The 144,179-nt window shown below is 30.5% G+C and overlaps 8 protein-coding genes, 1 long non-coding RNA gene and 1 pseudogene across 11 annotated transcripts; 1 reads left to right on the top strand and 9 right to left on the bottom strand.

Moving 5' to 3' along the window:
• The first annotated feature begins 9,317 nt into the window (after positions 1–9,317).
• LOC140955131 (disease resistance-like protein DSC1) lies at positions 9,318–10,451 on the top strand (annotated as a pseudogene).
• Positions 10,452–19,197: 8,746 nt separating this feature from the next.
• LOC118054916 (disease resistance protein RPV1-like) lies at positions 19,198–23,129 on the bottom strand. Of its 2 annotated transcripts, XR_004688578.2 has the most exons (4): positions 22,486–23,129; positions 21,033–22,125; positions 19,996–20,925; positions 19,198–19,908 (listed from the first exon to the last, which is right to left on the bottom strand). XR_004688578.2 is itself a non-coding variant. In XM_035066687.2 (3 exons), the coding sequence occupies exons 1-3, from the start codon at positions 23,061–23,063 to the stop codon at positions 20,416–20,418; spliced, it is 2,181 nt and encodes a 726-aa protein (XP_034922578.1). In that variant the 5' UTR covers positions 23,064–23,129; the 3' UTR covers positions 19,198–20,415. The 2 variants fall into 2 exon arrangements, 1 of the variants encoding a protein (XP_034922578.1); XM_035066687.2 differs by having other exon boundaries at positions 19,198–20,925.
• Positions 23,130–43,091: 19,962 nt separating this feature from the next.
• On the bottom strand, positions 43,092–45,292 carry LOC118054908 (NAC domain-containing protein 100-like). Of its 2 annotated transcripts, none has more exons than XM_035066677.2 (3): positions 44,718–45,292; positions 44,286–44,566; positions 43,092–44,027 (listed from the first exon to the last, which is right to left on the bottom strand). In XM_035066677.2, exons 1-3 carry the CDS (start codon positions 44,908–44,910, stop codon positions 43,308–43,310), a joined length of 1,194 nt encoding a protein of 397 aa, XP_034922568.1. In that variant the 5' UTR covers positions 44,911–45,292; the 3' UTR covers positions 43,092–43,307. The 2 variants fall into 2 exon arrangements, with proteins under 2 accessions (XP_034922568.1, XP_034922569.1); XM_035066678.2 differs by having other exon boundaries at positions 44,286–44,581; positions 44,718–44,852.
• Positions 45,293–64,907: 19,615 nt separating this feature from the next.
• On the bottom strand, positions 64,908–68,226 carry LOC118054900 (ricin B-like lectin R40G3). The gene is made up of 4 exons (XM_035066669.2): positions 67,574–68,226; positions 67,031–67,153; positions 65,399–65,633; positions 64,908–65,197 (listed from the first exon to the last, which is right to left on the bottom strand). Coding segments are annotated over exons 1-4 (927 nt in total). The 5' UTR covers positions 68,141–68,226; the 3' UTR covers positions 64,908–65,195.
• A 12,914-nt stretch (positions 68,227–81,140) lies between these two features.
• On the bottom strand, positions 81,141–83,278 carry LOC118054902 (NAC transcription factor 47). Its single transcript, XM_035066670.2, has 3 exons — positions 82,909–83,278; positions 82,409–82,734; positions 81,141–82,081 (listed from the first exon to the last, which is right to left on the bottom strand). Exons 1-3 carry the CDS (start codon positions 83,069–83,071, stop codon positions 81,476–81,478), a joined length of 1,095 nt encoding a protein of 364 aa, XP_034922561.1. The 5' UTR covers positions 83,072–83,278; the 3' UTR covers positions 81,141–81,475.
• Positions 83,279–95,823: 12,545 nt separating this feature from the next.
• On the bottom strand, positions 95,824–99,669 carry LOC118054893 (uncharacterized). The gene is made up of 2 exons (XM_035066665.1): positions 97,340–99,669; positions 95,824–96,028 (listed from the first exon to the last, which is right to left on the bottom strand). Exons 1-2 carry the CDS (start codon positions 99,667–99,669, stop codon positions 95,824–95,826), a joined length of 2,535 nt encoding a protein of 844 aa, XP_034922556.1.
• Positions 99,670–101,077: 1,408 nt separating this feature from the next.
• On the bottom strand, positions 101,078–105,403 carry LOC140955006 (uncharacterized). Its single transcript, XR_012168726.1, has 3 exons — positions 104,702–105,403; positions 104,366–104,449; positions 101,078–102,413 (listed from the first exon to the last, which is right to left on the bottom strand). It is a non-coding gene; the product is annotated as an uncharacterized lncRNA (long non-coding RNA).
• Positions 105,404–106,296: 893 nt separating this feature from the next.
• LOC118054911 (apyrase 2) lies at positions 106,297–109,896 on the bottom strand. The gene is made up of 9 exons (XM_035066681.2): positions 109,613–109,896; positions 109,315–109,443; positions 108,841–108,897; positions 108,663–108,752; positions 108,373–108,578; positions 108,116–108,207; positions 107,275–107,489; positions 106,994–107,183; positions 106,297–106,610 (listed from the first exon to the last, which is right to left on the bottom strand). The coding sequence occupies exons 1-9, from the start codon at positions 109,871–109,873 to the stop codon at positions 106,480–106,482; spliced, it is 1,371 nt and encodes a 456-aa protein (XP_034922572.1). The 5' UTR covers positions 109,874–109,896; the 3' UTR covers positions 106,297–106,479.
• A 12,747-nt stretch (positions 109,897–122,643) lies between these two features.
• Positions 122,644–127,395, bottom strand: LOC118054906 (apyrase 2). Its single transcript, XM_035066673.2, has 9 exons — positions 126,832–127,395; positions 126,060–126,188; positions 125,845–125,901; positions 125,658–125,750; positions 124,635–124,840; positions 124,376–124,467; positions 123,532–123,749; positions 123,246–123,435; positions 122,644–123,138 (listed from the first exon to the last, which is right to left on the bottom strand). The coding sequence occupies exons 1-9, from the start codon at positions 127,135–127,137 to the stop codon at positions 123,017–123,019; spliced, it is 1,413 nt and encodes a 470-aa protein (XP_034922564.1). The 5' UTR covers positions 127,138–127,395; the 3' UTR covers positions 122,644–123,016.
• A 3,577-nt stretch (positions 127,396–130,972) lies between these two features.
• LOC118054912 (aquaporin SIP1-1) lies at positions 130,973–135,941 on the bottom strand. The gene is made up of 3 exons (XM_035066682.2): positions 135,391–135,941; positions 134,583–134,855; positions 130,973–131,353 (listed from the first exon to the last, which is right to left on the bottom strand). Exons 1-3 carry the CDS (start codon positions 135,685–135,687, stop codon positions 131,204–131,206), a joined length of 720 nt encoding a protein of 239 aa, XP_034922573.1. The 5' UTR covers positions 135,688–135,941; the 3' UTR covers positions 130,973–131,203.
• Positions 135,942–144,179: the final 8,238 nt, after the last annotated feature.

Raw genomic sequence — 144,179 nt, 5'->3', positions numbered from 1 at the left:
AAATCTTAAAAAATAGTATTTAATCCTTATGTTATTATATTATCTCTAATTTAATTTTTAAAATTTTTAAAAAATACTTTTAAAACATAAAAATAAATAGAATTTTACTGAACTGAGTTAAAAAAATATATAAAAACTACTTTACAAAAACTGCATTTCAAACTCAATTATTTAATAAATCCCACAATATAAAACACAATTTAATATATTACCAAATAACTAACTATATTTTTTACACCACCAACACAAAAACTAAACCTAAACAAAGGCATCCTGAGTACGAGAGTGGGAATGAGAGAGAGATAAAAGTTTGTTTCTATCTAAGAAAGCATGAAGGTCCCACTAATGCACGTTCTCCACAAACGAACCCCAATTTCGCCACCACAGCTCATTCCAGCAAAAAGGAATTGAATTCAAAGCAACAAATCATTAAATACGTGGGTTGGTAATGACTTTGGCAAAAAGAAACAAATAAAAGTTTTTTAATGATTTTGGCAAAGTGTTTGATAAAATTCCTTGACTGGAAAAAAAAAAGAAATATTTTTTTAATTTTTTTTAAGTACTCTTACACATAGTTATTAAACCTGGCCCGGCCCGGTGGCTGGACCGGTTCGGGTTTAATAAAAAACCGGCTGTGGCAACAGCCCGGCCAGACCCGGGTGACCCGGGCAAACCCGGACGAGACCCGGGTTTTTTTTTTTTTTTTTTTTAAATGTGGGATAAAAAAAAAATTTGGTTTAAATATTTCAACTTAAAGGGATAACATAGTATCTTTTCAATGTGGGATTTGAAGCCCTTTCATAAATATACTCTATGTTCCCATGAAAAAAGTTATGTTTTTTCAATATGGGATTTGAAACCCATTAGTATATATACTCTATGTTTCCAAGGAAAAAATCATGTTTTTTCAATGTGGGATTTGAAGCCCTTTCATATATATACTCTATGTTCCCATGAAAAAAGTTATGTTTTTTCAATATGGGATTTGAAACCCATTAGTATATATACTCTATGTTTCCAAGGAAAAAATCATGTTTTTTTAATGTGGGATATAAAACCTTTTGGTTTAAATACTTCAACTTAAAGGGATAACATAGTATCTTTTCAATGTGGATTTGAAGCCCTTTCATATATATACTCTATGTTCCCATGAAAAAAATTATGTTTTTTCAATGTGGGATTTGAAAACCCATTAGTATATATACTCTATGTTTCCAAGGAAAAAATCATGTTTTTTCAATGTGGGATATAAAATCTTTTTGGTTAAAATACTTCAACTTAAAGGGATAACATAGTATCTTTTCAATGTGGGATTTGAAGCCCTTTCATATATATACTCTATGTTCCCATGAAAAAAGTTATGTTTTTTCAATGTGGGATTTGAAACCCATTAGTATATATACTCTATGTTCCCAAGGAAAAAATCATGTTTTTTTAATGTGGGATATAAAACCTTTTGGTTTAAATACTTCAACTTAAAGGGATAACATAGTATCTTTTCAATGTGGGATTTGAAGCCCTTTCATATATATACTCTATGTTCCCATGAAAAAAAGTTATGTTTTTTCAATATGGGATTTGAAACCCATTAGTATATATACTCTATGTTCCCAAGAAAAAAAATCATGTTTTTTCAATGTGGGATAGAAAACCTTTTGGTTTAAATACTTCAACTTAAAGGGATAACATAGTATCTTTTCAATGTGGGATTTGAAGTCCTTTCATATATATACTCTATGTTCCCATGAAAAAAGTTATGTTTTTTCAATGTAGGATAAAAAACTTTTTTAATTTAAATACTTCAACTTAAAAAGCTTAACATAATATCTTTTTAATGTGGGATAAAAAAACTTTTTAAAAATATTATTTTAAACTTCATTATTTATAATATGTATAATCTATATTTACATGAATTTTTTCATATGAAATATTAATTTTTTTTTAATTATTACGGGTTAATCCGGGTCAACCCGGGTTGACCCATGAAACCAGAGACCCGGCCCCTTGGCCGGGTCAACCCCCGGGCCGGGTTTAATAACTATGCTATTACATCACAAAAACAAGTAATTTTCAAGTCTTCCACTGTGTTACATTTATTGAATGTGAAAGTGGGAACTTATTGAGATGAGAGCTTTCTATCTTAGACTTTGGCAAAAAAAAAACAAATAAAAGTTAGCGGTCACACTGCCACATTAATTATGTTAAAAAATGAACCTAATTCAGCTTAGGAATCAACAACGTGTTGCCTCCTCAGTCTTAGAGTATCTTCTATGTAAAAAACCAAATTAAAAAGTTAAATTAAATAAAATGGCTTTTTGAATAGTATAAATATAGCTTTTTTGATTATTTCATGTTAAATTCATTTTTATATAATTATGTAACTAATTTAGATATTTTAGATATAATATAATTATGATGTTATTAATTATATAATTAATATGAGTAATTTATAAAAATAATATAAAATTTAATGAAATAATATGAAAGTTAAAAGATATAATTTAAAAATTAAACTTAAAATTTATTTATATGAATATTTTTAATTTTATATGTTACTATTAAAAATTTAATTTTTTAAAAGTAAATTTAAATTCAAACTTTGAAAAAACCATTAATATTTTCAATTTTGATTTTCAATTTTTTTAAAAAAAAATTCATGCTTTGAAAAAATTTTAAACAAGAACAAGTTTATCTCCTTGCTTTTAAAGAAAAAAAAATATTGTTGACCAATGGCTATAAAAATAGCCATTGGCAACGTTATTTGTTTTTTTTGCTATTTCTACAGAAATATGTAGAAATAGCTCATCTCAACTTAAAGAGCCATTTTGGCTTTCCTGTTGGCTGCTGGATTGGAATACTTAATTAAGAAAATAATAGCTAAAAGGACATCTTTTTAATTTTGGCTCCTCATTTGCCTCTCCGGTTGGAGATGCTCTTACCACTACATTACAAACGAAACTTAAAACAAATCTTTCATACCTCCTCTGTCGCTTTACTGTTCATGTCACTGCTCATAGCCAATGTTTTATTTCTTGGTCCTTGGGATCTTTAACTATTTTCATTTCGGTCACCAAACTTTATTTTTTTCAATTACATCCTCACAAACTCTATTATCAGGTTATTATCTACTTTGACTTTCTTCTTCTCGCATATATCATATCTCTTTAAATATTCCTACACTGAATTAGAAATCAATTATTTTAACTGTCCTAACCCAGTTACTATTAAGGTTAGTTCTCCACTTGCATGTTCTTCCTTCTCAAGTGTGGCATCGATCTTTAGCTACACTTACTTAGTCACTGTTATTTATAGAGCTTCTAATTTAGTTCAAGCCAATAAAAGCTTTGTTCATGGCCAACTAAATAATGTTTATTTTGGATGTAATAAATATTCATATTGGAACATAATATTAATCCCTTAAATCTCTAGTCCAGTTGATCATATAAAAAATTATTTTAATTATTAACTATACGGAGCAAAATCCCTTACTAGTTGATTACTTAAATAATAACTCATGATTGTTGAGCAAAGTAAATAAATTACTTAACCATGATTACGAACGAGTTATTTGTCTAGATTGAGTTGTATAACAGTTTATAAATCATGCTATCATCTCCATATATAGAACTCAACAAAATAGGATAAGACAAGAATAAATTTAGTTTTAGGATGCTTTTGGGAATCAAATTAATTAATTTTTTAAATTGTTTTTAAATCATTTTGATGTGCTTATATTAAAAATAAATTTTTAAAAATATTATTTTAATACACTTTTAATTAAAAAATATTTTGAGAAGTTATTTTAACCACTCTTAAATAAATTAAAGTTTTCCCAATGTATGGATTGATGTCCATGACACTCTCTAGTTAATTTTGAGAATTTTAAACCCAAACATGTAAATTTTTATACTACAGCTTGATTTTATCTTTAATTTAATCAACAATAATTTCTCATCTTCAATAAAAATTTGAGTTTATCTTCCCAGTAAGACAAAATCTTGTATTTTAAAATACTATTGCCAAAAGATCCCCTTATATATGGACCAAGACAACAGTATCACTCCCATGTTACTAATAGAATAAGTTTTACATAATTTTCAAGTTTAGTACAATAGCAGTGGATTAATTTTTTTAATATTCAAAATATATATAAAAAAAAATACTGTGTATCTGTTGGTATAAATGATACTACTTTTAAAAAAAATTAAAAAAAATTATTTTTTTTATTTACTTTAAAATAATAAAATAATATATTTTTAGTGTTTTCAAATCATTTTGATGTACTGATATCAAAAATGATTTTTAAAAAATAAAAAAAATATCATTGTTATATATTTTAATACAAAAAAATATACAAGTTTAATAATACTGAATAGAAATAAATAAAATTTCTAAACTAAATAAAAATATTTTCTATCCCAAAAATTCTTATATCAAAATCTCATTTATCATATTTTATATCTATAAAAAAACTAATTTGTCATATGAACTGGTCCATATTCTAAAACCAAAAAAAAAAGTAACAAAAAAATTATAATGATGGGATGGTATATAAAAATGATTAAATTGAGATTTTTCAATTACCTTTAAAACATATCATGATATTAATCAGTGAACAATACTGTTAAATAATATATTTATCTTATTTTATTTATTAAGTTTAAAATAATATTTTCAGCTTAACCTGTATATAAACTTTTTGTATTTAAGTTAAAGCAAGAACAAAAATACAAATCAATTAAGGAAAATTTGAGCCTCATTCCTTTTCATATACATATTTATTTTTATGTTAATTGAATTGTTTTAACAGATACATCATGTAAATTATATAAAAAAAATATATTTTTCTGATATATATAAAATGGAGTGTATATTAAAAACTTTATTTTAATCAATTGTTTGAACTTTCCATTCAGCATCTAAATGGAGTACTGAACACGTAGTAGCTCATAATGGAGCGCAGCAAGGAATCTTGAACTTCCTTTTATCTACCATTTTATGGTGACGTAAGAAGTTAGCAGAGACCTCCGTTTTATGCTGTACTGTAGTACGTGGGCGAGGCTCCGTAGACATATTATTAGCTAGAAATTTGGAAGCTTTAATTTACTTTTTTATGAAGTTTAACAAACACTCCCTATTCTGAGCCAAAAGAGTTTGCCGCCCACGAAATCCCTTTATCCCGCTGTTAATTTTTTAATGACGCGTATCAGGTGTTTGATAAAATTCCTCAACTGGAAAAAAAAAAAAAAAAACCATGTTTAGAATGCTTTAGTCCTTTTCGAGTGGAAAGTGTAAATCCCTTTCCCACTTTCCACTCAGTGTGAAAGCGGGAACTACTATGAGAGCTTTATGCCACTTTCTATCTTAGACGTAATGGCTTTGGCAAAAAAAAAACAAATAAAAGTTAGTGTTCGCATTGCTTTAGCCCAAGAGTCTACCATGGTTGCCTTGGATTGGGATTGATTGACAGGAAGAAGTCTGAATGTTTTTAGAAAGAAGCAGCCTTCATTGCTTTTCAAAACCAATCTCTGTATCTATTAACAAAAACTCTAAATCGCGAGTAAAGTCTGAATGTTTTTAGAAAGAAGCATTCTTCGTTGCTTTAATAAATTGTTACAATAATAGCGCAGGGAAAAAAATGTATGTACCCTCCGGATTGGACTGGATTTCAAAATTATAATAACTAAATAAAAAAAATATTATTTTTTTAAATGAAAAAACGAAGAGCTTGATAATATTTAATAAAAAAATAAAAAATGAAAAAATATTCCTTTTTAAGTACAAACAAAATTAATAATATTGTATAAAAAATTAAAAATTCTAACCTAAATTAAAAAAAATAACTGAGAAAATATTTATAAAGATAACGGTATGTAAATCTAGGGACCAAAGATAATACAACTGCATTGACCGGAGATTTCACTCAGAATTTCTAGTAAATTATAAAGGAAATTTCCTGATGCTTTCTCATGTATATGAATTTAAACCCATTTTTTATTAAATTTTAAATTTTATTTGTTTAAAAATATATTTTTATATATTTTTGAATTATTTTAATATGATAATATCAAAAATAAATAAATATAATTTTTCTAACTTGTACTACATCTGACTTGCTTTGACTCGAAATTCGTGGTGCTCTCTCCTGCAAAATGAATAGAAAGCATATCCTTTCTCCTTCTCCTATATGAAGAATACAACTAGAAACCTCAATTCAATTTCCTTTGTTTACTCTTCAGATTACTTCTCCTAAACTCCTTTGTTCATTTTCTTTTTTATTACCCCTTCATGCCAATTGTTAGATACTAAAAACAGCAAGAACTGTACTTAATTAGCAAAAAATAGATTTTTTACTAGAAAAATTCTATCAAATTCTCTACTTTATTAGTGTTCATTTTCATTCTATTTTTTTAACATATCCTTTCCAATTGTTTAAAAAACTTTTATGTCAATCAATATACACCTACTTTCAACGTTTTACATCCTCAAAAATAATACTAGATATAACGGCATTGTAATAAATATTATATTTTAAAGTATTTTTAAAATATATTAAAATAATATTTTTTTAAAAAAAATATTTTTAACATGATACATTATAATAATAAAAAATAATTTAAAACAATAAAAAAATTTAAAATATTTTTAAAATATGATTTTACTGCACTCCAAAACATACCATCCTCCCTCAGCAACCACCACGAAATTACCGCTCTAAAAACTCTTTGCTCTTTGACAATTATTTCTTGGTTGATAATTTGCAAGAAACTTTCTCAATTTCCTTTTATTTTCTTTTTATCATGAAACTTTAAGTCACATCTGCGCCTACCACGAAACTACCAATAAGTGAATTTCAATATGTAATTGTGTAGGTTTAATTAAAAAGGCTTTAATGAAGTATGTTAAAAAATAATATAAATTATATTTTAGAGTTTAATTTAAATTTTTAGATGAATAGTTTTTTTACAAGTAAAAGGTATAGTTTTACAATAAAATGCATTTTTAAAATGAAATTATATTAAATTAAGCATGCTCGAGATTGTTTGAGTTATTAATTAATTATAATTAACTTTATGTCTTCAGAGGAAACAAAAAGGAAGGACAAAATTATCTACCCCAAACGATAGACCTAGCCCACTTTTCAAACCAATCCCCTGGTAAATAGAATGATGGTCCCTAAACAGTTTGGTCTCCCTCACTGGACCACTTTAGCACAAGAATCACACTAAAGGATTTAAAAGTAGTTTGAACTTTGAAGTATCATTAAACCTGATAAAAATGAATAACTGATAATAATATAGTTGGGATTTTTAAAAAAATCATAAAAAAACTATATAAAAAGCAATTTAAAACCAATTAATCTTAAAAACACCAAAATGAAACATGCCATGAAAAACAAATTAAAAAAAAAACAAAATACTTGAAAAAAATTAATTCAACCCTTTCTTCATATATATAAAAAAGTAATTGGGTATTAGTTTACGGTTAAAAGAGTACAATAATGCAATAAAAAAAAAGAGTTTTAGGGTATTGATTTTTTTTATTTGTTAGGTAACTATGTAATCTAAACTGTTGATATGGAAAATAGCACAAAATTTTTGGCAGTCCATCAAGACCATCACCATCCTATCACTTCGCCATACTGTTTAGCTTTTGGCATTGTTCGAAGGAACGGAGAAAGACACTCCTAGTGTGAAAGTGTATTATTGCCATAAAGTTTTTCAAACTTCCACTATAGAGTGAGAGAAATAAATAAAAAGCGCAAAGGAAACAATACCAAAGGTCAGTTTTTCACTCTCTAAAAAATTCTTAAAAAAATCTTTTTTAGTTTATTAGTAATTACATTACAGAAAAATATTAATTAGTAATTTTACATTTTTTTTATAATATAATTATCAAATAACCCTTAAAAAAATTCCTTTTGATTTAGGGCTTTACAAATATTTCATTTTTTTTATGCATGTTAATCACTTAAATGTCCCTAAAAAATAAACTCTCTCTACTATTGATTGTAAGGTTATTTTAGATTTTTTACTATATATTTTTGAAAATTCTCATGTGGAGTTAGGGATAATTTTGTATTTTAATATATAAATCAATATTAAAATTCAAAAGTGGTTGTCGTCGCTCGCACCCTTCGATTGTTATTTTTATATTAAATACGATCTTTATTTTTTTTTTTTTTTTTAGTTGTTCTTATTATTTTTTTTAATTGAAATTGTTTTTTCAATTCCATCCTTTATAATTTGATTTTATTTCTTTTTGTATCAAATTTAGTTCTCTTCCTTTTCAAATCTACATTTTTTAAATTATTTTTTTTATTTCATTTTTTCAAATTTATCCCAATTTATTTTGGTTGATTTAGAATTTTACGTTGATATTTTTTTGGATTTTTCTTTTACATTGTGATCTAGCCTTATGATCTAGCCTTATTTTAGAAGTTGTTTTGAAAACTCTCCGTGAAAGGTCTCTGATTCAATTTCATGAGTGTAACATTAAAGATGAAAGGCAGTTATATGGAGAGATGGTAGCCATGCATGATCTATTACGAGACATGGGAAGGGAGGTCGTTTGTAAAGCGTCTCCCTTGCATCCTGGAAAAAGGACCAGAATTTGGAATAAAGACGATGCATGTAATGTACTTGACCACCAGAAGGTAAGAGCTCAAGCGTATTTTCTAGTCAAACTTATTACAAATAATTGTATTAAAGTTGTATTGTTTTTTTTTTAGGGTACGGATGTTGTAGAGGGTCTTGCACTGGATGTCAAAGCATCAGCAGCTAAATCACTTGGCACAGGATCATTTGCAGAAATGAAATGCTTAAATTTACTCCAAATCAATGGAGTACATCTCACCGGATCCTTCAAACTGCTTTCTAAAGAGTTGATGTGGATTTGTTGGCATGAATGTCCTTTGAAAGGTTTTCCATCTGATTTTACCTTGGACAATTTAGATGTTCTTGATATGCAGTATAGTAACCTCAAAGAATTATGGAAGGAAAAAAAGGTACGAAACATGCTACAATCCCCAAATTTTTTCCAGTATGTAATTTATATTTACACGTTATGACTTTCTATGATTAATTTTCATTATTTTTCTCTCTATTATAACAGATTCTTGACAAGCTTAAAATCCTTGATCTCAGTCATTCTCAGCAACTTATTAAAACACCAGATTTGCACAGTTCAAGTCTAGAGAAACTAATTCTAAGAGGTTGCTCGAGTTTAGTTGAGATGCATCAATCAATTGAAAATTTGACGAGCCTCGTTTTCTTGAATCTAGAGGGATGTTGGAGGTTGAAGAATCTCCCTGGCAATCTAAAGTCTCTTGAAACTCTGAATATTTCTGGGTGTTCACAACTTGAGAAATTACCGGAACACATGGATGATATGGAATCCTTAACCGAGCTACTAGCTGATGGGATTGAAAATGAGCAATTTCTCTCTTCAATTGGACAATTAAAGCATGTCAAAAGGTTATCATTGTGTGGATACAGTTCGACTCCACCAAGTTCTTCTTTGATTTCAACAGGTGTTTTGAATTGGAAACGTTGGCTGCCAGCATCTTTCATTGAATGGATATCAGTGAAACATCTTGAGCTTTCTAATGGTGGTTTGACTGATCGCACAACTAACTGTGTTGATTTTAGTGGTTTGTCCGCTCTAGAATTTTTAGATCTAACAGGAAACAAAATCTCCAGCCTGCCTTCTGGGATCGGCTTCCTTCCCGAGCTACGGCTCTTGTCTGTTCGGGCATGCAAATATCTTGTATCAATCCCATATCTTCCCTCAAGTTTAGACTTTTTGAGTGCAGATCATTGCAAATCATTGGAAAGAGTAAGAATGCCAATCAAGTCAAAAAAACATCTATATATAAATCTAGAGGAAAGTCATTCGTTAGAAGAGATTCAGGGCATCGAAGGTCTAAGTAATAGTTTCTGGTATATTCGTGTTGATGATAACCGGATTCACCGGCGTCATTCACCAAATAAATTACAGAAGAGTGTTGTTGAGGTACTTTTTCTTTCAGTCTCTCTTGCAAAAAAATAAACACAAACAATTGACACATATATTGATTAATGTCTAAAATCTCAGCATTCTTTAAAATCAATATGTATACAGGCAATAATCATTATTATTATTATTATTTTATTTTAAAAAATAAATATCATCTTTAATAATATTTTTTATTTTTCTTATTTAATCTAAAAAATAAATATTATATTTAATAATATTTTTTATTAAATATTTAAAGTCTGATTGGTTTTATTTTTTATTTCTTGATTTAATGATAATATATTTATACAGGCAATGTGCAACGGTCGTCACCGGTATCGTATTTACTCCTTTCCTGGTGAGTTGCCAAATTGGATGAGCTACAGTGGAGAAGGATGCTCATTGTCATTCCATATACCTCCAGCCTTCCTAGGCTTAGTTCTTTGGGTTGTCCATATACCCATTATTATTATTATAAGAAATAAAAGCAACGGTATTCAATTGTTTAAAGATTATGGATCACCAGTATCTGAGGGACGGATAAGATACATGAGTAGAAGTGAAATGGCAATGGAAGATTATTGTGCAGATGACGAATTGGAACTATACATTTCTTCACAATCAAGAGAGCATGCAGTACACATTAAAGAATGTGGGGTCCATGTGATCGCAGGAAAATCAGATTCATTTGAAGAGTTAGAAGTGGGAAGAGATACAGTGATGCCTTCACCACCGCCATATCATTTGCTTCCTCATCCTCATTGTGGTTCAATCACAGCGTCTACACCTAAGCAATGGAGTGACTATTTATTTGCGAAGCTGCAAGGACATAGCCTCGATTTAATACTTAATTGATGGTAAGAACAAATATTTCATTTAGTTATTTTTATTCTATTATATTTAATTTATGAGATTAAATATTATCTTTAATGATTTTATTATTATTATTTAATATAAAAAATTAAATATCATCTTTAATAAAAAATATTAAATATTTAAGGCTTTTTGGTAAGAATACATATTTCCTTTAGTTATTTTTATTTTATTCTATTTAATTTAAGAGATTAAATTTTATCTTTTATTATTTTATTTTTCTTATTTAATCTAAAAAATTAAATATTATCTTTAACAAAAATAAAAACGATGTGATATTAACCTTTTTATTATTATTATTATAAAGTAAGTTTATTAATTAAAAGAGAGATGGGATTTGTTTGTAATAACGAATCATGCATGTTTAAATGCATATACAATCATGCATGTTTAACTTTCTTTCCAAACTTGAAAGTTAAATTGAATTTGATGGTTTTTCAGGGGATGACATGTTTTAAATGGATGTGAGAGCACAAGATCATTTTACGGAGAGATGTTTAAAATTACTCCAAATAAATATGGTATTTTTGTCTGATAAGTTGATATGTATTTGAAGTTCATTTTCCAAACTTGAAAGTTCCATTGGATGTTCTTTGAAATCTTTTCCAACCTATTTGAAATTGGACAACCTAGTTGTTATTATCCATGATGTAATTTATATTTTCAAGTTACAACTATTGATGAATATTGTTTCATTTTTTTTTCTCACTTCTTTGATGTATTCTCCAAAAGATGAAAATCATTGATCTTAGTTAGAAAAAATTGGTTTTCTAGGAAGAGATTATTAGTTGAGATAGCATTTGAGTTGGTTCTTCATCGTTTAATGTTAAGATTTAAAATAATTGATGAAAACTGACCATACATGAAATTTTTTGAAAACATCTTTAATTAGTCCATTAAGTAAAGTCTTGTTAGTTTTGGCTATAAGATCTTGCTATGCATTATTGCATGGTTTTTAGTACTTTTTGGCTTTTCTTTTCTTATATATACAACTTTTGTTTTTTCTAGCTAGTTTGTCATTAGTTTTATGGCACTAACACCAATTAATAATAAATCTTGGACTATTATTAAATAAAGAAAAAACATAAACATTCTTAAAACACCAAACTTGCATAGTTCAAACCTAGAGCTATGACAATAATCTAATTTAAAAAATAATTAAATTTTCTTTGTAGTCTTAGAAAATAGTATTTAATCCTTATGTTTTCATATTCATCTATGATTTAATCTTTTACATCCATTTCATCTTCTTATTATTTTAATCCTAAAAAAGCTAAAAAACTGATATCATAAATACCAATTCAAAATAAACAAAATGTTTTAAGAATCTTTAGGTATTGCCTCTTTTTTTTTAAAAGACATTAACAACATATTTAATCAACTTACCACTACAGTTGGAGATGCTCTTACCACTACATTACAAACGAAACTTAAAACAAATCTTTCATACCTCCTCTGTCGCTTTACTGTTCATGTCACAGCTCATAGCCAATGTTTTATTTCTTGGTCCTTGGGATCTTTATCTATTTTCATTTCGGTCACCAAACTTTATTTTTTTCAATTACATCCTCACAAGCTCTATTAACAGGTTATTATCTACTTCGATTTTCTTCTTCTCGCATATATCATATCTCTTTAAATATTCCTACACTGAATTAGAAATCAATTATTTTAACTGTCCTAACCCAGTTACTATTAAGGTTAGTTCTCCACCTGCATGTTCTTCCTTCTCAAGTGTGGCATCGATCTTTAGCTACACTTACTAGTAAGTCCCTGTTATTTATAGAGCTTCTAATTTAGTTCAAGCCAATAAAAGCTTAGTTCATGGCCATGTAAAAGATGTTTATAGCTAACTCTTTGTTATATTTAACGTACTCTTCTTTGCTTCTTGTTCGTAACGATAACTTGAAAGCCTTACGTTCAGATAGATAATCAATGTTTAATTTTTTGAGGACAAGCCTTCTTGATTTTTTCATGTATGATATTTCTGATCTAATGATTTAGATCATGAGTTTGAAAAATTAACGTGAGTTAATATTTTTTTTTTGGCTTATTTTTTTCTGATCTCATCGTTTGACATTAGTTTTGTTTTCAAAAAAATAAAAAATAAAAATTTCATTTTTATTTTTTTTATTGCTATTTTTTTAGCTTCTTTTGATTAATTTTTTTGTTCAATTTCATTCCTAATTATTTGGTTTAATTTAATTTTAACATCAAAATTTGTTTTCATTGTTTAATTTTTTCATCCTTTGATTAAATGAGTTTTTTAGTTTCATCCCTATCATTTGATTTCAAATTTTTTATGTTGAATTTTTTCCTCATGTTCTTTGTTTAGGGTCCTTTTTTTATTGCATTTTTCTTTGTTAATTAATCTCTCGTCAGTTTTTATGAAAGATTTTGCTTCTTCTTTTTTTGACCTTCTACAAGGTTAGTTTTAGCCTCATGAGTAGAATCACAAGTTTTGAAAGTTGATACAAGATGACTTTAGGTTTTTTATGTCCCTCAACATTTTATTTTTTGAAATTGATCTTCGTGTTTTTTTTTTTCTTTTCTTTATATGGGATTATCATATTCTTATGATTATAGTCACAAGGTTAACGTGTTAACCCAGACTATCTTGATTTTTTTTTAATTTCTTTTTGAGGCATCCTTTTATTGCAAATTTTTATATGTTGTTTATTAAAGTTTATCTTCTAAGTAGTCGATCTTTGTGACCTCTATCTCATAACCATGATCACGAGTTTCAAATGTTCACAATAATAAACTTTTTTTTTTAGTTTTTTTTTTAATTTAACTTTCAATATTTAATTTTTTAAGAAATGATCCTTGTTTCTTTTTTTACTTTTCCTTTCGCATTTTCTTTTGTTGTCAAATATCTTATTTCTATTTAGTTAATTATTGATCAAATATTAATTTATTCAATTTAATGCATGCATAAATATTTTTAATTTATAATTAAAAAAAATTATATTAAAAAAACTGATGAAAAAATCCATTTATCTATTTATTTTTATTAAACAAAATCTAATTCACAGCAAAATAAAAGTCAGATATCTAGTTTCTATTTATTTATAAAACAATATTGTTTTTAGTTAAAAATAAAACATTAAAACCACTTAGTTTTTAAAATGACTTTGCACAATCGGCCAATCAGCGAATCGGGTTTTGGATTCGATCAGACCCCGGCCCCGTATGATATTTGAAGTCGGTCCCCACCTGAAGAAACAAGAGGCAGAGAGAAACCAATTTTCGAATTGGTTTCAATTTCCTAGATTTTGAGTAAGTTTTAGTCCTTTTTTGTAGTGGGTGATATGATTTAGCCTAGCTTACTATGTTGTAAATTGTCATCTTTTTTGTTGAATGTTGTACTTGGACGTGACTTTTTGTAGTATCATTGATGTTAGTGATTGTATTGTGAGGAACCCAGTTGAAGAATTGGTTTATTTGTTCTTAATCCACTCCGGTTTGGTATGTTTTAGCTTAGTGTGTTTTACTTACTAGTGAGTTATTTACTTGAATATGTTGTTTTGTGGAACGAGTTCTTTGTTTTTCATGATTTTGTTTAAATATGGAACTCAAGCTTGAGTTTTTAGAATTGATTTATTTGTTCTGCATCCACTCCGGTTTGGTTTGTTTTAGCTTAGTGTGTTTTACTTACTAGTGAGTTATTTACTTGAATATGTTGTTTTGTGGAACGAGTTCTTTGTTTTTCATGATTTTGTTTAAATATGGAACTCAAGCTTGAGTTTTTAGAATTGATTTATTTGTTCTGAATCCACTCCGGTTTGGTTTGTTTTAGCTTAATGTGTTTTACTTACTAGTGAGTTATACACTTGAATATGTTGAGTTTTTAGAAGCCAACTTAAGGAGGGTTCATCTTGGTATAATGAATTGAAGCGGTCATGGTTCAGTTTTGCTTATTTTGATCCATTTCTCACTTGTCTTTCGTAGTTTCGATCCACATTGATGCCATTTGTTTTCACTATTCGAGAAAAAAGTTACTTTTTTTTTTTTGAATTTCAAGGAATCCTCTTATAAGTTGATTGCTTGTCAGAAATAGAAATAACCCTTGGTTCAACTTAGCTTGGTTTAATTACTGCTTACTTTCATGCAGAACATGAAAGCTTGGTGATTTTGATAAGGTTTATATTGAGTTAGCAAAAGATCTTGCCTGTTTGCTCTGCCACTCATTTCTCATTTGCATTTTTATTTTCATATTTCTTAGTTTTTTGAGCTAGTTTTAAGTTTATTTAAAGAGTTATAAAATATGCAATAATAAAATCTTGAATATGTTGGTGGGAGAAACCACTGGTGGTGGCTTTGAAACACTCAGAGGGGATAAAACACACTGTTTTATTACACAAAACCGAAGCTTACAATTAAACACAAAAGCTTAACAATACACGCCCTCTCTCTCTCTATTCTCTTACTAGTGTTCCTCTCAATTCTCTCCACTCATATAACATAAGCTGGGCACTCTATTTATACACAAAAACAGAATACGAAAATTCAAACTTTCTTCAAGTGTGAAGGCGGCTGGCGGCTGTGGGTGTGGCTGGTCGGTGGCAGCTGGTGGTTGCCTTCCTTGACCATCTAGAGGTTGAGTTTAATTCAACAAATCTCCCCTTTAAACTCAATCGAGAGATATCATGCCAAGCATGAACACTTCTCTCTGCTTGTAGACCCTTTTGACACCTATTGCTTTCTTCTTTTCTGGTGGGTCCTTATCTGCATGGAAACAAAACAGAGTTGTATCTTCCATAACCTGAGTGGTATCGTACAACTCTTCAAGATTCCGCATCTTTCTTGGTCCTTCTGACGAGGATGCTGATGGTGGTGTTGATGATGATGCTCCTGGTGTGTTCCTCCTGTTGAATACAGGGAAACTGTGTACCGGACTTTGTGGTTCAACTGCTGGTATAAACACTGGACTTTGTGGTTCAGCTGCTGGCACAATCGGTTCTTCTACAGGTACTGTTGGTACTTCTTCTCCTTCAAGGATCAAATCAAGATTGATCCATTTGATTGCTTCTTGATCACCATTCCATGCCAAAGATTTATCTTCTTCAAAGATAACATCTCTACTCGTAATCACCTTCTTCGTGATGGGATTATACAGCCTGTATCCCATCCTTCTTTCACCATATCCCACAAAGATGCATTTCTCGCTCTTATCATCGAGCTTTTTCCTTCTTGCATCTGGGATCTTTGCATATGCCACACAACCAAAGACTCGTAGATGAGTAACACTTGGTTTGTGACCACTCCATGCTTCTTCTGGAGTAACTCCTTGCAAACTTCTGGTTGGGCAGCGATTCAGTAGATACACTGCACATGATACAGCTTCAGCCCAGTATTGCTTGGGCAACTTCTTTGCTTTGAGCAGACTTCTTGCCATGTCAAGAATCGTGCGATTCTTCCTTTCTGCTACACCATTCAGCTGTGGTGTATAAGCTGGCGTTGTCTGATGTCTGATGCCTTGTTGTGTACAATAGGCTTCAAAGTCATTGGCTGTATATTCTCCTCCTTGATCAGATCTCACTGTTCTGATCGTATAACCAGTTTGTTTCTCCACAATTGCTTTAAAATCTTTAAAACAATTGAATACTTCTGACTTCCTCTTCAGAAAGTATATCCACGTCTTTCTACTAAAATCATCAGTAAAAGTGAGGAAGTACCTATTTTGTCCAGTCGACATAGGCGCGATTGGGCCACACACATCTGTGTGTACTAACTCCAGTGGCCTCTTTGCTCTCCAGTTGACTTCTTTAGCAAAACTGGATCTGTGATGTTTGCTGAGGACACAACTCTCACAGACTTCATCTGGATGATCAATGTGAGGCAAACCTTTGACCATCTTCTTGCTTGCTAGCATCTTCAGACTCGTGAAATTCAGATGTCCAAGCCTCAGGTGCCAAAGCCATTCTTCACTGTTGGTGATGGCACTCAAACACCTTGCTGCATCATACTGGATGTTCAAAGGAAACATCCTATTCTTGGACATTTTCACATAGGCCATTAATCTCCAATTATTGTCTCTAATTGCCAGATGACAATTCTCCGAGTAAAAAGTATAGCCTCTCTCCAAAAGTTGACCTAAGCTGATTAGGTTCTGTTTTATGGCTGGGACATAATAGACATCGGCGATGTAGCTGGAATCGCCATTCTTCATCTTGACTGGGATGTTGCCTTTACCTTTGAATGGAACCTTTGTGGTATCTCCAAAAGTAACTAGACCTTGCTTGGTCTCATCTAGATTACTAAATAACTCTCGGTAGCCGCACATGTGATTGCTGGCTCCAGTATCTAGATACCATATGTCCTCCTTTTTCTTATCAAGTCCTTGTTGGACAAGAAATGCAGTTTCTTCTCTATCATCCTTCTCTACATAGTTGGCTTGCTCACGTATCTCTAACGGAGCTTTTCTTCTGCATTCAGTGCTATAGTGCCCAAATTGATTGCAACTATAACATTGGATATTCCTCTTGTCACGGTTATTGTAACCGCCTCCTCTTCCTCTGGGAGTGAATGCTTGTTGTCCTCGGCCTCCTCTGGTGGTGTTTCTACCACCTCTTCCTCTAAAGCTTGTATTCCAAGAACCTCTTCCTTGGAATCTCTGGAATCCTCCTCTGGATTGTTGACTTCCTGCTTGAGTGGTGTAGCCACTTGATGAAGTCTCCTCTTGCTCATATCTGTCCTTGAGGGACAACTTTGCTTGTAAGGCATGCTCGATGGCCTTATCTACATTTCGCTTTACTATCTTCTGCTCATGAGCTTGCAAAGAACTCATAAGCTCATCAACCGTCAACTTGTCCACATCTTTGGACTCTTCAATTGCGACAACAACAAAATCGAATTTTGGATCTAGGGATCTCAAAATTTTTTCAGTAATTCGAGCATCGATGATGGCTTCTCCATTTCTCCTCATCTGGTTGATTATCACCATAATCCTTGTGTGATAATCAGAAATAGACTCCGTGGACTTCATTTGCAATAACTCAAATTCACCTCGCAAAGATTGAAGACGAATCTTCTTGATTCTGTCAGCACCTTTGTATTTCTGTTGGAGAGCCTCCCATATATCATGTGATGTTTCAGCGGAAGCTATGATCTCGAATGTATCTTCATCAAGACCTTGGTAGATGATGGTCTTGGCTTTGTTGTCCTTCTTTCTGTTGACTTTCAAGGCTTGCTTCTGAGCCTCTTGTAAAGCATCTTCTCTTTCTTTGGACTCTGGTTCATCATAACCAGTTTGTACAATATCCAAACACTCTTGTGACCCAAGAAATGCCTTCAATCTGATGCACCAACTATCATAGTTGTCTTTGGTCAGCTTTGGAATGAGTGTATGTGTACCTTCTGTAGTCATTTTGCTCTTTTAATGACTATATCTCCTCTTTGGGAGCCGAATTTGGACAAACGGACACTGTAGATCGATCCGGAATGGTCCAAATAGTAGGGAACCGGTCTGACTTTGTTGAAATCGGGTCAGACAATGGGTGAACCGGTCAAAAAACCAATTCTGTACGGCGGGCGGTTCACTGGGTTGAACCGGGAATATTCTGGGAATATTCTGTGGAATATTCTGGGGAATATGCCTTCGGCTCGGCTGAGGCTGGAACGCGGCTCGGCTCGGCGCGAGATACAGCTCGGCTTGACTCGGCTTATGGCTCGGCTAGGACTCGGCGTATACGGCTCGGCGCGACTCAAATATGGCGCGCGTGTGGCTCAGTCGTCTTCAACCTCGGGGCGCGTGGGATGCGCGTGGGCGATCTGGCTGAATATTCAGGAGGCGCGTGTGGGCTACCCCGAACTCCGATTTGGCTGATTTTTGCGGCAGTGAGTTCGTCTTGATGAGATCTACACTCTGGAATGATCAAAACTTGTTTTTGACAATTTTGAAAATTCGGATATACCCCAAAACTCTTCTGTTTTCCGATGAACGGGGCTCTGATACCAATTGTTGGTGGGAGAAACCACTGGTGGTGGCTTTGAAACACTCAGAGGGGATAAAACACACTGTTTTATTACACAAAACCGAAGCTTACAATTAAACACAAAAGCTTAACAATACACGCCCTCTCTCTCTCTATTCTCTTACTAGTGTTCCTCTCAATTCTCTCCACTCATATAACATAAGCTGGGCACTCTATTTATACACAAAAACAGAATACGAAAATTCAAACTTTCTTCAAGTGTGAAGGCGGCTGGCGGCTGTGGGTGTGGCTGGTCGGTGGCAGCTGGTGGTTGCCTTCCTTGACCATCTAGAGGTTGAGTTTAATTCAACAGAATACTCACTGTTTTTCTTTTGTTGTTAGTATTCATTAGTTAAATGGCTGTTACAGTTAGTTGAGGAATTAGTTGAATAACAGAGAGTGAGTTCGTTAGTCAGTTGCAAGGGAAGAACAATATTTACAGCTATCTAGAAAACCAAGTAATAATTGAAGAACAATCTGCAGTAATTACAGAACTCTTTCTCCCATTCAATTTCTTTTACATCTCCCAAAATTTTCTTTTACGTATATTTTCATCAAAGTGCAGATACACCCCCCAGCTTTTCAACTTGAAAGGCCTTCGGATCTCATAACCTACCTTCCTCCCATGTTTGCTCAAAAAATGGTAGAATTCAAATGTAACTTCATTGCCAGAATATTTACGTAAATGATTTACCAAATCGAGCTCGTAGTGTAGAATCATGTGATCTGAGTCACTTGGCATCAAGGAATATAATGCATAACGCCTTTCCCGGGAAGCGCAGACGACTTCTTCATCACCATCATGCTCACCGTTTTCACTTTTAACATGGTAATCAAAATATACAGCAGAAGAACCATTGCTTTCACGAAGCATGTCACGGGAGGCAAGAGAGAATAGAAAGACAAGGCAAAAAGCAATTCCCTTGAGGTGATGACAATTTGAGGGCAACGGTATGGTGATTGAAGATCCAATTCCTTTCTCACCGAACCATTCTGGAATTTCACTCCCCGGTAGAACCATTCGAATTGCGCCCTGTCTTGTTTGTCGGATCTCCTCTCCGGACTGTAACACAAAAGTTACATTTCGAAAATGTGATGAAGCAAGCAAGAAAGAGAGAAGAAAGAAAGACAAGGGGGTTTAGAGAGATACCTGAATTTTCAAATGCATTGCTGCTATCAGTGGTTTCTGATCCAATTTGAAGCAATTTGTAAAATCCATTAGATGCCAGAATCTGCCGATATTGACGGTTTCTAGTGATGCACAGTCATGTGTTGTTAGACACCACACCGAAGGGGGAAGCTCAGGTAACGCTTTAATAGGCGTTCCATTCAAAGTCAGCATGCTCAAACATACCATATCTTTGATTGACAAGGGTAGCTCTCCAATAGGTGTTCCATGTAACTCTAGAGTAATCAAAGATATCATATCCTTGAATGATGAGGGTATCTCTTTAATGCCTGTTTTACTCAAGTCAAGATACTGCAAAGATTTCATAGGCACCGTGATTTCTGGGAAGTTTTCAAGTTTTGAGCAACCACTCATATCCAAATGACGGAGTCTTGTGAGAAACTAGATTGATGAGGGCACCTCTTTAATAGCAGTTCCACTTAGATTTAATTCTTCTATATACTCTAAATTCTCTGGAAACTCGGTGATCTTTGAGCAACCACTTAGATAAAGACGTTTCAACTTGCGATTAACTGATTCTGGAACTTCATTGATGGAAGTTTGCTCCAAACTTGGACAGTCCATGAGCATTAAGCACTCTAAATTTTCGGCCATTGACAGATCAATTTTTCTTAAATTTCCGCGTAGCTCAAGCTCGACAAGGTGTTCAGCACGAAAAGAAGGGGGCAAGGATTTCGAAGGGAATCCATACCATTTCAAATATCTCAGCTTATTAGGAAGATATTCGAGGCCAGTAGGAGGAAGGAGAATTTTATCTTCTCCGGGGGGGCCATATTGATTGAAATGGAGAAATCTAAGACCATCCATCATTGCGAAGGCATCAGATTTCAAGTGTATGTGTCTCGATAACATGGCCGTGTTCAAAGATATGCCTTCAATTTCTTCAGTTCCCTGTTAAACAAGAATAAAGAATAAACAAACAATAATACAATCTACTCAAACACAATATCAACTTTTGAGCAAATACATGAACGACATTTAATGGGTGTAGCTTTAACCTTATTTTCCTCCAATACATGAACGACATCAGGAAGATGACATAACCTGCTACGTTTGCCAGGAAACTTAGATTCTGCACGAACAATGTTAAATGCCATTTCTTGTAGTAAATCATGCATTTCTAGAATGTCACAAGAACGGTAACTAGTTGGAGTACTTATGAGACACTTATCAATTAGCGTGGTTATATCGAAAATCACAGACCGACCATATAAGCCATCTAATATTCTTGTTGCTTTGTCTTGCTCCCATCTTATGAAGAAATGTGCTATGTCAAGAAATAAAGATTTTTGATCTGAATCCAACCCATCGTAACTAATTCTCAACGCCCTTTCGATTTGAGGGTCCTGAGCTAGTTTAGTCAATGCACTGCGCCATTCTTCGATGCTCTTACCATAGAGAGAGGAACCCAAAACTTTAAGAGCCAACGGATTGCCTTGTACATGCCTTACAATCTCATCTATCAAGACTCTATGATCAACGGTGGGGATGCAATTCTTCAAGGCTTTTGAGCTAAAGAGTTGAATAGCGTCTTCATAGTTCAACCCCTCAACCTCGTATGTTTCGTCTACTACATTCTTAAGCACTTGCTTGTCCCTACTTGTTATGAGAACTTTACTGCCTGGACCAAATGAACTGTTTCGTCCCTCAAGCAAATCTCTCCATTCATCCAAACGCGTTAAATCATGCACATCATCCAGAACAATGAAAACCTTTATACGACGAAGCCTATCCCTCACCAAAGTATCTCGGAAACTCAAGGAGACCATAGTGTTCAGAGTTTCTGGGCCAAGCAGCCGTTTAAGAAATCTTCTTCGCAAATCAGATTGTTGTCTAAAGTTTGCAAAAAAGATTCCTTCAAATCGAGAACGAACCTTGTTGCACACAACTTGAGCAATCGTTGTCTTACCGATACCACCCATTCCCCATATCCCTAAAATGAGAACATCTGGAGATTTCATATTTAACAAAGACTCAACTTTGTTAACACGAACATCAATTCCAAAGAGACCCGTAGTGTGACTTGAAGACATGGCTTGCAATTTGTTCATAACATCTCCAACGATTTTCTCAATAAATTCAGACTCCAGCCTAACAAACAAGAAGAAAACATATAAACATACTCAAATATATAGAATATTATTTAAAGACAGAAGAAAACATTACATGTCCTCGTAAAATATAACGTAAGGATTCCTAAGTATCTATTTTTTATCTCCTAAAACATATATAGTAATAATTACTTTTTAATATATATTAAATAATATTTTTTTTAATATATATATATTAAAAACAACCAACCACGTAGTATATATACAAGTGTTTTTGCTACTACGTTTTCAAAATCAAATAAAATAAATATGGATTCACAGAGCTCATCATTCTCAATAGTTTTAAATTAAATTACAAATGAACCAATATTTTCTCATGGGATATATTTGAAGAGCTTACTCAGAATTCCCTAAGCTCCATCCAGATAGATTGGCTGCATCCGTCAAAGCGCCTCTGAAGCTCTGCACTTTTTCCAACGTCAGAGCTTTATTCCTTATGAGTCTAGCAAATGCACCCCCAAAGCTACCTGTTTGATTTCTTACATGGGATGGATCCACCTGGTAGAATACCGGAATAACTATCTGTCCATTATTTTTTCTACGTTCAAAAATCTTAGCAAGCTCCTCCAAGCACCATTTGGAAGATGCATAGTTTTCAGTAAAAACAATCACAGAAAGCTTGGCCTCTTCAATTGTTCTCAGAAGTGATGCCGAAATCTCGCCTCCTCTCCGAAGCTGATAATCTATGAAAGTTAGGATTTGTTTCCGGTCCAAAGCAGCATAGAGGTGGCTGGTAAAACCAACACGAGTGTCTTCTCCCCTGAAACTAAGGAAGACATCATATTTAATTACTTGTGGTTGGGCGGTGGCTAAGGTGGAATGAGTAGATGGCGATGGAGACATGTGACGGTGTCGTATGATGAATCTCCAGATATAAACAAACAAAAAGATAGAGAGAAATAAGAAAAACACCGCCATTGTTTTGTGGAGAAACAGTCGCGGAAACGAGAGGAAGACTCTGGTGGCAGGGTAAGTCTGGAGGGAAAGAACCGGTACTTAGGCCGGCCCTGTAGCAGTCAAATAATTGATCCGCAATTGGCGCCGTAACATCCGCTTTGCCGGCCACGTAAACGTGCGAACTGAAACACCCTAATGTTCAACTGGAAATGAAAACTATTAAATCAATTAGGAGGGGCAAGAACAAAGCTGTGTTGTGTCAAGAAATGGGCGCCAACCCATTTAATATTCTTGTTGCTCGGTTATGCTATCATCTTCTCAAGAAATGTGTCTCTTCAACTATATTATGTCTCTTCAACTATATTATTAAGTACTTGTTTGTTCTTATTTGTTTCGAGAACTTTACTGCCCCGATCAAATAAACTGTTTCGTCCAATATTAGAATAATTTTGTGGAGAAATTATTTTTGTAATGTTATAGTTATTATTTTTTAAAGTATTTTTAATTTAAAAATGTATTAAAAAATAGTTTTTATTTTTAAAATAAGAGATTAAAATGATATAAAAAATACAAAAAAATAATTTAAAATTAAAAAAATTCAAATCTAAATATTTTCTCACAACATCACAGAGGGTGCATGTTATTGACTTTCTGTAAATTTTCCATGCACAAAAGGCTTCAAGTATTTTAGAGCTATTTGTCTTTATAGCATAAAAAGTGTTTTTATTTTTTATAGCTTTTGAACCAGTATAAAGTGATGCGTGGATATACTGCTCCGTTTCAAAGCAGCATGGAGGTGGCTGGTGAATTGTCTAAATCATGCATTTTTAATTAAACTCATCATCGGCACCATAAGGTGAATTGTCTAAATCATGCATGTGCCACATCATGCATCAGATATGATAAAAATTCTCATCATAGGTACCGTTTTGTTATTCGCCAACAATCAAGTGTTTTGTTATTCATTTTTCTTTGATTTATTTGGTGATGTATAGCCTTGGCCGGACATGTATCTGTCCAAAACCAGACTAAAAAGACTATTTGTTTTGATATTTTAAAAATATTTTTTAAAAATAAAAATATTATTAATATTTTTCAAATTATTGATATAACATTCTTCAGCTAAGCAAGAAGCCCGCTTGAAGCTATTCATTCCTTGTGCTGTCAGTCATCATTCTTGCAAATCACAAATGTTTCTCACTTTTAATATCAGGGAATTAAATGGACTGTACATCTGTAGTATTTATTTCTGTAGTATTAGTTGATTTAGTGCTTCAAACACATTTGACTGTACATCTGTAGTATTTATTTCTTTCTTTTTTCAGACTGGCAGAAACTAATGAACACTTCCTATTGTTGTTTTCTTCATAGAAACTCAATTCCTCGCCTTCACTGAGGTAAAATGTTTGTGAATGATGAGTTTAACTGATTAAAGGATCTTAAATTCCAACATCATCAATAGCAACAATTTCACTAAGACAACAAAGGAATCACTGATCAATGCTCGAGGGTTGTTCTAAGCAGTAAAGAGAGAACATGCTTGCAAACCCTTTTCTGTCGTGGTCCAACATATTAACTAGCTTAATTTACCACAACCATAATGATTATTTGGATGCAGGGCTCACGATATGCTACTTTCTCAATATAAGAAGCAGGGCATCAAAGTCATTATAATATATGATTTAAAGGAGTGACCAACTAAATGCACTAGGGAACGAAGCTAATGATCACCTGATGTGCTTAAGATTTCATCCTTTTCAGCATTAGGTAGCAAAGTTTCATGGGCTCTATAGTATACATGATGCAGATGGCTTTTTGTGTGAGAGAGAGAGGATTTAACGTGGTTGTTAAAAATGCTTTCAATATCTTCCCTCAAGCACAAGTTGGGCAAAAAACGAGTTTAGCAATTAAAAATAGTGCATGTCAAACTACCTCCTACTGATCAGAACTGTCCTAAAATAGATGTTTAGCAATTAAAAATTAAAAGCTAAACATGTTTATCTTGCTAAACCTCCAGCATTACCCACGACACCTTGAACAAGAAGTGATGATCTCATAGCATTGTCTTTAACAGGTGGTTGGACATAAGCATAAAGAACAAATATAATGAACACAATAATGAATTAAGAGAATTTTAAACTTAAATTCACTCAACAAGGAAAGGAAATTTAGCTCCAAACCCATTCAGTTGAGAGAAGAAACATAAAAGCAGTAGAGACGGTAACTTTTACAGGGTAATTGACATCATGAGATCAAAATGATATAAAAAAAAATTAATTTAAAACAAAAAATTCAAAAAATTCAAATCCAAGTATTTTCTCATGACATTACAGAGGGTGCACATTGTTGACTTCCTTTAAATTTCTCAGGCACAAAAGGCTTGAGGTCTTTTATTTTGTGATGTGGTAGGAAAGGGTAGGAGCTTTTGTCTTTATATTATAAACAGTGTTTTTATAAATTTTAATTTTTTTTAGATTAAGTTTTTTTTAGTTTTTGTTTGTTTGTTCTGATGTGTTGGTGTAAAAAGTAATTCTTTAAAAATAAATAAAATAATATATTAATATATTTTCAATCAAAAAATATTTTAAAAAATAACTCTCGTACCACTTGTAAACACCTTTCATATCTTGGCTCTAAGTGTTTGTGTGTGCTGATTTCATTTTTGCTTTCACATTATACTAGAGCTGGTACTGAGGACTTTGTTGACTTCACATTATATTATAATGGTTAATATTATTTCATCGGGAAGAACTTGTTATGTAGAGCTTTTGAACCAGTATAAAGTGTTGAGTGGATATCGCCGGCAAGAAGGAAAAGATTAGCCAGCTGAGATAGAGGAGATAAAATTGCTGATCTCTTGAGCTCGTCAAATGCCATGTCAAATCTCTTCCAAGGTTTATCTGGACATGGATGATTCCAGGTCCCTGCAATCCAATTTTTTAAATCATAAATACAAGACATGCTATAAAAATAAATAAATTAAAAACTTTATCCATTTAATTTGATTAAGAAAATCATCCTACAACTATTTTACATTTATTTAAAGCAAGTTACAAGACATACATAAACTCTTTTGTAAAATTGCAGGTCTCCATTCGGCCAGCCCAGCACTGGAGGATGGTGAGAATTGAGAAGAGTCACAACAACTCGGACACCAAATAGAAAATTACAAAGAATTGAAGGGGTTATGGCTAATTCCACAAAAATAAAGAGCCACCGCAAGAAAATAATACTATAAAAGAATAAAATTAAAAAAATTGATCCCTTGCACATATATTAAACTTGGTGGACTCTTGACGGATTAGTTGGGGACTTCTTGACTCAAAATGTAATTTGGGCTGGATTGTTTTTTTCAAATCAAAATCAATGTTAATCTGGTAAAATTAGAGTTAATTTTTTAAAAAAAATTAATTAATAGAAACAATAAAACATGTTACCAAAATACTATAGAGAATACTATGCATAAAGACTAAAAAAACTATTCATTGCGACACTTTAATTACATTTTTCCCCTTCTAAGAAGAAACCAAAACGCTTATGAGTTAAGGGCAATTCAATCTTTTCGTATTGGTGAGTTAATTATTACACCGGGAAACATATATGTAACTAGAAGCTTTTGAATTATGGGCAATTTTTTGACTAGGACATATGGGACTTTTTTATTTTTTATGCGTAGTCAAATGATTTTTTTAATCTTCATATAAAAAAAACTAATGTTATTTGTTGCGGGGGTCGAGCGTCGTGACGTCATCTGGCGATGGCGGAGGCTCTTGTCGTGCCTCCCGGGTGAGGTGTTGTGTATTGGAAAGGGTTTTGGATTTAATCATAAAATTATGATTAATGTTTTATAAGTCCCCACCTAGTATTATGGTCATTAGGAACCTATGGTCTGTAAGAGTCTGAGTAAGGGACTGGTTGTGGAAGGGGAAGACGCATTACCCCAGGGCACCCTACCTAAGGTAAGTTGCATTGTTGTTTGATTTTTTTTCTAAGTCGGGTTCTATTTGTTGGTCTTTTCTAAGGCTCAAGGTAAATCTATCTTCATGAGAAAATCTTTACCCTATCGGGTTAAATTCTAACCGTTCTAAACTCTGAATTTTAGCATCGTATTTTTACACCTTGTGTCTTTAATACTTGAGGGTGTATTTTATCGTGTAATTTTACACCCTACAAATATTAAAGTCTACATCTGGATCCTAAAAAAGATTAGAAAAACATTTTTGATATTTTGACCAAATATTAATGGATGATCATAAACTGGTTATGATATCCATTTTTGGATTTTCAAAACATGAGAAAGATGCAATTTTTTAATGAAAATATGCTTGGAAAATTTTTAGAATTTGGCCGTATGCATAAAAATAAAAAAAAAATTTTTTTTTTAAGGGAAATTTGATTTAAAAGTTTTTGAGATTTTTTTTTGAAAATGTTTTGAATTTTTTTTTGAAATATTTCGAAGAAAACTGAGTATTTTAATACCAGATTTGTATTTTACAGTGTAAATATACAACCCGATATTATGTAAAATTGGTAGAAAAATATTTAAGAAAATCACAATTTTTTTAAAATGATTTTTGAAAATTTTTTGGATTTTTTTTTGTAAAGAAATATATATATAATTATATTAAATAAATATTATTAAAACATGGGGGCTAGGCTGGCCCATATGACTGGGCCAAGCCCAGGAACTTTTGGTTGGGCCGATCTCGGCCCAACAGGTCCTTTTCTTTTCTTTTTTGGGTCAGGCCAGGCCCAAATGGTCCAGCCCAGGCCCGCATGGTTGTTGGCCCGACCCAGCAACCATGCAAATTAATAAGGCTACATGCAGAACGAGAATTCGTTTTGCATGTAGCAACTTAGTTACAGTGACAACAGGTGGTGCTACCTGACGCTGAAGTCCTTAGATGGAGGCCTGGCTAGTCTAGATGGGGAGAGGCCAACGTGAGGACGGTGGCTGAGGCTGTAGCAGAGATGGTGGCCGGTGGCGGAGGAAGCAAAAGAAGAAGGAGAAAATGGGAGGGTCTCCATAGAGGAGAGAGAAACCGACGGTGGCTGTTGGTGTTCAGTTGGTGGTTGTGTTAGCTTCCTATGGTGGAGTTGATGGTTTGTGGAATAGAAAAGAACAGTAGTAACACCATTTAAGGGAAATTGTTACCTTAAAAGATATGGTGATAAAATAAAGGATTGGATATCCTAAATAATGATGAGCCGGTACATTTAGGATGTGAATTCAATATTGAATTTTTTTTTTATTTTCAAAGGAATTTTTTTTAAAATAAAATTTCCTTACAATCTATTTTTAGTCTTAATTAGGCTCGATGCTCGCACTTTGAGATAAGGCTAGACTATTTTATTTTATTTTTGCACAAAAAATAATATTTAGGTGCCGCAAACATGTTTTTAAAAAGAAAAATAAAATCAAGGTTATGTTGAGTTTATTTTAATTAGAAAAAAAAAATGATAGTAGATGAATCAAATTTAAAAACAAAAATGATCATGATTGTTGTTACCCAATTTTTGATCCACATTTTTGATAAAATTTTCGGAAAATTCAAAAATAGCGAAAAACAACAAAAATCCAAAAAAATATGTTTTTAATATATTTGTATCGTTTTTAGCATTTTCAATGTCGTTTAAAAAAAAAATTAATTTTCAAAAGATTTTTGAACTCGTCCGACTTTTCATGCGTCATTTTTAAAATCATTGATTTTTCTCATTGAGTCGACATTGATATTGCTCGTTTTCAAAAAATACAAAAAAATTAAGAAAGAATCAAATTTACAAAAAGAAAGAAGTTGAGGGACCAGTTTTGAGCCCCTGACAACATTTTACCTATAAATATAGGTTCAAAACTCAAAAGAAAGGAGGCGGGTAATTTTAAGAAATGAGGGGGAGAGGCCACACAAGACGAAACCCTAAAAGCCTATTTTTTTCTCCCCTCACGAGGAGGAAGCCGCCAGCCCCTCCACACCTCCCCTTTTGAATTTTTTTTCTCTTCTACCTCAACCGGCGGAGATGAAGTTAGAGATATGCTATCTTTTTTCCTATGTGCTAAAACTAAAATAAACCAACAAAATTAATGTGTCAATAGCCATATAGAGGTGTCGGTTGGTTAATTTTAACATGTTTGATCTACCTATTATGTGTAAGTTTGATTATTTGGTGCTATGTTAGTCTTGGTATAAATCTAGGACTTAAAACCAATTTGGTTCCAATGACGACAAGGCTTTTTTATGTTGATTTATTAGTTGTTGTTATTATTTTATTTTTATACTTTTAGTGGAATCATGTTTATTGATTTTATTTTACTTTTATTTTTATTATTCTTATTTTATTATTTTAGTGTCCTTAATATTTTCTTCTTTATAAATTTAGCTATATATTTGAGATGAGATCTCAATTTTATTTTTGTTATTATTATTTTTTTGACAAGCTCGTAACTAAGGGCAAAAACAATAGATATAAATGAACTTGTATGAGGAAATTTAATTAGGATTGAAATAAGCAACAACCTTGCTATGAAAGCATGCTAGGGTGATTGTGGTCCTTTTTAATTGTGTAAGTAGCCCCTATAGCCAGAACTAGAGATGAGTAAAAAAATCAAACCGTAAAAAAAAACCGATTAAAATTTTTAAAAAACCAATTGGTTCAGTTCAATTTTGGTTTTATAAACTTGAAACCGAAAAAACTGTCCAGACCAAACCCAAACAAAAAAAAAAAACCGAGCTAAAATAGAGCCAAACTAAAAAAACTAGAAAAAACCGAGTCAAATCGGTTTGAACCTTTTTTATCTTAAAAAACCAAAATGGCTGGTCTGAACCCGTTTCGGTTCGGTTTCAGTTTTTTTTTTATAAAAAAATTCGATTTGATTACTTTTTTTATATAAAAACCGACTCAAACCAAAAATAATCATCTCTAACCAAAACCTCTTAAATCCATTATTAGGTTTTTCATAGTTTTCACGTTAAGTAAAACTAGATGGCAATTTTATGAATTATCTATCTTAATGTTCGCCTAAATATCTATTATGATAGTAAGGGACTCCATTGCAGAATATAAAAGTTAAATTGCATTTAAAGGTGTGGTTGATATTGCGTTTTAAAAGTGTTTTTTAAAAAAAATTATTTTTTTATTTTTTATGTGCTTTAAATTAATATTTTTTACTGTTTTCATATCATTTTGATATGCTGATATCAAAAATAATTTTTTTAAAATAAAAAAAATATTAGTTTGATGTGTTTTGGAATGAAAAGTACTTTGAAAAGCAACCGTTACCACACTCCAAACACAATTTTATTTTAATATGGATGTGTATATGGATGAAAATTGATATTTTAAAATATATAAATGTACTTTGCAAACGAGATCCTCATGTTTGGTTATGAACTTGGTTTTTAAACACTTTCACCAATTTTGTTTTCATGGACTCAACAACATATGTTAATTGTATCAATTTTCAATCACATATGACATTATTTTTAAATTGAAATCAAGAAATGTGAACTAAAAATATCATTAGACATTTTATTTTATTTCTAAAAGAAACAAACACGATGTTAATTGCATTAATATAATCTTTCAAATTGAACAAATTCCAAAATATATCATGCAAATATAGGTGCCATGTTTATATGTGGAATAGAAAAGAACACTAGTAACACCATTTAAAGGAAATTGTTACCTTAAAAGATATGGTGGTAAAATAATGGATTTGATTTCCTAAATAATAAGGAGTTGATACATTTAGGATGTGAATTCAATATTGAACTTTTTTTTAAAAGGAATTTTTTTTAAAATAAAATTCCCTTACAATCTATTTTTAGTCTTAACTAGGCTCGATGCTCGTGCTTTAAGATAAGGCTGGACTATTTTTTTTCACAAAACATAATATTTAGGTGCCGCAAACATGTTTTTTTAAAAAAACATAAAATCTACAGCTCGGATCGTAGACCCAATTAGGTCAAATAAGTTGAGTTTATTTTAATTAGAAAAAAAAAAGAGAAAATGACAGTAGATGAATCAAATTTAAAAACAAAAATGATCATGATAACCTGAAAAAATATGGTTTTTTTCAAAAGGGAGCAAACAATACAACTGAGTTCATAACCCAATAAATACAAAAGAACAAAATTGGGTAAAAAAATGACATAAAAAAATATGGTCTTGGTTAATCGAGTTAGCATGACAAAATTGTAACCTTAGTAATTAGAGTGGAGCCAACTCAGGATATCTCACTAAACTCGTGACGTAGGTCATGAAAACTATAATAATCAAATAGAAAAAATAAAGAGAATTATAAATCTCATTTTAAAAAAAAAATATCAGCTCGTGGTTAACTTTTGGATCATTAAATTTAAAAAGCTAGTTATAAGCTAACCCGACCAAAATAAAATGAAATAATAATAATAATAATGATATAAAAAAAACTTGAATAAATAAATAAGCATCAAGAGGGATACAATTTAACAAAAAAAAAAAAGAGTGATAAGGCATTAATTTATTTAGAAGTAAAGGATGGGGATAAATTTGAAAAAGGCTAAACAAAAAAGGATCAATGTGCAAAATTTAAAAGATGAGACTATATAAATGCCTAATTTTTCTTCTCTGGGCCGATGGCTAGAAACCATAAGAGATGGAGAGAATTTGTGTAATTTTTCTATTTGTTTTCTTGCTTAGTATGTATATATATATATATATATATATATATATATATATATATATATATATATATATATATATATATATATATATATATATAAAGAGGAAAAAGTGTAATTAGAACTTAGTTAAACAATTAAAAGGGGTGATTTAGTTCTTGGAAGTTATTTTAAAGAAAAAAAATCCAATGCTAGGGTTTAAAAAGGGAGGAGAAGGGAATTTGAATCTTTCTTGCATCCATTTCTTGAATTGTTATCCAAGTAAGTTAAAGAACATGTTAAAATGATTAATTGTTATAATTTTGTGTTTTGATGAACAAATTAAATTGCTATGATTATGTGAAATGGGGGATATATGGTGTTTATTATTGAAATGATGCAAATTATGATTAAATCATGTTAGAAAATAGAATTATGATTGGCTAAATATTTAATTTAAAAATAGAAAAAGCAAAACCCTCTCCCCTTTAATTATTGGTCTCAGCCAAAGGAGAAGATTTGGTAGATTGGAAAATTTGATAAAATTGTTTAAGAATGGTGAGAATTTATAGGTTTATAAATGTTAATAGATGGAATATACAAGGATTTTACCAAAAAAAAAATCATCTTTTTTTTTTTTGGGTTTCAGTCATGACATATAAAAAGAGAAAAAGGATTTTGACTTGGATTTTGTTAATATAAGAGAGTGATTTTAGACTAATCGAATGGATTATTGAAGAATTAAACAGTTAATTTCAATGAAAGGTTGAAAAGATAAATTTAGATGGAGCTGCACATGCCACGTCAATGACGTGGGTGCCTCCCATGCACCTAAAATTTTTTTGAAGAAAACATTAAAAAAATTCATTTTTTTATCAAAATACTTTTGAAAAGTAAAAACAAACAAGCTCTAAGAGCCCATTTAATATTGTGGTAGTAGTTTTTTTTTAAGTGTTTTTCGCTTAGAAATATATCAAAATAATTGTTTTTTGTTATTTGTTTGTAAAATTTATTTTTTATACCAACATATCAAAACAATTTAAAACCACAAAAAAAAAAAAATTTAATTTGAAGTTAGAAAATAAAATAAAAAATCATTTTAAAAAAAAATACTTAAAAAAAAGAGAGGTTATAAGCACCTCGTTAGGCCATGCCTTATGTTGTGATTGTATTAATAGCACTTGAAAAAGTATAGGTTGTTATGGTGGGTTGGGCCTTTTTTGTATAAAGCCCAACTTAATTAATGGATCTTAAAATGAATGGCTTCTTATAGTTGAGTAACTATTCTCAAAACCCATGATCCATCTAAGCCCAACTTCGCAGGGATCAAACCCAAAGTTATTACTGCTTATATATATTTGTTTATATAAGAGAGAAAGTAAATTAATTAGTACTGCTTTGTGTGAAGTTATAAGAAATATCTGGAAACACTAATATAAACAATCTTTCCAATGCATATATTTTGAGTAATTTTCTCAGTATCTTTTAAATAAATTTTAATCTATTCAACTGGTGCAACCCGTTACACGGTATTGAAGAAAATTGTGCTATTATTGGGAGAAGATTAGAGTAAATAGACACCAAACTACAAAAAACTTTATATGGTAAATTTTTTTTTTTTTTCAAATAAGCTTTAATTTTAACTAGAATGGATGGAAATGATCTACCTAAACCCGTACAAAAATATTATTTCTGATGTATTTTGCCTATTAAATCAATAAAAATCAACCATAAACACCATAAATATTTTTTAAAATTCCCCCCCCCCCCATATCACAAACATAAAAACCATGGCAATATCAATCATGCATGAAGGAGTGACTTGACTATTGACCTCTTGTTTTTTTACCCCTCAAAACAGAAAAATCAATTATTAACCTAGATAGATATTGATGGTGTGATCATGCCGAAAAGGTAAAATTAGGCCATCAATCTTTATCATAAAGTAGATATGCGGTAATATAAATAAATATAAGCTGCTGGTCTTGGTTTCTAGAAGTGCGGTGCCCTAATACAATGAAAGATCACTTTACAGTTCATTAATTTTATCTAGTTGTATTCATGGCTATGGCAACCTCACCCCTTTTTCAATCATCAATTAAGTGATTAAAATCATAGTCCTATGATCATATCATTACAATTACATGTAAAGACAAATTAGTATATCATCAATCAGAGGTTGTAAGATAAATAATATCATCTTTTAGTTTTTTTAAGGTTTAATTTAATATAATGCATGTTTGAAAGTATGGTCACGGTTGCTTTTCAAAGTGTTTTTCATGCTGAAATACATCAAAATGATGTTTTTTTTTTAAAAAAAAATTATTTTTAAGATTAATACATCAAAATATCCAAAACATATAAAAAAAAATAATTTTTAATTAAAAAAGACCTTTTTAAAAACATGGGTTATTATGGCATGCAATTTGCAGCCATTAATTTTGGGTTGATGGAGAGGAACAACATATGAAGAAAAAAGCCTTTGAAAAGCATGAATATAAAGAGTTTGATGGATAATATATGAATATGAAAAATAATGATATATAACTTCGTCATTTATAAAATAATAATAAATAATGTTGTCATTTTTTTTAGGGTTAAGTTTAATTTAATTTTCTGATTATTATGTCGTGCAATTTGCAACCATTGATTTAGGGTTGATGGAGAGGAACAATCTATTTTAACTTTGAAAAATAGCCTTCATTTTCCACTCTCATGGCACTAGGAAAGTCTATTTAAGAGCGTAATAAATAAAATTAAGTGAATGTTTATTTTTACATTATAATTTATTTTTTAAAGTGTTTTTTAAATTATATTTCACTTAAAAAAACATTTTTTTAGATATTTTTGGATGATTTTAATATGTTAATATAAAAAATAAATAAAAATCTAAGAAATGTTATTTTTAAAAAATACTTTTAAAAAATATATAAGTATTATTTTTTTCAATTTGATCAAGTATGCGACTATCCTTATCGAAATTAGAAAATTCATGAGAATTTTACTTGATGTGTATCTTGTTTTGAAATTTGAATCATGGTGATAAAGAAGGAGATTATATTTACAAGCAAAGCAATGTATTAATTACAAATAGTTAGGTGTCAGATCCATAGATTCAAATCAGCAGCATTGAAGAATGAGAAGTGTTCATAAATTTAGATAAATGCAGTGATGACACTCTTAGAAATTTTGGAGTAGATCCAAAATGGGATTTCATTTTCAAGGGATCGATCGTGTACTTTCATTTAACAAAAATTCAAAGCACAATTGGGGAGAGTTGTTCTAGCCCACCAAACAAGTCACTTTGAATCTATGATGAATTACCACGTGGCATCTCTATAATGGGTGCTCACCCTTCCTTTTTTATAAATATTTTTACCTATTTTATAGTATTTTTTGATAATTTTAATTTGTTGATATCAACAAATAAAACATAATACAAGTTGATATATCTTTAAATGATGAATTATTTTAAAAAATATCCTACATTGCAATCTCATACACACATAAACATTGACATGTATAGATAATTGATTATATTTCATAGTCGCAACTTAGCTAATAAAACAAATTTCTTCCAACCCCCTGAATAATATATTCCAAGAGGAAACTTCTTGTCCTTGTTTATTACTCGAATGGAGTGGGGTGGCCCTATAATCATAACAAATATCCATCATTGATTGTACTTCATATAATATGAATATGTTGATTAATATGATTAATTTCTAAGGTGAAGTGTGTTTCTCATATTGTGGTATTTTTCATGATTTAGTTTGAAATAAAAAATATTTTTAATTATGATTTTTTTAAAAAAAATATAGGCTTTAAAAAATATTTGTTTGATTAAAAATATTGTAAAATGTATTTTTACATGTAAAATAAATAAAAAGAGCAAGTGTCTATAAAAATATATGTTTGATTAAAAATATTGTGAGATATATTTTTTTACTTATTTGATTAAAAGTAAATGAAAAACATGTTATTTTTGTTCAATATTTTAAATAAAGCAAGGGCAAAAACTAGTATTAATTAAGCTAGATATATGATTTTTTTAGTTTAATTTTATTACTAGCTAAGTCTTCTCTGAAAAATGAAAAAAAAAAGGAGAAAAAAAGAGGAAATAAACAGGTATATTGTTGAAATTATCAGGATCCTAGTGCATGTGTAGCCACTTTGATCCCACCATAGGAATTTTGTGACCCAAAAATCTATAGAGAACATTGTATTAAGCAATCATGATGAGGAGAGGCGAACAATATGAAAGATGAGAAGGCTCGGTCCACCGAAATTTGAGAAAAAAAACTATATTATATTAATCATAAAAAACAAGAAATTTTCTTAATTCGACCCTTCAATTTAAGGTTTATTTACATGTTTTGCACCCCAAAACCATGCATTACCCATGCGGGTCTCCTTTTATTATTTGATTTTCAAATTCATCCAACATTTTTTTCTTCATATCCAACAAACCACAAGCGCGCGCCCACACAAACGTACTAGACTCTTGAAAGTTATTAATTTCTTTGAAGATCCTCGACGTTCTACTATTGAGATAAAAACTTGTATGAACTTGTTCATCATAAATCTATATTGACAGGCACTCGAGCTAGCTTGTGTTGGCGAGCAGCGCCATCAATGGCGGATCCTATTCTCTATAGCCCTCTATCATGTTCAACTTCGAAGAGATACACAGTTGCCATCGTGTTTTAGGTCAATTCTCCAAGTGGATCTTCTGACTCCCCCAGAAGGATAGGCATGGATATGACCATGAAAGAAGGGATGATTTTTTTTTTTTTAATTAATAAGAGTTTTTGATTCATCTTACGCGCACCTCAACTAATTCAACAGGCTCTGAAATTAACGATTATATAAATTTCTAGTGGCTATAATATTAGTAACTATAAGACTTAAACCTAAAATTACAAGAAAAACAAATCTTTTAATTATAAATTCTTATCATTATCATTAGATCACATGCTAGATAATTAAAAATAGATTCCTTCCTAAGGTGATGCCAAAAATGATCCGATAATGTCTTTCCAACTTTCAATGACTTGAAAAAAGGATATAGAGATAATTTAATTACGTCCTTTTCTACCAGTTTCAAGTCTTTACACTAATTATTGAGCTTGCATAAGCTTAACACATCAATTTTTGATGACTTGGATACAGACAAGATGTAATTTGCTGTCAGTTGCGCTGGAGGAGGTGATGCATTATCAACGCCAACCCTTTTTCAGCATGATTTTCAATGTTCGTTTTGCTTCCCAATATATCCATTAATTTCAAAGATGCAAGTAGACGAGAGGAATTGTCATTGTATTAACAAAATAAATAAATAAATAAATGATTTTTTCTTTTTTTCTTTTTAATTTGTTTTGTTTTGAATTCTTTTTATTCAATGATTTTTTTTTAAAATTTATCTTTTATTTTTGGATTGATTGAGAACTTGATTTTTTTGATTTTTTTTTTCTAGGTTTCCTTCTATATTGTAATTGTGGCCTTATGATCGAAACCATGAGTTTGAAAGGTTAACTTGAGTTAAATTTGATCTTTTTTAAAAATTGATAAGTTTTTATTTTATTTTATTTTTTTTAATATTTAGTTGGTTGGTATTGGGTTGTAATTGTTTTTACTTTCTTTTCTATGGGGTTATCCTGGTCTTACAAGTTAAATTGAAGGTTAGACGGATTAACCTGGTTAAATTAAATATTTTTTTTATTATTTTTTTTTTAAATTGGATTTTTTTTACGTTTTACTTTTTTAACATTGGATTAGTTTGATAATTGAGTTTCATAAGTTTTTTTTTTTAATTGTTTTTCCTAGGTTATCTCATTCTCAAGACCTAAAATGCAAGTCTGGCAAGCTTACCGGGTTTTTTTTTTAAATTGATTTTTTTATATAATTTTGTCCTTAGTTGGCTAGGAATTGAGCTTCATTTTTTTTTTTTTGCTTTAAATTCACTCACTTCTTTTTAGTTTTTTTTTTAAAATTGATTTTTTTTAATTTTATTGTTTAAAATTTCATTTAACTTTCACTTTGTCATCATGTAAGATTATATAGAGGCTTTTTAAAATATTGACAAGATATATTTTATAATATTAAAAAGCATTCATTTTGTGCAGGTAATCATTGTCAATGTTTTTGCTTAGTTCAGTAGATTTACTGTTATTGTCTTTTTTTTTAATCATGTTATTAAAATAACATAGTTTATTGAACCTTATTGAATATAGTCGAGTCTATGACTCTAGTCTCGAATTTCTCTTGTTGTTTAAAATATATTAGTAGTTCGAGACTAGAGTCATAGACTCGACTATATATAGTCTAGCCCATGGCGTACCACTTGCTCACTGTTAATTTAATATGCCAAGTAGCCAATTAGTTAGTTATATGTGATATTATTATATTCATGAAAATCCATATTTAATATTAATAAAGGTTTAGTTTATCTTTAATATTCATATAATATTATATTAATGAATCTAATATTTGATTTATAAATTTAGAGTAAAGATAAAATCCATGGGATAAAATTTCTTTGCAAAAATAATTATAAAGTTATTAAAATTATAAAATTCTTATTGCATCCAAGCATTGTTCCTAAAATATTCACGGTCAATAAATTAAACTCGGATGATTTAATTAAATATGACTTAATTAAAATATATTTTAGAAATTAAAGACTAGAATATAATTAATACATAGATTATATTTCTAAATCTAGAAAAATCAAGTAAGCACTTGATTGAGTTAATTTCTAGAATTATCTTAAATTAATAAATAAATATTATTCAAGGAAAAAATTGATATTTTATCAATTTATAGGGTTTTTCATATTTCCCTATAAATAAATAGCTATGCCTTTTATGTTTTTGTGGTTGTCTGCAAACAGAAAAAACTACGTAAATCACATAATAAAAAGCTAGCGCTTTAGGCATAGTAATCCATGATCTCTCCTAAATAAAGATTTAGAAAATTTCTTACTGGTGGTTCGTGTAGATTACCGTTGAAAGTTGGACAATTAAACGATTTATGATTTGTGATAACCCTTTTTTTAAAGAATTATTCAAAGCTGAAAAAGATCAGATTTTCTGTTAATAAATCCAAACACAACTCTAGATCTATCTAACAGGATCATAAAGACTTTGAAATAATTTTTTTTTTATTTTCTCTATGTATATAATATTCAGAAATCCAACACCCACATGATCTAAAAAAATAAGAAAACAAATCTTTATTTTCTATAATAAACTGACGTTAGATCTAGTACATTAGACCTTAATATACACATGTATATAGACATGGTTAGGAAAGGGTCATCAAAGTATTCTAATTGAAAATTGATTATTTATTTATTTATTTAATTCAAGCACCATAAACTTATCAGAAAACAACACAAACATATATAAATTGATAAAGAATGTGACACAATTATGGAATTCAAATACCTTCCAAAATGTCACAACACAACAACCTTGCCCACAGGTTATAAAAGAATTTAAGAGAAAAAGAACCTGTGATTTCCATGTGGTGCCAGAGCCACCAATGGAAAACGTTCATGAGAAATCGCTTCCCGTCGGAAACTTCCTGGAAATTTCTCATTTCTGGTTGATAATTAACCGGCATGGGAGTGTCGGTTAATTTCCTTTTTTTAATCTTTCTTTTTAATCCTTTAATTTCCACTCACAATTGTTATTCTAAAACAAAAACGAGTTAGTAGAAATTAAGTAATTGTAGTGCTTTCACTTGACACGTGAATCCACCAAAATTATACACATAACCTCTCATGCTACGACTCTTATGTCCATTTTGACAAGACATTAGGTTTAAATGTTGCACAAAAAGCCAATGTTACGTGAAATTTCCCATCATGCCTTAAGATGGCTCCTTCTGCAGAATAATTTATACACGTCAAAGAATATCTGTATATGGATTTATGTTTACACTATGGTTTGGGGAAGATGTTTGCATCATGAGACTTTACTCTAAGAATCATCCAAAACACACCTCCCTCCAAAACTCTCCCTATTCTCCTTTGGCGTTATTATTATCTTTCATTGATGTAAAATATATTCCCTCCACTCCTAAATCCTATTATTAGATAACTATATTATATTCCATATCATTTTTGAAAATTGAGCTTTTAAACTTTAAATATCATTTTTTTTATTATCAGATCACTCTAGAAAATTAACAAATACAAATAAATACACAATAAAAATATTAATCTTGCAATAGTTATCGATAAATATACCAATATAATTTTTTTTAATATTGATTTGATCACGAGTTCATGGTGGAAAAAATCTCTTAAGGGCATGAATTATGTAATCCGATTATGTGTTCTTGATTTTATTAAGCATTTGGTTCTATATAGGCTAAATTTAATTTCATCAGTGTTTTTGGTTGAAAGTCCCATTATGTAAGGAATTAGAATACTGAAATGGTATCAATTGACTATCATATATTCCTCTAGTTTTCCAACCAAGTTCATAGATATGTTTGATGAAAATTAATTTAAAATAACTCTTAAGAAAAGGACATATATAGTATATTATAGAAAAAAAAAACACAAGAAAAACAAGGGAGACATAGTAGAAGTTGGAATCAATACGTCAAAAGTTAAAATATTATAACTTTGATTAAAATAAAAAAAATAATTCAATTTAATCAAAAACTTATTTCTAACTATATATATATATGATTCGTGGTCGGCTCTTAATTAAGTTCTACCAATTGTTAGCAAAATCTAACAATTTTCTCTTAAAATCTTAATTACCCATAGAAAGATACATGGTTTTTATTGATATAGATAGAGATCGTTGAAAAACAACAATTTTCTGGTAGTTTCGGTCTAGCTAATCTTATCGGCAATTTCCGTAAAGTCTCAAATCTAGCTCTTTTATCATTACATGGAGACTAAAAACATTAATCTGATGTTTTTTTTTTTTTTTTTTGTGATTTTAAATATTTTGATGTGTTAATATTAGAAAATATATATATATATATATATATATATATATATATATATATATATATATACACTACCATACACCCCAATACCAAATATATACAGAGAAAGAAAAGGAAGTTTTATGGTTTTGATCATCTCATAGTTCTAACATGTTTGCATGTATGATGTCGGAAATCAAATCTCTATAATAGAGCAAAGTAAATACTAGCCAGCCAGCTAATTTAGTGTTGTGAGGACATGTTCCTACTAATTTCCATATATGCATGTGAAACCTTGCAAAAAACATGAACCGACAGCACAGGAACAAAAGCATATGCAGATGCAGGCCAGGTGGAAGTACTGCTGATTAATCTAGTTACCATGTCGGTTCATCTGGTGAAATCAATGTTGATTAAAAGGTTAAACACGAAATAAATGACAATGAGATGAGCTAATTGTGGACAAATCAAGCAAGACAAGGCATGTTTATGTTCTAAGACGACAGCAAAGTGTTTCTTTTGCGTGTGAAAACGAGGTGTAGAGTCTTGATTGGTAGGTCTAGTCTCCACAGCCCCCATATTTTCATGCAGCAAATAAGGGTTTTTTTTTTTTTTTTGAAGAATAAGCTCCGTGGCGAGCTCGCTTCTCTCTGTAGCTTGTGTTGCTTGTATGCTAATTACTTGGAATAAAATAAATGGTATTTAGATTCCCTTTCACTACAAAAACATACGGACCAAGTAACCCTAAAGGGGGCTTGGCTTTCCTGCAAGTCTGTGACCTAGACAGAAGCTTTGCTTCGAATAGAAAGGAAGTTGAATGGCTTACACTTGGTGCACATGTTTCCGCATGATCCTGCCTAGTTCCAGCTTACCCTTCTTTATTCTCTTACAGTGACGATTCCACTCTTTCCTTTGACTCCTTCTCTCTTCTTTAACTTTTTACCCATGACATGTTTCTGTTTTCTGTTATCTCCCTTTTGAAAACAACTTCATTAAAAAGAGGAGAAAATTCAAGGGACCTAGCTAGCTGCCCCACTCTAATCTCCTTGATTGAAAAATGTTTCTATCCAAAAAGTTCTGAAAAAAAGAAAAGAATAAAAAAGAAAGAGTACTACAGATAACAGAGAATCTGGTCACAGTTCTGCTTGCTTGGATATGTTAAAGATGTAATCAAGGTTAACGGATGGTCATCTTTAACCCATTAAGCACGATCATTATTTAATAAATGCCGATTATTCCATATATATATATATATATATATATAGAGAGAGAGAGAGAGAGAGAGAGAGATGGTGAACTTAGCGCGTCTATATTATTGCAATTGGTTAATGTCTCGGAAAAAGAATAGATCTAAAAAGGACAATGTTTAGCCAGAGGGATGTCGAAAACAAATTTGTTTTAGAAATGGAATTTTAGTAAATTTACGTCATTTCAAAACACGTACGAAATAGATGGTGATATATTCTCTTTTCAGTTATTTTTATCCTGAAATAATAATTAAATGTTACTTATATTTTTCAGGTGTGAAGGGAACATAGATATTGATTTATATCGTTTTAATTTTAATAAGATGTTTCACGTGATTCTCTTGAAACTCTTATATTGATATTTGTGATTATGGTATAAAATGGTTTTCAAAATAGTATATTGTTTAAAAATATATTAAAATGAATTTTTTTTTTGTTTTTAACATCAAGACATCAAAAACCATTAGAAAATATTAAAGATGTTAATTTAATATTTTTTTAAATTAATTTTTTTAAAATATCTAAAAACAAAAACAAAAACGTTCAGAAAACAAAAACAAAACCGCCTTGATCCAACATGAGGTCACTGATTCCAGTGTACATCCCTTCCATTAGAATCCCTTCCTCCATTCATTCAGTCTCTACTGATAATTAACAAGGAGAAAATGACAAGTTAATTTCTTGCAAGTTGTCTATATTTGTTACATGATATCGATCCTTGACGGAAAGGGGCATATATCTAGGCCCAATTTGAGAAATCAGACACCATCTTAGCTATTGTCAATTTCTCGAACAAGAAAAGAAAGAAAAATCGTATCCTGGTGTCAATCAAGTTCAAATCAATCCCCTTAATCAAGCTAGGAAAGCTGGCTGCGCATTTCTCCTAGAAGAAATGGATGTTAAGTATGATATTAAAATTCATTTAAGGCCTTAATTACCTTGTTAATTGCACTGACTAGTTGCTGAGACGTCGAAGTGCACAGAATTAAGGACTTTGAGTACAATGCATTTCGAGGTTATTTACTTCTCTCGTTAATTAATTCGCATCTAAAGAGAAAAAACGCACATATGACAAAAAAAATAAATGATTTTCTTATATGTGTACACACACACACACACACATATATATATAGACACGCACACACACACACTCATGGCATCTTTCCTTTGGTATCTATCAATCAAATAAAAAAGAAATCGGAAGAGGAACACCATGAACTAATAAAAATCTATACAAATTATATCAATACAAAGAACTTTCCAAACTCTAATCAAATTACCTAGCTAGCTAATGGAGAAATGGCTGTTTCAAATCATATGTCCTCAGAACTTTTTCTCTCTGTTTTTTTTTTTTCGTTACATTCATGTATCCTAATAATTTAAAGAACAAATTAAACCACGCGTACATATACATATATTCTCTATGGTCTTCAATAATCCCACAAGCAATCCAAATCTGCAATGGGGCCAGCTGATGGACCCTCAAGATCTTCAAAAACCTTATCATGGCTTCCTATTTCTTGCTTTGAAACCACAGATGATATCTCAGCTGTGGTGTTCACGTCTGTGCTAAGTCCAGTGTCCTGTGAAAGGCTGACCATAGATTGATTAGATGAGAAGCGCTCAACCTTGCACTGTTTCTCCAATCCAGATGCTTCTCTATAACTATTTCTAGCTAATGATCTTAGAAGGGAATGTTCATTGTCACTGAAGATAGAGTTTTGAAAGTTTTGGAATGAATTAGAAGAACTCTTTCCTTGGTGCAAGTAGCCAGGCATATTGGGAGTACTGGTTTGAAAGGTGTAAAGAGGATTTGAGGCTGGAATTTGAGGGTGAAAACTGGAGTTTGGTGCTTGGTAGCTGGTATTCGGAGGTTGAACAAAGTTTTGATTGTTGTTGAGCATGCTTGTATTGGAGAAATAATTCCCATCTGATGATCTTGTTGCCATTGCCTTGAACTCATTGTTATCGCCACCGCTGAAGCTGCTGGTGCTTGGCCTGCTATTGTAATTAAGGGGATCCATGAAAGGTGGCAGGGAGGAGTAATCCAAGAAATCATCACCGAAAGAGTTCACCCTTAGGAGGTCATGGATTGAGGTTTTCTTGATGCCTGTACTCTTGTGGAAAATCCTGCAAACAACCCATTCATCCTGTAAAAACATGGCCAAAAAAAGAGTCATGCTCAGTCCAGATTCTTCTTTCACACAAAAGCAAAAGCAAAAAGATAGATAAAGCAAAACAAAAAACAAAAAACCATGAAAGAAACTCTCCACCAAATCAAAAGCAAAGAAATGAAAAACATTTAAAAGATGTGACAATAAGTAACAACTTAAGCTTTCTTTAATTACAACCAAGAGAAAAATGTACAAGAAGGAAAAAATTGGAACTTTGTGCATGTGGTTGCATACCCTTGCAACCTTGGGGAGGCTATAGTACGAGAATTTGCCTTCAAGCCTGTATTCATGCATAACCCAATTTGATTTCTCTCCTTTGGGAGCTCTCCCTTTGTAGAACACAAGAGTCTTCTTCATCCCGACAAGGCTGTTTTTCCCCTTGTAAATTTCCTTGTCTTTCCCTGTAGCCTTCCAGTACCCAGATTCTGTGGCACGATTGGTTCTCATACCAGTTGGATATTTCCTGTCTCTTTGGCAAAAGAAATACCATTCTTTCTCCCCCATCTTTGCTTTCTCTGTTCAAAACAAGTCTTTTTCAACATTTGGACCGAAAATTCAGCAACAAATTAAAATGAACAAAACCAAGATTGATTAAAGAGGATTAAGGGTGGTGTCTTAATATTGACCCTAAAGAAACTAGGAGTTGGTAGAAAGATGAAAACTCACTTGGCAAATCCCATGGCTCGCACTTATTGAGATCAACTTCACCAATAGCACTTGCACAGAAGCAACCATTCATCACCTTCTCTGTAAGATAATGAGTTATTATCTCTTCATCTGTAGGGTGGAACCGGAAACCCGGTGGCAGATCAATCAGATCATCTCCTTTGTTCACCACAACAGCTTCCTCCATTGTCATCACACAACGAGCCAGCTACCAGATTAATTAACTCTCCCAACAACCTATAAGACTATGTGCGCGTGCCTCTGTGTGTCTGTGTGTGTCATACACACTCAAAGCAAACAAGCTAAAAGAAGAGGGACGATTCTTGGTATTTTGCTTTTTTTTTGCAGGGAAATTTAGAAGAGATAGGGAGCAGTTAAGAAAGTAGAGCAAGGGCCTTAAAGAGGGCTTAAATAGAGGTTAGCAAAACATTGCTGTCTAACATGAAGATCCGTAGGCTGCAAGCAAGCCTTGTTTGAAGTCCTGGGGAAGCCACTGGTTTAAATGATTCAATAGGTTTTTTTTTCCTCGATGGTGTGTTGTTGTGCTGCGCTGTTTTCTTAGCTGGCTACTATATCATCTACTTGTTTGAAAAAATAATGTGAAAAAGGGAAATGGTAAAAGGAGCTTTCGTTCTAATATCATATGCTGGTGGTGGGGGGCCATGTATATATTTTAGCAATAAAGAACTTGGAAAATGGAGGCCTTTTTATTTGCTTGAAACTGCCTAACCTTTTTTATTTTATTTTTTTTATAATAAGCTCAAGATTCTAATCTATCGGGTTTTTAGTCTCTTAATTTAACCAATAGTCTTAGTTCAATGCCCTCGAGTAGTTCCTATATATTATCATTAAGAAAAACTGTTACTTTGTCAATTTTCTGTTTAATTCTTCCTGGCTAATTAAGTAGCTCTGCTAGCTACTATTGTTGACTGCTACTGCCATGCCTTAACAAGTGTCAACGATTTTTTTTAAATTATTTTCTACCTAAAAAAATTGCCAAATTAATGTTTGTGGATGGTTTTTATCATATGCTATATTTTTCTTTTAAAAAAATACTTTCATAATTAGTATAAAATATATATAATTAGTTCAACAATTACATAAACATGACTGCATACATAAATTCATATTAAAATCATAGTTATTAGATTTGATTTGGAATCTAACCTAACCCAAGACTCGGATAACGAGTTAGTTGGATTAACCATAAAATGATGTTGTTTCAATTTTTAAATAAAATAAAATAGATTTGGATAAAAATTAAAATAGATGTTGCTTTATACAAAAATTAAAAAAAATTCTCAGAATTGATTTGATTAAATTCTATTTTGATTTGGTGAGTTTCACGTAACCCTCTAAATTACTAGATTTTGAATGGATCAACATTTATCATGATTAAAGAAAAAAATCTCCGTCAAAATAAGACAATTAGTCAAGCTGAATTTAACAACTACCAAAAAAAAAAAAAAAAAGAGGAAGGATGATTCCCTGAAAATATGCAAAGCATGCTAAGTGGAGGGAATCTAGGGAACTATATATAGATGAAGAAATTAGAAATTTCAAAGCTTTTAATCTAATTAGATTTGAGCCGACCTAGTGCTAGTTCTATTACTTGTAGATTTTTATTTTCTTGTAATATATTCGATCAGGAAAATATATAGTATTTTCACAGTACACTTCATTTTAATTCTATGAAAATTAACGAAATAAAAACTTCTTCATCTTATTGCTTCTGCGTGATTATACTAATCATTTGATGAAAAGAATTTTACAAAGCTAGGAGTTGCATTTATAATAATATTCTTCCAATTTCTCTTCTATATAATGCAAAGGCAAGATCGGTGTAATCTGAGCCTTAATTACCATAGGAGAAAAAAATAAATTATAAAAAAAAATAAAATAAAATTAAGGATGTTCTTTGTGAGTTCGTATATTTTTATTTTATTATTAATATAGTATCAGATTAGTTTATATGTACTTCGATATTAATTTTATAAATTCTAAAATTAATAATTAGTATAAGCTAATAGGTTTAAAAAAAAACTTGAAATTATAATTATTAAAAAACAAACATAATATTTGACCAAATCTAATATTTAACAAGTTGAAAATTGGAAAAATTACCTTGTAATTTTTAGAAACCAACCTACTCTAAAATTTCTATGCAAAATGTTGAAATCTAAACGAATTTCATCTTGTAGAAATTAAAACAAATTAATTTCAACTTTTCCTATCGGTATTACTCTCAGCATTATGTAATAAGCAAATTTCTTGAGTATCAATCGATCCCTTGTAGCATCGTGGCAATTTCATCTCTCTCTCTCTCTATATATATATATATATATATATATATATATTATGCAAAATATTCCAAAAAGAAATTAAGAGAATTTTTTTGGAAACTTCCTATATGATTCATATGGAATAATATTCACAAAGTCAAACAAATTTCTTCGATAAGAAATCAAACGACTTTTTAATGCATTAAAAGAGAAAAAGAGATGCCAATTAATCCCGGAAACAGCTAGAATCGTAGTGGCATGCAATTTGAACCCTCTCCACTATTAAAAATAGGTAATATCTGTTTTGATATTGTGATAATTTTTATATTTTAAAGTGTTTTTTAAATTATTTTTTACTTGAAAAGTATTAAATTAATGTTTTTATGTGTTTTTTAATGGTTTTGATATATTGATATTAAAAATAAAAAAAAATCTAAAAAAAACATGTTTTTAATACATTTTAAATTAGAAAATAATTTTTAAAAATATATTATATCATATTATCAAACATACACTTAATCCATTAAAAAAAAAAGCATGTTAAACAATAAATTAGACCAACCCTATCTTCTTTTAGCGACCTTAAAAACAAGTCATATTAATTATGAATCCAAAAAAAAAAATCAAAGTATTACATGTTTTTCAACCAAGTATCCCAACACAAAACAATTCCCAATTGAATCTCCAAACACCTCCAAATTAAAATTTATTACAAAAATATACTTGTTCTTCCATGTTTTTAAAGGAAAAAAAACTTAAGGCAAGAACTAATTATCATAATTAGGAAATTCCAAATTGAGGGGGCTATTTCGAAATGTTGTTGTCTAGGGATCCAATTGATAAGTAAGTTGTTGTTGGGGGTAAATATGTCCCTTTCCTAAAATAAAAAGTGCCCACACGGTTTATTACGCGGAGTCGAGTAATGATTATGACTAATTACCATGGAATTGACTGAAGAAAGTCGTGGCTCCATGCTCTCAATTTGCTTTTAAATAAAATTTTTTAAAAAGTTTTGTAATGTATTATTAATTTTTGTTATATAGTTGGATGATAAAAAATATTTCCAGATAAACAATTGAATCGACCGAGATTGAATTATTTTTAATAATATCTTAAAGACTTATTCAAGAAATATTTAGTATAGTAAATATTGTTCAAATTACATCAGCAATGAAAATGAAAAGATATAACAATAATAATGAAAAAAAAAACTAGTTATGGACTCACCAGCAATTTCTAAAGCAAAAGGCTTCGTGTTGTGTTGTGTTGTTGCGGTTATTTTTTAAAGTGTTTTTTACTCGGAAATGTATTAAAATAATATTTTATAAAAAAATAAAAAAATTATTTTTGATATCAGCGCATCAAAATAATCTGAAAACACTAAAAAAATATTAATTTAAAGCAAAGAAAAAAATTTTAAAAATTTAAATTTTTTTAAAAACGCTTTTAAAATGCAAAAACAAACAGGTAGACAAAATTATGTTTTGATTTTAATTTTTTTCTCAAAAAAATTTTAGGCTTTTAAAAAAAACTTTAAATAATATTATTTTTAATTGATTCAGTTAATATGAGTTAACCTATCTAACCTGTAACTCATGCTTTAAATTAGATTAAATTGAATTTAATAAATTTTATAAAATACCATACATAATTACATACTTGCTTCCAAATGAAAGGAAAAATAAATAAATAAAAATAAAAACACCTTGACACCGACTAAGGAGCTATTTGAAACTCATTCTAAATGACATTTTTTTAAATTTTGAATCTTGTTTTGATTAAAATTAATTTTTTTAATGTTTTTTTTTATTTTTTGATGTGCTAATATAAAAAATATTTTTTAAAAAATAAAACATAATATTTTGATGAATTTTTCATAAAAATAAAATACTTTATAAAATAATCATTATTATACTCTCAAGAAACCTAAAATAGAAAATCAAGCTCTAAGATCACTTTCTCTCTTTTTTATAACCACTACATCTTTCCATAAAAAAGAGTTGTGCACAACTTCTCTTTAACAAATCAACAAACTGATTAGCACATTTAATTAATTAATTTTTTTATAGTTATGTATTAATATTATCTTATTCAAGTTGAAGTTTATATATTAAATAAATTATCGTATGATTAGGTGCGGGGGCCAGCTAAATCTTCTTCCACGTGTTGACATTCGAAACTTAATCATGCTGAGTTGGACTATTACTTTCTGCCTTACATCATATGCTGTGCATTCACATTTACTTGCCCATGGTTTTGTCCTTTCTATCACTTCTCACGACGCCTTCTTCTTCTTATTATTATTAATTTTTTTAATAAATGAGTTATTTTCATGTACATTATTTTTCAATAGAATTTTAAACAAGCTATGTCAATTTGTAATTTAAGATAATTTCCATTAATTTAATTGAGAAAACTCAATTATAAGGAATTTGGCTCTTTACAATAATTACATATTTTGAATTCATTGCTAATTACAAGGTAAAATCAGAAAAAGAATTAAGAATTGTAGAAAACTTTAGTTTACAATATATGATTAATATATGAAAAAAGTAATAAAATTCAAAGAACTTTTCACCTTAATTCTGTCGTTTGACTCGAAATAAGAATAAAAACTACAAAGAAAAATAGAATTTAACGATGTCATGAGAATACATAAAATTAAGTAATAATAAAATGATAAGAAAACAAATTAAAAGTTACAATGTGCAAATTAAATGAAACTAAATAACCATAGAACACCCAAAAATAAAAGTGGGAATGAAGGCACCCACCTTTGGCAAGAAAAAATCATCATTCTAACAATGATAAGTATAAATCAACTGGTTAAATTTTAGATTTGCTTCTTAAATATCACCAGTTTGAGTCTCATAAACTTTAGAGCCACTAAAGGCTTACATGGTCATTAACTTCAGGACTCATAGGATTAGTTAAGGTGCACTTAAACTAGCCTGGACAACCATTTTAATAATAATAAAAAAAAAAAACATCATTCTTAGTAGCTCAATTTTTAAGAACATCTACGTTGTAGAAATGGATATAGAAAGAAAAAAAAAACATTAAGAATTTTTTTATTTTTATATTAATTTTTTTTACTTTATATTAATGTTTTTTTCTTATATCATTTTGATATACTGATATTAAAAATAAATTAAAAAATATTATTTCAATATATTTCCAAGTAAAACACTTTCTAAAAAGAAATTATTATCACATTACCAAACAAACTATTTTTTAAATCAATAATTAGCAGTTTGGGTGATAATTTCAAATATTTAAAAGTAATAATTTGGCTTTTATAAATGATTTTTGTCATTAAAAATCTCCTAAAAAGAAAAGCATAAAAGAATTTGCTTAAGATGAGAAAGATTTGACGGTTAATTATTCGTTTTTAAAATTCTACGTAAGTGCATAAACTTTATGATATGGGTTTGCATTTTATTTTTTATGTACAAAGCAATATTCTACTTTTAAAATTGTACAATTCCTAGGCAATTTGGTAAAAATATTACCTTGTTGTCCTAGCTTTCACTTGTGGAAGATGAAAAGTCTAAATTTGTCTCTCTTTGCATAATCCTTAACCCTTAAAAATAAAATAACTAATAATTTGATAATATTATTTTTCATATTGGGAATATTGAAGAACGACACACACACACATATGCACGAAACAAAGAACAACATGAAGATTTTTTTTAATATAGAAAAATAACATAGTATTGGTGGGTTAATTATTGATATTAGAATTAAGCATATGTACATGAAATACACAAACAAGCATTGTAAGTTGTTTATTTTGACTGATTGTAGGAATTTGTAGTGATTAATTTTTATCACCATATCTTTTTGTCAATTATTTTCATTATTTCACCGAATAAATTATTAATCATCTACGAATAGAGAGCTTTTTCTGAATAAGTAAGCATGAAATTGAGACGACTAAGTCTTTATCGAATCAAAAGGATGTCTAAAATATGAGGCATTATTAATTATAACAATTAGATTTAATATTAATTGTGTGATTTTTCATTTTTCTAGTTTCATTAAATAGTCAATGTTTTTTAAATTAATATAAGTGTTTGAGCCAGCTTGTGCGTACCTCGACTATTCTCACGGGCTTTGAAGTTAACAACTATGTAAGTCTTCAATAATTCTAAAGTTTGTAGAAATTAAACTAATGACCTTCAAAACCTAAACAGTTGAGCTACACCACTCAAGGTTTTTATTAAATAATCATTAAATAATCATCATATATATATATATATGCATTATATTAAATCTTAAATTATTAAGTTATACATAATTATTTTTCTTTTTTTTTAACTTAAATGAGTTGCATATTTGGACAACTCATACTTGAGTTGTCTACTTAGAAAAATACAGTTTAATATTGTTTTGCAACGTGGTATATTGTAGGTTATACTATAATAAAATTATATTCTTTTATGTTTTTATTGCCAAAACGCAAGTTATACTGATACCATGCATCGTGTTATTAAACGAATACTTTATTTATGGTATGATTTGTAAAATAAATTTAATTATCCAATGGATATGGAAGCAGGACATTGAGGCAATCAGGAAAACAAATAATTAAAAAAAAATAAAGAATGAAAAAAAATTTTGATAAAAGAATTGCGCGTGGACCCTAAAGGGAAAGCTTGACAAAGTATTGATCCAAAAAACTCTCTATGTCAATAGCTTTAATCTGTTGACTTGCGTGCCTAAAACGAAACCGCAAAGCAAAGGGCCACCAAGATGGGTGACGATTGGTGACGGACGTGACGGTGTACACTCATCTCTTTCTTGGCACATTTTGGTTGGTCCACCTCTTGCATCATCTTTTGTACGTATAGATGACCCAACTACCTGATTGGCCCAAAATCCCAGAACCTTGATATACACGAGCATTGTTAATTAGGAAAATCACACTATCTGTTGTTTTAATATTTTCTCTATCGTGTTTTTAAGAATTATAATCTATATTTTAAATTTAGTGTACTCGTAATGTTTTATATCCTAAATCATTTTATAATTTAATTATTTTAGACTAACCAATAATATAAATTATAATTTTTAAGAGCAAGAAAAATAAATATAAAGACAACAAAACTATAGAAAATAAAAGGGATTAAGTGATATGATCTAAGAAAAGATTGAATAAGAGAATTCAGATTCTAACATAACTGTGTATGTTATCTAGTTTTACTATATCAAACATAACTTTTAATCCGACCGTTGGATTAATATACAATTTTACCCGCAGTTTCCATATATATTTTTCTACATTGGATTACAATGTTAGGTTAATTAGACTTCTAAAAGGTATCGTTATATAAGTCGGAAGATACAATACGAATTTTATTATTTATTGCCTTTTGACTTGTGAACTTTCTATTTGAAGAATAATATTTTCCTAATAATATAAGGATATTCAACTAATTTTAAAACTTTTTCTAGTTCTAAAAGGATCTTTAATGGGCAGCAACATAGTTCCCAAGTGTAAGAAGAATTTCTTTAATGTTCTAAATTCCTTTTCTTACAAGGATTCTTGGTCTGATTTTTTCTATGAATAGTTTTATACTGGCAAACATAATTTTTTATTCAACCATTGGATCGGATTGAAATTTCACCATATGCTTCTATAAGTCTTTTTTTATATCGGATTAAAATTTTAAATCAATCCAATATTAGGAAGGCCTTGTGATAATATCCAGAAGCTACAGTGTGAGATTTATAATAGTTTTCTGGTTGATTTGCAAAAACCTATCTTGTATATTTAGGGTTTTAAGAAAAGAATTTGATAAGTTAAAAGAACTATTATATAAATGCAAGCTTTAGATAAGGATGTGCAACAACGTTGAAAAGATAAACGAGAAAAACAATGGTTGCTTATTTCAGACAAAGTTGTTGGAGGTGAGTGTTAGCAAGAAAGAGGTTCAAAGGCTTAAACAATGGGTTATGAAACATCTATTGTACCTATTGGTGATACGAGGATGAATCATCTTGAAGAGAGATGAAATGATACAATCCAAGAAAAGGTTAAATAAGGATATTTGGATTCTAGCGTAATTATGCCTACTGTTTAATTTTACGCTATAAAATATAACTCTCAATTTAATAGTTGGATTAAGCTTAAATTCTACTAAGAGTTTTTGGACATATTATTCTATATTGAGTTTAAATTTCAGATCAATTGGAGATCTTAAAGGTATCGCGATACAAGACAGCATATCCAATATAGATTTTGTTATTTGTTGTCTTTTAATTTGTGGGCTTCCTATTTGAAGAGAGTTCTTTTCCTAATAATATAAGGATATTCAGCAGTTAATTGAAGACTTTTTCTAGTTCTACAAGGATTTTTAATTGGCAGTAACATTGTTTCCAAGTATGACAAGAATTCTTTCATTGTTACAAAATCCTTTTCTCACAAGAATTCTGGGGTTGATTGCATAATTTTATGTGAACTAGTATATTTTTTATTCAACCATTGGATCAAATTGAAAATTTATCAGATGCTTCTAGATGTCCTATTTTATATCGGGTTGAAATTTCAAATCAATCCAACACCGGGAAGGCCTTGCGATATGGCCTGGAAGCTATTGTGTGAGATTTATATTAGTTTCTTGTTTGATTTATGATTCTTTTTTTATTATTATTGTATTTAGAACTCTTTATTTTTCTATTTTTAGAATTGTTAGGATATTTTTTACCTGTTATAAATATGGTTATTTTGATTATACTTAGGTTTTTTTAGCTTTTAAGACATGATGTTTTGAATAAACTTGTGTTTTGCGCGATTAATACTTTTCTCTTTGATTAAACAAAGAATAAATTTCACTTATCAAGGTATAACTGACCTTGTGGTATTTTTTTTATATACTTCCTGCTTGTGAATTGATATTTATTAGGTAAAGATTTATTCAATTAGTGTTGATATTTTGATTCAGATAATTTCTATATCACACTCTTAGTAAATCAGATATATATATTTTTTTTAGCTTTCTGACTATTTCCTTAATATCTTCATATTGAAGAGGAAATGAGTAGAAGCTGTCAAAGGACAAGGATTATACACACACACACACACACACTATCTCTCCTTTTCTTTCTAGAAACATTGTAATCGTTTTACTTTTCAAAAGTTTAGATAAATAAATGTCATATGTATACAGATTCTCCTTTTTTTTTTTTATTTACGTGGGTGTCCGGGCCAGCTTGTGTGCACCACGACTAATCCCACAGCCCACTGAACACCCTGCAAACTCAGTGGGCATGTAAGGCACCGCGGGGGTGACAGACGTGCACATGAGGACTCGAACTCAGGAGCAGCGGAAGGAGACAAGCTCCTCCCACCGCCAAGCCAAGGCCCTCAGTGCCAGATTCTCCTTTTCTTATTGTATAAGTAATGGTTCAGATTCAATTATAAATACTACTCATATATATTTTTTATTTTATTGAACAAATTAACTATAGTTTTTGAATTCATGATGTTGATGCCGATCCAACTCGTTCACATGATATGAGTGTTTGTTTTTGTGTTATAATTTGTTATTCCAAGTATTTTTAAAAATATTTTTTATTTGAAAAAAATATCAAATTAATATTTTTTAAACATTTTTAGGATTTTTTGATGTGTTACTATAAAAAAAATCTAAAAAAATCATTTTAATTTATTTTTAAATAAAAAACATTCTAGGCACAACACTAAACAAACAATTACATCACTTTAGAGCCCGTTTGGCTCTGCGTTTCAACTTGTGTTTTCACCAATTTTTTTTTTTTTTGCTAAAATTGAGTGCGGTTTGTACTTTTTGGATCGTTTTGATGTGGTGATGTCAAAAATAATTTATAAAAAATAAAAAAAAATCATTGGCATATATTTCGACATGAAAAGCTATTTTAAAAGTAACCGCTATCACATTGCCAAACACGCTCCTGATGCTTCCAACAAGGATACAACCTTGATGTTAGTGCTTACTTTTCCCCTCTATTTTTATTACTATTTAATTTTTTCGTGGACAAAATCTAATTATTTAATTTGATAAATGGAACCTAACTTTACGTTTTATCCAAACAAATAAATAATTGGGTGACATTTACGTACTAGCAATATAGTATATATTCGCCTTAATCTCAGCCATGAAAAATGGTGACCATGATGTCATCTACCCTTCCTCGCAAGTCATAAAAGGAATCTATGAATAATAAAGAAACATCCATGTACCCCGTGACGTCATTCTATATAAAAATCTAACTTCTTTAATAGAGACTCCACATAATAAAACAAAATGATAATTTGGATTGATATAGCGTTCCATGTAACTTGCAACATTGCTAATAAAAAAAAATTATTTTGGATGAGTTTTGCTTGGAAAAAATATTAAATTTATATAATTTTTAATGTTTTTAATATATTTTTATTTGAAAAATATTTTAAAAAAATTCCTTTCACTACAATACTAAACACACACATTCTAAATTATAACTTTTATAATATATTTATATAAATATTAATAGAGATGATAATGAATATCTATGAGTCTAGTTTTTATAATATTCATATCATATGTAATACCAAACTAATAAGAAATTTAAATATTTATTATTATTTTTAAAAAAAAATAGATTTTTGTAAGAATATATATGACTTGGATTAAATTTGATATGAGTATTTAAAAAAAACTTATTTATTTAGATTAATTTAGATCGATATCCTTTAAATTCAGATAAAATGGTGATGTTTCATGGGGTGAGACAGTTGGCTACTATTGGGACAATTGGAATAGATGACTCAGATTCAACCTCGTGCCATGTACAAGCCTATAGAAAACATTATCTTCTAATGGTTCGGATAATATTAAATTTATAGTTTTTAGTGTTTTTTAATAGCTCTTACATGCTATATTAAAAATAAAAAATCTTAAAAAACTATTTTGATATATTTTCATTCAAAAAATATTTTTAAAAAATACCTTACACTACAATTCCAAACACACACTTAATTATAGTTTTTATAATATACTTGTGTAAATATTAATAATATTAATAATGAGTATCTGTTGGTCTGGTTTGTACTATATTCATATCGCATCCAATACCCAACTAGTAAAAAAATTAAATATTCATTAATTTTTTAATATATATATATATATATATATATATATATATATATATATATATATTCACACGGATATATATAAAATGGGATTGAATTTGATAATATTTATGCTATATTCATTGTCCACGGAGTAAAATAACTATTTAAAAAATCTTATTTATTTAGATTAATTTACATCCATATACTTGGAATTCTGATAAAATGGTGATGTTTCATGGGGTGAGACAGTTGCCTCCTATTGGGACAATTGGAATAGATGACTCAGATTCAACCTCGTGCCTATAGAAAACATTATCTTCTCTAATCTCTTTTTCAATGGCTTCCTGATCTTAATTCTTAATTAAAGCTCACATGATTGGAAAATTCAACACCCTCGACTCCTTTTTCCTCCTTGGTTTGGCCGACTTCTTCAGCCGATCTTTCCAGGCCACCCCTTCTCCCTGTCCCAGCTACAACCTCCACTTTCCTCTTTGGTTTGGCCGACTTCTGCACGTATATATATATATATATATATATATATATATATATATATATACACATGAATTTGTGTACCCACTGCAGGTATTAGATATATGGCGACACCATGACGATCAGATGGAAGGACGAGGAAGAACAGGGAAGAACGCGAATGGCCTGTCAACGTGACAGAAGCTGTCATTTTCTGCAGTTTTTTTAGAAGAAGAAGAAACGAAGCTTTCTTGAAAGGGATCATAAGCACGAATCGCAGTAAAATAAAGAGTTTGTTAATTTGCCTTTACACAAAAGATTTTCATTTGCGCAGCTTCCAATATTTCAAAGGTACTTTTCCATCATGCTCAGTTGCTTCAAAAGCCAGGAGTTGAAGTAATTGACTATGGAGGTTTTTCCCAGCTCTGTTCAACATCCTCGCGCATATGACATTAATGCATAAAAAAACAATCCATCGTGACGTCGTTCGTGTTCTGAATATATGCCTCCGAAAAGATATACGACAAAGTCTTGCGATCTCCGCTGCTCTGGATGCAAAGTCAAACTTCTCATATTACAACCCTCTCTCTTACACTGCTCGTTGCATAAAAAAAACTATATTAAACAAGAAATTCAAAAGATTATATAAACCAAGAAATCCAATCCCTTCATGTATTGCATCATCTTCAAACTTTGATTTCTTGAACCTTCAAAGCCTTCAATTTACTCGGTTTAATCTCCTTCCTCGAAACTTACTCTTTGAGAAGGAGGGGTACTTGGAAAGAAAAACTAGTGTTAGATTTAGATTTGATGGTGATTAACTTGCAATTTGGTCATATTGTCTCCATACACTTGCAACTATTTAGTTCAATCCCATGTGCTTAGTTTGTGATCGAAGGTGATAGCTAGTAATGATGATAATGAGAATTGAAGTCTCATTCCTAAATAAAAAATATTAGATTCAAAAAAATAAAAAGAGAAATTGAAATAATAGGTGAGAACAAGAGTTAAAATATAATAAATTTCCGTCATACTTATTATTATTATTATATATTTCTCTACTAACAACACCTCAAGCTATAAAAATATATTTTATTATCATTCTTATTAATATACAAAACTAAAAGCATTATTTTAAAACTCGACCTGATTTAACATATTTATCCATGATTTAAGTGACTTAATGTCTAAGATAAATTGAGTTTTAATAAAAATCAGAGAGGGAATTGTTCTAATATAATCTGGTTAAAAATCTAGATTAACTCATGACCTAGTCAGTTGAGGAAAAATCTTATTAATATATGTTGATCCTTTTTTTTTTCTCATAATAATATATTTTTTAATTTCTTTTAAAATAAAAAAATAACGAACTGATCTAAGTTAATCTACTTAACTCACCTAATATGTGACCTAGAATTTATCTTGAATTAATTTTTGGATTATGTTTAAAAACTATGATAAAAAAGAGTATATATTTTTATTGATCGTTAGTTTATATGTACTAACAAAGCACTGTATGTACATTATTCATAGATAAATTGTAAGGAATATTTTTTTTATTTTGGTCGCTGAATTTGATATTTATTCAATCTTATTTTTTTTATTTGATGTTTGTGATATTTGATGTGGTGATATCTTCTTCTCCGTACATATTCTTTATCAATCAAGTTGTTTAATGCAACATCAGCAAATACGTACAATGCAAAGTCAACCACATGTATCAAATATCAAATGGACTTCAGAATTTAAAACGTCTCGTTGGACGCCAGCTGCTAGGATTGCTGGTTCCTACCAAGCCATCGTATATACGTGTACGTTTGCTTTGTTTAAGGCCTATGATTTCCTCTTTTTTAACATAAAAATAAATATTATTGGATGGAAAAACTATTTATGTAATATTCCTATATTAAAAACTTAATTAGCTTGCAATTTGGTCATAATGTCTCCATCAACACATGCAACATGCAACTATTCATTTCAATCCCACGAAACTGAGTTTGTGATCTAAGGTAATATTTAGTAATGATGATAATAAGAATTGAAGTTTTCTTGCTCTCTCTGTTGTTTCTCAGGTTCAAACCCTAGATTGTCATATGATGGCCACTAGAGGTTTACATGGTCGTTAACTTCAGGGCCCGTAGGATTAGTCGAGGTGCGTGCAAGCTGGTCCGGACATCCGCGTTAATAATAAAAAAAAAAATTGAAGTTTTCTTCCTACTTTTAAAAAAGTTTGAATGAAAAAAATAAAAAGAGAAATTGAAATAATGGGTGAGGATAAGAGTGAAAATATAATATTTTTTCATTGAGATGGGAGAAAAAAATAAAAAGTTAATGGCAAGCTTTTTAATTTTTTTTTTCAAGATTAACAAATTATTACAATTGGTTGAGAAATCTAGCCAAACCTATTGACTTTTTTTATCATTACTTTTTCGAAATGATTTTATTTTTACCTTTTCATATAATAATAATGAATGTATTGACCCAACTTAATCCGGTCAATCCACTTAACCTATGACATACCCTAAGTTAACTCATATTAATTTAAAAATTATGACGAAAACAATATATACTTTTATTGTTCATTAATGTTTATCTACTCACAAAGCACTGTTGATACACTGTTCATAGATAAACTGAAATGAATATTTTTTTTATTTTTTATTTTTATCATTGAATTTTTTATTTTTTTAATTTCATCCTTTTATGTCAAATTTCTGATATTTTATTTGGTGATACTTTCTTTTGCTTGCATATTCTTTAGCATTCAAGTTCTTTGATAAAATTTTAGAATTTAATTAGAGGTCAATTTAATTAAATATGAATTAGAATTGTTGAATAAAAAACAATTAAAAGAAGGGGAAAAAACAAGGCTTTTCTCATCTTCATGCGAAAACATCATTTCCATCCTAAAAGTCTTCATTTATGCATCTTTAGTCCTTTTAATTTTATACTTTTATGTTTAGTTCCTATTTTTTTTTAATGTTTTAGTCCCTTTTTTTTATATAGAGGAGTGAGAAAGTTGTTGAAAAATGGTGAAAGAGAGAGAAATTGGTTGGTTACCCATATTACAATAACAAAAAAAAAAAATTGATATTGGTTTTAATAGGTTCCTCTTGACAAGAGATATACTATTTAAATCTTTTTGAACTTTCATCTAATCGGAAAAACAAGATCACAATGGGGATACATTATTTTATTTGATTTCATTTTGGACTTTTTAATCAATTTAATGGTGCTTTAAGATTGAAAATGGGTTTAGTAATGTCACGGGGAGCGCACCGATGCGACGTCGTCTGGTGAGGGCAGAGGCTCTTGTCGTGCCTCCTGATGAGGTGTTGTGTGCTGGGAAGGGTTTTTGGATTTAATCATGAACTTATGATTAATATTTAAGAGTTTCCTTCTAGTATTATAATTACTAGGAACTTATGGTTTGCAAGAGTTTGGGTTAGGGACTGGTTGTGCAAGGAAAAGACGCATCACCCCCAGTGCACTCTACATAAAGTAAGCTCCATTATTGTTTGATTATTTTTTTATGAGTCGGGTTTTTATTTGTTGGTATTTTCTGAGGTTCAAGACAGATCTCTCTTCATGAGAGAGTCTCTACCTTATCGGGTTAAATCCTAACCATTCTAAAGTTTGAATTTTAGCATCGTATTTTTACACCTTATATCTTTAATACCTGAGGGTGTACTTTATCGTGTAATTTTACACCCCACAAATATTAAAGTCTACATCAGGATCCTAAAAAAAAGATTGTAAAAAGATTTTTGACATGTTGGACAAATCCTAATGAATAATCATAAACTAGTTACGATATCTATTTTTGAGAAAAAAAAAATAACACGAAAAAGATGCAATTTTTGTTTTTTTATGAAGCTTTGCTTGGAAAATTTTTAGAATTTGGCCATATACATGAAAACAAAATATTTTTTTATTTGTTTTAGGAAAGAGAAATTAATTTAAAAGTGTTTTGAGATTTTTTTTTGGAAATATTTCAATTTTTTTTGAAATATTTTGGAGCAAACCGGGTATTTTAATACTGGATTTGTATTTTACAGTGTAAATAAACAACCCGATATCATGCAAAATGGGTAGAAAAATATGCAAGAAAATCACAATTTTTTTTAAAGGGTTCTAGAATTTATTTTCATTTTTTTGGGGCCGGGCTAAACCCAACCCACAAGAGATGTTAATTATTTTACAGAACGTGAATAGTAGTTCACGTTCTGCATTCAACTACACAATTACGGATGATGGGAGAGAAAAATGGGAGGCGACCTAGCAAAGGGGATGGAGTTGCTGTTACTGGCCTAGAGTGAAGTGGGCGGAGGTGCTGGCGGCCAGAGTCGGCTGTGGGAGGAAAAAGGTTTATGTGGGGTTTAATGGGGTGCCTTAAAATTTCCTTCAAAATTTTTGCTTTCTCCACGTTGCCAGCTTTTATTTTATTTTTTGTGTTGTATTTTGAAAAAAAAAATGAATTTTGGGGAATAACCCAGTTTGGGTTATGAATTTTGCTTAGGATCAAACCTTATACGATCAATATTGAAAACCTTTTTGAATCCTTTTCCTAATTCAATATCTAACTTAATCATTTTATGGGCTCAAGATCAAATCCAATCTTTTTACATAGAAGAATGACCAAACCTTCCGCTTAATATTTTTTATGGCACAAGATTAGAAAACCCTTCCTCACCAATACTTGTAGATAGACAAGTATCAAACCACTTCAATAGCCTTTAGAAGGCTTTCTCGAGTGTTTTAAATGTTACTTACACTTTTCATAATATTACACTCTTGTGTTGGGTGTAATACAAATGTAGCACTTGAAAGAGTTTTGCCCAAAACACTTCAACCCTATTTTGGATTAATCAAGAGTATAAAAAAGGTTGTATGAAAGTAGGAATTTGATCAGAATCTTGTCTTAGATGTCCCTTTTCATTTTTCTAAAGAGATGGGGTTTTATAGGCAAAAAGCTTAAACTAAATGTTGGATACAACTTCTAACAATTATCTACCCTTTGTAGAATCGGTTGAAGCATTATTAAAAAGGTTTGACCATTTTGAAAAAATTATAAAATTTTCAAGAAATGTTTGGATCAATTCACAAAATGGTTAGACCATTTTGAATAATTTCTGGAGTTTCTAGAAAACAGTTGGGTCATTTTTCAAAATGATAAGATTGTTTTGCCTACTGGAACTTTTCTTCAGTTTTATCTATTTTTGGTTTTGTCTTGGTTTTCTTGTGTTCTTCTGGGTTTGTTTAGGTTTTGTTGGTGTCGAAGCTAATTCCTAAAAAACAAAAATATATTTGGTAAATCCTCTTTATTATATCTTATGTTTTTGAAGTTGAGAGTTATTATTGCGTTAAGATTCTTGTTTGAAGTTGAAAACTGTTATTGCATCATTTCATGTATTAATGCCTTGCTTCTTTGATAATTTTCTTAAATCGGGTAACCTAGATTAACACGTTAAAAACCCATAAACCAAGTCATAGACTCCCTTAAGGCTAATAACTTGTGTTTTTAAGACTATTGTTTATTTACGAATATGATGATAAAAATAAAAGATCACAAAATCGAGCACTAATCCAATATCGAGACTTTTTCTTGAGATCACGATAACCTCATAAAAAAGGAAGTGACAAATTATGAAATTTAATTTCCAATTAGCCCAATGTCAAAGGATTAAATTGAAAAAAATAATTTTTTTTTAAAAAAAGTTAAACCCGCCAAACTCATAAACATGTTTATGGACTTTCTAAAATTTAATAACACAGTTTTTTTTAAAAAAAATTATTTTATTTAATTACATGATAAAAAAAAATATACAATCACAAAATAAAGTTCAATTAAAAAATATACCCTACCAAACTAATGAATCGGGGAAACCCAAGTTACTACGTCAAACTTGCAAATTGAGTCACTGACTCCACAAAGTTTAATAACTTAGTTTTTTTAAAAATTATTTTTATTTGACTGAATTTAAAAAAAATAAAAAACCACACCATAATGCTGGGATATTTTTCCGATTTCAACCCAATGCTACAATATTTTTCTAATACATTTATAACCATATAAAATTAAAATTAAATATCAGCTCTAAATTATAATAAACATATAACATAAAGACTAAAATAAATAAATAAAATAATAATAACCAAAAAAAACCCTTATTGTTGTAATTCACAATATTTTTGAATGTGGAGGAATAGAGTTTTCCCATGAACTTAGTAAAAGTATGATTTCTTTTAATTTCATTAATGAAAGAATGAAACATTATGATTGGTAGAAAAGAAATAGCTAAAAAAAATTTAAATCAGTAGATGGGAAAATTTTAAAATTTATCCTTGTTTTTGTGTCAATTAATCATTTATCTACTTTTAATTTAATCAATTAATTTGTATGTTCTTTGAATTTTGTACTATTAACCTTTGTTCTTCGAATTTATTATATGCATGCTATAAGAAATTTATTAATTTGTGTGTTCTTTTAATTTATTCAAGTAACTCAATAGTTAATTTCTATCAAGTTTCAACATAAAATATGCATGCTAATAAGAGATGACTTTCATATTTATATAAGATTTATATCACCAATTAATTGTCTTACAAAATATATTAATGATAATATTTTTTACAAAAATTCGAGGAAATAAAAGGTGATATCATAAATGAAAAGTACTTAATGATATCACTTCTTAGTGCATAATTAATATTGATATAGAAATAAATAATTATTTATTTATTGAGTTAATTGGAGAGAATGTATAGAAATAAATAATTAACGAATACAAAAAGGTAAATTCAAGAGTTTTATACTCAAGCCCTTGTACTTATTTATATTTATAATTTTTACATTATGATCTGAAAACTTTTCGTGTTCCATTAGCATAGCTAAATTTACCCCTCCCCCAATTCTTTAGAGTTGCGAGACGTATTTAAATTCAATAAAAGTCTTTAAAATTCAAAATACAAAAAAAAATTAGAGGGAGGGTCAAACTTTCTTATAATTTGCATGTAATTTATAAATGAAAGTAAATGTAAAATTAAGTGTAATTTGATAAAATAATTATATTATTATAAAATCATTCTAAATTATCATTCTAAATTAAATTTTTATTATATATATATATATATATATTAATTGAAACAAACGTTTAGATAGTTATTTAAACCAATTTTTTTTTTTTTTTTTATCTTTGCACTTACAATCTCTATAATATTATTGATTTAAAGAAAAAGGATTTTTATGATGCCAAGCTTTTATATATAGTTTACCTTATAATATATAATCATAAACATAATATAAATATTGTGCATATAATATATAGATATATAATCTTGTGGGGGTAAGATATTTTCTATATGAAAACTGTGAAATAATTTGCATGTGTAAAACCCAAAATAAAATTTTTCAGGAAAAAAAAAAACAGATAAACGTGTTTTAAGGTCAGATAGATGCAAAAAGTTCTATGAAAATAGTTTTATAAAAGAATTTTTACAAGAGAGTTTTGGTAATTATCCCAAAATATTTCCGCGAAAGCACGATTTGTATTGTCAACTTATGGAAGCGTAATGTCATTACATGTAGCTTGTTCATGCATGCGAAATTTCCTGCATTAGACGTAAATTTAAGCTACGCTCATCTCATAAGCCCATTGATATGTTGTACTAAGTGGTTAGATACAAAGTATATGTGGTTTACGACTTTTTCTTTCTTTCTATTCAAGTGCTAGTATTGATTTTGTTTCTATGTTATAGTTACCTGTTTGTGATGGATCATTATAAATGTTATTTGTGATTAAAGTATATATTTAAAAAATTTAATAATAAAGTAACAACTTAACATTCATAGACTTGACAGAATATTATGCTCAAATGATGTGTATTTGACCTTATCTTTAAGCCCAATATTTTTAAATTTAATTATACATATACATCAAGTGAGATGTCAATCTCAATGTTCTTGAGAGATGTCAAATTCAATATTCTTGAGAACAACTAGGTGTTTAGTCTAAATACATGCAAGTCTGGCAAAATATTAAATCCAATATCATGAATTCTACCATGCATTGAACCCTAGTGCATTTAAATCTAACAATATATCAACCCAAGTTTATGTATACTTTATGCCCAAGTACATGCATCCTTGTATTCAGGCATGCATTGTTCCTAAATACATGTTGGTATAGCAATATATATAGGACTCATCATCTTTAGATTAAGCTATAAATTGAATCTAAATACATGGAGTCTACTTATTACCTTTAGGTTTAGAACCTTACAGTCTTTATATGTTGCCTTGAGCTGAAAGTACAACATGTGGAGGAAACTTCAGGAGCATACAACACCAAAAAACCTGTTTAGTAATATATCCAGTAGGTTTATCCGTGCAAATTCTGTGATATATGTTTTGATTGATTACACAACATGGCATTATTAACGATGATAAATAATAACATGCATAGAGACAGAGTTAAATGAGTGTTTGCCACAAAGTTTTCACACCAAAAAACACGCAAAGCACAAAACATTCTCAAAACGAACAAAAACCAATTCTCCCGAGAATTTATTCAAGGTTCAGCAAATACAATATAGCTTCCAGAAATGGCAACGCCATCACACATAATTTCCTGCATAACGATCAACAGCAAGAACATCAGTAAATGCATGAAGGCGTATAAACTTAATTAATCTGGGACTTCTTTTTCATCAAATGAAATCATCTTGGATTTGTGTTTTTATATATGATGTTTGCATGATGAAAAACAACGAGATAGTAAATCTTAAATAAGAATTGTAAATCCTTGTGTTTTGCTTGTTTAGAAACTTACAGTACTGAGCTGGAATGATCTTCCATAGTTGGTTATCACCTTTGTTCCATTTCCAGAGCACAATAGTGGTCCCATCATGAACCCCACCAGATTTCTTATCACCATGAAAAGCATCAACATTCAGGTGGGTATTGTTAACCATCCTTACAGCTCTAAAACCATCACCCATGTCCTTGCTTTGGGTCCATAGGATAGACTCATCAAGAACATCTGGATTGTATGGAATCAGCTGCACCTGCAGAAATATAATTTCGGAACACGTTTGACATTGTTGAAGGCATAACATTTTTTGCTCAAGAGGGAAAAAGAAAAGGATTAGGCTTTCATGAGGACTTCCTCTTAGCTATCAAAGCGCTCAATTGTTTATTTGTCAACTTATGCCCACCAAAAGCAGGGACACAACATATTTCACTACAGGATATATCCTACACCACGTGCACTGTAAACAAATATTTTGAAGGAAAATTATAACTTATTTCAGTAACAACCTTACAAGAGTCTCTAAGTAGAGAAGTTTTATTTGTCAAGCATAAGAAAGAAAATCAAGTTCAAGCTGATTTAAAATGTTTCTATGGTAGTAAGCTCAATTTTCTCTATGGTACCATGGTACACCTGCATGCATGCCCACAAGTTGAAAGCTGGTATAGAACAATCAAGTGATAGGCAATAAGAGTTGTATATTAGAAGCCTTAAAATGATATTTGGGTAGATTAAGAAGGAGAGGAGCAACAAAGCCATTGACACTAGTTAGCAAACAATTCTAAATTTGTGGCCTGGTCATTACTGTGTTTACACCTACACCCCCCTCAATAGATTCCAAGCTGTGAAATGTGGGAAGCATGCTGGTTCTTTCTCAATAAAAAGAAAAAAACACAAGGAATTAAACACTAAATACTTCATAATTTGTGACACCAGTTCTTGTCTAGGATGAGTAGCTTGGAGAAAATGAAAAGGGAGATTTGAAGGTTTGGTGCATCAAAACCCAAAACATGCATGCTAAACATGTCTTGAATAATCTGCAGGACAATAAATGAAGAAATTCTACTCTGTTGTTCAATCCAATCTTACCACATTATGTTTCTGTGATAAATGTCACCAAAACAGGATTTGGGCCTTAAAATGGATATACAATGTTGGATCATTTATGGTCGTGAACAACAGTGGCAAGCAATGTATCTGAGATCACAACTGAAATTTACTGGTGTACAATATCCAGTCACAGTCTTATCAGCAATGCCCATACTTCCAAAGGAAAAGAAAAACATCAACCTCTTGGTTTCCTATAGAATATAGAGTTTTGGACAATGTATTAAATCATTAAAAGTAACTCTTGTTCACATTTCAGTCCCAAATTACCTTGATCAGGTTTAAAAGCTGCTTATACAACGTTGAGTCAAGCTCATAAGAGCACCTTCTATGTTTCCAAAACGTATGGGCTACTTTGACTCAGTATCGAAGAAAACGAGAATACACAAATGCATATATAAAATGAATTGAAACAAAGTCTGTCAAAAGATGATGCTTTACAAGGTCATGTTTTCCGCAACTAAAGGTCAAGGCCATGAGACATGAAAATAAAAGACATAGAAGAACAAACTTTCAACAAGTTCATGATCTCAGAGAATTTCTTACAGGGTTTGCCTCTCCAATGGAATGCTTTATGGCCTGACCAGTGGCCTTGTTTACCAAAGCAAAGGCAGGACATCCCTCCGAATCCTTCACTCTTGTGCTGAACTTCTCATCTTTAAACCAGTTCTACAACAACAACAACAACCAGCACAAATCAAGCACAACTACAAATATGTAAAACTCCAAAACCCTGAAATGGAATAATGAAAAACTAAAGCAAGCAGGTCTAAACAACTAAAATGATCAGTCTGCACAAGGATCATATGATTGTAAACATTAACCAAATAACCAAAGACAAGGACAAAAAAATGTGATCTTTTCATGCTTATGGAATTTGAATTACAAAACAATGATCAGATTAAATACTCATGAGAATTGTAACCAAACCAACCAAAAAACAAAGCACATAAAAAGACAAACCCAGATTATAGTAATGTGAATTTAAAAAACAAAACTTTATGAAATAGAAGCAAAAATGTGCAAAGGAAGGTAATTGTTATGGACAAATTGAGTTTGCGAGAAAGGAAAGTTTTGATTTTTACATACTTGGAATTCATCAGAAGGATTTGACCGAGCAAGAATCACTCTTCCGTCCCTAATAGTGAGGTGAAAATCAGGTTCAGCTTTGCTGTAAACCTTGAAGCTAGGTTTATTATAAAGGTCAAGCCCAGAAGCAGAGCCAGATTGATGAGTTTGCTGGTGAATGAAAGATGGCATATGCGGCTTAAAAGACTGATGGGTTTCAGTTTTTTCATGAGAAACATGATTCACTTGTGTTGGTGGTGGTGGTGGTGGATAATTATGAGATGTGCGAATGACTTGAGTTTCTTGAAATGGAGGTGGTGGTGAAGGTGCATAGGTAGCTTCTTGAAAATATGGTCTTGGTGGTTGTGGAGGTTCTTGATAGTAGTGTGAGGAGGGAGGTGGTGGTTGGTGGAAAGATGGTGGTTGTGGAGGTTCTTGATAGTAGTGTGAGGAGGGAGGTGGTGGTTGGTGGAAAGATGGTGGTGGTGGAGTAGTGTCTGGTGGCCGGTAATGATCTCTTCTCTCTTCTTCATCATCGTTACTTCGGTGGTGATGAGGGCGAGAGTGGTGGCCGGGAGGGAATTCCATGGGTGTTTCTGGGATCTTGATTAATCTTGGGGAGGAATGATGAGGAGAATTGTGTTTGATTAAATAATATGATCGGTGATCCAGTTTGCGCGTGGCAGTACCACGTTTTTGCAATTTAAAAGTATATTTTAAAAAAAAAGTTTTTTTAATTATTTTTATAAATTGATATTAATTTAAAAATAAAAAAATATATATTTTAATATATTTTAAATAAAAATATTTTAAAAAATAATCATTACTATATTTTTTAAACACCTAAAAAAAAGATGCGGTTTTCCTTGCCTAAAATCTGAATTTTTTATTTAAAATTAATTTTATTTTATATTTTAAAATTGATTTGATATTAATATAAAAAAATTTTAAAAATATATTATTTTAATATATTTTTAATTAAACAAATAATTTAAAAATTAAACATTACTATTAATACTAGGGGTGTTCACGGTCCGGTTCGGTTTGGTTTTAATCCAAAAATTCAACCGAACCGAAAAACAATATTTCTTATTAATATAACCCAAACCGAACCGAGAACCGGTTCAAACCGAACCGGTTTTGTTCGGTTCGGGTCGGTTTTTTAGCATAAAAACTAGAAAAACCGGACTCATCTTCATCACTGAGCTAAATCAAAGGAAAAATCTGACATCAAATATCAATCTAATAATCACAGCAACCATTAGAAATTCAAGAAAAGCAACTAGAAAAAGCAAAGCCAGCTGTGAATGCAAAGCCAGCAGCAGCAGTTTGTCCTTTCAAAGCTGTGGAATGTTTGCAGCTTAATTCGGGATCTGGGGATTTTGGTATTTTACTCACTGGCCTTTTTAGGGCACGGACAGCCTTTGCATTTACTAACACGCAGGACATGTAATTGGATTTGCAGCAGCCAGTGCGTGCTGTTCTTTTGATAGGGTTGCTAGGCTTTCATCTTAATGTGTACAGTGCTTTATGAACCTTGAGCATAGAGCTGAGAGACTAGGGTCCATTGAAGGATAAGAGAACAATGCGCAAGCTCTGTCAGCTGATCCGTGCTCTCTTTCTTCTAGGTTGGTTTCTTGTGATCGGGGGGAAATGGAAGGGAAGGCTTGAGGGGGGGTGACGGCTGGAAAGGAGAAAAGTGATTTAGAGTTCTAGGAAGGGAAAGGAGAAGGGAAAGGGGAAGGCTGGAGGGGAAGAGGGGGGGATGGCGGCTAGAAAGGAAGAAAGTGATTTATGGTTTTGGGAAGGGGAAGGGGAAGGGAAAAGGGGGAAGGCTGGAGGGGGAGGGGGGGTTGACGGCTGTTAAGAGTGTAAGTGATTTAGGGTTAGGAATTATTCTTTTTATACTCTTTTTTTAAACCGGTTCGGTTTGGTCCGGTTCAATCGGTTTAAGCTTTTTTAAACCGGAACCGAACCGGACCGGGTGATTTTTTTATTTTTTAATCGGTTTATTCGGTTTTTTCTATCGGTTCGGTTTTTTCGGTTAATTTTTTCTCGGTTTTTTCGGTTTAATCGGTTAGTCGGTTTTTTTGAACACCCCTAATTAATACGTTATCAGATATTATTACAGATATTCTTACACACAGGAGTGGATTATGTGCCATCACCAATTAGTGCTTGTCTAAGTTGCCTTCTTGTGGGGACAACATTGAAAGATTTTTTTTTTTTTTTGGATCACCGACCACTACTTTTCTAAAATTATTATTAATTATTAAAAAAATAAGGAAAAAAGAATTTTTAATATAATGCTCATTTCAAAACTATTTACTATAATAGTGTTTTTAATCTTTACTTTCTTTATTTATTTATTTTCTAATTTATTTATTTTTATTTTTTAATATTAGATATTAGATATTATTATTATTTTAATTTATTTTTTATGAGATTATCTCAAACTTATGACCACGATTACAAATTAATAAGTTAACCTGATTTACTTGAGTTTTTTAAAAATATATATTTTTTTCCTCAAATCATCTTTCAATATTGGATCGTGACATGTTTTCGGTATGCTTTTTATAAAGTTATCTCCATCTCGTTATTCGAGTCACGAGTTTTGTACATTAACTTTAGTTGACTCAAGTCATTTATTTGTGTTATTTTCTAATTATTTTTTTTTTAATTTTATCTTTTAACACTAGGTTAATTGAGAATTGAACTACATAGTTTATTTTTTAATTTTTTTTTCTATTGGGTTATCCTAGTCTCATGAATCGAGTCGTAGGTTTGATAGATTAACTCAGGTTAATTTTTTTTTAATTTTTTTTTTCCAATTCCATTCTTTAATATTGAATTTATTGGAAATTAAGTTTTGTATTTTATTTTGATTTGCTTTATATGGGATTATCATGACCTCATGACTTAGTATGCAAATTGGTAAGTTAACTTAAATTGATATGAATCGTTGCAATATGTTTTCGTCTTAATGTTTATTAAAAAAAATCTCATCTTAAATATTTATTTTGACTTAAACTACATTTTCATCTATCACCAAGATTGTTTTTGAACTCGTTAAGGCAATCGAGTCACATCAGATCAATTCCTACATAGTTTAACCTCTTCTTTATACAAAAAAAAAAAAAAAGAAAAAAAAAAAGCAATGCCTTGATATTGTTTCTTACATTAAAAAAATAAATTTGATCTAACCATCAACACAGAGTGAGGCAATGATCTAGTAAAAAAAGTATGGGTTATCGATAAAACACTATGCATATCAAGATTTATTACATTGTGAATTGTTACGAAGTAATAACGTTTTTGCCTTTTACAATACAAGTCAAGGAAGCACAACTCGAGAGGCAAAATGGTCTTTTTATAAGGTTTAATTGGCATTACCAAGTTAAATGGGGGAAATATATTTCTTAATTTTTTTTTTTGCATAATGGAATTACTAATTTACTCTTAAAATAAAATAAAAAACTAGGGGTCAAAGGTTTTTTTTTTTAACTTTTCATCTTTTCATGCATAATATAATTACTTAACTACCCTTGAAATTTTATTCTCTTGAACATGTGTCCAAGTGTGTTTTAGTCATTTTAATATGACTTTTTTTTTATAATTATCAAATAGATTTAGGTACAATTGAATCTTAACATATATAACATATATGTTAAAGGAAAAGGTGGTTGGTGCATATAACGCACGAGCTAACAAGTGAGAAAAGATTGTATTTTTTAAGCAATGCTTGGAGGAGCCTTCAACGGTTAAACACCACCTTCTACAATGATGTTAGAAATGGTGCATCGAGATCTTACCAGTTGCTGGGGGGTGTTGATGACAATCCAACAATGTTACTCCAATGGACTTTTTTCTTCTCCTCTCACTTTTCTCTCTCTTCTTCCTAGTAAAATATAAAAGTTTCTTTTCATTTGTTTTTTGTATATAATTCGGTCCTTATTCTTTTGAAAGTTACTTATTATTTTTTTTTATCTTTTGTAAATTAATTGTATTCTTTAATATCATCCCTCATCATTTGATTTCATTTAATTTTTTTTTTATCAAATTTGATCTTCATTCTTTTTATTTTTATTTTTTTATCCTATTCCTGATTGGATTTTATTCTTAATTTCATCCCTATTTTTCTTTTATATTTTTTCCTAATTGAATTTTGTTTTCAATTTCATCTATCAACTCTTGATTTTGATTTATTTTTATGTCAAATTCATTCCCCTTTCTTTTTATTACTATTTATATTTTTTTTACCCTTTCTTTATTGCTTTTTTTTTCCTTCAATTTCATCCCTCATTATTTTATGATTAAATAATTCACTTCATTATTTTTTGGGTTTTCCTTCTATAGGTTAGTCTCGAGCTTCTAACCAGGGTTATGTGTTTAGAATATTAACATGGGTTGACTTCGGTCATTTTTCTTAGGTTTTTTATTAAATCTGATTTTTTTTTTCAATCTCATCTTTTAACGTTTGATTTATTAGGAATTGATTGTCGTGTTTTTTTTTCACTTTCATTTCTACTGGGCTATTCCAATCATATACCCATAGGCTTAATTTGAAGAAGTCTTGTAAAGTCAACCCAAATTGACCAAGATTGTATAAATTGGAAGTATAGGGACTAGATTAAAAAAAGAGAGAAAAAAAGAGAGAGAGAGACATTAAACGAAACCGTGCGTAACACCAATTATAGTTGAAAAGGAAATGTTATAGAGCCAAAACAATTTTATTTAGAAGGTGGGAGGCAATCCCTTCTTCTCCCTTATGATACACATATGTTTTTTTTTTTTTTATCTGTTTTCTTCTTTTTTCGAGTACTTTTAGGGCAACTTGGGGGACCATTTTCTCTCTCACACACGACCATTAATGACCAAGAGACACCATTTTTTTCCTTGCATTTGTACATCATTTTCAACCAAAGACCACTTCATTGCCTCTATGTGGTGGTAAAAAATGTATGCCAAAGAAGCCTTTGTACAATCATTCTTTGGAATAGTGCTTTATTTATTTATTTTATCCTTTTTTAATTTTTTTTCTCAATCAATGCTCATTTTGTTTTTCAATATTATCCTTTAGCATTGCATTGTCCACTCTCATGTATAAATCATAAGTTTGACAGGTTAACTTGCATTGTCCACTCTCATGCACAATATCAGTTGAGAATTAAGCTTTATATATATATATATATATATATTATATTATATATATTATATATATTGCTTTCTATAAGGTTATCTCAATCTCATAATCAAGGTTGTGAAGTTGACAAGTTAACCCAGGTTAAATCAGATCATTTTTCTTATTTTATTTTTATAACGTTATCTTGATCTCATGACATACATCATAAGTTTGGTGGATTAACTCGGTTTGTTCTTTTATGTTCTTTTTTTAACTAATTTATTTTTTTTAATCTATCCCTTAACATTGAATTGATTGAAAATTAAGCTTTGTAATTTTTTTCAATTTGATTTCTATAGGGTTATGTTAGTCTTATGACTTAGATCGCTTGTTTGGAAGGTTAATTTGGATTATTTTCTTAGGTCTTTTTTTAATTGATTTTTTTTTTAATTTGCAATTGCATGTATTGTATTTAGAAAACGATAAATGAAAGGGAAGTTAAGGAAAGTGAGGAGAATGAAGGAAAATTAAATAATTAACCTTGTTAATTTGACCAAAAGATTTTAATAAAAAAAACTTTTAAAAATTGAATTTTCTGACTCGTAAGACTATCTCACCTCTATTATCTCTTGAAAACTCTTCTTACAAATTATCCATGTAATCTTATAAAAATTACCTCACTTTCTTTTCTCAAACAAAAAAAAGAAAATTTTATTTATTTCCTTACATGTGTGCCAAACATATGAAGTTATTGTTACCAATAACAATTGGAATAGTTTGGGTTTAATTTTGTTTAACTAATTATTTGAGATAAATATAAATTGTTGCAATATATGTAATCCTATCACTAAAAAAATTCTTGCATGTAGAATAAACATTAATTTTTTAAAAGAAAGCAATTGACATGCATGTAAAGGGAGAAATATATTAAATATAATGTTTAGTATTGAAACACCTAGAATTTAATCAGATAAAAACTTTGTTGTTATCAAGAATTAATTATTTATCTTAAGGAATTATTGCTTGTCACTTAGTACAAATAGATTGAATGAATGCAATCATCTTCTCAGGATTTCAATAATTAGTTGCATTATTTATCAAGGTCCACGTACTAGAAAAAAACAAACTCAAAAGTTCTCTATGAAAAATGCTGAACCTAAGCTTTACAATGATTAAAAATAAATATAGTAGAAATGCTGGAAAAAAGGTAGAAAAGGTACTACTTGGTATGCAAAACATCTTCCATTTAACCTCTTATCCTGCAACACACGCGCCAGCAATTAGAAAGAGCCCTCTAACTATTAAACATCGTGTTCTACGGCTACGTTTTAAGGGACACATCGAGAGCTTTCCAGTGGTGCCACTCATGGTGGTGGAAGATGGACTTCTTCTTCCTTTTTTTTCATTTCCCACTTTTCTCTATTCTTCTCTTTGTTAAAGTACACAAGCTTCCTTTTATTTCTCTTTTTATATAATGTGATCCTCATCCTTTTGATTTTCAGGTATTTTGTTTTAATCATTGGTAGATTTTGTTTTCTAGTTTCATTCCTATCATTTGATTTTATTTGGTTCTCACTCTTTTGATTTCTCATCTATTTTGGTTTTCATCTTTTGTATTTTTTTTTAATATCATCCCTATCATATTTGATTTCATTCATTTTTTATTTCAAATTTGATCTTCATTCTTTTGATTTCCAATCTACTTAGATTTTTTAATCTTTTATAGTTTTTTTTTTCCAATTTCATCATTCATCATTTAATTTCATTTTGTTTTTTTTTTTCAAATTTGGTTCTAGTTCTTTTCAATGTTATTTATTTTATTTTTATCATTTTCCTAATTCAATTTTGTTTTCGATTTCATCTCTTAATATTAGAGATTGCAATTTAATCCGAACCTAATAGATGCAGCCCTGCCTCAAATGGGTTGATATTTTTGGGATAGTTAACTTACTCGATAAGTAATAAATATGGTGTAAATATTATCAAAACATATCCGAAAACAACTTGAACCTAACCCAAAATGTATATTTATATTTTTTATATAATATATTTTATATATTGACATAAAACACACATATATGTAGAATACTTATTAATTTATAGTATAACAAATCGATACGCACACACTTCAATTTTATATCTATGTAATGTATTTTTTATTTAATAATAAACAATTGCTGGATAATTGATAACTATATGGATAAATAATTTCATCCCTAGACAATTAACCCCGGACTCAATGGATACCAACCCAAACATTTCTCTTTTTTATTTTTTTTATTTTTTTTTATTTTTATAGTTACCTTACTCAATAGATAATGGATAATGTATAGATATTATCAAAGCCGACCCAAAACCCGCCCAAACTTAACATGAAATGTATATTTATATTATATAAATATATTTTTTTGAACATTTTTATTTTAATGTGATATGATATATACATATTTTAATATTGAGATAAAATTATAATTTCATAATTTATTACACATACTCTCTCTCTCTCTCTCTCTCTCTCTTCAAATACACACACCCACACACACAAAATCCGATTAACAGTTTATTGATATCTAAATCTCTTACCCAATAGGTAACATGTAGGGTATGAATATCAAAAATTTTGACACGCAAATAATCATTAACATCCATAATCAATGTTTGATTTTAATTTAGTTTTCTGTCAATTTTTTTTTTTTTTTTTATTTCTCTTTCTTATGTTTAACTTTTTTTTTATTGTCTTTTTTTTTTTTCCAAATATCATCCCTTGGTGTTTTGTTATTGAGAATATTACTTTGTTATTTTTTGTGGTTTACCTTTAATGAGTTTAGTTCCACGCTCATGACTAAGGTTATGAGTTTTGAATATTAACAATGATTTACCTCATTCTATTTTTAGGTTCTTTATTGATTCTTTTGCTATCTCATGCTTCAATATTTGTTTTATTAGAAATTGATCTTCACTTTTTTTTTTGCTTGCCGTTCTATGAGATTATCTCAATCATATACCCATGGTCGCATAATTAACAGTTTAACTCAATTTGATCACTATGAAATTTTTTTCATTGCTTTTTCTTAATTTTTTTTTCCAGTGTTGCCTTTTAATATTGAATTGTTTGATAATTGAGCTTTCAATTTTCTTTCGATGGAGTTATCTTAATGTCATAGCTAGATTGCACATTTTGCATGCTATTCTGGATGGATTCAGGTCTATTTTTTTAACCTTTTTCTTTACATTTATTTTGTTTTATTGATATTATCAAAATTATAAGAGTTTATTAACTCGGTCAAGTCAATGAACGAAGTTATTTTTTTTTTAGAACACTTGTATGACTTTGAATTTCCTTTATGATGGAATAAAATTTATGTCGACGCGCGATATAACACTAAACACCTATCTACTTTAGACTATATGATATTTTTATTTCTTCAAACAAGGCAACTACATGTACTGTGTTTGGAAGAAGATGAAGGAAAGGGAAATTAAGGAAAGCGACGAAAATTAAGGAAAATTAAATAAGTAACCTTATCAACTTGATCAAAAGTTTTTAATAAAAAAAACTTTTAACTTTTCTCACCCCAAATATCTCTTGAAAACTCTTCCTATGAAATATCCATATAATCTTATAAAAATTATTTATTTCCCTGCAAACGCACCCAAGCATGTGAAGTCGCAATTTCCCTTCCCTTTCCCACTCCACAACAAAAAAAAGAAAAAGAAAGAAGAAACTAACGATGCAAAAATCTATTGCTAAAACGTTTTTTGCCTCTCTTCCTAGTTTTCCACCTGTACCTAGAACCTAAAAATAGAGTCTATTTACTAACATATTATTTTTATTTTCAGTTTTATTTTCCTTTTTTATAGTTTGTCTTTTCCAATAAAAATTATAAAATGTGTTCATTTATTGAGTGAATTTCCTTGAATTTTTTCAATGATAAGAAATATACCAAGATTACAATTATTTTTCATAAAAAGGCCAGAACTATAATTTAATATTTTGTATTCTGATAATTTAATTGTGAAATATTATTTTTTTTATTCAAATTAAAATTTTTATAAAAAAATTTATATTTTTAACTCAAAACAATCTTTATTGCACTAAATAAATATAAAAATGTAAAAAAATAATTATAATATTTTATATGGTTAAAAAGTGTTTGTATATAAAAGGGAAAAAAATGTATTGTTATTGTATTTTTTTTTATTTGAAAAAAATTTGTAAAGAAAAATAATTGAGAACCTCTAAATATGCTTTCTAAACTCAATAAAAAATTGAAAAAACAAGAAAACATACCTTCCATTTTTCTAGATGGGGAAATATTGTGTTAATTTGAACATGAAATTCTAGTTTTCCTTCTTCTAAAGTTATTTATTTTTAAATGGAGTATTTTTTTTTTCCGAACAACCTTCTAGTTTTGCAATATTATTAGTAAACTATTAATTTTATTTTATATGACAAACAAATGCTTATTATTTTACTTAACTGTCGATGTTAATAATTTATTCAAATATTTTAAAATTGACAAAACTAAAATAAAAACAAAGATTAGAGGGTTTAAACCCGGCTAAAAGAAGCTATTAAAACATTTAATTGATTAAAAATATTAGGGTGAGCAAAAATATCGAAAAACTGATTAAACTGAGAAAACTGAAAAAAAAAACCAAAAAAACCGAACTGCGAAAACAAACCGATTAGAATTTTTTAAAAACTGATTGGTTCAGTTTATGTTTTATAAGTCTAAAACTAAAAAAACCAAACCGAACCCAAACGAAAAAAACCGGAATTAACCAAGCCAAACCGGAAAAACTGAGCCAAAACCGAGTCAAGCCGGAAAAAAACCGAGTCAAACAAAAAAACCAAGCCAAAACCGGAAAAATAAAGCCAAACTAGTTTCAACAGGTTTTTTTTTTTCTAAAAACCCAAACTGAACCGAAACCGGTCGGTTTAAACCGATTTCAGTTAGGTTTTGGTTGTTTTTTTTTTTTTAAGAAAAATTCGTTGTGATTGCTTTATTTTTATAAAAATCGAACCGAACTAAAAATAATCACCCCTAAAAAATACTAACTGAAGTATTTATATTATAATCTCTACTATTATTAATCTCTATTTAAATCGATTTAAGTTCTGGCACTAGCTAGGTGTTGAAAATGAGTATCAATAAATAAATAAATAAATATTTAAATTGAATAATAGACATGTGAACACATATAAAAACTGCTAATAAGGGAGTAAAACAGGAAAGCATGAAAATGTCGGCAAGGAGAAGGAAAAGGGTATTGAAGCAAAAACAAAAGAGCCAGCCTCAAGAATTCTTAAGAACCACGCAAAAAAGACATGGCTCCTGCTGCTCCCTAGCTAGATGTTCCTTGTTTACCAAAAGCATCAACCAATACACAGCTTTTGCCTCTAAGGTGATGCTTGGAGTTGCTTTTATACTTATCACAACTTTGAAAGTTATTTAGTTTTTATTATTTAAGTCTACTTTTCATACCAATTATAGTAAAATTTTAGATTTAAAAAAAATTATATTTTATAATTTTTCTTAAACCTGTTTTTTCAAATCATAACCGCAATAATTACCCAAAGTCAAACACAAATAGTTGAAGTTGTTTTTTATGCTAACCATAATTTTGAAAATTGTTTGGTTTTCATTGGTTCAATTATGGTAAAAACTTAGGTGAGATAAAAAATACAAAAGTTATTTTTTTCAAATCACAATTACAAAAACTAACATACAACTAAACACACACTAAATATATATTTGATATTGTGGTATTTTTGGTAGCTAAAATTAAAAAAAAATAATTTTTTTTATGATTTTTTAAAAAATATATTTGATTAAAACTGTTACGAGTTGAATTTTTATATGAAAAATAAATAAAAAATAGGTCTTAATAAATTAAAAAAGCATGTTTTTTAGTTTATACAAAACTAATATTTAAAATACAATTATATTTGAAGTTCTAGTGCAAAAAGTAAAAACTATTTGAATAACTAAACAATAAACAAAAGTTAGCACCGTCTTTTAAGTATTTTAAGTATTCACATGCATAATTCTTCTGGATAATAATTTCAAAACCCAATGTTAAAATTAAAATAAAAAAATATATTCATTAAAAACTCAATATTAAAATTATTTATATATTTTTTTTAAAAAGATGCTAGGTGCACGGACCATAGTAGCCTAGTGTATTAAAACTTTTAAAAAAATTATTATTATCAAATTTTTTTTATTAAATGAAAACTCATCAATATTAAATCTAATCTTTTTTTGTTGTCAGTATTATGACAACTACCTATTTTATATCTTTTTCATAATTTTTTTGACAATCTTCTTTGTTTTTTTTTTTTTTAACTTAGTGACTTGAAAAATAAATAAAATAAAATTTTAAATTAAAATAAAATTATTATAAATAAAATTATTAAAAAATAAATTGCACAGTGGCTGCCGACCTTATATTTTCTAGTTTTTTGTTAGTTATCACTCTTTTATATTTCAATTTTAACCACATTTATTTTCTTTTATGTGTTATCAAAATTAATGCATATCTTGTAAACATAATAATATACTTCCTCTCTCATCTCTTGCATTATAAAAAGAAAATAATCACTCCTGTCAACTATTTTGGAATTGAATTTTCGTCAACTTAATTTTTTATAGATAAAATCATTAAAAGTTAGGATCAAGGTATGAAAAAAAAAAACTCAAGTAAAATTAACATATCAAAATAGAACTAAGATAAAAATACAATTCTCAATTAATATATGTTGCAACACTTTAGGTATAGAAAGCTATACTTTCATGTAGGGGTGATCATTTTTTCGGTTTGGTTTTTTTATAAAAAAAAATAACCAAATTGAATTAAAAAAAATTAAACAAAACTGGTTCAAACCGACCGGTTTCGATTAGGTTTTTTAAGACAAAAACCAATTCAAACTAGTTTGGCTTGGTTTTTTCCTGTTTAACTTAGTTTTTTCATGGTTTACTTGGTTTTTTCCCAATGTTTTTTTTGTTTGAGGTTTGGTTTGTTTTTTTCCAGTTTCAAGCTTATAAAACCAAAACCGAACCGAATCGGTTAGTTTTTTTAAAATTTTAATCAATTTTTTTTTACAATTCGATTTTTTCAGTTATTGTTTTTCAAGTTTTCTCTGTTTAATCGATTTTTTTGTTTTTTTACTCACCTCTACTTCTATGCGATTAGGACATACATTTATCTTTTCTTTATTGATAAATTTTAAATAAGTTGATTTTTAATTAAAAGAAAAGTTAAGCTGTCACCAACCAATTTATCTTAAACAATTCATTCAGCATAAATTAGTTTTATGTGATAAAGCCAAGCATTGTAATTATTTTTAAAGTACAATAAATATTAAACTTAATTACTGTAAAATTATGCAATATATAAATATATTTTTAAAGTGCAATAAATATAATTATTGCCCAGTCGATGAATGTAGCTCTGCATCACTATCAAATTTGTTGAGGTACTTTACACATTAAAACTTTATAATAGTTCAATGCATCTGGGTAGGCTTTATTTTTTTCCTAGCTGTTGTATTCAAAGCATCATCGATCGATGTGTTAAACATGTTTCATGTTGTCTACTGGCTTGCCTTGCCTAAATTGCTGTAAAATATAAAAAAATAAAATTGGGAGGATATTCTTGTGATCTTCCTTACTTAGAACACGAGCATTTTGGAATCTACCACACGCCATTGATATTAATTAAGATAAAAAATATATGAAACGATCATCACAAGAAAGATAAACCCCAAGAAGATAAAGACATAGGAGCAAATATACATATAATAAGATTATTTTATGTTATTATCATGACTACGATCGTTAGCATCTTCTTTTTTTAAGGCAAAGTCCACTGTAAGGAGATAGATTAAAAGATGCCTAAAATATCATTTTTGGTGAACATGGACAAAAGCTAGACGGCAATTAAAAGATTCTCTCTTTGTACCCTCCTAATTTTAGCATATGTTTAGAAGAAGTACTGTAGAGTTTTTTTTTTTTTTATTATTAACGTGAGTGTCTGGGCCAGTTTGCATGCACTTCGACTAATTCCACGAATCCTGAAGTTAACGATTAAGCTTTCATTGATCATCATATTAGCAATCACATGGTTTAAATTTAAAACTACAAGGAAAACAAACCCCTTGATTTAAGCTTTTATCATTGAGCCACCTACTAGATAATTATAGATTAAATTTCATGAACTCATGACCTTTGTTTACGTTATTTTATATTGTGATAATTTTTATGAATCCAGATTTGTTTAGAAAATAGGTTTAAACAAAATTAATAATAGTTTTTAAAATTTAGTACGTATCATGATTTGACCAATTCACTAGTTATATAGAAAAGGAAAATAAAAAAAAGAGGTGAAGTCACGAACAGGAATTTCCACAAGGAAGATTGGCTTTATTCAAAGAAAATGATAAAAAGTAGCATAATATTTCAAGCCAGAAACCAATCCATTTAATTTGGCAACAATGCAATAATTTTACATTTTTTCTCTACAAAAATCATGTATGATTCCAAATAATAACCCGCCCCCCTGTGTCCTTTCCTTTGTCAAACTCCTCTTGACTGTCAAATGAGCATCTTCTTTTCGATAACATTTCAAGTAGTTTGTCAATTTGTGTAGCACAAAAAAGACCCTCCCCAGATACATCCCTTTTATACACATAACCTAGTTGGTAATCCGTAGTTTTTTTTGTTTTTTTTTTGTTTTTCAGATAAATGTCTCTTATTTAACTTAATCCCCTTTGCTTTTAAGAACATTTCATTTTAACCTTGAAATTGAAGATGTGGGCTCAGGAGTAATTGCTGGTTCAAGAATGGCTGGCTTAGGAAGTTGTATTGACCCATATCAGTTTGAGTACTAATGTTGTTGGTGTTAGTGAAACTGCAAGAGTTCATGAACTTCTTTGATGGATGCACCATGTCCTCATCAATGTGTGAAAGCTGGCGCTTGAGTTTGTTGTCCACGTTGTTGGGCGCTGAGGCGCTCAACTGAGGTAACTTTTGAAGAAAGTAGCCGCCGCCGCCTGCAGTATTGCTGTTACTGAAGAAAGGAGGCTGGTCCAGTTGGGAAGCAGTGCTATTCAGTGAAGGATTTGACTCAAACCCGGTTGGGTTGAACTGGGTATCTGCTAGTAAATTGCTCAATAGGGAATAGTCCATGGCATCTAACAAGTTGGAGAAGGAGCAAGATTTCTGGGACATGAGCGCGCTCTTGTTGCTTATGGGACCTTTCAAGCTTGGTAAAGGGTTTTCTGAGACAAAATGTTCCTCTTCTTCTTCCTGCTCATGTTCACTGGACATTTCTGCTCTTGCACATGAAGTTAAAGCATGGGCTTTCTTGTAAATCCGGCAAAGAACCCAGTCATCCAACTGGAAAACCAAAAGCAAGCTATTAGGACCAATTAATTCAAGACAAACTCCATTTTTCTATCCAAAGTCAATGAAATTAAATGACATAATTAATAAATTATGATCTAATTCATACATCAGATCCAAGTGGGTGCATATTATATTTATGCTCACTTCATTTACAGTGATCAGTTGAAGACAAAAAAAACTTAACCTTGTCTTCCTCACCAACCAATTTTTTGAAGCTTAGGAGCACAAAAGCTATGGCTCTGAGAAATATCTTAAGATCACTTGGCTGCAGACGCTAATAAGAGTAAAAGTTGACATATAATTGTTAACGATGCCTACCCTCATGGATGAATCTCTTGGCTTCATGGGTTTGTTGTAGCTGTAGCTAGGGGTTTCTGCTAGGCGATACTCATGCATAATCCAATCAGTCTTGACTCCCTTCGGAGGCTTTCCCTTGTAGAAGACAAGAGCCTTTTTGACACCAACGTTCTCTTGTCCTTGTATGACACCTCCAGGGGTGATCGTCGACGCCATTATGACCTTGTCTGTCCCCGTCGCCTTCCAATATCCAGAGGCAGCAGCTCTGTTAGGCCTAGCTCCATTAGGGTACTTACGATCTCTGGGACTGAAGAAGTACCACTCCTTCTCTCCCAAGGCAGCTTTGGCTGACATGAAACAACACCACAAACAAGCCATGGTTAGTATCCTTCAATGGCATGGTAAAGCAGAGCAAACAAGAGCTCAAGCCACTTGTTTTACAGACGAATATTATACCTCAGTTGGATTTTGACATGGTATATAATATCTAGAGAGGGTATAGTATAGTATAGAGTAGAAACCTGGTAAGTCCCATGGATCAAACTTGTAGATATCGACATCTGCTATGATAGACACAGGAAAGGGTGTGGATGCTACCTTCTTCCTAAGGTAATGGAGGATGAGCTCCTCGTCTGTGGGGTGGAACCTAAACCCCGGTGGCAAGCTTGATTGGTGGTTCTTCATGCTAATGATCTAAGATTCAAACAATGGGCCGGCCAAAATCATAAACAAGATGAGCTAACTAAGGATCGATGTGTCTAAAGGGGAGGGAAGAGGGAGGGCTAGCTAGAGGTCTAACTCTCAAAGCTTGGCTCCGATGAGCAAACAAACTAGGAGAGAGAGGGAAGGAGATTGAAATTTTTGAGAGGGGAGGAAGGCGTGCCCATTTATGGCTGTGGGATTTTGTCCTCATGTGGAAAATTGGATTAGAACAAAGAGCTTGAAGAAGAATTTTTCCAAAAAAAAAAAAAGAAAATTCAGTTGCAAAGGTTAGATAGATGGGGATCGGTAAGCCAGCTGTGGGGATTGGTTTCTTTCCCTTTGTCTTTAGCATCCCACAAATGGAAAGATGGCGGCTGGTTCAAAGGATGAGCTTAATCCCATGAATCATTTTTTTAACCTTTATGATAAGACCTGACACGTGTCCTCTAAACCCTTAAACCCTTGTTCTGGTCTTAATCATCCATTGGCGTAAACCTATGCTTCTCTTGACTTTGATCCATAATCTTGATGGATAGACACGCGTGTCCTGTTTTGAGCTTGGCCTGGTGCCAAGAGGAGCGTAAAACCCACACAAAATGTACAGAAATAAATGATGAGGACATTGAGATCATATAGTCTTAGGGTAGGTTTCCTGTCTTATTATTTTCATGTTTTAAAAGTATTATTTTTTAAAATTAATATATATTTTTATTTAAAATTAATATATATTTTTATTTAAAATTAATATTTTAAAATTATTTTTACATTATAATATCACAAATTATATTTAAAAAATAAAAAAATATATTATTTTAATATATTTTTAAATAAAAAATATGTTAAAATTAAAAAACTCCAAAATCTTTATAACATGAAATTAGTCTTTATACTAGGTGAAGCCTTGTAACCCGTGATTCTAAAAGATTTTGAAATCTCATAGTACCTAGACAAAAACACTTAAATCAACCCCTTGGAACTATTGATAATGTAATTGATATTGTTTTTATTTTTAAAAATATTAAATTAATTTTTTTAATACTTTTTAATAATTTTAAAGCTTGAATTAACAGTGTAGTTTCTGTTGATTTTCAAATAACTTTTCATGATAGAATACATGACAATGATGCTTTTATTTTTTTAAAATTATTTTTTACATCAGAATATCAAAATAATTTGAAAACACTAAAAACATATTAATTTGAAGTAAAATAAAAAATAAAAAAAAATTAAATTTTTTTTAAAATGCTTTTAAAATATAGAGATAAACCGGTTTTGCTATTAAAAAAATATTTATATGATATATTTTTATATAAAAAATATTTTTAAAAAACAGTATGGAGAATTACTAAACCCCCGGAGGACAAAGACACAAACGACAAAATACAAAGGAAAAGGGATAAAATCATAAAAGCATATATTTGGAGATGACAAAAGGGCATTGAGATCAAAGAGGTTTTACACTGAGGAATAGGATAAGTTTTCCAGTGATGGGATTGGACGGTGATGAAGGATTGTGTGGATAAGAGCATAGTAATTAATTATTTAGTAAAAAGTTCTTCAATGACCTAATTATGTGGCCCAACAAAATTATCATTATCCAAAAAATTATTTGATTAATTCAATGTTGCTTAAGCACAATTAGATATTGTGTTTTAAACCGAGTTGGTTAAATTTGAATTTGTTTTTATTTTAAATTATATTTTTATGTTTGTATACTGTTTTGATTTGTTGATATAAAAAAATAATTTTTAAAAATTAAAAAAAATATTATTTTAATATATTTAAAAAAAGCACGTTATAAAACTTTAAATCAGTCTTAAATATGAAATCAAGTTGGTTATAATTTTCTTTAGTGAACAGTGAATTTGATTAGACTAATGGTTGATCAAATTACATTTCGGTATTATGTTTTAAATGGGTTTGATCAAATTTTATTTATTTTTGTTTAAAATTGATTTTTTACATATGTATATAGATCGTTTTGATGTACTGATATTAAAAATTATTTTTAAAAAATAAAAAATATTATTTTAACAAATTTTCAAATAAAATATACTTTAAAAAATAACTATTATTACAATTTAAAACACCCTTGTATATGAAAGCAACTTGGTGATACTTTTCTTTAGTGATTAGTGAATCTGATTAGACTTAAGTCCTATAAGGATCACATGTTGCAGGACGAGCAACTCCATTTTTATTTTCCAGTTCAGGATAGTTTTCTAAAATAATAATAATAATAAAAATAGCTATAATACAAAAATCATCTGAGCAAAAAGCCAAGAAAAGGGGTCCACGCTGCGTAAAGTTTAAGAAAGAAAACAGTTTTGATTGTTGACCTAGAAGAGGAGCACACGCTGACACTTTTTTATCCACATATAATTAACATTAAATTAAATAATAAAATGACATATTTAAAAAATATAGTTGAAATTGTATTTTAAAGTATTTTTTATTTTAAAATATATTAATATATATATATATTATTTTTTATTTTTTAAAATTATTTTTGATATTAACATATCAAAATAATTTAAAAACATCAAAAATATTAATTTAAGTAAAGAAAAATAATTTTTTTTTAATATTTTTAAAAATACTTTTAAAACACAAAAATAAACAGGACCTATAAAATTACTGTTCAATTAAGATGTAAATAATTATCATTTTATCCTTCTCAATAAAAATCATTATAATGGAAAATCAAATTTTTAGTTTTTTATCTGATTTTATCCTTATTTTTTTATTGTTATTTTTCTTTTTAATGAAAAAATTTTAAAATTGATATTTTTTTAATTAAAAAAACATACATATATTATGCTCATTTTATTGTTACAATCTTGAAAGCAAAAGAACAAGAAATTTATGATTGTTTGACGTGCTTAAATAAGACTTTCAAGACTATAGTATAAAATATTATGCTCCTTTTATTATTTCAATCTTGGAAGCAAAGAAATAATAATAACTAATAAATTCTTTGGCTTGATCAAAGAAGATTTGAAATTCAAGGCCACATAGATTAATTAAAAATTATTTCCCTTGAAGTAGTTGCTCCGTAAGTTTACCATGAATTTCAAAATTTTCTCTACAATATATTATCTATACATTATAATAATCTACGTGAGGTAGTTAAAAATAAAGGTCATGCACAAAGCATAATTACTTTACTAGTTTATATAGTAAAGTTGATGGAAACAGCACAAGAAAGATATAATTTTATTAAAAAGAGTCTCAATCATAAGATTTTCAATTTAAATTTTTATTATTTAATATATTTTTTAATTAACACTTAATATTAAAACTCTTATAAACTATATATATACAAGAAAAAATATTTAAAAAAAAAAACAATTTTTTTAATAAATAAAAATTTAACTAAGCAATGCATGACAAATTAATCTTCAATGGTAACTTACAACCTAATTTGAAGTTATTAAAGTACAAGACTAGTTATGAAAATTGAACCCAAAAAAACAAGATTTCTAAAATCTTCAATTAAAATCTAAGTTTGAGGTAATGATTAAATTAAAATACATGCTCGTTATCATGAAAAATTATAGTGTTTGACCAAAATCTTATAAACAATTAAAAATTTTCATAGAAATTGCAACAATTTTTTTTTTTGAGCAACTAATTTTCTTAGTTTAACTTAGTCTATGATATGTTCTTTTCATTTTTGAAGCTTAATCGACTGCTCCAAGGACAAAAGCCTGTAATAATTACGCAATTAAATAACAATTAAAATTAATTTTGAGGAATGTGGTTCAATTGTCAGACTCTAAGTTTGTTTTTTAGAGATTATTAATTCGAGTTTTACAAATTTCAAGATCACTGGTGGCTTACATAGTCGTTAACTTTAGAATCAGTGAAATTAGTTGAGATATACGCAAGCTTATTTAAACACCTATATTAATAATAAAAAATTAAGATTAAATAAAAAATCTTAAAAAGATTCATTAATCAAGCATAGAAATTCAACAAGTTTTGGATTTTCAAAACATATGTTCATGTTAGTCAAGGATATTCCATTAATCATCATTTGACAACCAGAGTAACAATCACAGGAGGGTAGAGAGTCAATTCCTAAACCGGTTACGATCACACGTGTGGCTTAAACGACAGTGATTACGAGCATTTTGTAGGTGAAGATTTGATTTAGTCACAATAACGGATACCAAACAAAGAATCTCTCCAAACCCATTTTTTCAAAGTCTAAACCACTTGCAAAGGAGGCTGGTCATAACAACCCCATCATGCATGACTCCTTGATTCCAAACAATTAGATTATGTTAATTACGTGTGTTCTAAATGTTAATTACAATTTTAAAAACAAGAAATCGATGCGGAAAATAATAAATATATTTATTGATTAATTAATTATCCAATTCAGAAGTTATAGGCCAGTTAAATCCTTGAAAAGTCAGCAGTTTTCATGTCTTAAATCATCCTCTCGTTATTATCTTACTTGTCGTGACCAAAATCTTGCTTCTAAATTTGCTGCGATTCTAGGAGTTTGTCTCCTTAATTTAGCTTTGTAGACGTAGAAAACAACAGCATTAAATAGTCACATAGGGTCCAGTTTAAATTGTATATGCTTTGTTTGATTGTAATAAAAGATATAAAATATTATTTTCAGTAACTTGATTGACGTCGTTAAACCCGTTTAGACTTGATCATATTAAAACCAAAAATTATATTATTTTTTTAAATTAATTAATTTAAGTCTAGGTGTAAGATTTTTTCCAAGTCAGGTTTAGTGCATATATGATATTATAATGCATGTTTATTTTTTAAAAGCATTTTTTTTTATTAAAAATATATTCAAAAATAATTTTTATTACTCTTTCCATAACAAGCACGGGTACACAACATAAAAAATAACAAAAAAATACATAAAAAAAAGAAAAAGAAAGTTGTTCCTGTGGATGGGGGTGTTTATCACAATACAAGGAGGCCAAAATGGTGGTTGGGAAAAATGAGGTGCCGGAAAATGGACAAAAGACGAAGCACGGGGGGATAGGTGGAAGAATGGGATAGGTTTTTGGGAGCATATGCTAAAGAATAAGCATAGCTAATAACCCAGAAAAGTTAATGATTATCCAAAACTCCAAAGACTTGATATTTATCCTTCAAAGATGCTTTTGTTTGGCTGATAGACTTCAAGCTATCATGCAGGAATAGGGTTCAATGCTTTCGAGTCTCATGTCATGTGTGATGTAATGTGAAAGGTTCTCCGGTCCCTCCTTAATTTCCCTCACACTTAGGTAACTTGTTCTTCTAAAATTCATGCGATCACATGCCAAATATGGAATATAAAAATCCATTTTTCTTGCTGTTCCTTGACAAAGTTGCCATGATTTTTGTCCAAGACTCTGCTTTCGAGCTTTATAGAGAGATAGATAGATAGAAGAAGAAATAATACAGAGGGAAAGCCAATATCTAATGAGTTTTTATAAAGGCACGCACTACCTCTTATGGTCAAAAGCATCATTCCACCCTTTTCTCTGAGCTCCTTGACTTGCACCGCATCTGGGAAATAATTGAACTAAGAAGTACCTTAAAGATGGTCGTGAAAATGAAAACTCCCTCGTTTAGCTCCTTCCAACTAAACCCACTATCATCCTTGTCTGAACCCATCGTTTCCTTTTTGTTTCTTTTTTTCTTTTTTCTTTCTAGGTTCATGATCGCTAGCTGTGGTGGTGTATATCAAAAGTACTTGATTCCACCAGCTCTAATTTCATCCAAACATGCATGGTGCGATGCAGGTTGAAATCATCATACACGCTGGACTAACATGTGATTGGTCGTCGTGGTAGCATACAGTTGATCTGGCTGCTTGAGTGTGAATCCAAGATCATGCCACGCATCACAATGTATGTTAGACTGGTCAACAGGCACGGCAAGCGTGCATGGGTGTGCAATAGCTATCTATTTTTCAAACATGAAAAAGTCTCTCTTGATCATGACCCCCTTGTAGTTTTCCACGTGTAGTTCACCTAACCTAGTAGCTACTAGCTAGTTGCTGTCCTCTGTCAAATGGTAAAGCACCGGATTTCTCATTGGAGACACTAAATAATGAGTTAGGCCAAACATGGAATAGTGCGTTGTATTCCACGGTCTACGGCGTATTCTCCATGAGCTTATCCCGAAGATGCTCAGAGAAAGAAAAGGAAAACTATTTTCAACAGTGCCCATTGGCCTTCGTGCAGCATCTGATGTTCCTTAGGCTACACTGTTAACATTCAGAGAAGTACGTTGAGTGATTAAACTACACACATAAAGCAGTAAAGTAAAAACAGATGTGGGAATTGTTGGCTTTTGTTGAAAATTGTCCATGCATCAAGAGGAGGAAAAGTGTTCTATATTAACTTCAAAGGGAAGATAAAAAGACCGCATTGTTCACACGCAGCAAGATTAAAACTCAATATAATATATGTATCTCCCGTCATCAACTCAACCTAAATAAGGCTGTGCCAGATATTGATTCCCACTTGGAAAGTTTTCACTGTTCTTGATTTGAAAGTCATATACCATTACTATGAACTAAATGGTGGCTGATTGTAAGCCTATTGGTTCTGCCACATGGAAGTTGAAGTCAAGAAAAAGAGGGGGGAATAACAAAAACAGAACAGGAAGTAGGTAAGCTTCAATTCTTCGAAAATACTCTTTCCTCCTAGGCCTGTAGGATCATCCATCATAACAAAGATATTATTACAACTTTCCACTGTCAAAGGGCTAGTGATGGCAACAAAGGATAGGAAGATACAGAATCAATGTGTGTGTAGAAACTTAGGTTGAAACACAAAATCTGCGGCTTCATCCTAGGTTTGGTAAGAATATCTCTCTTATGATAATTTAACTCACCATTAAAATCATCTTTCTCGCCATGTCTATAACACAATATTGATAGATGGTGATATCTGGCTGCCAAGAGTAGAGATTGATTACTACCAAAAGATTCAATACGAGGCTGATAAAGAAGAACTATTCTGGTGAAGAAAGCTTACGGCACATCATCCAACTGTGTAACCCATGACCCTGAGCTTGGTGTTCTTCACTAGATCAAGCAAAATATCATTCCTTCTCAAAATTGCAATCGAGTGGACTCAACTATGAATTGAATCTCGTGTTTATTTTCATAATCATCAAGGTATTTTTGGAAAATTATGTTAATGAAGTTCCAAAAATCCAAATAGTTTAGGAATAGTACTTACAGGTTGAATAATTGGTTAATCAATTGATCTTAATAATTTCAACTATTCTTCCTAGCCAAGGTGTTCTTTAGCATATACTTGGTACTTGGTAGGTCAAAACGGCTTGTGCTACTACATGTAAAAGTTCCTTTTTGATGGAGATGAAGACTCTCTTATACTTAAATTTATAGAGAGAAAATACAATAATATGCTACAGAGAGATGCTCTGAAAATATATATGCAGTAGAGAATGAAGATTGTGAACTTTTAATTTGAAAGTCTTATGGTGTATTTATATCCTATGATTCTTGTCCTATTATGAAGAGGAGGGTCTGAAATGTAATTTTACCCTGATAATATTTAATGAGGTATAAATATCCCTTCTATCTATATTCATGTTTGATGTAAATATGATGGGTCATTGAAGAATTTTTAAACATCTAAAAGGTGCATGTAGGGAGATTATGGTCTAAGACGTCACATGTAACTAAGCCCATGGAGGCTGAGTTCTTTCCCAAAGTTAGACTCAAGAGAGGTTGATCATTCCCTTAAGCATACCTAAGAGAGCATGGTCATTATCTTAGACTTGGCTTACTGCCAAGTCCAAGTATCTTGGGTTTAACATGTTCGCCAGACCCATGTTATCTTGGACTTGGCTAAATGCCAAGTCCAAGTAACTTGGGTTTGACATGTTTGCCAGATCCATATTATCTTGGACTTGGCGGATGGCCAAGTTTAGGTACCTTGGGTGCCAGACCCACTTTATCTTTGACTTGGTTGACTGCCATATCCAAGAGTAATGGATTTGGCTAAATGTCAAGTCCAAGTGCTATAGGTCTATAAGTTTGCGAGACCTACATTCTAATTCCCTTGGGTGTGCCAAGGGAGGATGATCATTCTCTAGGGCGTGTCCAGGGAAGGATGGTCATTCCTTTGGGCGCGTAAAAGAAGGGTGATTGTTATTTTAGAGTTGACTAACTACCAAGTCCAAGTACTTTGGGTTTGACATGTTTACCAAACCTATATTATCTTGGATTTGGCTAAATGTCATGTCCAAGTATCTTAGGTTTGACATGTTCGCTAGACTCATATTACCTTGGACTTGGCTAAATACCAAGTGTACATTAGGTCTGACTTGTTTGTCAAACCCATGTTATCTTGGACTTGGCTGACTGCCAAGTCCACAAGCAATGAACTTGGCTGACTGCCAAATCCAAGTGCCTTGAGTCTGAAATGTTTTCCAGACCCTCATTATCTTATTTCTTTGGGCGTGCCAAGAGAGGATGATCATTCTCTTGGACATTCTAAGAAAGGATTATTATTCATTTAGGTGTGCCCAAGGGAGGATGCACACTTACATGAGTGTGCCAAAGGCTTGGCACACTACCAAGCCCAATCATGTCTAGGTCTAGCTAGTGCCAGACCTAGTGTGCCAAGGTTTGACACACTGCCAAGCTCAATCACAGTTGGGTCTCTCTAGCGTCTAACCTAGTGTTCTAAGGAGATGGCACACTACTAAAACCAATCATGTCTAGGTCCAACTAGTGTCGGGGCTTGGCACACCGCCAAGAAAATCATGGTTGTGTTTGGCTAGCATCATACCCAGCATTATTAGGGCTTGGTATTGTGCCAAGCCCAATCGCATTTGGGTCTGCCAACCCAGCGTGCCTGGGTTTTGGCACACTACCAAACCCCCACTTGAGGCATGCTCATTACCTTGGGTGAGCCTTAGGTCATAAGGGTTTTTTAGGCTCGTTAAAAATGAGTTTATTTCTAGCCCCTAAGTCTTTGTGATACTGATATGCAAAGACTTGTAAAAATACTTGGTATTTATGATGAGTTCGTTGAATTTTCATCATGTGAAAAAAAAGGTGATATATTAAAGAGCCCGTGTGGAAGGGGATACACCATGGTAAGAGAAAGAATTTTTAAGTATAGAGAGGACATGAAGGAATCATACTTCAAAAATTTCCCTAAAAGGTAAGAGAAAAACATAAGGAATGAGCCTGTACTTAGGAATATTTCTATGTGGTCGGGGGGAACCCATTAGAGGAAATCTACTCACTTTTGAGGAACTCCTATCTCTAAACTCATCAAGCATGAAGCCCATTTAGAGAATTTATAAGTGGTTAGTGGGAACCTAAAAAAGGTGAACCTATACTTAACAATTTCTAAGTGATTATAGGTGTTTTGGAGAGTAGGAGCTTGTAGCTCTTCTAACATTGTCATAGGGCTTAAAAGCCCTCCACTAAAGAGGGATCATCATGATTATTATTATTATTATTATTTAATGGGGCATGAGAGCCTTCTATTGAGAGTGGTGATTTCATGGTGTTGTTATTTGTACTAGGAAAACCAAGTCCATCCCTTGAAGAGTGGTGCATATAGCATTAGGGAAACCAAGTTCATCCTTTGAAGAGGATGCATATAGCAATGGGGATAGATGTAGAGTGGTGCATATAGCACCATAACACCACATATATCTCTTAGTGAGTGGTGCATATAATACTAGGGAGATCACATATATCTCGTAGTAAGTAATGCATATAGCATTGGAGAGATCATGTCTATCACTTGGAGATTTCCCGTGGGGAGAACACATACCATCCCCTGGAACTTCTCTAGAGCTACCGTTTTTAGAGATCACCTGGAGAAAATAAATCAATTTTGAATAAATCATTCATATATTAAAAACTAACATTTTTATAAAGGATGATACGTCTTAAGATAATATGAGTGATATGTACGGTAGAGGTTCTTAGAAGGAAGATATCATGAAGGTGGCACTAAGATGTTTGCTTTGACTTCCATAATTACTTCACTTGGAAGGTCATTCATGTTCGTTGTCCTTATAAAAATATGGAGGTCCATGTCATAACAAACTAGCCTCTTCAACCTGAATGTGATTTTTCATAAATTGTTTCACTTTAGATAAGCTTTTTTTTTTTAGAAAGCATAAAGTTTTCTCTAGAGGGCATGCTCTTTTACTTGTCATATCAAGGCTTCTAAGGTTATAGCTTAAACAATTCTTCCACCTTGAGCATTTCCGCATTAAATCTTCTTAAATATGCATGTGTATACTCGTTCTCTTATTGAGCAACACTGAAAAGCTTCATGGAGGTTTTCTTGGCGAGTATGCCAGTGCTAAAGCATGCCACTAGCTTGGCATATAGGTCACTAAAACCTTCAATAAAGTTTGGTTTGTTATATTAAGTACGTGCAGATTCTTTAAAGGTCGTAGTGAATATCTTACATATTGAGTCATGGTTTTGGATGATCAACTCCAAGTTGTTGCGTAGATTTTGCACATCCTCCAGTAGGTGAGCCAAGCTATCATAGTTGTCCAAACTTATTTTTATGAAAAAATAATCCTTAAGGAGTCAAGTTTTCAATATACATTTGGACAAGAGAGAAACCCTCCACTGACGGGGTTATAAACATTCCCCTAGGTATGCTTATGCATAAATTATCTCTTATTTCTTTGTTTGCTAGGCCATTGGAAGCCTGAAGAATTGGTGTATAATGACGATTATGATGATCAGTGTCTATCCTATAGTAACTAGGGGAAAATATTCGTCGTATCTTCTTTGTGCATGGGTGAGGCAAAGACGTGAGTGGTTCTTTGAGGAACTCCCATGAATTTCATTTTGTCTAATCTTCTTTAGGTAGTGTAATCGTCTACATGCTTATGGTGCAGCTGATGGCCTTCGCGTTAAGGCATTGTGTGTTGTTGAGGGTATTAATACTTGTTGGAATAGCAATGTCTGATTTTGTCCTCGAGTTGCCAAGATGGCCTGGGTAAGGAGTTGTACCTAGTTAGTGAGTTATTGAAGCTCTTACTGGGTAGGAGTGTCCGAGACAACGAGTAGACTTGTCTCACATTCTAGCCTGGGTGAGCATTGGTTGTGTGTCATGGAATGACCTAGTAGTGTCGAAAGCAAACCTTAGAAAGAAACCGATGACTTTTTGATCAGCTCCCCACAGACGACGCCACTCATGAAGTTTCAAAAATCCAAATAGCCTAGGAATAAGGCTTTCGAGTTGGATAATCGGTTAATCAATTGTTCCTAGTAATCTTATCTATTCTTCCTAGCCAAGGTGTTTTTTAGTATATACTTGGTGCTTAGTAGGCAAAAGAAACTTCTGACTAGTACCTGCAAAATATCCTCTTTGATGGAGGTAAAGACTTTCCAATACTTAAATAAGTATGTTTTTAGAGAGATAAAATATAATAATATTTTAGAGAGAGATGCTCTAGTTCAAGGAGTTGCCACTTAATATTATGGTCACAAGGAACCTTAACTGGTTAATAGATATTCTATGATACGGAACTGGTTATGCAAAAGGAAAGATGTTATCACCCCTTTTAAGCATCCTACCTGAAGCAAGCTATCTTGCTGGTTTTGTCTAAAATTGCTAAGAACTTGTTCTCCTTTTTTTTTTTTGTTCTTCCTATCATGTTATTAACTCTAGCATCAATGAACAATACCTAAAAAAATTTCCAACTTTGATATTGGTAAATATAGTAGAAACCCAAAAACATGCAATATTTCTAATTCTGGCATTAGTGAACAATATCTAAAAAAATTTCCAACTCTAATGTTAGTAAATATAGCAGAAACGCAAAAACAAGCAATATTTCTAACTCTGACGGTAATGAATAAGTTCAAATTTTTTTGAATTTTTAATGGAGAGGAAACAATTTTTCTATGCCTTTTTTTTTTACCCTTTTTTTTTATTTGCTCTTTTTAGACAATAATAAAAGAAAGTATTGCACAACATATTTGTATTTAACAGTAATGGTTCATAGACTGAGCATATATCAGAAAAAAAAACAAAACACAAAGAAAAAAAATAAAAAAAGCGCGAAGGTCCCACAAATAAATACATGAAGATTGCCAAATATTTAGGGAATTTTCTGATATAAAAAAAGATCTCGTTTGACAAAATATCAAAATAAAAGGAGAATAAAATACATGAATAAGACATAAGGGTGTGTTTTGCCAAACACACCCTTAATAAGCACTGTTTGGGCCGGTTGGGCCTGAAGCTCAAATCCGACCCTTTTTTTTTTTTATACTGGGATGGGCTGGATCCAGCTGGCCCAGCCTGGTTAAGCCAAATAACCCGGCCAGTTTTTCCTTTGCAAGCGTGTATGAACTGTTCACGCACGCTTCCTTGTTTTGCAAATGGCCTTGGGACGAAGATCTTGATGCACCGTCAACTGGATGAAGCTTCTGTTCTTAGTTTCCCCTTTTGCTCTCTGGCTTTTCTTGTTCTCTCTATTTTTTTGTCTCTCCTAGTCTCTCTTTCTCTCTATTTTCCTCTTCTCTGCCCTGTCTCTGCTTTTTCTCCCCTTTCTTTTTTTCCCTCTCGTTCCTTCCTTTTTAAGTTTTTTTCTTAGTCTCACTTTTCCCTCTTTGTTTTCTCTTCTGGGTCCCCTTTCTTTCTTAACTTTTTTTCCGCCTTTTATAGGCATTTCTGGTGTGGATTTTATCCTTATCTCCCCAGGATACTGATCCTTGTGTGGAGATAAGGACTTTAGGTCTTTGTGTTCTTGTTGGATCGGGACACCAACAGTCCAGCCATTGCTGGACTGTTGGTGGCGGTTTCTTCAGCTCCCTGGTGCCTCGCGGTGGTGGAGGAAAGTTGGCTGGAATGGGGCTGAATGGTAAACCATTCGGTCATGACCTGGACTGAGGGCGGCGACCGCCTGGCCTGAATTTTTCCGCAGGCGGACTTTTTCCTGTTTGAGACGAAGAAGAAGACGCCATCAACCATATTCAGACAACGACGATTTGTTTAGAGGCCATCAACCATACAATTGAAATGATTAAAGGATGCACAACACATGCACACACAGAGGGTTTTGCAGCACCAATTTTAATTAATAATTATAATTTAACACTAGTCATACAAAGAAAAATCCTCGAAGCTCATAATCACATTACATAACTATAATTATTTAATAAACTATGCGGAAAACATCAAATAAATAATTTTAAGATGTCTAAAAAATTTATTTAAACAACCAAAAAATCCTACTGGGTCAAATATACAAAACATATTAATCATGTAATTTATGTCAATGTTTAACATTTATTTGTTATTAACAAAGTTATAAAAATAAAGTTCCCAAAATAACATATTCACAGATACAAGATATTGATACTACTTCAAAGTATTTAATTAGGAAATATAAATTCCTATGAACAATAATATTGGAGAGTACACAACATGTTGTGACTCTTTTAAAAAATACAATATATATATATATATATATATATATATATATATATATATATATATATATATATATATATATATTGACTCTTTTAAAAATTCAATACAATAATATTGGAGAAATATGGGCACTCCCACTATCTCAAATTAATTATTGATTCTCGATACTGTATAAGGTATAATAAAGAAAAAAAAAATTTTAATGTTGAGATACAAATATACAATAACTAATTTTTAATAATGTTTATAAGCTACTGAAAGAAAATGGTTGAAAACAACACTCGGAGACCACTGCACTCTACATCACTCCCTCATGTTGTGATTGGGCAATGATTTTTCCACAAAACAAAAACGTCACATGTCGCAGTGCCATTAATGGACTCATGGACTTGCTGTTAGCTTGCGCACACTCAATCTTGCTTCTATCAATATCATTGGTTGATGTCAATGGATTATAGTAATGCCATCCACACTGGATCACTCTCCATTGATGGGCGACCCACAGTCACAATGGCAGAGAGTGCACGACACTCGCCACCTTCCGAGACTTCGTTCCTCTCGAAACCAACTCTATTTGAACTTGGTGAGAGGCAGTGGCGGAGCCAGAGATTTTTAATTGAGGGGGCAAATTATTAACAAATACTATATTATATAGACATGTATTAAAAATCAATTCAAAACATATATATATTAATTCATATCAATTCAAAACATATATATTAATTCATATCAAGTAAAATTAATACAAAAATACTTTTAAAATGAAAAAAACTTAAATTATAATTGTTCTCTTCGAGTTTTCATATTTTGAAACCGCTTCATAATAGCTTCATTATCAATCTTATTGAAGATATCTTTCTCAATGTATACAACCAAACTATCATTCATCCACTTATCTCCCATCTTGTTCCGCAATCTACTCTTGACAATATGCATAGCAGAAAAAACTCTCTCCACTGTAACAGTTGCAACTGGTAGAAGTAATGACAATTTGATAAGCATATATACCAATGGAAATATCAAATTCTTCTTTGTTTTTACCATTTTCTCTGCAAGACTAGCAATACCTTCAATACCAGAGAACTCATCATCACCACGTAGATCAATAATATACGTATCAAGTTGGTCACCAAGTACCATAAGGTCCACTATAGAGAATTCACTAGGATAAAAAAGAGCAAGACGAATAAGCTTTTCTTTGTTGAAAGTAGAGAAAGAGTCATTTGGGCTTAAACATGCCACACAAAGAAGTAACTCCATACTCGTCTCGGTAAAACGATCATCCAATTCAGTAAGTTGTATGTCAATGATATTGTTAAACAATTCATAACGAAAATGGTGTAAGTTTGTAATGCCTTGAGATTTTCGCCTTGAACGCCCACGAAGCTTGTACTCATCATCCATGTTTAGAATATCAATATCATGTTTGATGCAAAAAGATGACACTTCTTCCAGTAAAGATTCCCAATCATTCTCTCTCATCAATTTGAATCGTTCTTTTGATGTTTTCAATAAACTCATAGCATTTTCTATGTCTTGATCTTTTCTTTGTAATGCTTGTGATAACTCATTAGTAACTGCTAGTATCCTTCTCAAACAATGAAGCATGAACACAAAATTAAATGATTCCATAATACTTGTTAAAACAATCGCTTCCGTTCTCTGTTCTGAGTTCATCCCATCCTCCCTTATAATCTCAAGCACATCAAGAACTGATGAAAACATTGCAAGTAAACGAATAATTGTAATATAGTGGGAGCCCCAACGAGTATCACCATACCTTCTAAGAGAAGTTTCTTGATTCAAGCCTCGTCCACTAGAAATTTCCCCATTTTCAAGTCCTTCAATAACTCTAGCATATTGTTTTTCTCTAATCACCTCCATCCTTTTACATGATGCTCCAACTATGTTTATAATGCTAGAAATAAAATTGAAGACATCTCCAACTTCATTATGCTTCTTCGTAACAGCCACAAGAGTTAATTGAAGTCTATGAGCAAAACAATGTACATAATATGCACTTGGATTGCTATTTAGAATAAGTGCTTTCAAGCCATTGAATTCACCTCGCATGTTACTAGCTCCATCATATCCCTGACCACGCAATCTTGATATACTTAACCCATGCTTAGAAAACAAAGCTTCAATAGCTGCCTTGAGTGAACTAGCAGTTGTATCTGACACATGTTGAATGCCAAGAAAACGTTCAATTATATGTCTATTGTTGTCTACATATCGTATAACAACTGCCATTTGTTCCTTGATTGATATGTCACGTGACTCATCAATTAAAATTGAAAATAATGACTCACCTAGATCTTTGATAATCACATTTATAATCTCCTCTGCAGTAGCTTGAGTAATGTCTTTTTGAATATCTGGAGAAGTCAATTTGTTATGTTTAGGAGCTTCACTGAAAGTAACTCTTTTAATAGCTTCATTGTTTCTGGAAAGGAAATGCAAGAGCTCTAGATAATTTCCTTGGTTGCTTGAACATTCACATTCATTATGGCCACGAAATGGAAGTCCTTGGTGCAACAAAAAACGAGCACACTCTATTGAAGCATTCAATCGAGTTCGATAATCACTTTGACTCTTTACTGTCTGCTCAGACAACAAAGACATGATACTTTGTTTTTCATTCATCAAATTCTCACATTTTATCCGAGCTGCATTGTGACTACTATTAGACTTTCCAATATGAAGATCAAATCTTTCCCTTTTTTTCCAATTTGAAAACCCATCACCCACAAACGAATCAACACCCCCTTTTAACTTGAAGAGGTAACAATACAAGCAAAAAGCAGCATCTTTGGCTATACTGTACTCTAACCATGTTGGGTATGCACCAAACCAAGTCGGATTAAAGCGTCGTAGTGTTGATATATTCCCAAATTGTTTTTGAGGAAAATCATAGTGTGAAGGTTGACAAGGACCTTTTTGTAGATAAGCTCTTCGGATTGCATCCCTATCATTTATATGGTACTCATAAATTGGTCTTCTTAAGCCAGGGTCAGCAAGAAGAGTGTCGGGGTTGATTTCAATATGACTTTTCTTTGAACTTGATTGAGTTACATGACTTGAAGCTTTGATTGACTCCTCATCCTCAAGGGATTTACGCTTGAAATACTTGTCCAGTGACATGTTAATTTAATATGAACCTGCTGGATTTTTTATCATCATTAGTGTCTACATAATAATTAACACAAGTACACAATAATTCACTATTAAACAAAAGTCAATTGAATTACACAATAATTCTAAATCTTTCATATGAAATTAATAACAAAATACATGTCAATTTATCAAAATCAAAACCTATTTCAATTCGTATATAAATGCATATAATAAGTATGTTGATTAAATTATACTTAATTATTTCTAAACATTTAATTAAGGAACAATGCTTAGTGTATGTGTAAGAGGAACAATACTTGAAAAACATGTTTTCTACTTGATATTTTACTTACAAATAAATCATGTGAAAATATTAAATTTCAATAAACTACTCTATCAATGTAAGAGATGTCAAGAATAGCGGTTTTGCATGAATATTAATTTATTTTTTTATAATAAGAAAAGAAACACTTAATTGATTAAATTACCAGATTTAAATGTTTATAGAGAACATATTCATAACAAAACCCATAAATTATCATAAACCCTAATATTTTTAATAACTAATTATAAAAGAATAAAACTAAAATTAGACAATAAAATAAATAGAAAAGATGAAGAAAATTTACCTAAAGTATAAAGCAAAAGGCCAAAAAGCTTAATTGATGATAAATTTGTATAAAGGAGACTAGGAGAGGTAGGAACGGCGGCTGAAAAAAAAACCCTACTGGAGAAGGAGAAGATAAATAAACAAAAGTGAAAGAGGGAAAATTAGTGAGCTGTAAATTATAATTATATATATATATAAAAATATTGGGGAGCTGTAATTATATATATATATATATATACACACACACACACACACACACACTTTCTGTAACTGTAACAATCACATTAGCCCCCGTAACTGTAACTTTCCTTACTTTCCGTAGCTGTAGCAATAATTCATTAACAAGAAAAAAAAAAAAAAAAAAAACTAAGGGGGCAATTGCCCCCTTTTGACCCACTGTGGCTCCGCCACTGGTGAGAGGAGTTGATTGATGGGATCATATATATATATATAAAGCATATAACATAACATTGAATTATTATTATAACAAAATTTATCAAAAATTAATGAAGAATCTTAATTTCAATTTTATACAATGTTAATTTAAAAAAAAAATCATCACTTTTAGTACAAAACTCTAATTAAATCAAACTTTATGTCATTGGAAAGCTAATAAAATTTACTTTCTAACCATATAAATTTTATTTTTAAAAAATTTCTGCTTAAATAATTATATAGCCTTTAAAATTCAGGAATAACACAAAAAAATAAGTTTAAACCAAATTTTAAATTAATCATATCCAAGATACATCACAAATATTCATGAATATTTACTTTCTAATCAAATGAATAAGAAAAAAAATGTCAAAACAAACTCTATTACCAATGAAGAATAACATATATTTATAACGAAAGCAAGAAGTTGATTAAATATAATTTTAAGCTTAAAAAATGAAAATTCATTAAGGTTTAAATTGATCTACTTTACATGTCAAAGTTATTGTTCACTCTTCAATAATCTTTCAATATCAGTATTAATGGAGGCCTTTTTGTGTGAGAGTGGATCTGTTCTCACCTAGAACTTTTTAACTTATTTTCTAAGTTCAAAAACTCAAACCATTCAAAAAAAAAAATTGTCAGTTATTTAATTATCAAATTGACTCTCCTTATTAAATTATTAAATAAGGATAGATGAGAGATTTTCTCTTCCTAATAAGATAAATCTTTCCATTTTACTAAGATAAAATCTCTTCTTATTAGGTTAGACTGTCTCACAATTTGACTTTTCATTTTATTTTATTTTCCATTGAATTTGGATCTAACTTAATCATGAACATCTAAATATAAAATAAACACAAAAAAATCAACACATAAAAAAAGTAATTAAAAAAATATTGACTACGGTATTCTTTTTTACATATCACTAGTTGGATTGCCCTACCGTAACTTTCTTGCCAATTATCAATTTAGAAAACCTAAATCACATAGCAAGAGGGAAAATGAAGAACTTTCCTAGCATGCAAATAGGATCTAGATTTATTTAAAGGCAATAAATGCAGTGGTTGAACAATAATATCTTTAATTAAACATATTTTCATCCAATGATTCTAGAACAAAGAAGCGCTTAATAAATTAAAAAGAGTGATATTGTAGTGCTAGCAAGAGTCAAGTCAAATGTTGTTAAAGAAAGTGAGTTTTAGCAAACGCTGCAAAAAAATATCCAGTGCATGCATGTCATGATCGTCTATGGCTAAATATCCTATAAATGAAAAATGAATTATCAAGCAACTAAAATAAAAAATTTGAACAAAAAAATTAGAAGCTTTGTGTTTCTTTGAAAAGATATCAAGGGTAAAAGATTTTAATGTATTTCATCACAAAACAAATATAATTCATTCTATGGCATACAAAAAGAGCTGAAATGAGATTAAATCATCAATGACACCAAAAATATCAAGAGCAGTTGATCCTCTGATTCGTTAAAGCTTAAAAACAGTTGTTCGACAGATCAAAATATAGATTCCACCGTGTATTTTCTTAATTTCTCACTACATAATAGAGCAATGAAACCACAAAATACAATTTAAATACAAATCATTTTATATTCAACCAATATCCAAAAACCTAATGCCACCAAGCTAAAAGCAGAGACATAAAAAGCCATAGTTGACTTAATACATAAATTATTCTTAAATAATACTAATTCAAAGCAGCATAAAACCTGCAAAAACATACAGAATTGCCAATAAAGCAAGTATATAGAATGTTTTCTTTTAATATCAGAAATGAGAATGCAACATGGAAACAAATATAATTGCAATGATGGTTATCAAATACGATAAATGGAAATTTCTTAGAGAGGCTTAAATAACTTATTAGGACTTGAAAGATTTTGAGCAAGAGAAACTGCCAGAACAAATCTAAACCAACAGAAGCAGTGGATAAATTATGCCAGAAAAAAAAGATATGGTGAAGCATAAACTTGAGAAGCCATAATCCATTAAAGCGATTGATATAGCTAAAGTGGGTATGGATTAAAGAAAAAGAATGCTAGGCAAGTTAGTTGCCAAGCCAATAGTTAAGTCTAAGGAATTTAAGTTGGCTTTAACCAACTAAAGCTAGGTAGGATATGTTGTAAAAAATCAGAAGCCTACACAAAACTTGGTAGTGAGATAACATATGAAATATGGTTATCTCAACAGCCAAGATTGGAAAAAAAAAGAAGAAAAAAAGAAAGAAGAAGAAGCAGGGTGCTGTAGTTGATTTAGTGTAAATTATTGTGGATCGACGGTAGAACAAAAATGAAAAGGTAAACAAAAATGAATCAAATATGCAATGGTAGTCAATAGAGTTGAGATCTAGATTATTACCTGTAAAGCTGCATTTGACAAAACAAGCCACAATTGAATCTTATCAATAAAAAATATCAATTAAAAAATAAAAGCAAGGCTATTGTGCAAATAAGCAAATATCTAACAACACCATGTTTCAATAAAGAAATTTTAATCATTTAGAAATAATGCCAGAAAGGCAACTAAGATAGTTTAAGTTTCTCACTCTTTTCTTCTTAATTCCAAAATCAAAGGCGTAAAAAGAGAAACTGAAAAACAAACCATTGAAATAATCAACAACAACAAAAAAAAACTTAACATGTATAAAAAGAAATAGTCAAGGCCTCCATCTTTTATTTATTTCATTAACACCCCCCTTTTTTTCTTTTATCAAGTATATATATGTTGTTGGATGCAAAGTGAATATGGATCTAAAAGTGATGTCATTGTCAAAGGCTAAATTCAAAAGTATAAATTCTTTTGAATTATCAAAACAGGAGAAAGCAAAACAACCTTGCAATATATGGGGAAAAAAATTCATTTCAAACTTATAGAGTATGGGTCGGCCCTTATAAGGAGATGATTAAAACCATGCAAAAATAATAGCACACCTAGCACCTCTGACAATTAGAACAAAAAAAACCAAATTGTGAAAAGGTAAGATGAGGACATAAAAAATATTTTCATGTAATATATGACACTTGTTCACTTTGATGAAAATACCTGAAGCACTGCACTCTTATAATATAGAGACAATAGAACACTGGGTTAAATATTTCAACAATGTGAACACTCCCATCTGAATACAATCCACTTATGAAAGAAAGAAAAAACTTTAAAAAATGGTTGATTAAGAGCCATTGGATAATGTAATAATTTAATCATGGATGGTTCATTGTAAAATAATTATGGGCACAATAACCAAAAGACATATTAGAGACAAAAAGGAAAAAAACCAATAAATAAATCAGTAGTGATTAGAATTAAAGAAGATTAAACTAAGGTTATAATTGATAATCACACAAAAAATTTTGATTCACATTGCCTTCATTATTATCTCAAAAACAATCCATGAAAACTAAAAAGAAAATAAAATTGTGAACGATAAAAAAATCACTCCCCAGAAAAATTCAAAATCATATTTTAGTATATTCAAAACTGTAGTCATAGATATGCTCAAACCCTAACTTATCCGTCGAATTGAACTTCAATCTAAAATAATTTGTGAATCATTTCTACTTTCAAATGTTTAACTTGAACATTTAGATCGAAATTGGAAATATGCATATAATGAAAAAGAAATCCAATAAAATTGTTAGGAAAGCTTAATAAAATCACATACCTGGCTTCAACAATGCATCTCTAATTTCTCAAGCTTCTTTGTAGCATATATATGATATGTCAACTTTTCTCTTCAGACTCTAACCTGAAATTTATAAAAGAGAAGTTTTAAAAAAATTACTAAATAAATTATGAATTGGTTAAAAAAGCATTACCACTATAAATACTCAAATGTAAATTTCAAGAAATGGATCTTGGCTAACGTTCATTTCACTCCAAAAAACAAAAATCCAAGAAACAACTTATCTGATATTAATAGATTCAAAGATTCTATTTTTTTTTTATTAATTCAAAGAGACTCGGAAGATGAAAAATCAAAATTAGTAGTTTTTCTTACCCGACTTGGCCTTCCTTGCTTCTCTCTCTTCTATCTTCAACTCTTGAAAAAAAAAAAGATACAAAGACAAATCAACCATAATTATTGTAAAAAAATTCAAAAAAAATCTTTGAAAAATCCCTTAACTTCAAACAAAAGGATATTGATGCATGAAAAAAAAAAAAGCCAAGTCTTAATCTGAAACAAAACAACCCTAAAATTAATCGATTAAAATGAAATGGTTACGATGAAAAGAGAAAGTCAATGCTTGTGTGAAGAAGGAAGAAAGAAAAGAAAAATTGATTTGCCTTTGTCAGCTAGTGAAAAAGAGGAAAAAAAGAAAAAAAAAATATGATGCTGATTGATCTACATCTTCTAGTCATAAGAAAATAGTTTTGTTTGTAGTTTTAGGTAACAACTCGCGAGAATTAAGGAGAAATTGAAATACCATGTGAATCCGCGGTAAAAATAAACACGGTCCACTGTAAAAAGAGACATGGTCCATAATGAATGTATGAGGTGTTACTAATGATGCTACTACTCGACTTATTTAATGTACAAATTGACAATTAATATGGGTTGGAGAAAAGGTACTGCCCCATTTATTTAATGCATAAATTGACAATAAATACGGGTTGAAGAAAAGGGCACCGGAAATTTATTAAAATAATATGTTTTTTTAAATTATATTTGATATCAGCGCATTAAAATGATCTAAAAACATCAAAATATATTAATTTGAAGCAAAAAAAAAATTTAAAAAACAAAATCAATATTTTTTAAAAATATTTTTGAAATACAAAAACAAACAGAGCAATTAATAATGCACAAACCAAAAGAAAAAGGACTATTATACATGCTAAAAAAACTGTCTGAATAAACATAATTTTTACAACATGATTTAGTTTTTTTTATTAATTAATTATTTTTTCTACTTTTCGAACAACAATAAAAGGACAAGTAGGACGGGATAAACTATACTCAAAAGAGAAAGATAAGGAGAAACATGTCATTTATGTTTGTTTTAAATATTTTCTGACGGTTTGGTGATGGGGGTGTTGTTTATGTAGGCCATTCACTTATTGGCTTGTAAATTTTATTTTAATCTTAATTAAAAAAAAATTACCACTTAAACACTTTATTCATCTAATAGCATTACTAATTAAAATTTTAAATTTTTTTTTTAAAGTAAAATTATATTAGAATTCAAAGAACACGTGCGATTATGATTTCAAATTAATTTATAACTGATACAAAAGGCACTTCAAGAAATAAGAAAAAATTGATTCTATTTCCATTCTTCCCTATCTCCATTAAATTAATGGAATTCTAAATATAATTTAGAATGAGAAGATATGGAATTCTTTTGCCATTCAATCATCTGTAACTCAAGACATTAAAAGCAATGGTTGTGTGTGTATTGTTATTTTTATATGAGTATTTTCACACCCTTTTAAAAAATAAGACTAGTCTCGATAAAAATTTATAATTATCCTTTTCAATAAATATATTTTCTAATGATTGAATTTATATTCTTATCTTTGTAACAATGACTTCATTTGCTAGACCAACACTTCATTGGTGTGTGTCCAATGAGGGGGGGTGTGTGGCAAATGTGGAACGAAAATAAACTCAGAGTTAATGATTATTATTTTATTTTCGGTACAACTGCGTACAGACTTCTAAAGAATTGGAGATCATTCATCATGATTTTAGAAGTCTTTGATATTTGCTTGAACTAACGCCACCACACACCAAGTTATTACTTGGTGATCTCTGGTGTTTGAGCAAGGATGATACTACTTCAGAAATGATGCCCTGCTAGGCGACACCGCCTCTATAGCACTACCAAGAGGCCATGCAGCTCCCATAAGTGAATTCTTGTATTTAATTTGCCCCTCCAATGAAAATTTTTTCTGGGGATCAAGACCTGTATATATATATGATCGAGCACTATAAGAATGGCAGCACTAGCAAAAAGGAAATTACAGAATCATATGATTTTCATATTCAGCACAATAAGGAAATATAAAAGAGATAAAAATATAAATATAGTTGGTTGAAGTTACGAAATAAAAACTTAAATAAGTTTTAAAAATATAGTTTATTTGATAGTATTGTTGTGATTGCTTTTCAAATAATTTTTCGTATTAAAATATATGTCAATGATATTTTTTTTATTTTTGAAAAATTATTTTTTATATAAGTACATCAAAATAATTCGAAAATATGAAAAATATATTAATTTGAAATAAATAAAAAAATAAAATTTTTTTTAATATTTTTAAAATACAAAAACAAACAGGCCCTTACCAAATCCATCGACGAGCAAAGTATACTCATAGGTAAAATCCATACACAAGAATGGCAGGTCGTTCTCCTCCGCATTTGGAAATCTTGAGCTTGCATCCTCAAATCTTGTTTCGCAAGCTCGCTTAGCTGCCTTCTTGAAATCTGCAGCGCTAGCTGTGGCTGTATACGCGTTGGCATCGACAAACCCAGCCTGTAAATCCCACAAACCTAATTAGCTTGCAAAGTCAATATATAAATAAAAAAAAAACTGCAAGTAATTTCTTAGGATGATTAATTCTTACCACTTGAGACATGGTGAAGAAAAACGAATTAACATGAAAATTGTTTTGCCCGTCTCCGCCGCCGCCGTTCCAAACTCCACCGAATGTGCAATTCACATACTTACAAGGGGCATTGATTTTGAGAGCTTTAAGAACTAGTGTTCTGCATTTTTTGAAGCTTGTACCGGTAGGAGAAGATGATGCTTTGTATTCCTTCCCTCCGTATGTGTAAACACCTTTAAATATTTTAAGATAAAGAGAGGGAGAGGGAGAGGAGAGGGAGAAATTAACTTTGCATTGAAATGTATCGAATCCATACTTCTGAAATCCAAATAAGTGTTAATTTTCCAAAGTTTCGTTCCAAAACGTTTACGATACCTCTTTTTTTTTCAAATTTATTATTTTTTTTAATTTTATCATTAATTTAATATTAAATTTATTGGATATAAACCTTTATAATTTATTTTGATATGTTTTCTATAAAATTATCTCGTTTTAATAACTCAAATCGTGAATTTTACGAGTTAGCCAGGTTAATTTAGATTATTTTTCATTTATTTTTTAATTAATTTTTTTTTAATTATATCCTTCAATATTGATGAGTTGATTGAAAATCAGACTTTATAATTTTTTTCGGGTTAGCTATGTTGACTCTGGTTATTTTCTTTTCCAGTTTTAATTAGTTTTTTTTTTTAATTTTTATCTTTTAACTTTGAGTTAATTGAGAATTAGATTTTATATATTTTTTTTAGTTGCTTTGTATATGGTTATCATCTTTTTATGGAAAAATAGAAAAAAATAAAATAAAAGTGTAAGGAAAAAAAAAAAAAGGGTGGAGATACGACGGAGTCATTTGTCATACCATTATAACCGGTGGTTACGCACTCGTTGCTGGAGTTTCTTGAAACCTTCAGTATTTCTGCCCGAGACGCCAATAACCCATAGCTCAAGTAACTGAACACACAAGATCCATTAACTTACTACTCTTCTTGTGCGTTTCAGAAACGCAAATTTTTTTTTTGACACAAATGACAAAATGTGGAGCAACAGGAAAATCCAACACTAACTATATAAATTAGCAGGAGTTTAAGAGAACTGATCAGGGAGGAAGACGAGAACCTGTGAACATAAACGTAATATTCAGTTCCTCTAAGAAGGAATTTCTCCACGTATGGATCCTCTCCATCAGCTACTGCTGGTGCCTTTTCAGCGTTCTCCCTGGAAATGGCATATGCCATTTGAACAGATCCACCGCCTTGATCAATCACTGCTGCTGTTTCTGAATACGGCTTCCCCAGATTTCCTACCATGTAGTTTATTGCAATCTACAAAATATTTATAAAACTTCATTTTTTTTTTTGTTTCTTTTAATTCCTTACAGGCCCAGCAATTGCAAGTTCGAAACATACCCACATATAGTAACCCTCTTGGGAACCAGTCAGAATAGAGACATCATCGGCTTCGTACTCCAGGCTGCCATTGCTCAGAAGATCTCTCACCTTGGACACATAAGAGTTCAGATGACTATATTAAGATAAAAATGGCAATAAAAATATACTAGAACGACTATAGTGTCCATAGATTTACTGCTTCCAAAATCCTCTCCGCTGAATCTCCTTCCAACAGCCTCAGCCCGGCGGTAGCCTGCAATGTTAAAACTCCACGTATAAATATTAAGAGTGAGCAGAATATTTTTGCAGTTAAAAAAAGGGGAGAAAGTGTTATAGAATAATATAAATTATATTCTAGAACCTGAACTAAAAGGTTTAAGTTTTTAGGTTGAGATAGTTTTTTGACATGGTATCGGAGCCTTGCTGACCAAGTAGTAACGAGTTTGAATTTCATTATTCTTATTTATTTGATAAAAATTAAATACATGGTAAAATAGGCTTGTGCAAGTTTCAAATCTAAAGGGCTTTCATGTGAGGGGTGTGTTAGAGAATAATATAAATTATATTCTAGAACTTCACCCAATAACTTATATTTTTAGGTTGAGATGATTTTTTTACACGAATAGATTAAAATGAAGTAAATGAAGACAATGTGCTCTAGTTCGCTAACCCCAAGTCTGACTGGAGTTTTGGGACTGAACTCTTCAGGCACAACACTTTCCGCTTCGTTGAGCAATGGGGCAAGTGAGCTAGCCGCAGCCTGAGGGTCATTTGCATATGCACTCAAACCTGGCTTCACCTGTGACCATTACAAAAAAATATAGAATATCAACAATATAATGTGAGAAATTTATGTTTTTTACAACCGAAATGAGTTATCTCAGGTAGTTTTTGAAATAATTTATATCAACTCTTTAACAAGATCCATCGTCATTTGCTCTTGGGTATTTGAAAAGGGAGATCTGTACCTGAGCAAAAAACTCAAACTCTGTGTCGTTTCCGACAGGGAGGAGATCAAAGTTCTGATCAAAACAAAAAACATGCACTCTGCTACCTGTACTCCCTGCGTCGAAAACAACCGCGTAGCTCCTTGAAGCATCCAAACCTTTTGACCGAACAGGCAATACGATTCTTGGGTTGGTGAACTTGTATGCTCCCGAAGTTGGCAACACGAAAACCATCAAGAGGAAAAAAGGAATCAGGCTCATCAGCTTCAACTTATTATTCATTTTTTAACAATACAGTATACCAGCAGAGCAAAGGGCTCCCACCTTTATAGACAGTGTGTGTGTGTTGTGCATGGGGGGTGTGGTGTGGCATCTTCTCCTCCGTGTAAATTTGGTTGGTTTTTAGAAAAACATTTTTTTTTTTTATTTTAGACAAAAAAAAACATTTTTTAAAAGTTAAAAAAATTAGAAATATCATGTTTTTTTACTGATTATATTAAATTTAGTCTTCAAACTTTTAATTGCTATATATTTTGTTTTGAATCTTTTTTTTCTTCAATTTTATCCCCTTAAAATTTGATTTTTATATCAATTTTGATCTTTATTTTTATGATTGTTATTTGTTTTTTTCTTATTATTTTGTCAATTGAATTTTTTTATCTATCAAATTTGATCCTTATTCTTTTGATTGTTATTTATTTTATTTAAAATAATTTATAAAATTATATATTTTTCAATTTCATCGTCTTTCAATTTTTATTTGTTAGATTTAATCTCTATTATTTTGATTGCTATTTATTTTATTTGAGATGGTTTATGAAATTAGATTTTTTAAAATTTTATTCTCATTTAACTTTTAATTTGTAAGATTTGTTCCTCATTATTTTAATAAACTTGAAAAAAAATATTAACAATTTATTTTCTAACTTATTTTTCATGACATACTCAAACATTAAAAAGTATTTTTCAATTTATTTTTCATGATACTACCAAAACATCGAAAAATAATTCATTTTTAGGCAACCATTTTCTAAAAGAAAATGACTTTCCAACAAACAAACAAGGTCTTACAAAGAAAATATAAGTCGACAGAAAAAAAATATGATAGAAGTTAACAATTATTTGTATTATTATATTATATATAAAGCTAGAAAAGCTCAATTTCACTGTATATTTTAGGCGGTAAAATTACTATTTTAATCCTAAACAACATAGTTACTAAGAGAGTAGTTTCGTAATTTCATAAGAGTTTAAATATCATTGTTAAATTCATAAGGAACATTATAGGAATTGTCATAACCTAATTTTTTAATTTTTTAAAAATATAATAAACGAATAACAAAAAAAAATGATGAATGAATGAAAAAAATAATTTGAGAATTAGATCAAGACAACATAAATTGAAAGTTTGAGAACCAATAAGAATGTAATTATAAATTAAGGAGTCAGTTTGGTCAAAAATTAAAAAATTGATAAGTTTGGGAATTTACTTAAACTTTAATTTAATTAATTAATATAATCAAGGGTTTAATTGAAAAAATATCAAAATTTACATCTGATTTGAATTAAAATTGCAAATGATGCTTAATAGGTGAAGAATAGTATCCCAATTATTAAATATCAGAATTTCAAGAGAGTAAATTAAAAATAACCATTTCAAAGTAAAAGACAATGCCGTTTCTATCCATCACCTTCTACCTTTGTGGAATACAAAGATAGACCACAAATAATTTTTATGTTCCCAATGTATTTATGAATCTCGCACGTTTTTTTTTTTTATTTGTGAATTTGAATTCAGCCGGAGGGACCATCAGGTCCATCACCTTTCTGTCATGAAGTTACAGAGTGGCCCCTTCAATGTGAAATTATTTGTGGGAACAAGGCACCGAAAAGGAATCAGCTACGGACAAAGAAAATAAAAGCGAAGAGACAGAACAGCCCTGGGCCATGATACTTTTTTTAATTTGTCAATGGGAACAAAATGGGCAAGTGATTTTTTAATTTGTTTTATGAAATTAGATTTTTTTAAAAAATATTAATAATTTATTTTCAACTCATTTTTCATGACATAGCCAAATATTGAAAAGTGTTTTTCAATTTATTTTCCATGATACTACCAAACATCGAAAAACAATTCATTTTTCAAAAATTCATTTTCTAAAGAAACCACTTTGTAAAAGGAAACTACTTTCTAACAAACAAACAGGGCATTATAAAGAAAATAATGTTTATTTTTTTTTCAAGTTTATTAAAATAATAAAGAACAAACCTTACAAATTAAAAAGATGAATGAGAATGGAATTGAAAAAAATCTAATTTCATAAATTATCTCAAATAAAATAAATAATTATCAAAATAATAGAAATCAAGTCTAACATATATAAAAAATTGAAAGATGATGAAATTAAAATAATTATAATTATAATTTCATAAATTATTTTAAATAAAATAAGTAACAATCAAAGAATGAGGACCAAATTTGATAGATAAAAAATTTTAATTAAAAAAATAATAAGAGAAAAGTAAATAATAATCATAAAAATAAGGATCAAAGTTAATATAAAAATCAAATTTTAAGGGATGAAATTGAAAAAAACATTTAAACAAAATATATAGCAATCAAAAGTTTGAGGACCAAATTTAACATAATCAGCAAATAATATGATATTTCTAAATTTTTCACAACTTCTAGAAAGTATTTTCCGCCCAAAATAAAAGGAAAACACTTTTCTGTAAATCAAGCCAAATTTTCCTTTGACAGAAAAGTATTGACCAACTTTCCTAATTACAAACAAACACATGAAAGTTTGGAAAGTGATTTTCTAGAAATCACTTTTCGAGAAACAAATGCATCCTTAATTTTATTTTTATATCAATTTTGGTCCTCATTTATATGATTGTTATTTGTTTTTCTCTTATTATTTTCTCAATTGAAATTTTTTATCTATCAGATTTGGTCCTTATTCTTTTGATTGTTATTTATTTTATTTAAAATAATTTATAAAATTATATATTTTTTTAATTTCATCGTCTTTTAACTTTTTTATTTGTTAGATTTGATCTCTATTGTTTTGATTGCTATTTATTTTATTTGAGATAATTTATGAAATTAGATTTTTTAAAAAAATATTAACAATTTATTTTCCAACTTATTTTTCATGACATAGCCAAATATTGGAAAGTGTTTTTCAATTTATTTTCTATGATACTACCAAACATCGAAAAATAATTTATTTTTCAGGAATTCATTTTCCAAGGAAACCACTTTCTAAAAAGAAATTACTTTCTAACAAACAAACAGAGCATTATAAAGAAAATATAAGTCGACAGAAAGAAAATATGATAGAAATTAACAATTATTTGTATTATTATATTATATATAAAGCTAAAAGAATTCAATTTCACTGTATATTTTAGGCGGTAAAATTTTTATTTTAAACCTAAACAGCATAGCTACTAAGAGAATAGTTCGTTAATTTCATAAGAGTTTAAATATCATTGCTAAATTCATAAGGATAATTATAGGAATTATCATAACCTAATTTTTTTAATTTTTTAAAAATATAATAAACGAATAACAAAAAAAATGATGAATGAATGAAAAAATAATTTGAGAATTGGGTCAAGACAACATAAATTAAAAGTTTAAGGTCCATCAAATAATTTTTACGTTCCCAATTTATTTATGAATCTCTCACGTTTTTTTTTTTATTTGTGAATTTGAATTCAGTCGGAGGGACCATCACCTTTCTGTCATGAAGTTACAGAGTGGCCCATTCAATGTGAAATTATTTGTGGGAACAAGGCACCGAAAAGGAATCAGCTACGGACAAAGAAAATACAAGCGAAGAGACAGAACAGCCCTGGGCCATGATACTTTTTTTAATTTGTTAATGGGAACAAAATGGGCAAGTGATTTTTTAATTTGTTTATTTTCTAGATGGTGAGCTCGGTTTCATATTTTGTATTGTGGGTTAATATGGCTTACTCGTTTTTTTTTTTATTTTTTAATTAAAATATTTTATCAATTTCATCCTTTAACATTGGATTAATTAGGAATTATACTTCATCATTTGTTTTAGTTTGATTTTTAGAAGGTTATCTCGGTGTCATGACTCGGGTCATGTGTTTTGCGGGTTAACATAAGTAAACTCGGTCATTTTACTGTGTCATATTTTTAGATTATTTTTTTTTTAATTTCAAGAATGGGTTTATTTGAAATTGGACTTTATAATTTGTTTCAAATTTCTTTTTATAAGGTTATCTCAGTCTCGTGTCCCATGTCATCAGAGACATTTCTAAGTGTTTGCTCGAGTAAGTTGGTGAGGCGAGCTACGCTTGCTTTCAGAGACTCTAACTCTTCTTGGAAATGGGCATCACGGTGAGCATGCTCTTCACCTTCGATGTTTCTTGCTCGGAGTTGGGTGTTGTAGGCTCTTTGAGGACCTATATTTCAACATGTTGCATGTATGTGTGTTATAATGGATTGATATGTGTATGGATGCAAATGTATGTATATGCACATTGGATGGCAAAAGCCCATGCAAAATGAATATCAAGGGAGTTCATGCTCTAAAGGAAAGTTCTAGGTCATTACATAATGGGTAAGCTTTTTACATAGTCTTAAAAAGGTATATGAACTGCCCAGTGATCACCTCACGTGAAGGCAGTGTAGGGGTTTACAAGGAATGTTTGGGGCACAGTGTGACAGTCATTACCAAGTGAACACTCAGCTCATAGTTGGATGTTTCACGAATCTAAACCTCGACTAAAAGTCATGAGGCAGACCACTACTCCCCACCTAACCTAGAATTGGGTTTATTTGTAAAATTAAAATGAATGCTAAAGCAGTAAAAATGCAAGCTAAAATTAAAGACCAATAAAAAGGCAAACAATCAAACAAGCAAAGCTTAGTCCGACCAGACATGGCTTTTCTCAGTAGAGTCGTCATCCTGTCGCAGGGGTCGCAGGGGTCGCGACGCCGTTTGGCGACGACAGAGGCTTTTTGTCGTGCCTCCAGTGTGAGGTGTGTTGTGTGTTGGAAAGGGTTTTGGTTTTAATCATAAAATTTTGATTAATGTTTAGGAGTCGCTACCTAGTATTATGGTCACTAGGAACCTATGGTCTGCGAGAGTTTGAGCAAGGAACTGGTTGTGCAAGAGAAAGACACATTACCCCCAATGCACCCTACCTAAGGTAAGCTGCATTGTTGTTTGATTATTTTTTCTAAGTCGGGTTGGTCTTTTCTAAGGTTCAAGGCATATCTCTCTTCATGAGAGAGTCTCTGCCTTATTGGGTTAAATCTTAACCATTCTAAAGTTTGAATTTTAACATCCCATTTATTTACACCTTGTATCTTTAATACCTGAAAGTGTACTTTATCGTGTAATTTTACACCTCACAAATATTAAAGTCTACATTTGGATCCTAAAAAAAATTAGTAAAAATATTTTTTACATGTTGGGCAAATCCAAATGGATAATCATAAACTGGTTACGATATCCATTTTTGAATTTTTTTTAAACATGAAAAAGATGCAATTTTTGTTTTAGTTTTTTTTTTTTATGAAAAATATGCTTTGGAAAATTTTAGGAATTTGGTCGTATGCAACAAAATATTTTCCTTTTCTTTTTGAAAATGTTTTAAATTTTTATTTTTATTTTTTTGAAATATTTCGGAGAAAATCGGGTATTTTAATATCGGATTTATATTTTATAGTGTAAATATACAACCCGATATTAAGCAAAATTGGTAGAAAAATATTTGAGAAAATCACAATTTTTTTTCAAAGGATTTTTAAAATTTTTTTTTTTTTTTTCAAAAAAAAAAAAACAATGAGGGCCGGGCCAAGTCCAGCCACTTGGGTTGGGCCATAACTGACCCGGCCCAAAATCATGTTAATTATTCTGCAGCTGCATGCAGAAATGGATTCTGCATACAGCAGCCTTGACAAAGAAGAAGGAGACAACGCAGGGAGGAGAAGCAGTTGTTGTCACCAGCCTGGAGTGAGGTTGGAGGTGGTATGGGTAGGAACCCTGAAGCTGTTGCGGCGTCTGTGGAGGAGTCGGTGTGACTCGTCCAATAATTTAATTTTTATGTCATTGGACTTAATTTTTATGCAAATTCGTCCAATAATCATTTTAATTTGACCTTGAATTTGCATTGTTTTCCCCATTTTTTGGGCATAATGGTGTACAATTAGGCCTTTAATTTCCTCAAAAAATTACAGCTTGATTCCCCTGCCTACTTTCTTCATATTGCCAGCTTTTATTTTATTTTTTGATTTTTATTTTGAAAAAAAAGTTATTTTTGTGGAATAACCCAGAATTGGGTTATGACACTAAACATGCTAGAAAAAGTAAATTAAGACCTATAAAGTTGTTTTCTATTATTATGTTAGATTTTGGGATTTAAAATAATTAGAAAATGTTTTGGGCTACAAGAAATTTATTCATGTGAAAATAAATTGATTAGACTTTTCATACCTCAACTTTGTGATCTCAAGGTTTAAAATTTAACTAGTATATTGGACTACACTCCGCAACAAGTCAATATTATTTTTTTTTAAAATGTAAAACAATATTAATAGTATAAAGAATATTTTAAAAGTCTTATTAATCCTTACAAAGTGAATTAATTTTTAAACTTCCACCATGACAGACCCAAGATACATGGGTCTGGAAACCATGTCAAACCCATACGCAGACCCAAGTAGCTTGGGCCTAGATGCCACATCCAGGCGCCTTGAGACTAGCAACCATGCCAGACCCACGTTACTTGGATCTGGCACCCAAGTAAGTTAGGTCTTGGTGGTTGACAAGACTCAAGTAAACGTGGGTCCAGCACAATTTTTTTTAATTTAAAAATAATAAAAAAGTATCAAAATACCAAAATATCCTCATGATTATAGAAAATTACACAAAAAACAGTGTGAAAGAAAAAAAAAATACTCCTATATGCAAGCTTATTTTTTGTGTTTTTCAAGGTTAAAGATGTATTTTAACTATTTAATAGTTTGTGAAAGGTTAGAAAACCTCTGGATAACAGATCATAATTTTGTTAGTCGTGGGAGTAGAATAATATTTTTACTATGCAAATAATCATGGAAAGACTACCATACCCCCGTTGAAACGTTTAATGACCAATGAACTTATGAAAAATACTGAAATACCTCCATAACTAGTGCTTCAATTTTTCAACTAAAAGGTAAAATGATAATTTAACTTTATGTGAAAAAACAAGATTAGCCCCCTCTCAAGCCCTCAGAGTTTGGAAAATCCAATATGCAAGTCTATAATGGACTATGTCTTGGTCCATAGTACACTTGCACAAGGTTGCCACACCCAAGCCACTTAGATCTAGCATCCATGGCAGACTAACGCTTGGGTTCACCAATCATGTCAGTCTGTGTCTAAGTCTGGCACCAAACATGGTTGCCAGACCCAAGTAGGTTGGGCTGGACATTGATGCCAGACCCAAGGAGCATGGGCTTGATGTAGTTGCCAGACCCATGCTCCTTCTTTTGAAAATATAGAAATTCACTTTATAATTGTTCTAAAAAAATAATTTTTTTGTATTTTCATCTTTGTCTTTTTAACCAAATATTTTTTTTTATCTTTTCTATATTTTTTCTTCTATTTTAGGACATTAACTACACGCATCCCTAAAAATCACTCAATTGTTTTTATTAATCTCTAATTTTAGTGAAGAAATCATTTACAAAATTACGTAAATTAAGAAAGGCAAAAGTATAATAAGTTTTTTTATATATACAGTATTTTCTATTCCTACAATATAATGTATCAATTAAAAAATTTAAAATTTTTCTCTTATGATCATATATTTCAAATTTTCATAAATGCTAATAGTTATAATATAGAATAAACTCTCCTTGTAACAAACTTTGACAATTAAATCATGCAACAACATCTCAAATTTAAAAAAACATGAACCCTTTAAAAAACTGTTCAACACTTGGATAGAAAAATTAAATTAATATTTTCATCCACGATGCATACAAAAAAAAAAAAATTTATGTTTGAAGACTTGAAAAAAAAATCAATTAGAACTCAACATTTTTTTTTCTATTCTTTCTTATTCGGAATATAGCAAATTTATAAAATAAATTATACAAACAAAATAGAGCTTGCGGTTAAGTTCAACTGCATATGAATGAGAAATCCTGCTTGAATGGGGCAATGTTTGTTTTTGAAGCTCAATCATACTTTTAAAAAAAGTATAAATTTTTTGATTCAGATGTCTTGGGTTTGGCAAACCATGTCGAATATGGAAACATGTCTGATTTGACAAATAACAAACAAAGAAGATAATTGTACATTTTAGTTGTTAAGATAAAAAAAAAAAATACAAATAATCAATCACCAACAACAATTCAATAATTATTTCTTTAAATGCACTATACCGTAGGAAAGAGAGCATGACTACTAAGACAATAAATAATCAAATTTAGCTATCAAGAAGCGTTAGAGGACTCTTAATGCTTGGTTTGCCTTGTTTGTATTTTATTAAAACAATTATTAAAAAAAAAATAGAAAACGTGTTGTGCGTGCATTGTTTTTTTTTTTTTTTTTGGGACACTGAAATTATTGTGTCGGGTTTTGCATGCTAAACCTGATTTGTTTGGGGAAACAGTCCTCGTGATTAGAGCTACTTTTAAACAATACTGATATTTTATTTGACGTCTCTACAGAAAAATGGTCCCCTCGTGCTCAGAGGCTCAGAGCTGCTGGAGATCGAATCAATAATATTAGTGCTCAGAGGCTCAGAAAAAAATATTCAATCAGGCAGAATAGATCTATTAGTTGGGATCATTGAGCATAATAACTTATATAAATTTAAATAAATTAAAAAAATATATTTTAATAATAATGGTTCACGTGTATTATAAGCATGCATTAAATATGGAATTTTTAAAGTTTAAATATTATACATAGTCCTTGAAAAGCTTCCCTAAATATACATCAACAAAAATCACACCGATTGGTGATGATAGTTTTGTGCTAGTAGGATTTGGGCTCGGCCAATATTATTTGCATTTCTTTTTTCTTTTTTTCATTTTTCTTTTTGTCATGACAAGAATTTGATGCTTGAAAGTAAATCATTCCACTAGAAATTGTTTGATTGTGTATAAATTCAAAAGGGATGCAGAAACAGTAGGTAACTAAAGAAAAAGATTGTATCTTTTTTGCTTTAAATGCTGCTCCTGACCTCCTACGTTGGCGTTTTGTTTCTCTCATTCTTCTTTTCATATTTTCATTGTAGCAATTCTCAGATACTTAGAATGTTAAAAAACAGCAAGTAATGCTTCCATGTTGTACCCACTTCATATTAAAAAAATATAAGACTTGAATGTTAATTGTTTTTCTTGAGCTTCATTCTAGTTTAAGTATCCGTTGTCGAATCAAATTTTTTAAAATTTAATAATTATTTGATATTTTTATTAAATCTAATCTAGTAAGTTAATTTTAAAATTTTTTTATCCGATTTCTTACTTAACTTGAGTTTAAAATTAAACTATATGGGAATTGATATAACATAATCCAATCAACTTGACTAGTCTAAACACATTTCGATAAACTAATAAAAAAAATTTTGATGATGAAATTAAAAGAAAAAATGAAACTATTATAAAAACATATTTTAACCCAACTTATTATCTAGCTCGAGTTTGAAGTTAAACTATGTTTGAGTTGTCTCAACGTAACCTAATCAACTTAACCCGTTCAAAAACAATCTGGTTGAGAGAAAAAAAAAAGATGAGATTAACAAAAATCTCTTGACTTAATTCCTTATTTAATCCGAGTTTAAAATCAAATCATGTAAGAGTTGTCTTGAAGTGATTCGATCAAGTTTATCAATACAAAGATAATCCGGATGACTATTAAAAAAAAATTAAGAATGAAGTTTAGATAAATTAAAAATGAAATAAAGAAAAGGGGGAAGGGAAAACATTGGAGGCAATTGAAAAAAAAAAAGAAGAAGAAGAAACTTTATCTGAACAGTAAAACTCCATATTAACTCTCAACTATTTCATAGAAGTAACAACTTCAGCTACTAAACACATTCATTACTATAGAAAAGTATTGCCATCAATTGTTAAGGGGTGTATAAACTATAAAGATGAATTATCTGATGCAAATCTCTTTCATTTGTAATAACTACAAAAGATGATAATGCAAATCTTATAATGAATGCAATTTAATATGCAACTATTTCTGGGTTTTGGGAGTGTGGTTGCAAATTTCACAATGAAGCTAAATTTAATATTTATTATAAATTTAGTAAATGAAATAATTTACATTTTTAAAGATTAGAAAGTCGTAAAATAATTTAAGAACAAAAGTTTTTATAGGATTTTACAACCTTAAGATTTTAAAAAGTTTTTATTTTCTAATAAAGATAACCACTACAAAAAATCATCAATTTTATAGGACTAAAATGTCTTGAAATTGATTTTTTTTTTTCATTTTCATCATCTTTCAATTTTTTTTATTTGTCAAATTTAGTTTTTATTTTTTTAATTGCTATTTATTTTATTTTATATATATTTTTTTAAATCGAATTTTTTCAATTCCATCATCTTTTAGCATTTTCATCTTATCATATTTCATCATTATTATTTTGATTGCTATTTATTTTATTTGAAATAATTTATGAAATTAAAATTTAGTTTTTCAATTTCATCCTTCTTCAACTTATCATATGTTAGATTCAGTCCTCATTCTCTTAATAAAGTTTTTTTAAAATATAAACATTAATTATAAGTTATTTTCTACCTCATTTTCTATAGCATAGTCAAATAATAAAAATTATTTTATAAACCATTTTCTATAACATTACCAAACATCAAAAAATAATTTTTTTTCTAAGAGTTTACTTTCCATGAAAAACTTTATTCCTGAAAATGTAAGAAAATGGTCAGGAAAATAAAGATTTGCTATGTTTTTTATCAATTTTTGAAATTATATATAAAAAATCATACGTGTTAATAATAAGAAAATAATAGTAAAAAATATAATGCTTTAGTCAATTTCATTGCACCTAACGAAGGAATTTAATTTTAGAATAAATGTGTTTATTATGAATTGAATGAATGAACTAATTTATGGGTTTTCTGAATAGGAAGTTTTATATTAATTTAAAAAATAATATATGGGAACAAAAAATGGATAATATATATATGGGAACAAAATCAGGCCCCTAATAATTAGGTTTCATGTATACTTATTAATCTTGTATATATGGAGGGCCATGATCTTCATTCCAAACCACCATTCCTACTTACATTTCGAGAGATTGAGTTGTGTCGAAGTAGCAGAAATGGAGGGAAGTCTTCAATTTGCCCAGAAGCTGCTGCTGCTTCTCCTGGTGCTCCTGTTCACATTCATGGCGTCCGCCATGGGAGGCAAGCATGAACAGTTCATTTGCCCTTGTCCTCGCTTTCCAGATTGCTGCTGGGCAGGAGCAAACAATTGAGTTTCTCCTTTTCTTGTGTTATTTTGCTGCGTTTGGTTATTGTCGGGGTATAAAATAAATATATTTAAAATAGTTATTTTTTATATCTTAAAACAATAATTAAATACAGATATTAAAAAATAACTAGAGAGAAAAAGAATAATTAATAGAAAAATGGGGGAAGAAAGTTGTGTGCTTGTATATGACTGTCTTCGTTTTCCTTTTAATAAAATAAATTCTGGTGTGGTTCGAACTTGTTGTGATTGTCGCCGCAGCCTTTATTTATTTATTTACTTTTGTGCTTGAATTTTATTGTTTAATAACGGTGGCATTTTTTCACCAACTTCACATATTATGGTGATAATATAATAAGATATTATAAAAATTGAATTATTTATAGATAAAATAAAATAAATTTTTGTTGTGATTCTAATATTATGGTTTGAATTAGTTTTTTTTTTCAGTATATAGTAATTAAAAATACAAATTAGATATTTATAGATAAAATATATATTAAACATTTTTAAAATTTTAATTTTTATTATTATTTTAGTCTTTGGATATAAATTTTATAAATTAAATTTCAATCAATAAAAGAAAAGCTATTACAAGTTGGGAAAAAATAAGATACTATAAAAAAAAATGAATTATTTTTTTTATGAGCATGAGAAGTGTTACAATTTATGAGTAAACAAATTAACAATAATTATACAATAACTTTTGTAATTATACATATAATCATAATTATAATGACTGCATGCTCATAAACATGATTGTGATAGTATAATAATTGATTATATACGAATATAAGACCAAAATTATATAGCCTAGGGAACACAAAGGCACATGATTAGTTGTTAAATTATTTGATTTGTTTTTAGAGAAAATTGCCGTGATCATCAATTACATAATCAATAAAAAACTTTAAATCAATTAAAATGGTCAAAATAATATATATATATATATATATATATATATATATATATATATATCAGAAAACACCCGCGTAAGAAACCTAAATCAATTCAATAAAAAACAGAGAATGATTGCACTCTTAAGATTTCTATAGAAGAAATACCCTTTTAAATTATCATTCCTATAAAATTAGGATGTCTTAGCTATATGGTGTTGCATTTCTTCACGAATATCAACAATAATAAATAAATAAAAAAAAACGCTAAGAATTAACTTGGATTTGATTAAAGAAATTAACGTGATACTGAGAAAATTAAAAGCAATAAGAAAAACTGAAAGCAAAGGATAATTAGCTTCTAAGTGGGATGACCCTTATTTTAAAGTAGTGAGGGTTTTTAAGGAGTGCCCCCAAACTTAGATGTTTTTTTCATTTTGATTTTTAGTCCTTTAATTCTTTTATTTTGGCTAAATTGGCTATTAATTTTATTTTTTCTTCAATTACGCTCTTAATAGAGTTTCAATCTGGACTGTATCACTAGTACCCCCCCCCCCTCAAAATGCTCTAAGAAATAAAATTTTATAATGAACTCATAGCAGGCTAGTGAAGGTTACAATAATAAATAGAAAAGTAACCAGCAGAATTATGATTTAGTCAAAACAAATTAAATACCAATATGAAACGCATTAATGTAAAATTCCATCAAAATTCAGATTGATATATGTTTTGAAATACTAACCACATATAAAAGAATTTGCCATAAATAACGAAAATAGAAGATAAGAAAATAAGAAGGGCAATCGAAATGACCTGAATTGAATCATTCACTCAATATTAAAGAATCAATGTGTAAGCTGATTATAAATGATGACGAATGGAGCTGTTCCTTTCCACTATTCCCAATGTATAGGGCAAAAAATTTCCATTTCCACTCTGTACGGACCTCTGAAGCAATATCGATCCTGCAAAGTTCTCTGTTTAGCAAATGTTGATCCTGAGCAAATTATGCAGTTTGATGACTAAGCTGATAGAGCAATTTAGAGCTGTGCTGGTGATGACACAGCCTCTATGGCACTGCCCAGTGGCCACGCAGCTTCCACAAGGGAATCTCGGTACTGAACCTTCTTCACCAACATCATATCTTGCAATGGATCCATAGCTGTAGGTAAAGAATGACCAAGGATAAGTAAACATCATCTTAGCACAGCTCTCAGGAGCGAAAGTTAGCAGGAATGTTGACAATTCACTCAAGTGCAGGGGACTTACCAAATCCATCGACAAGCAATGTGTACTGATAGACCAGATCCATGCATATATATGGCAGATCATTCTCATCCAAACTGTGATATATGGATTTAGCATTCTCTAGTTTAGTTCCACAAGCACGCTTTGCAGCATGCTCGAAATCCACAGGTCGAACTTTGACAACTGGTGAAGTTGAATCAACAAAACCAGCCTACAAATGTAAACAATGTAGTTAGCATACTAAATTTGTAGACAAGGCATTGTAACCTATAATGCATTTCACAAGAAACCCAAGCATGACTGGTACCTGAGCAGCTCTGTCGAAGAAAAATGATGCAACAAACATATTCTTTTGTCCATCCCCACCGCCACCATTCCATACTCCTCCAAATGTACATTTCATGTTTGTACAAGTCGATTCATTAACTTTGAGAGCATTAAGAGCTACCCTCCTGCACTCATCCAAGTTTGAACCAGATGGAGAAGCTGATGCTTTATGGTCTTTCCCTCCATAATTGTATACCCCTTTAAACAATTTCAAGGCCAGGAAGAGAGATGACATTTATCAGTCCATTTGATCATCTAAACACCATACATGTGTTTGATATGGTTCTTATTTGAACTATAACCACTTCTAATTATATTACTTTTTAAAGATCCAGAAAGAAACTCAATTACTAAAGTGATTTGCTGTAACATCATTTTGAAATTCAGTCTAAAATTTTTAAAAGTTATTAATATATTTTAAAATTTAAATTATATGAGATACCACACATCATTACAACTTTTCATTCCACTTTTCCACTGATTATATGAAAATATAGAATGGAATAATATCTGAGAGGAAACATCACAATAAGGAGAACGTGCACTGCATGTGCCCCCCGCACATCTAATGGTATCATGTAGCATGTTGGCCAAATTCTTAAATATTCTTTTTTGTTAAATGGTTAGGATTGAACATGTAAAATTACCATTCTAACCAATGTCTTCTAATCACACACAGGATATTCATATTCTATAAAGCAAATTATGCAGCAACAAATTATGAACAAGAACTTAAGTCCCCAAATCAGAAAAGAAGATGAAACAACATGATAAAACAAAGACAGAAACTCATCAGGCCTTTTACAAAGGAAGTAATTCATTACCATCGTAACCACCCAGGATACATGGATTGCTAGAGTCCTCTGAAGCATCCAAAATTTCTGCTCGAGCTGCTAATAAACCATAATGCAAATAGCTGTGCACAAGAAAGATGCCAAAATTAGATTTTGAACTTCCAGTCATAAAATACTCAACTGTATATCCATAGAACAGCTAATAACCATACCAAAATCTTTTTCTACATAGGAAAATTCTATTGCAGCCTGATAAATACGAAAACTCACAGCTAGTGATGAACCGAACCTGTGAACATAGAGGTAATATTTGGTTCCCATCAAAAACATTTCCTTTACATATGTATCTTCTCCATCAGATATCCTTGGAGCTTTTGCAGCATCCATCTCGGAGATCGCATATGCCATTTGAACAGATCCACCGCCAAGATCTACAACTCCAACCGTGTTTGAATATTTCTTTCCTAAATTTCCTAAAAGGTAGTTTATCGTCACCTGCAAAATGCATGCAAGTTAAAGCAAGAAAAGACCAAACAATAATATTGAGGACAGAATAGACCAAAAAAATTCTCATCTTAATTCAATATGTTACATCAAGACCTTCTAGATGCAATAAAAAAATACATTGGCACTTTGTATGACCACAAAGTCAGCATGTGACACCAGAGGAAAAGCACAAACACACTATCGGACTAGGGTGGAAGCCAATGCAGAGGTACTTTGATGTATGAACTGGTCACGTAACTGATATCCAGTGCATTTTAGCACATGTAATGGGGAGTGTAAATAGAAACAGAAGTGGGAGAAAAGTTCAAGGGAACACCAGATATCAAGATAGGTAAGTGATGCAAATGCCATCTAGTAAGTGTTCGTATCTAGTTAGTGATTCACTAATGTTGAGCATAAAACTCATGCATGAAGGCTCATATTTTCATCCTAATTCAAGAGAAGCCTTTACAAATGGAATTAGCCTTCTTCTGAGAAGGACAGCATTTCTATCCAACTTGATGCACTCACTAAAATTTAACAGGACTTTTCTTTGTAATCTCCAATTTATGAAACTACTGACCAGCTAGTTCTGTTGTAGAAAGTTTCCCGCTATTTTATGATTGAACTTAGCATGGGGACACCACACAGTTTTTTAATACTTCTATTACAAAATAGCATGCCATTACACCCTAGTCATCATTCTCTAGTCATTAGAATTGCCAGCAGTGTCACAAGGGGTTCAAATGGTTGAAAATACTAGTATCAGTGTAACTAAGTTGAAAGTACAAACATGTAGGTGTGTAATAGAATCAATGAAACATACCCACTGATAAGAACCTTCTTGAGAACCATCCAAAACAGTGACCCCGTTTGCCTCAGATTTCAGGGTGCTTTTAGCTCTCAGGAAATCCCTAACCTTCAAACATGGAGTTCAAATGGCTATAAGCATGCAATATCGTGACAAAGCATGAGAAGACAAGCAAAATATAGACTATCAAATAAGGACTTGCCGCTTGCAAAATTCTATCTGATGCGTCCATTCCCAATGCCCTCAAGCCAGCAGTAGCCTGCATATCCATTGAAAATACAGTAACTAAGCAACCCCAACAAATCATTAAGTTGAGTTGTAAACCCATCACATCATTTGATCTTCAATTAATTTATTATGAGTTTCAAGCGAGTGATAATAAAAACAAAAAAAAAAGATCTGAATTTTTTTACCCACCCCAACTCTGACTGGTGTTTTTGGTCGGAGCTCTTTAGGCACAGAACTTTCAGCTTTATCAAGCAGTGAAGAGAGGGAATTGGCTGCTTCTTGCGGGTTATTTGCATAAGCACTCAAACCTGGTTTAAGCTATATAACCAGAACACCAAAACAACATCAGGAGCACAAATTGTATAACAAAACAGCATGAAACAAAGTGCTGAAGTCACCATTGTCATCATTTTAAAACCACTCATTTTGTTTCTCAGGAACAAAATTTGAGAAAAAAATTGCTTATTTTTTGGAAACAATTAAATAAAAATACCCGATCTTCCAAAATATCCCCTGATTTCTCCTAAACTCACCAAGCATTTTCAATCCAAGAAATTAAAAAAAAAAAAAAATGCCAAAGAATATCAAAAAACTTCATCAAACCTAATAAGACATCGTCCATCCCGATTTCATTCTCTGCTACATACTCTCACTCTTAAACCTCAAAAATTGAACCAAACACTAAAATCAACTACAGCAGCATCAGACTCTTTCACTGTCACCAACAAAATCTTTCCTTTCCATTATAACTTCTCAGCCAACGGAAACTTGGCCTCACTAAAATTACTAAAGCAAACTAAAAATTTCACAATAACAAATATGTAACTCATTTCCAATCAAAATCCAATTTCCACAAATTACAGCAATATTACCTCACTAAAATTCAAGATGTACAAGGAAAAAAAAAACAATTCACATTCTATTCTATTAATTAATTAAATGTAAGTAAACAGTTAATTACCTGCACAAAAAGCTCGAGTTCTTTACCGATAGGAACAAGATCCAAATTCCGATCAAAACAAAAAACATGAACTCTACTCCCTGAACTCCCGGCGTCAAAAATAACCGCATAACTCCTCGAATCCCTAACAAGATTCGGAGACATCTTTCGACTCACTCCTCCTCCGTATTCATAATCCTCACGACTCGGCATCACCAACAGCACAAAAGCGATCAAAAGCATCGGGATCGAAATCACCAGCAACACTCCTCTGTACTTGTGGGCCTTGTCACTCAGTGACTCGTGTCGCATGCCTGGTCGCTTCATTGCCTTGTCGGAGTTGGTCGGGGAGGTGGCGGTGGAGCCCGTTTCGAGGAGTAGTTCGGCCGAGGAGGGAGTGCGGTAACGGATCTGGCCGTTGGTGGTGGTGGTGGAGGTGGCCACCGGAGGTGGTGGTTGTGGTGGCTTTATTGTTAAGGATTGCGCTGGTTCCTGTGATGAATCCAGCTCTCCTTATTTTGCGGTTAAATTTTCTGAGAGAAAGAGAGAGAGAGAGATGGGAAATAAATGAATTAATCAATAAATAGTATTAAATGAATGGGAGAGTGTGTATACATACTTCTAACTCAGGCAAAGCGTGTAGGTTTTTTTTTTTTTTTTTTTTTTTTTTTTTTTTTTTTTTTAAAGTTAGTGCTTTATAATATATTAAATAGTATTCTTTTATTTTTTAAAATTTATATTTAATATTAGAATGATTTATAATTATTAAAAAAATAATTTAAAATAAAAATTTTCAAAAATTCTTTTTAAAAGGGGGAGATAGTGTAAAGTGCAAGACTTTTGAGATTTGTGTAAAGTTTAAAGAAAGTGATTTCATTAATAACTCACTTTATGTGAAAGGAAACTATACATACAAAGAGATTCTTTGAATTAATCATATTACTGCATAAGATGTCCTAGTATTAGAATATCAAAATTCATCACTAATTTTTTTAAATTAGATTAGAAAATATATATATTTTTTTACTTAATATATATTCGCGAGGTAGTTGACTGGACTAATTTTTTATTTATCTTAAATCAATTTCTGAAAAATAAGATTTAAGCTTAAAAAACAAACTAATGCTTCAAACTCATGCATAAAATCATAAATTATGAATGGAAATAAATATGATTGATGGATGGAAATATTGCACAGCTTTAAATCAATACATAAAATCATAAAAATCCTTCAAAAATAATAATACAAAAACTCATACATTACATTAAAAAATAAAATAACTCCATAAAAGAAAAAAAAGAAAAAAATGTTAAAAAGTTGATGGCAATGGGTTTGTGTAAATCTGTCATTCACATCCATTTCAAATAATAGTCAAACTGGATTAATTTTAAGGAGTATAACTTAATTAATCAATTTTTATATTTGGATTCTAAAAATTACCGGTTCGAGTCTCATAAACCTCAAGACCATTAGAAGTTTATATAGTCATTAATTTTAAAGCTTGTGGAATTAAACGTGTAAATTGACCCGGACATCCATGTTAATGAAAAAAAATCAAACCGGATTGAATTCATTCCTAATCTTTAACTGAATCAGACGACATGAAACACCAGATAATTAAGAGGAAATTATCATCTCTAAATGTGCAAGAACAGTTGCATGAGAGTTGGCGGTTTTTGTTTATTCAAAGCTGTAATTAATTAACAACATAAATGTTAGACATTCATTAAATAATTTAGGAATTTAGGAAAATGAAACGAGTCATGTGTATAATGAGCTATAAAAATGGATGATCTTGCTTGAGTTGTTAGTTTGCAAGGATTAGTTATCAAAATATTAAAAACAAATCTTTATAGTTTCAGAAATATATATTTATACAAATGTAGGTAATCGGAGGAATGACCAATGTATAGAGAGTTCTAAATATGGAGGAGTTGTCAAAGAATGATGAATTATTTGTTGCAATTCCAACAAATATGATAAAAGAGCAATTGATGAGGATGATTGTTGATAAAAGTATATGTTATATTGATTACCTAAGTTGTTAAAATCATGAATTAACTTGTAAAATTATATAATTTTACAAGTCAATATATATTTATTGTGCAAAATTATATAAAAAAAATAAAATCGAATTGAAATAATATGAAATCAATAAAATCAAGTAAAATCATGATTTTACTATTGATTTTATGATTTTACAATAATTCAAAGTTTTCAATTCTTATCTTTCTTATTAACTTTGTTATTGCATATCCTTGTGTTTATTCACTATTGCATGAACTCGATGGATTTTTTTTATTCAATCAATAGTATAAAAATGAAGGGAAAGTAGTCTTGCTTAAACTCTTCATAAAAAATAAAATAAATTACCTATTATGTGACAAAACAATGAAAACTCTTATGGGATATTTTTATGGACAAAAATGACATACCATACTTTGAAGTCTGATCCACCATGTGTTTATGCCTAAATATTATAGTCTTTTAAATAAGTTTATAACATTATAATTTCTTTATATAAAATCTCATAACTTGTTTAAAATATAATTTAACAAGGAAACGAACTTCAAGATAAATAAAAAAAAGTCCTATCTTTAATTGTTTGATTCAATGATTTTAATGCATACAAAAACCTACAATTCTTTATTAATCTATTTTATTAAAACTAGTGATGTGTAACAAACAATATTTGAAACTTATAAAAATATAATAATATCTAAAAGTGATATATTTTTCATCAAGGCATCAAACATAAGATAAGCTAAAACACTAAATATGATCATGCAGTTGGAGCGAGCATTGAAAGTGGTTTTAGGCAATAAGGAGACATAGTTATGAAGACATGGTTGTTTTCAAATTTTTTTTCTTAGACGCAGAGTCTTGCCAACCATTTCCAACTTTTCCCCCTTTGATTTTGCATGGTAGGATTTTATCATGCATGAACAAGCACACCATATTTGCTTATTGTTCGTATGAACCTTGTATGAAAAAAAATTACTCATGATTTTATGATTTGTTTTTATAATCTGAGTTTATATTATATTTTTTGTATTGTGTTAAAAAAAGCTTATTTAGAAATCTTGCATGTAACCCAAGTCATAACATGGTGATAATCTTAAAGGAAACAAATTTAAATAAATCATAAAGTCTAATTTTCAATTAATTTAATATTAAAAGATAAAATTGAGAAAAAAAATCAATTAGAAAAAGAGAAAAAAAACTTGGGTAAAACTAGTCAAATCTGCAATTCATGTTATGAAATTAGAATAACCTCATAAAAAAAAATTAAAAAAAAAATAAAACCTGATAACCAATAAAACTAATGTTGAATAATATAATTGAAATTGAAAAAAAAAATAAGTAAAAAAAATACTATTTAACTGAATAATATTTTGTGGGAGGGACTATAATAAAATCCTCTTTTTTAATTTTAATTTTAATTAATGGATCTTACAAGAATATAATTTTTTGAATAGTACTCTAACGAAATAGGAAAACAGTGATAATAATACGAAAAACAAGAATTCCAATTTGTTGCCGCTGCTTCTCCTACGGTAAGAAAAGTTGCTTTGTTTAGTCTCGAATTGTTTGAATATTCAGATTCGGCCCTAACCACTACAAGCCTTTCAATTTGGCCCAATTACTTAAAATTTAGTAGGAAAATGCTTATTTTGGAAGTAAAAAAATGGAACCTAACACTGATTTTTTTCAACTTTGAACAAGTTCTTTTAATCATTAATTTTTCAAAACACTTTGCTTAAGAGATTCTATTTATTTCCCTCTCTTTTCCTTTGCTTTTTATGCATTTAACTTTGAAAAAGTTTACTCTTTCTTTTTTTTCATAAAATTAAAAAGATAAATTTGTTTGTTTTTCACTGGAAAAAAAAAAGAAAAAGTTTCACTATTCAATAAAAAATATATTTGTTTCTGCAGTCAAAAAACACTTGTAATTTTTTTATATATTTTTTATATTTTTAAATATTTTAATGTACTATGTCAAAAATAATTTATTTTAAAAAAATATTTTAATATATTTTTAAATAAAAAATATTTTAAAAAATAATCATTATTATATTTCTTAACACTAGCTTTGCTAGAGCGAAAAGGCATGGCAGCATGCAAGGAACCTTGCTTTCTAACTTTTATGGCATCCAAACCAGGAGCTAATCTAGCAGGAATGAATTCTGCACAAAAAGCGCAAGATTGACATGACTCGGTCCAGATTGCTGCAATCCCACTAAAAGTTCTTCCCTGCTGGATCAAATCGAGAATTGAGCAAGGAAACAAGATCAAAAGGTCTAACATGGCTAGAGAAATGAGATGCTGAAGTTCTTATTACATTTGACGCATCAATCAATGTAAAATAATGATGAACTAAGCTCTGTCATTTTAGGCTTTCTTTTGTTTGGGTGCTGGTGGGGGGAAGACAACACGGAAGATCCAGGCGGCCAGTATCGCTCCGATGAAGGGGCAGATCCAGTAAACATAGAGCTGCTCCCATGTGTTGTGCCCTTTTCTTACATATGCCCACCCAAAGGCCTGTCGAGAACAGAAGAGGATAAGTTACAGAATTTGTTGGATTTCCAAACAGTCCAGGAAAACTAGATTTGCATCAAAATGTACTTGATTGCATCAAAATGTTCAAGAAAACTAGAAACATCAAATGAAAAACTAGAACACCGTCATCAGGATCTATTGCAGATGAAAATCTTAAATGTTCAATCAAAAGACAAGCATTTCATATTAAGACTTCCATGAATCTATGATCTCTAGAGTAAATAAATGGTAATAGAATAGCGTTGTTGCAATCATGTGAAGCCCTCTAATAACAATCTAACATGCAGATGATCATGTAAGAACCACGCTTTAGATCGAAGATATACCCCAGAAAGATCAGAAATTTGTATGTAACAGGTGGGCTCTACAATCTGATTATATCTCAAAACATTACATTCTACCTTTAGCAAAAACAAGTGTCATGACAAGCTTCTCAGATCTTAAAATTTGATCCATGAAGATAAAGACTCTACTGAGTCAAAGATCAATCCTCACGCCATAGCCAAATTGTATTCTGAAGATAAAAAAGGAACAGCAGAACGTGCAAGGGATTAACATGCTTAGGAGTTAGTTTCTCACAGTTTCCATGTTACAAACAATATGACATGACAAAGTCAGAGTTCTGTATGAAGACACAACAGATGCAAAGAAGGAAGAGGAAATAACAATGGCAGCTCATATACCCCTTACCCCTCTTCTGAGAAAGAAAAAAGATGAAACAAAAAACTAATCTTAGTTTGGGCCCTCTCAAGTGGTCAAAACTTGATCCATCCCTCACAGGAACATCAAGATTGAGTATTCTCATCAATTCTTGTTCAGCATTACAAAAAAACTGAGATAACACCCACCTACATTAGGCAACTCAAGAAGGATTTGGTGAACTTTTGCCTACTTCGCTGTTTAATAGCAGTTTAGACATGAATCTATCGCAGTTCCAGCATCTAGAATTTGCACTCATAATTGACAACCATACTAACTTACCTTTGGATAAGTGGATGCATATGCAGACCATCTATTTTTTTTTTTTGGATTCGAGGAAACCTCATCTCCCGGAAAGCACACTTTGTGGGCCCAAGTGAGTGAGTAAAACCTCGGCTGTCCCAGGCTCTTACAAGAGATGCACGCCCTGACTCAAACTCGTAACCTGCTGTGCAGATTTCAAGCTCTTTGTCATCACGCTACGCCTCTTGAGGACACAAACCATCTATTACCTAAGTAAAAGATGTAAAATTAGAATGAAAGTTCAGTAAACAAATTAGAGCATTGCATGATGCTCACGAAAAATGAAAGGCAAGAGTTCTATCAAAATGGTGCGAGCAAGGTCAATCTCCAAAACTTGAATTTGACACGTGTGAGAGATCCTTTCTATCCCATAGATGTGCAGAACTGTTAAAGCTCTAATTGCAGGTAATCAAACCTCAAAATGAAACCATTAAAGAACAGGCTGAAAGACTTCTAAAGCTGAATTCCTTTCATAAACTCCAAGAATTTGTACTCCCTTGCTCACATTTATTCATGAACCCCACAGAGTCTTTATGAAAGGAAGAGAGGGAGTATGTTTCCCAACAGTTTTGATAATTTCTCGACAATTTATAACCTTTCTTAGTTATTGCTCTATACTTCCATATCAGGAGGATGGTTATACTTTCGAAGTTTCCAAGGAATCCTGGAAAGTAAACTTTCCGATCCAATTTCCTTAATAGACTAATCTGCATATCAGCAAATGTAACTTTGTTGCCAAATTTCTCTTGAACTACTTTGATTATCTATCATATATCCTGACAACAAATTCCAAAGAAAACCATTGGCTTCTATAAAGGTTGGATGGAACAAAGAACGCGTTTCAATGTATCAAACCAATATTAAAAATTCATGCTCCATATCCCAAAACGAAATGCAACACAACAAGGGGTTCCTCCCCTGTTTCCACCTGTCTTCACTGGTAGCAATAAAAGTTATATCTGGGTAATAATATCCACGTTGTAGATTTCTTCTGTAACTACTGACCGTCACATCCATCTCCACCTGCTATCACAACCTCCACCTCTGCAAATTGCCTTGCACCACCACCACCACCACCACCAGCAATAAAACAACACTAATACATTTCACATTTATGAAAAGCTAATTTTCCTTAAAGAAAGAATAGTCCCGATCAACATTTTATTCCCCATCCCCCTTGCTCTTTGCAGATTTAAGAATCCAGACACTGTTAATAGTAGAACGACCTAGATGCCAGGAGAAAAGGCTGCTAATCATGACATTAAAATATCTTAACTTTATCCTGCAAATAATCAGTTAGAAGTGAGCATAAGGGAAAAGGACGAAGAGTTCATTTATGTTCCTCCCTATCATTTGTCTGTAAACCGAGGAGATAGATGAGCCAAGCCCTTGAGTATCCCATCTAGTCAAGAATGAGAAAGAGCAAAGTCCTTAGCTATTCGATACCAAAAGAATATCACTTAACAATGGGATACATAAAAGAAACCAAGAATAAAAACAGATTGGTGAGAGGGATTTTATGAGTTGCGGGGTTTTTCTTGAATTTCTTGAATTATGAGACGGTTTTTAGGTGGAAATTTTAATGGTTTTTTATGGTTTAGTTTGTTGGAGTTGGTAGGAGTTTGCTTGTTTGATAGTGTTTATAGTCTGCTCTTTGTAGTTTGCTTGTTTAGAGAAGGGGATGTGTTAGATCAGTGGGATTTGTCAATCAGATATGAGTTTTTTTCCATGAAATTGAGCAGAATATCCTAAGACTTGGCAGAAGTATTTTCAAAGAGGAGATGGATGGCTCTGACCTTCCCTATCTCATGTCCACTACATTTCCTGAATTACACAGGTTTACACGCTCTCAAACAGAGAGAGAAGAGATGAACTCAGACATTATGAGACATTGTCTCAGCATCAGCCAGGTCTTGGTTTCCTTAGCAAGGCAATGTCAGTCATACATTTAAAACGATCTTAACCAAAATGCAGAAATGGCTACAAGGTTAAAAAAAAAAAAAAAACAGTATAACAACAAGCGGAAGAGAAATAAAGGTGATTTGCATCATGCACGCAATGTTTGGGAGCTTATGCTTTTATAATCTAAACTATAAGTACGAAAAAGACAGGTTGCTGCATAATTTGAGAGATTCATAAGCTCTCCACATATCTTCTCAAAGGAAAGATGGCTATGAAATTGAGAAGCAAAGACAAATGAGATACTCACATTGGCAGGATTCATGGAAGGACCGGTGTAAGTAGAACCTGCAACCACCAATGTTATGGTCGCAATGGAAAGAAACAATGTCTGCACCAGAGGGTTACGAGGGCCTTTAAGGATAATTACAAGAACAGCAAAACTCATTAAGAAGGTCAAAACCCCCTCAGCAAGGCCTCCTGTATGCAAGTCCACCTGCAAAGTAGGGCCCCCAAGCATGTGCTTATACTGAACTGGCATCACCTCCATGATAGCCAACGCACCTCCCACAGCCCCTGCTGCCTGTCATGGAGACATTCGGTTGTTAATATTTTAAACATTCCCATTCAATCCTGTTTACGAATAGCTTTGGCACAACTGCTCTGGTCTTGTTGTGACAGAGTGTCTGCCAAATCGTTTTCCCTTAACAATTCTATTCAATTTCTTTGGAAAGTAAATCATGGCTGTTCTTTTCAAAACTACGCTACTTCTTTTTGGAAGATGGATCGTTGTGGATAATGTTCTTCCGTCAGAGAAATCAAGACACAGAAGCAATAAACAATGAAAGGCAACCAGAGAACTAAAAAGTTCCAAGAAAAGGAACAAAACAACAAAAAATGAAGAAAAGGAGGGACCCAAAGGAAGCTAGAACAATCAAATTCCATCATCTTGCTTTACAAACAAAACAAATCAAGATAATTAAGGACTTAAATCCTTAAACATGATCCCAATAAAAAGAAGAAACCAAACACAAAGAAATCAATACAGCTGATGAACAACAAAAGAAAGACATGCATGCATGCAATAACAAGTACAATTCTACCATGTAAACGTATACCTGAGCAGGGAATCTGAGGGCCATGGAGAAGAGAGTGTCTCCACCAACCCCAGCAGCATAGAAAGAAGCAGTACCGGTTGGGTTAAAACTGGCACCACCCAAGGCCTCACCAATCAAGGTAAACAAGAAAACAAAGGTGAAGACAATAAAAGTAGTGATGACCAGAGGAGCCCAGACAAGGGTTTGAAGACCGAGAGCAGTAACTATCAGGTTTGTGAACAAACCAAACATGGCAGACACAAACACCCACATGAAAGTTAGCACTGCATCCCCAGATGCTGCCTTTATTGCGCCCATCACTGAACAGAACAGCTTTTCCTTTCAGTTCTGGTTCTTGTGATGATACCTATGAAAAGTACAGTCAGAGACTCAGAGGGTTGGCTTCAGTTTCAGGTGGCAGTGTCCTCTCTGTCTTGGTTTGTATCGAGGATTTATTTTGCGATAGGAATATCAGCCAATTAAGGAGACGTGATTCACCTAACTAGGGAGAGGTGGTAGACTTTTCGGTGGATGAATATAGCTAGGATTTTAAGTTTTTCTGTCAACCAAGCTCTCGCCGAAATATGTGGAGGGTGTGTATATATATATATATATATATATATATTTTCCTGTTTGTTTTTAGAATTTATTTTTTCCTATCTAAATTTGTGTAATGCTTTCTATAGATCACAATTGTGTGGAATTTCTATTTTAGAATTCCAAAAATCCTCTTTTATCTCAGGCAAAAATAGATTTCTGTAAAAGATGTTATCAAATGCACTTGTAGATCATATCCGAGATTATCAATCTATTCTTAATTTTCGTTAAAAAAACAAAAAAAATGATTTAATTATAAAATACATATATAAATATTAAATGCGGTCCTCCTTTTATTGTTCTAATCTTGAAAGCGAAATAACAAGAATTTTTATGATTTTTTTTGACTTGGTAAAAGAAAACCGAGTTCAAGACTACATATTACGGAAAGTTATGTTCCTTTTAATATTGTTTTAGTCTTGAAAATAAAGAAATAAGAATTATTTTTAAATTGTTGTCCTCTTTTTATGATTGTTTGACTTGATCAAAGAAGACTTGGAGTTGAAAAATGTATAGATTAACATTAAGCCTTTTACCTTTAATTTTACATTAATTTGTTTTCATAATTTATATAGTTTTTTTTCTATAATAAATTAAAATTACACAAGGTAATTATATATATACATATATAAAAGAGATCTGCACAAAGAGTTTGTTTTAGATTGATTTGGTAATTTATGAATTTAATTTTTTTTCATCAAATTAGATTTTATAATTATGATAAAAAGAGTTTCAATCCATTGTGAGATAGTGAAGCTTTACCTAAACCTAATCGAGGTATATTTTTTTGGTCCCCCAAAGAGAAATTGAATGGTAGGTGCTCACCAATTTCAGATGCTCTAACTATCCAATTGGCACTATCCTCCAGTCATGTTCTTGGTGCATCTCTTTTCTATGATATATGGTTGGATCTTGTATTCAATTAATTATCAACTACTAGTACATGTTATTACTTATAAATGATGGCATGGATCCCAAGGTTTTAGTGAGTGAGTGTTTTGTATTGTGGTGATTTTTGTTTTTTGTTTTTTATATGTTTTGAAAGTGTATTTTATTTAAAAATATTTTAAATTGATATTTTTAATGTTTTTCAATAGTTTTATATCAAAAAAATAAAAAAATATGAAACAAAAATTTTATTATGGATAGATTATAGGTTTCATTTGGCATTACGGTCCAATCGTGCTTTCAATTTTTTTAGCTTCAAATTAATTTTTGTTTTGTTTTTAGATCGTTTTCATGTGCTAATGTTAAAAATTAAATTTTTTTTTAAAAAATATTATTTAGATGCATTTTCAAATGAAAAACATTTTGAAAAACAATCTCTACCACACTCTTAAACAAATATTTAGACAAAAAAGAAATTTAAATAAGTGTGTGAAACCATATCTCTAGTCATAAAATAATAATAAAAATAATATTTATGAATTATTCATTGGTAAAGGAAAAAACTGTGTCAATTGTAATAAAAGTTTTCTAGTGTAATTATTAAGTCTCACATGAATAAAAATACTAAAAAATTAAAAGAATATGAACTTAGGTTTACTTGGATGAAATTTATTTTCACTACCAGAAAATCAATAAATACCAACGGAAATACCGAGGGAATATTTCCGTCGGTAAATTTCCGAGGGATTTTACCGACGGAAATATTTCCGAGGGATTTTACCGACTAAAAGATTCCCTCGGTATATACCGAGGGAATTACCGTGGAAAAAAAAATAAAGCAAAGCAAAAAAAAAAAAAGATGACGTGTCATTTTTTACCAACGGAATTACCGACGGAAAAATTCCGTCGGTAATTCCGCCAGTAATTCCGTCGGTAAATCCGTTGGTAAATTGTGAACACTGTTCATCATGTCAATTACAAAGAGAATTACCGACGGAATTTTTCCGTCGGTATTTTACAGAGAGCTCCAGAACTGTTCATCTTCCAATTGCACTGTTAATTGTTTTACTTTACGGACAAAATCACTGACGGATTGAAAATTCATCGGCGTGTTTTGGCGGTTTTCTGAAAAAATTCAATTGATTTAAAATTTTCATTTAAATATTACAGACGGAATCACCGACGGATTGAAAAATCATCGGTAATTTTTGGCGGTTTCTAAAAACTTTTTACGAAATTGAAAATTTAAATTAAATATTACCGACGGAATAATTAAAAAATATTAATATTCAATTATCCGTCGGTAAATCCGTCGGTAACGCGCCCCAATAAAAAACCTGAATCCGCTTATTTCACAAGAGACAGACTCATTTCTTCTTCTTCTTCTTCTTCTTCTTCTACTACTACTACTTCTATTTCTTCTTCTTCTTCTTCTTCTACTACTTCTACTTCTACTTCTTCTTCTTCTTCTTCTTCTTCTTCTTCTTCTTCACTATATGTAAAAAACATCAATATCTATTTCTTTCTCTTCTTTTCTCTCCTCATCTCCTTCTCTTTTCCTCCATGCTCGGGTATGTCTTCTTCTTCCTTCTTCTTTTATCCTCTTAGTTTTTTTTAATTAATATGCTTCACGAATTGTTTTTTCCTTAGCTTCACTTGCAAGTATATTAAGGTAAGATCTTTCTTTTTTCTTATTTTTTCATGATTTTTCACTATATTTGTTTTTTATTTAATTTTAATTGATTTTGTTCTTAATAATTGTATAAATGTTGTTGTGATTTTTTTTAATTTTTTTTTTCATATGAGATCAATTTTTAGTTGATTTATTTATAGGATTTTAAAATTTTTAGCAATTGCGACTTCATTTTTTTTCATATGAATTTTTTAGTTGAATTAATTTTTTTTGTTTTATTTATTTGTTACAAATTTGTTTGAGTTGATTTTCTTATTCTTTTTTCCAAGCATTTTGAGTATATATTATACAATGTTGATTTATGTTAATTTAATTATTTTATAATTTTATAAAATAATTTTTTTTTAAATGTTTTTAAATAATTACCGACGGATTTACCGACGGAAATTTCCGTCGGTAAATCCATTGGTAAATCCATCGGTAATAAAAAAAAATTTATCGACGCACCTATTCCGCCAGTAAATCCGTCGGTAATATTATTACCGATGGAATTACCGACGGACAAAAAATTACCGACAAACGATTCACCGACAAAAATTCTCCGTCGGTGATTTAGTCGGTAAATTAATTACCGATGGAATATGTGTCTTACGCCGACGGAAAAATTCCGTCGGTAAAACTGTTAAATCTTGTAGTGTTTTAGATATACTCAAATTTTGCCTAGCACGTATAACTACACAACAAGTAGCATGAAATCTATGCTTTATTGATTATTTTATTTTATAATTAAAATTAGTCAATGGAAAAACTAGAAAATGCTAATATATATATAATGAAAAAACTAGAAACAAACTAGAAAGCTCAGGACAACATGCAACTCAACAAAAACTCAAATCATTATGTTGTAGTTTTATCAAGTTCTCAAGACCTTTTAAACTGAAACCTGGAGGCCATAACTTTGCATGTGATAACTTTGTATGATATTTAGTAGGGGTGTTCAAAAAAACTGAATAACTGAAAAAACCGAGAAAACCGATGGAAAATTAACTGAGAAAACCGAATCGAGATAAAAAACCGATTACTAAAACCAAAAATCTTTCCAGTTCGGTTCGGTTCCGGTTTCACCACCAAAACCGGTGAACCAAATCGGCTACCCATAAAAATAAAGTCAAAAAGGCAGAAACGACCTAGTATAAATACTAAATGGTACAATAAAGTGTAAACCTAAACCTAAATGATATTACAATTCACTTCTGCAGCCACCGCCCACACCAGACCAGCCTTCTTCCTTTCCCCTTCAATTTTCATCTTCCCTGCCTCTTGCCCCCTGCATGTGTCTCTTGACTCTCTTCTTTAGCTAATCAACAAGTAAATAACCCACATCTCCGCATCCATCTAGATCTAGTAGACTTGCAGTGGAAAAAAACCAGAACAAAACCCCTTGGCCTCTCTTTTCACCTGCAGCAAAAAGAGTCAAAGAGGTAAAGTTTACTGTTTATCCATGTGTTCATTCTCGTGTGCTTCACATAGCGTGCTAATCTTGATCTTTCATTTGATGACTTTAATGCCACTTTAAATCAATTCCCATATCCACCTCAGAAGTTGAGGGAGCGTTAAACTGTTCAAGAGATATCGGGCCTTACATTGAGTTGTGCTGATTGATTTACTGTCATAATTAAAGAGTTGTTCATTGTACACCTTTTGCACAATGCTTTAGATAAATTAAATAGACTTTAATGTTGGCTCTGGTTCCTGTCTTGTTTCGATATCAATAATAGAGAAAAGAAAAACCACTAAATTTTGCTAAATGTATTTGCTTCTATTTCATATTGTCAATGATACTGCTAATTTTCAATGTAAGTTGTAACAGTTGTGGGTTACATCTTGTAACTCCCCACGGTTCTTTTTCTGCTTTTCTTGTAAAACCATGCTATTTTGAAGTGAATTCCTGCCTTTTGGATATTTTGTAATGAATGAAAGACTAAATCTTCCCAAACCGTAAGCCAATTTAAAAAAAAAAAACCAAAAAAACCCAAGGGATTAGGTTTCCCGGTTTTTTCCTTAAAAAACCGGATTTAACCGAACCGGACCGGTTCGGTTTGAACTGGTTTTCGGTTCGGTTCGGTTTGAACCGGTTTTCGGTCCGGTTCAGTTAAATTTTTACAACAATACTGTAATTCGGTCCAGTTGGTTTTTTGGGTCTAAACCGAACCGAACCGAACTGTGAACACCCCTAATATTTAGTAGATATGCTCTTACCATGGAAAATATATGGAGGTAGCCCTAAACTCGAGAGATGGCATTAATGATGGTATTATTCACTTATATTCTTTTAGCAACTCAAAAGGTGAATGGATTCTTAACTTAGGTTGTTCCAATTATATATCTTTTAATAGGGATTGGTTTACCAATTATAAATCATTTGACGGTGATAAAGTTCTTCTAGAAAATGACATCTCTTATAAGGTGGTTTGGATAGGCTCAATCTAAGTTAAGATGAATGATGGTATCATAAGAACTTTGACAAATCAAACATATTCCAGAGATAAAAAAGAATTAGTTTCTTTGGGTACATTGGACTTCAACAACTGTTCATATAAAACTAAAGGTGGAGTTATAAGGATTTTTGAAGGGTGTTCTTATTATGATGAAAGTCATAAAATGAAATGGTCTTCATTTTCTTCAAGGCAGCACAATCATGAGAAATTTTATTATTTCATCTTTAAATTTAGATCATGATGTTATGGTATATGCGACTTGGGTATATTTAGAGAGAAAGAGATGACTTTATTAAGCAAATAAGGTTGATTTGATGGCCATAAAGTTGGATTCATGGATTTCTGTGAGCGTTGTGCGTTCGAAAAACAATTTATGGCCAAGTTAACATGAGTATTTATCAAACTAAAGACACTTTAGATTATAATCATTTTGATCTTTAGGATCCATCTCGTGTTTTGTCTCTTAGTGGTGGAAGATATATGCTAGCTTTTATTAATTATTTCTCTTGGAAGATATGGATCATTATTTTAAAATACAAGGATGAAGTCTTTAATCGATTTAAAAAAATATAAGGCTTTGATTAAAAAGCAAACTAGTACGAAGATTAAGCACTTACAAACTGACAATGGCTTGGAATTTCATGGAGATCCATTCAATGAGTTTTGCAAAATAAAAGAATTATGAGGTATTGTACAGTAAAAAAAATATCACGATAAAATGAACTTGTAGAAAATATAAACATAACTTTTTTAGAGCTTGGTATATGCTCTCTAATGTTGGGTTATCCAAAGGGTTTTGGGCAAAAGTTGTTAATATAGTTTATTATTTGATAAATAGATCTTTATCAACAACTATTGATTATAAAACTCTAGAAGAGATAAGGTACAAATCTCCTACTAGTTATACAAATATAAGAGTATTTGGTTATCTTACTTATGCTCATGTGAATGATGGTAAGGTTAAGTTAAAGGCAATGAAGTACTTATTTCTATGGTATGTAGATGGAGTAAAAGTATATAAATTGTGGTGCATTAATATAAATGAATTTGAGATATTTGAGGTAGCAAAATAGGTTATTGGTATTGAAATTCATAGGTACTGTAAAGTGAGTAGATTGTACTTGTCGCATAAAAAATACATTGAAAAGGTACTTTATTATTTTGATATGCAAACATCAAAACTTGTAAGTACTTAATTAAAAACTCATTTCAAACTCTTAGCTGTATTATCACTTAAAACTAAGAAGGACATGTAGCACATATTCCATGTTTCTTATGCTAGTGTAATGAGAAGTATAATGTATGTCATTATAAGTGTACGCTAGACATTTCACAAGTTACGAGTGTGGTTAATAAGTAAATGGCTAATCTTAGCAAAACTCAGTGGTAGACTATGAAATTGATACTATAAAGTTTCTTGCACTTTTAATTGTTGATTTTACCATATTTTTTATTTCTTAAGTTTTCAATCACATAAAATATGAAGATACTTTTTGATATTTTTCTTAAACTAGCTTTAACAAACATTTTTTTTTCAAATAGAAACAATGCTTCTAGTTAAAATATTGGCTAAGATAAACAAAAGATAATTTGATAGAAAAATCTATCTTTATAAAAAAATTCAAAAATACTATATTTAATGACAATCACGAAACAAATTATCGAGACCTAAATTTTTTTGTATCCCCCACAAAATAGCATGAGAATACAAACTAGTTTGTTTTAAATCCTAAATAACATTTTTTTTTACTTCTCTATTATTTTTTATCTCAACATAGATAACAATAAGTCCATTGATTTGCGCTATGCCATGGGTTGGAGCAAAAAAAATATCCAAGTATTGATGATATGTCTTCTAAAAAAATAAATAGATTTTAACCATGAATTGAACAATATTTTTATCTGATATTAAGATAGAAAAATAATTGATCTACCTAGGTCATGGGTTGACTCGTGAAATTTATGGGGATAATCTTAAAAAAAAAACAAATTGAAAAATTCAATCTCAATTTAACTTAATGTTTAAATATGAAATCAATAAAAAACAACATTTAATTAAAAAAAAAACCTAAGTGAACTATAATCAACCAAGTAAACTCACAATATAAGATATGCACGTCATTAGATTCAATAAATTTTTTACCCAAAGATTATTTTTCATTTAATTGTATGATAATAAAGTACATGATAATTTTTTGTATGAGATATTTTTTTCAGAAATAAAAAAACAAACTATGATAGGCACGTGATGTTGAGATAGTAAAAGTACATTATTGATAAGAAAAGGGTGATATTGCATTTTCAGCTAAATAAAAAAAATAAATAATTGATAACAAAATTATCAAATTTTTTTAACCCAAATACACACACACACACACATTAAAAGAAGCCCAGGAGCGTGGCCTTAGTGGCCCAACATACCTAGGCATTAAAAAAAAGCCTAGGCTCGTGGACCTTCCAGCCTAGCATGTGTGCTTGGGCTTGTCTTTATTTTTTAAAACAAGATCTTTTAAAGGATCAGATGACATGTTGTATGTTCGATTTTTTACAAAGAAAGACAATACACAACGTGTCATCAACATCTTACAATATTTGGTGACTTCTAGTTGATGAAAAAACAAGGCTTTGGTTTTTTAGCTTAAAACCTATTTTTCAATCTCTTTTGACCAAACACACATAGAAAACACCCTAAAACCCTGCCAAACAAATCCATGGCTTTATAAAACTTAAAAAACAGTGTAAAAAATGAAATCAACCCGAACCCAAAAACATTCATGCGATTGAGATTTGCCTCCTCAAGCTTCAAATCAATTAAAACCTATAACATATGAAAATAAAAATCAACTATGAGTTGTTGTCACTAATCAAGATTTTGTCCATCGTAAGCTTGTCCTTTATGAAAATGAAAACACTGGGATTTTCTTTCATAACAATATAGTTTATTCTCTTCCACCTTATAGTATACTTTTTTATTTCTTTTGTTTTTACTTCTTGTGTATTAATGTTTACTTTTAATAGAATTGTTTTTAGGATAATCTAATTTTATAATTTTTATGAAATATTATCATAATATATTTTCTTACTCATACCATAGTTCAAACTCATTTTACAATATCATATCATGATAATAACTTTTTAAAAAATTATTGATAGATGCTTGAATTCAATTGAAATTTTTTAGAATCCATATTTTT

This window comes from Populus alba, chromosome 19, assembly GCF_005239225.2.
Source record: "Populus alba chromosome 19, ASM523922v2, whole genome shotgun sequence".
Classification (NCBI taxonomy): domain Eukaryota; kingdom Viridiplantae; phylum Streptophyta; class Magnoliopsida; order Malpighiales; family Salicaceae; genus Populus; species Populus alba.
This window is presented reverse-complemented; position numbering and strand designations above follow the sequence as displayed.

Excerpts from the sequence above, each read along its gene's own strand:
- LOC118054916 (XM_035066687.2), bottom strand. The coding sequence starts at position 23,063 with ATGGCGGTGTTTTTCTTATTTCTCTCTATCTTTTTGTTTGTTTATATC. Across the intron at positions 22,126-22,485 it reads TGGAGCTTAGGGAATTCTGA|GCTGGAGTCTGAATTTATTG; the intron begins GTAAGCTCTTCA and ends CTTGTTTGTTAG. Across the intron at positions 20,926-21,032 it reads ATGTATTGGAGGAAAATAAG|GGAACTGAAGAAATTGAAGG; the intron begins GTTAAAGCTACA and ends CTTGTTTAACAG.
- LOC118054908 (XM_035066677.2), bottom strand. The coding sequence starts at position 44,910 with ATGACAATGGAGGAAGCTGTTGTGGTGAACAAAGGAGATGATCTGATT. Across the intron at positions 44,567-44,717 it reads CGAGCCATGGGATTTGCCAA|AGAAAGCAAAGATGGGGGAG; the intron begins GTGAGTTTTCAT and ends TGTTTTGAACAG. Across the intron at positions 44,028-44,285 it reads GCCTCCCCAAGGTTGCAAGG|GATGAATGGGTTGTTTGCAG; the intron begins GTATGCAACCAC and ends ATGTTTTTACAG.
- LOC118054900 (XM_035066669.2), bottom strand. The coding sequence starts at position 68,140 with ATGGAATTCCCTCCCGGCCACCACTCTCGCCCTCATCACCACCGAAGT. Across the intron at positions 67,154-67,573 it reads ATCCTTCTGATGAATTCCAA|AACTGGTTTAAAGATGAGAA; the intron begins GTATGTAAAAAT and ends TTGTTGTTGTAG. Across the intron at positions 65,634-67,030 it reads CCATTGGAGAGGCAAACCCT|GTGCAGCTGATTCCATACAA; the intron begins GTAAGAAATTCT and ends ATATTTCTGCAG.
- LOC118054902 (XM_035066670.2), bottom strand. The coding sequence starts at position 83,071 with ATGAAGAACCACCAATCAAGCTTGCCACCGGGGTTTAGGTTCCACCCC. Across the intron at positions 82,735-82,908 it reads TGATCCATGGGACTTACCAG|CCAAAGCTGCCTTGGGAGAG; the intron begins GTTTCTACTCTA and ends GTTTCATGTCAG. Across the intron at positions 82,082-82,408 it reads CAAGAGATTCATCCATGAGG|TTGGATGACTGGGTTCTTTG; the intron begins GTAGGCATCGTT and ends TTGGTTTTCCAG.
- LOC118054893 (XM_035066665.1), bottom strand. The coding sequence starts at position 99,669 with ATGTCACTGGACAAGTATTTCAAGCGTAAATCCCTTGAGGATGAGGAG. Across the intron at positions 96,029-97,339 it reads AATGAAGCTATTATGAAGCG|GAAAAAGTCCGCCTGCGGAA; the intron begins GTTTCAAAATAT and ends CGTCTCAAACAG.
- LOC118054911 (XM_035066681.2), bottom strand. The coding sequence starts at position 109,873 with ATGAATAATAAGTTGAAGCTGATGAGCCTGATTCCTTTTTTCCTCTTG. Across the intron at positions 109,444-109,612 it reads AGTTTGAGTTTTTTGCTCAG|GTGAAGCCAGGTTTGAGTGC; the intron begins GTACAGATCTCC and ends TAATGGTCACAG. Across the intron at positions 107,490-108,115 it reads CGTAACCACCGGTTATAATG|GTGTTTACACATACGGAGGG; the intron begins GTATGACAAATG and ends AAATATTTAAAG.
- LOC118054906 (XM_035066673.2), bottom strand. The coding sequence starts at position 127,137 with ATGAAGCGACCAGGCATGCGACACGAGTCACTGAGTGACAAGGCCCAC. Across the intron at positions 126,189-126,831 it reads AACTCGAGCTTTTTGTGCAG|CTTAAACCAGGTTTGAGTGC; the intron begins GTAATTAACTGT and ends CTGGTTATATAG. Across the intron at positions 125,902-126,059 it reads AAACACCAGTCAGAGTTGGG|GCTACTGCTGGCTTGAGGGC; the intron begins GTGGGTAAAAAA and ends ATGGATATGCAG.
- LOC118054912 (XM_035066682.2), bottom strand. The coding sequence starts at position 135,687 with ATGGGCGCAATAAAGGCAGCATCTGGGGATGCAGTGCTAACTTTCATG. Across the intron at positions 134,856-135,390 it reads CCCTCAGATTCCCTGCTCAG|GCAGCAGGGGCTGTGGGAGG; the intron begins GTATACGTTTAC and ends TCTCCATGACAG. Across the intron at positions 131,354-134,582 it reads CTTCCATGAATCCTGCCAAT|GCCTTTGGGTGGGCATATGT; the intron begins GTGAGTATCTCA and ends TGTTCTCGACAG.